Below are 144,179 nucleotides of genomic sequence, written 5' to 3'. Positions count from 1 at the left end.
TACAATCTTTGGTATCCCGTAATCAGATCAGAAGCCTCTCTTTCTTTTGTGAAAACCTCTATTCTAGCACATTTAGCTCGTAATTAGCTGTAGTTAATCATATTTTTAATTCTTTGTCCGCTTTATTTGTATTTGTCCACGCGATCGTGCCGTCGGATATGCGGCTGCGCCCCACGGTCGGTCGGGCGGGAGGTGGACAGCGCTCTGCTTGGGCTCGCGCGAAACAGGCTATGTCCTGGTGTCGTATGGGCCACTTGAACGTACTTCGCATTGTACGCGTCAACGTCCAGACAATATGTTTAGCCGAGAAATTTGACACCCCACCCCACGCCGACCCATAACTCCGCCATTTTGTCTTAAAAAAAATTATTTTTTCAAAAAATATTCTTTAAAGTACCCTCAATCTGTGTATAATAAAAGTTTTTTCCTAAATTGTATACTGGCCGCACAGCAATAATTCATTTTTTCACCTGTTTTTTGGACCTTAGTGGTGGCGTAATCCCTTAAAAGAAAACGATTTACCATTAGAAATATGTTAGACCTATGACCTACGAGCAGGAGTCTTGTGTCGTATTGTCCAACAAAATGGAAAGTCTTTGTTTGCCTATTGTGCCACGCGGATTCAGATGGTCCGTAATTAACCAGGTGCATGAATCTATTATGCATTTGGGGTGGGAAAAAACATAAGACAAAGTTTATGATTACTACTGGTTTGAGGGCATGGTAAAATATGTTCGTAGATTTGTAGAAAATTGAATAACGTGTAGAGTATCTAAATCTTCGTCAGGAAAAGTGCAAATGGAGCTACATCCTATTCCGGAAGTAAGCCAACCATGGCATACTCTTCATGTAGATATCACAGGTAAACTTAGTGGTAAAAGCGACCGTAAGGAATATGTAATTGTATTCATTGACGTATTTACTAAGTATGTGTATTTACATCATACATTCACATTAATTGCCGAGAGTTCTGTCATGGCGTTGAAATCTTCCATTTCCTTGTTTGGAGTGCCAAATCGTGTAGTGTCTGATCAAGGCAAAAGCTTTGCTGGATTGAGATTCGTCGAATTCTGTTCATCACAAAAGATTCAGCTTCACTTAATAGCAACAGGAGCAAGTCGTGCTAACGGACAAGTCGAGAGGGTCATGAGTACTCTAAAGAATTTGCTCACAGATGTAGAAACTAGATCAAGGTGTTGGTAAGAAGCACTGGGTGATGTTCAATTGGTAATTAATTGTACGGTTAATAGAGTAACAATAGGGAGTCCTATATAACTATTAATTGGAAAAGTTGCGCGACCCTTAGGCTTGATTCTATCAGCGAGTCGGAAACTGAAGTTAACCTTGAAGAAACTAGGTCGAGAGCTTTAGCAAATATAAAAAGTTGCGGGTGAATATGAAAAGGCAAGATTCGATAAAAACAAAGCTAAAATACAGAAATTTAGTGTGGGAGATTTAGTATTGGTAAGTCCCAATGAACGACATTACACAAAATAGGATCCAAAGTTTCGAAGTCCTTTTCAGATAGTTGAAGTTTTGGAGAACAACAGGTATTTGTTATTTGGCAAGCGATAAAAAAGCACACCGAGCGTACACTGAAAATTTTTGGCACCATGTCGTAAGAAAAAAAACGGGAAATCCACAAGAGCGACAGAGACGGCAACGAACCAGAGAGACAACAAGACGAAGACCTAAGAGAGTAAGCAAAGAGGCACAGAGTGTGCAAACAAGGAGGCACAAAGAGTGTGCAAATACGAGTGTGCGAACGAGACAATAGAGCAACACTCACACTGACGGCGGCATCAAACCCAGAAGTGTGCGTGGCATGACGATAAGAGCAGCAAAACGAAGAAGCAACAAGACAAAGACCTAAGAGAGGAGACAACGAGGCACAGAGTGTGTGAATAACGAGGTACAGACTGTGCGAACGACGAGGCACAGAGAGTGCAAAACCAAGACGAGAAGCACTCATACAGACAACGGCATCAACCATCGCAAGTGGAAGTAGTAAAACGTAGAGTGTATCCAGAGTGCGGTACTTAGGCCGAAAAGACACAAGGAGAATCTAGAGCAGCATTAACACAAACGACGACAAAGAGTTTCCAGAGAGCAACACTCACACCGACGGCGGCATCAATCAGATCAGATACAAGAGCAAGTATTAACTGAGCAAGAAAGGGCCATAACCAAAGAGTAAAACATTTGTATAACATTATAGATTGATATCAATTAACTTAACCCACTAACGTTAGCTTTAAACTATGCCACACGACGAAATCTTGCAACCCACGGTAGCAGAGCTGAAAGAAAAGTTGAAAGAGAATAACTTGAGTATTAAGGGAAACAAGGCAGAGTTACAAGGAAGACTAATATCTTTTTTCGAGTCAGGAGTTGAAGAAGCATCCTTCTACGAGGACTCACTAGAGCGCAGCTTACAAGTAGTAAACGATCAACAAGAGGTACAGAGTATAATGGCGTTTACCCTAAGAGATATCCAAGAGTCGTTAACTGTATTCGATGGTAGCCAGCAGCAAGATGTCGACAATTGGCTTGCAGATTTTGAGAACTGTGCAGAGACAAACAAATGGAACGATTTACAGAAATTCATTTACAGTAGGCAATTGTTAAAAGGGGCTGCAAAATTGTTTGTCGGTAGCGAAGACGGACTTACCGATTGGATTAGTCTAAAGTCAGCCTTAGAGAGAGAATTTTCAGAGAAGTTGTCCGCAAAACAAGTACATAAGCTACTCGAGAATAGAAAGAAAAAACAGAATGAGAGTGTAATCGAATATTTTTATGAAATGAAGAGTTTGGCGAAAAAGAGCACATTAGATAAAGAAAGTGTTATAGAGTATATAATAGAGGGTATACCTGATTCAAAGCAAAACAAGAGTCTGTTGTATCAAGCCAAGGATTTTAGAGAATTTCGAGAAAACTTGAAAATATACGAGAAAATCTCTACTGAGAAAGAGTCAAAGTGGTCTAAAGTTCCAAAATTTAGGAAGAAGCAGCAGGCTATTGCTATCAATGAGCCGCCTAGATGTTACAAGTGCGGAGGAAGAAATCACATAGCGAAAAACTGTAAAGAGAGCCAGTTTAAGTTTTTTAAATGTAACCAGCCAGGTCATAAGGTGAATCAGTGTAGCATGCAGGGAAAAGAGTTCCGAAAAGATAGTCAAGAAATTATATAATCGTGTCTTCAAAGATGTTCGTTTGGGCAATGAGGTTATATCAGCGTTCTTCGATTCAGGTAGTGATGTCTCGACTATAAGTGAAAGTGCGTACAAACGAGTTTACCCAGTTCCCTTGAGTTCAGATGTGAAAGAGTTATTCGGAATAGGAAGTAAGAAAATCTACACCAAAGGATCTTTTGAGTTAGATACGGTTTTAGATGGTGTTCCTATTAAGATGTGTTTCCATGTTGTGAGAGATAGAGATACAATATATGATGGTGTAATCGAAAAATGACGTTTTTGAGATCGTAAATGCTATAATGGGAAAACAAGGATTAGTGTTTTACGGGAATAATCAATCGGTTGGGGGAAATCAAGTTATTACTCGTTATAGTAATTCACAAGATACACCCCCAGTATGCGATGTAAGCCCCATAGAAGAGTTGCAAAACACGTTTGGGCAGATATTGACTACGAGAGTCGAAAACTTTTCATCAGAGTTAGAACTTTCCCATTTGAGAATTGAGTTGAAGCCTAAAGTCCTAGAGATCATTTCAAAATATAGTCTGGTCAAACCAGCTAACTGTCCAGTGTAAATGAAGATTATACTTACTGATAAAATACCGGTATATCAGAAACCAAGACGCTGATCGTACGAAGTTCAGAAAGGAGTCGAACAACAGGTCAAAGAGTAATTAGAAGATGGAATAATTCGCCATAGTGTATCTGAGTATTCTTCTCCAACTGTATTAGTACCGAAGAAAGATGGAGAAAAGAGAATGTGTTGCGATTATAGAAGGGTAAATCAGAAAATCATAAGAGATAATTTTCCCACTGCAGTGATTGATGATGTATTACATAAGTTACAAGAAGGAAGAGTCTTTACAACTCTTGATTTGTGTAATGGCTATTTCCATGTGCCAGTTGAAGAAAACTCAAAGAAACTTACTTCGTTTGTTACTCGAAATGGGCAATTTGAATTCAATTTTGTACCGTTCGGCATTAATAATTCAGCAGCTGTGTTTACTAGATATATTTTTGCAATGTTGAGACCGTTGATTAATGAAGGCGTATTGATGTTGTACATGGATGATATTATTATTCCACCAAAAAATGAGTTTGAGGGTATTGAGAGATTGAAAAGAGCTATAAGTTTAGCAGAAGAGTCGGGATTAACGATAAAATGGAAAAAATGTCAATTTCTTCAGCGTAAGGTAAATTTCTTGGGATACATCATAGAAAATGGCACCATCAAACCGTCGAAAAAGAAGACAAGTGCCGTGGAGAATTTTCCAGTTCCTCGGGATGTGAAAGGAGTCCAACTTTATTTGGTTCTCACTTCATATTTTCGTATGTGTATGAAGGATTTCGCTACGATAGCTAGGCCATTGACGAATTTGTTGAGAGCTGACGTACCTTTTAAAATAGGCGTAGAAGCGCTAGCTTCTTTTGAACAGTTAAAAGCGGTATTGAGTAATCGACAGGTGTTGCGTTTTTTTAATCCTAAAAGTGTGACGGAAGTTCATTGTGACGCGAGTATGAATGGGTACGGCGCGATTTTACTTCAAAAAGATTTGGAGGATCAACAATACCATCCGGTAGAGTACATGAACAGACGAACTACCCAGGCTGAGGAAAAATATCACTCGTACGAGTTAGTACTGGCTATAATTCAAGCATTAAAGAAGTAGAGATTATACGTGATGGGCATAAAGATAAAGATAGTAACCGATTGTAATGCTTCTGCGATGACGATAAAAAAACGGTACGTCCGCTAAGGGTGGCCCGATGGGCTATATTCTTGCAAGATTTTGATTTCGAAATTGAGCATAGATCAGGGGTAAAGATGAAACATGTCGACGCATAAAGTAGGGTATATGGCCTACTGTCAGGAGATTCTTTAAAGAGTAAAATACAATGTGCACAGAGAAAAGATGAATGGATAAGGACGATTCTGAAAGTGTTAGAGAAGGGAGCTCACGCCGACTATTACGTGCAGTACGGAATATTGTATAAGGATTCCGTTAAGGAGCTTATTGTAATACCTATTAGCATGGAGCAAGAGATAATATTGGTTGCTCATCGACAAGGGCACTTTGGAGTTAAAAGAACGATTGGTCTAGTGAAAAGACAGTATTATATTCCTGGTCTGTTGAGCAAAGTGTCGAAAGGAAGGTTTCTTGAATGTTATTGATAAAGGAGATGAGCATTTGATAACTTTTCACGTGGACCACGTCGGGCCGATGGAGTTAACTAAGAAACGATATAGCCACATATTGGTAGTAGTCGATGCTTTTTTGAAATACGTATGGTTATATCCGACGAAAATTAGAGGTTCGGAAGAGGTTGTTGAGAGATTGCAGAAACAGTCTGAGTTGTTCGGAAATCCAAAGAGGATCGTAAGTGATCGAGGTAGCGCTTTTACGTCTCACATTTTTAAAAAGTACTGCGAGTCGCAAAAGATACAACATTTAGTGATTGCGACAGGAGTTCCGAGAGGAAACGGTCAAGTAGAGCGAGTTAATCGGATTGTTATAGCATTCAGCGAGTTTCGACGAAACTGTGTGCCAAATATCCCGGAGCATGGTATGGTATAAACACTCGTCACCACCTAGAAGCACGAAGATATCACCCTTTAAGATATTAACTGGGACTGAGATGACGACCAGCTACGATTTAGAACTAAAGGATATGTTGGAAGAATGTCCGAAAAAAGTGACACAGCGAAACGGAACATAACATAAACGGCAGTCAGTCAGCAGAGCCACAGGATTAAAGTGAGTCGGTAAAGTTGTGTCTCGAAATGTGAGCAGTGCATTCGGAGTGAATTCGAAAACTAAAGAGAAATATTGTGAAGTACTTAATAATTGGTCGATAAGCTAATAAACTAACAAAATACAATAAAGCTGATAAAATTATAGCCCAGTGTGTGTAAATCGAATCTCTTCAACTCGGGGACTCGTTAAGAAAATTTCATCCAGGAAGAAGTTGAAAGTCCACATCAATGAAGTGTGTATTGAGATATACGATTATCGATTGCTGCGTGGTGGTATCTGGTCCAAGAGAAATTGTTGTTGTTGCGATTGATGCAAAAACTGATGATGTAAAAACTAATGACGTAAAAAAAAAAAATTACTTTGCAGGATGACAAGCATCTTTGCTTTAGCAACATACTTAGGAACAAATGTTGAGATCTGTCTCCAGGTCATGTCCTATATAAAGGGGGACCTCGGGCTAGAGAGCTCAGTTAATAAACCCCCTGGGAACTAGCCTTACAGTTGTCAATAGAAAGTGAAAAGTCTAAAGAGAATATTATAAAAAAACATGAGTGAAGTGAACAACAGTCTTCGCTCCCCGACATCAGAAGTGAGATGCAATCCTGGTTAACAACATATTCAAGTTAATCTGCGCGTCCTAATGGAGCAGCAACATGACAATTTCATGGAATTGGCAAAAAACTTGCAAGCGCCGGTACGAGAACCGTCGCATTAATTTTGGCATTACGCAAAGCGCTTGAAGGAAGTGCAGCACAGTGGCTGTCGCATGCGTGTTATGCTGGAATCACATGTCCAGAGTTTAAACAGTTATTTCAACAACGCTTTGAAAACACAGAGACGTCTGCCGCCGCCATTTAAAATTTGCTGAATAGTCGTCCCAACAACGGTGAATCTCTTGAAATATATGCAAGTCGCCTGGTTACGTCACTTCTCACGAAATGGAAGAACATGGATTTAAAAAAAATTGCAGTGTCCGTGGTTCTGGGACATATGGCGAACTTCGATCGGCGTGTGCAACGAATAACCTACACTGCCAATATTCAAAATAGACGCAATCTTCAGGTGGACTTGCAAGTCCTTGGGCTCGACAAGAGAGCACCTAATTTTGAAAATAACGAGCAAAGCGGGCAAAGTCATTTTCAATAAAGTGCCATAAATGTGGTAAGCTGGGACACGAGATGGACGAATTTGGAGTCCGAGGTTAAGACACTGGATCAGGTTCGCAGAGACGAGACCATCGAGGAAGTTTACCACAGGCAGACGACAACATAACGTGCTATCGCTGTGAGGAAAAAGGGCATATCGCTACTTATTGTCCAAGGAACCTGTCGAGTGGACGAGAAACTTCACGCACTGAAAAGAGAGCTAAATTATGTGTGGTAGACGAGCCAAAAACGAGTGTGCATTTACGAGGTGAGAATTTTCCAATTACCTTTGTCTCTGGAGCGGAGTGCTCGTTAATAAAAGATAGTGTTGCAAAAAGGCTAAGTGGCAAAATAATTGACAATATAGTCGCTTTATGTATATTGTATTCGGTAGGAAAAGTTTGGCTAAAGGATATTCAGCATTGATATTGAGTGATGGGTTAGAAATAATTAAATCTAACACTGTTAATCAACTAATGTTTCGTTTAACGAAGTAGAAACCGATGAAATCGTTCAAGATAAGGAGAAATTAGACGCTTTATTGAAAACTTACATCAATTCGTTTACAAATGCAACTCCTCAGAAGCTCAGAATACGGGTAAAATGGTTATTAAATTGATCGATACAACAAAGTCTGTTCAACGAAGACCTTACAGGTTTAGTCCTAACGAGAGAGAAGTCGTTCGCGATTAAGTTAATGAGTTATTGCAAAGCAAAGTCACGGTTTCTGATAGGTTTCCTTTGCCATTGATTGCGGATCAAATTGCTAGACTAAGAGGCGCAAAATACTTTACTTGCTTGGACATGGCAAGCGGATTTTATCATTCGTTACACCAGATGGGCAATATGAATTTTTATCGATACCCTTTGGACTTAAAAACTCTCCGTCAGTGTTCCAAAGAGCAATTTTGAAAGCACTAGGAGATATAGCATATTCGTACGTTATAGTTTACATGGATGATATCATGATCATAGCCTCAACTAAAAAATCTGCACTTGAGAGGTTGCAAATTGTTTTGGATACACTTACTAATTAGGATTTGAAGTAGAAGCAGGCGAGATAAGACCAAACATGCGAAAGATAGAATCACTGAACACATTACCGCCTCTCAAATCGGTTACAACGCCAAGGCAATTCATTGGATTGGCTTCATACTTTCGTCAGTTTGTCCCTGGGTTTTCACAAATAATGAAACCGTTGTATTTTCTCACATCAGAGAAAAGTAAATTTGAATGGAAAATGGTTAACCAATAAACCAGTTTTGACAATTTTTGACCCTCAACATCCTATTGAACTGCATACGGATGCAAGTGCTATTGGGTATGGGCTATCTTTTTGCACAGGATTGAAAATAAGCCATATGCAGTGGAGTACTTTAGCAAGGCTACAAGTTCATGTGAGTCTAAATACCATTTGTATGAGTTAGAAACATTAGCTGTGGTCACCGCCGTTAACTATTTACATTGTAGAAAGTTTGTAGTTTTCACTGACTCTAATTCATTAAAAGCATCCGGGACAAAAATTGAGTTATTGCTAAGAATTTAGCGAATTTTTTAGCGACAGTAAAAAATTTTTTTTTTTTTTGTCTCTAAAAATCCTCTATAGTTTAAAGAATCTTTTACGCTTTACATCATATCGGTATTCGAATTAGTTCCGAAGTTACAGCGTTTAGAAGTGAGCGCCGCCCCGACGCGGTACATTTTTTCTTTTGCGTTTTTCTCGAAACTACTTTTTTTGAACCGGAGTGTCAAATATCTCCGAATCTACTGAACCGATTTGGCTTAAATTTTTACCACATATTCTTTACAGTGTTGGGTATCCGCCCACGTTTTCTTGATTTAAGGTCCTGTTTGGAAGTTATGAATTTTTTTAGCCAAAAATGTTCTCCGAAAAAGAGCGTTTTTTTTCAAACAGCCGCCATTTTGCCAAAAAAATTTAAAAAAAAAAATCCTACGTGGGCGGATAGCCAGAGCCTTTCTGAATAACAAGATTTTTTTTTTGGATTTTTCGGGTGATGTCCTCATATTGACACTCATCGAAGTCGGTCGTGTTTTTTTTGCGCTCTCGTTTAATTTTTGTCTTTCATTCTTTCGTGAAGCTAATTTATAATATTCAATTTAAATTCATTGCCTTACTAATTCTTAATAAATCGCTATACTCATCGCGAAGTTTGCGTTAAATTTACGACCATTTATATAAATTTATTATCAAAACTTTAACAAACGCAAATATAATTTTGTTGTTGCGCTGCTTAGTTCTTAATTTCGTTCTATTTTTTGCTCCCACCCGCGCTCTCAATTTACAGTTCATAGTTTGTTTTTGTTTGTGTGGTGTTGGTGCACTCTATTCTTTTGTTCTCTTTTGATCGCGCTCGCGGCCGTTAACTTCGCGCTGGTGACAAGTTTTTGTTGTTGTGTGTTTTATAATACATAAGTACAAATATTCTCTTTTTGTTTTCTCTTTCTAATTTGCATATTGCAGTTAGCTTTTGCCTTGCTTTGTATACGTCTCTCTTAACATATATATACATTTTTCCCATTTTATTTACATATTGATTTATAATTTGTTTTTGTATAAATCAATTATTTAATAATGTCTGTCTGTTGCAAATATAATTGCAATAATCCCAGCAAGACCAGTGAAGACTTTCTTTACTGTTGGCTGTGTGACAATGTAATGCACTTTAAATGTGCTGGTTACACAGTCAAGGTGCGGGATAGTATTGCACAGGGTGGCGGCCTTAAATGGTGATGTGATTCGTGTCGTGGCTTGGAGCTCGAGATGCGAAGTTTTATGAAACGGACTGGGGATGCATTTAAAACCCTGTCAGCTGGTGTTCATAAGCTCCAAGAGGAGCTTTTGGCGATGGAGGTTCAATTCAGAAGTTCTAAACTTTTGATTAAATCTCCGACGCGAAAGAGGGCCAGGTTTCAGGGCGCGTCCCTCAGTCCGTCGGCACATTCGTCTCTACCAGTTCCGGCTTTCGACATTGACCCTATGTCACCAAATGCACAGCAGCTGATATCGTTTAGGAGTCCGGCTTTGGCAGGTGTGGAGTCTCTTCCCATTTCCCCTGGAGACAGTATCCCACCTACTAACACGATATCGGTTGTAGTTTCCGAACCGTCCGGGCAAACATCCGTTTCCAGGAATATTGCCAATAAAGTAGTTACAAGAGGAGCTAGTAAAGTGCTGGCTGCTTCATCAGCTTCTGCGTCTGCTGTAGCCGCTACTGCTGTGCCTAGTATTCCTAGTTCCCTTGTTGTAGTTCCACCCAAAAAGCAAATTTTTATTTCGAGGCTTGATCCCAATACTACTTCTGAAGAAGTTATAGCCTACATCCAGGGCAAAGTTCAAGCGCCAAACATTGCTGTGGAAAAGTTCCGTTTTTCATATACTCGGGACATTTCTTCCTTTAAAATGGTGTCTCCCCAGATCTTTTTGGCTAGATATGTCATAAAGATTTTTGGCCGGAACACCTTGTTGTAAAAGAGTATACGATAAAAAAGAAGAATCGGACTCCGATTAGCTTGCTACCTGCCTCTGTGAATAACTTTCCTTCCGGCTCGTCTGCACCTGTTGGCGAGTCAAAAAACTAATTTCGTCCCTAACTCTGACCTATCAGAACGTACGGGGACTAAAGTCTAAGCTCTCTAGACTCTATGTAGATAGTTTAGCTTTTGACTTTCATGTTCTTGCCTTCACTGACACTTATACATATATTGCCGATGCTTCAATTTTCCCCTCAAAATATTTAATATATAGACATTATCGGACTGGTGTCTATATATTGGTGGTGGTGTTTTGATCGCTGTTGACTCAGCGTTCTCATTTGAAATTGTCCAGTCTTCCAATCAGGAGATTGAATTTGTTTGTGTTAAAATTTCGTTTAATTCTTGTTCTGCCTATATTACTTGTTCGTATATTCCACCACAGTCCGACTTGGCAGTATGCACTCACCATTTGGAAGCTATTCAACTTATTTCCTCATATCTCTCTGACAAAGACTTGCTTTGTTGTTCTGGGAGATTTTAATTTACCTGAGATTGCCTGGACCCTCTCATTTGATTCTTTATTACTGTTGCCCTCCTTGTCACATTGTTTCATAGGTGGTCTGCTTGAGTTGTCCCTAACTCAAATAAATCCTGTCCGGAATAGTCGTAACAGATCACTAGATCTGGTATTTGTGTTGGATTCTTCCAACTGCGATGTTTCCAGGACTGATCCCTTAGTTATCCCTGAAGACAACTTTCATCCAACTCTGGGTGTAACAATTGACCTTCCTTTTGGGGTTATGTCTCGACATAATAACTCGATGGCTCAAACCCGATGTTTTCGCAAGACAAACATTACTAACCTTAAAAAACCCTTGTTAACTAATAATTGAACATATCTATAAAACTCTTGAGTCGTTCTTTGATGTTTGTGTCCCGCGTGTGACTCCAGGATGGTCTGATAGACCTCCTTGGTTATCACGTGAATTATGTAACTTAAAGAACGTAAAATGAAGATGTTATAAAAGATATAAAAAATCCGGTAAAGCATCTGATTTTTCCCTATATGTAGTTGTTCGATCAAATTTTATGGTGCTGAATTCACATTGTTATAAGGATTATCTTCAGTGATGTAAATTTAGGTTTTCTCAAAATTTGTCAATGATAACCGTCTTACTTGTCTTTCGAAAACAATAAAGCTGACAATGATCAGCCAATTGTCCATATGTTTGCTGATTTTTTCAAAACAACTTATTCCTTATCAAGCAAATCCTCCTTGTCCTCATCACTTGGAATTGTCTAATTGCATTTTAGACCCTGTGTTTGATGGAAGTTCGGTTGTTTGCGTGCTCAGTTCCGTCAAACCAATATATGCACCTGGCCCTGATGGAATAACAGGCTGCGTATTAAGGTTTTGCGCAGAGGCCCTATGTAAGCCAATACTTAAGTTCTTTACACTGTCCGTCACATCTTCCGCCTTCCCGCCTTTCTGGAAGGAATCATATATTATTCCTCTTCATAAAAAAGGGAAGAAGTCCGAAGCCTCCAATTATAGGGGTATTTCTAAATTGTCTGCCATACCCAAAGCATTTGAGAAAATAATAACATCTCAATTGCAGCATTTTTGTAGCTCAATCATTTCGTCATCCCAACATGGGTTTAAAAAACGTAGATCGACAACTACTAACCTATTAGAATTTACATCTCACTCAATCAAAGAGTTCAAGACTGCCGTGCAAACTGACGTCATTTATACTGACTTCAGCAAGGCCTTTGACTCTGTTAATCATACTCTGCTTTTATATAAATTAAACGCACTTGGCATCCCCAGCCTTTTGCTAGATTGGATTCTTCAATATCTTTCTAACCGTACACAAAAGGTCCTCTTTAAGTCTTCATTTTCTAAGACCATCCAAGTGACCTCTGGAGTACCTCAGGGTAGTCATTTGGGTCCATTGCTATTCACTCTTTTTATAAATGATCTTCCATTGGTAGTGTCACATTCTCGGGTGCTTATGTACGCGGATGATGTCAAGCTTTACCTCAGTTTTAAAGACATATCGTCTTCTTGCCTACTTCAATCGGATCTTAATGATCTTCAGAGTTGGTGTGAAACAAACCTATTAAACCTTAACGGCTCTAAATGTAAAGTTATGTCTTTTTATAGATGCACTCCATACTTAGCAACTTATTATCTTAACGACACTGCCATAAAGTGGTTAGATATTATCAATGATTTAGGTGTTCTTATGGACCATAAATTAACTTTTAATCCTCATAATTCTGCTACAGTTAGTAAAGCTATGAATGTTCTTGGGTTTGTGAAACGATGGTCAAAAGAGTTTGACGATCCGTACACAACCAAAATTCTGTATACTTCTTTAATCCGCCCTATCTTAGAGTACGGATCTTGCATATGGTCACCTCAATATGAGACGCACCAAAGTAAAATTGAATCCGTTCAAAAGCAATTTCTGCTTTTCGCTCTTCGCGGTCTAAATTGGGGTCGAAATGTCAAATCGCCATCATACAACAGGTGGCTTCTTTCAATCAACCTTCCTTCTTTAATTAATCGTAGAGTAATGCTTGGTGCTATCTTTATTCATAAACTTTAAATAGGTGAAGTAGACTCTCCTGAGCTATTGAACCAGTTAAACTTATCTGTACCCCGTAGACCTATTAAAAATTTTATTCCTCTATCCTTAAAACACTGTAGATTTAACTATTCTTTGCATGAACCTTTTCGAGTCCTATGTTCTGATTACAATCTTTGGTATCCCGTAATCAGATCAGAAGCCTCTCTTTCTCTTGTGAAAACCTCTATTTTAGCACATTTAGCTAGTAATTAGCTGTAGTTAATCATATTTTTAATTCTTTGTCCGCTTTATTTGTATTTGTCCACGCGATCGTGCCGTCCGATATGCGGCTGCGCCCCACGGTCGGTCGGGCGGGAGGTGGACAGCGCTCTGCTTGGGCTCGCGCGAAACAGGCTATGTCCTGGTGTCGTATGGGCCACTTGAACGTACTTCGCATTGTACGCGTCAACGTCCAGACAATATGTTTAGCCGAGAAATTTGACACCCCACCCCACGCCGGCCCATAACTCCGCCATTTTGTCTTAAAAAAAATTATTTTTTCAAAAAATATTCTTTAAAGTACCCTCAATCTGTGTATAATAAAAGTTTTTTCCTAAATTGTATACTGGCCGCACAGCAATAATTCATTTTTTCACCTGTTTTTTGGACCTTAGTGGTGGCGTAACCCCTTAAAAGAAAACGATTTACCATTAGAAATATGTTAGACCTATGACCTACGAGCAGGAGTCTTGTGTCTTATTGTCCAACGAAATGGAAAGTCTTTGTTTGCCTATTGTGCCACGCGGATTCAGATGGTCCGTAATTAACCAGGTGCATGAATCTATTATGCATTTGGGGTGGGAAAAAACATAAGACAAAGTTTATGATTACTACTGGTTTGAGGGCATGGTAAAATATGTTCGTAGATTTGTAGAAAATTGAATAACGTGTAGAGTATCTAAATCTTCGTCAGGAAAAGTGCAAATGGAGCTACATCCTATTCCGGAAGTAAGCCAACCATGGCATACACTTCATGTAGATATCACAGGTAAACTTAGTGGTAAAAGCGACCGTAAGGAATATGTAATTGTATTCATTGACGTATTTACTAAGTATGTGTATTTACATCATACATTCACATTAATTGCCGAGAGTTCTGTCATGGCGTTGAAATCTTCCATTTCCTTGTTTGGAGTGCCAAATCGTGTAGTGTCTGATCAAGGCAAAAGCTTTGCTGGATTGAGATTCGTCGAATTCTGTTCATCACAAAAGATTCAGCTTCACTTAATAGCAACAGGAGCAAGCCGTGCTAACGGACAAGTCGAGAGGGTCATGAGTACTCTAAAGAATTTGCTCACAGATGTAGAAACTAGATCAAGGTGTTGGTAAGAAGCACTGGGTGATGTTCAATTGGTAATTAATTGTACGGTTAATAGAGTAACAATAGGGAGTCCTATATAACTATTAATTGGAAAAGTTGCGCGACCCTTAGGCTTGATTCTATCAGCGAGTCGGAAACTGAAGTTAACCTTGAAGAAACTAGGTCGAGAGCTTTAGCAAATATAAAAAGTTGCGGGTGAATATGAAAAGGCAAGATTCGATAAAAACAAAGCTAAAATACAGAAATTTAGTGTGGGAGATTTAGTATTGGTAAGTCCCAATGAACGACATTACACAAAATAGGATCCAAAGTTTCGAAGTCCTTTTCAGATAGTTGAAGTTTTGGAGAACAACAGGTATTTGTTATTTGGCAAGCGATAAAAAAGCACACCGAGCGTACACTGAAAATTTTTGGCACCATGTCGTAAGAAAAAAAAAGGGAAATCCACAAGAGCAACAGAGACGGCAACGAACCAGAGAGACAACAAGACGAAGACCTAAGAGAGTAAGCAAAGAGGCACAGAGTGTGCAAACAAGGAGGCACAAAGAGTGTGCAAATACGAGTGTGCGAACGAGACAAGAGAGCAACACTCACACTGACGGCGGCATCATCCCCAGAAGTGTGCGTGACATGACCTTGAAGAAACTAGGTCGAGAGCTTTAGCAAATATAAAAAGTTGCGGGTGAATATGAAAAGGCAAGATTCGATAAAAACAAAGCTAAAATACAGAAATTTAGTGTGGGAGATTTAGTATTGGTAAGTCCCAATGAACGACATTACACAAAATAGGATCCAAAGTTTCGAAGTCCTTTTCAGATAGTTGAAGTTTTGGAGAACAACAGGTATTTGTTATTTGGCAAGCGATAAAAAAGCACACCGAGCGTACACTGAAAATTTTTGGCACCATGTCGTAAGAAAAAAAAAGGGAAATCCACAAGAGCAACAGAGACGGCAACGAACCAGAGAAACAACAAGACGAAGACCTAAGAGAGTAAGCAAAGAGGCACAGAGTGTGCAAACAACAAGGCACAAAGAGTGTGCAAATACGAGTGTGCGAACGAGACAAGAGAGCAACACTCACACTGACGGCGGCATCATCCCCAGAAGTGTGCGTGACATGACGATAAGAGCAGCAAAACGAACGACGAGGCACAGAGAGTACAAAACCAAGACGAGAAGCACTCATACAGACAACGGCATCAACCATCGCAAGTGGAAGTAGTAAAACGTAGAGTGTATCCAGAGTGCGGTACTTAGGCCGAAAAGACACAAGGAGAATCTAGAGCAGCATTAACACAAACGACGACAAAGAGTTTCCAGAGAGCAACACTCACACCGACGGCGGCATCAATCAGATCAGATACAAGAGCAAGTATTAACTGAGCAAGAAAGGGCCATAACCAAAGAGTAAAACATTTGTATAACATTATAGATTGATATCAATTAACTTAACCCACTAACGTTAGCTTTAAATTATGCCACACGACGAAATCTTGCAACTCACGGTAGCAGAGCTGAAAGAAAAGTTGAAAGAGAATAGCTTGAGTATTAAGGGAAACAAGGCAGAGTTACAAGGAAGACTAATACCTTTTTTCGAGTCAGGAGTTGAAGAAGCATCCTTCTACGAGGACTCACTAGAGCGCAGCTTACAAGTAGTAAACGATCAACAAGAGGTACAGAGTATAATGGCGTTTACCCTAAGAGATATCCAAGATTCGTTAACTGTATTCGATGGTAGCCAGCAGCAAGATGTCGACAATTGGCTTGCAGATTTTGAGAACTGTGCAGAGACAAACAAATGGAACGATTTACAGAAATTCATTTACAGTAGGCAATTGTTAAAAGGGGCTGCAAAATTGTTTGTCGGTAGCGAAGACGGACTTACCGATTGGATTAGTCTAAAGTCAGCCTTAGAGAGAGAATTTTCAGAGAAGTTGTCCGCAAAACAAGTACATAAGCTACTCGAGAATAGAAAGAAAAAACAGAATGAGAGTGTGATCGAATATTTTTATGAAATGAAGAGTTTGGCGAAAAAGAGCACATTAGATGAAGAAAGTGTTATAGAGTATATAATAGAGGGTATACCTGATTCAAAGCAAAACAAGAGTCTGTTGTATCAAGCCAAGGATTTTAGAGAATTTCGAGAAAACTTGAAAATATACGAGAAAATCTCTACTGAGAAAGAGTCAAAGTGGTCTAAAGTTCAAAAATTTAGGAAGAAGCAGCAGGCTATTGCTATCAATGAGCCGCCTAGATGTTACAAGTGCGGAGGAAGAAATCACATAGCGAAAAACTGTAAAGAGAGCCAGTTTAAGTTTTTTAAATGTAACCAGCCAGGTCATAAGGTGAATCAGTGTAGCATGCAGGGAAAAGAGTTCCGAAAAGATAGTCAAGAAATTATATAATCGTGTCTTCAAAGATGTTCGTTTGGGCAATGAGGTTATATCAGCGTTCTTCGATTCAGGTAGTGATGTCTCGACTATAAGTGAAAGTGCGTACAAACGAGTTTACCCAGTTCCCTTGTGTTTGTGGAGGGGCGGAAGGACCCGACTAAGCCTGAAGTGATTGGCGGGTGCCAATTTCTGCAGGGGTCTGGTGAGTGAGTAATGCAATTAAAACGCGCGAGAACTTCGTTTAAGATTAATTCTGGTTTATTTCTATTTATGTTACATGTTAGGTGTCCCGACACACACGAGAATGTTTCGGGTTGAAAGCAGGTATATTATCGAAAGCAATGAAAGAACGGGTGTTCGGGTTAGATGTTCGTACTGGATTGAATATGGCGATTTACAGGAGAACCCTTCGTCACCCTCCTCAGTGTGACCGAATTCGGTTTTGGAAAAAACCCTACCCCTCACTCTCTGCTGTTCACCCGGTGGCGTGAACATACCGCCCCCCTTGCAACAAATTGCAATTGCCTCGCTGGACATGTCTAAGGATGGGGGATGGCAGCGTTCTGGATCGCCAAGACACGGGTGGAGATGGAGGGGGAACTTTGGATGCAGATGAAATAGGCGGCACGATGGCTGATGACCTCTGGATAGAAGTCCGAATGAAAGGCGGGTGCCTTTCGGGTCTTTGCTCTTTGGGTTGGATGTAGGCGACAGAGCTGTCGATGTGCAAGAGCGTGTGGTGTTGCTTGCCACATCGATGGCATCCTGCTGTGCTCCTGCAGGAACCATTGGAATGCTCATGAGCCAAACAGTTCGGGCAGTATCCGTTGCTCAAGACTACCCGTAGCCTGTCGTCAGCTCGTAGTCCTCGAAACTGTCGGCACTGACGGAGCGCGTGTGCCCCTTGACAAACGCGGCACCTGAAGCAATTAGAACTGCGTTCTAAATCGGATGGTGCTGCTGTCCTTAGAGACATCTTCGGCCTGCTGGAGGAGGTGGACCGAGACCTTCTGGATTTTCCAGTAACGGATCCACAGAGAACCCATCCGAACATCGTCTCGATCCCCACGAAGGAATCACCAACATTCTTGATGATTCGTTCCCCAAGGATAGTGGGAAGGAGCTCGGCTCCAAGCACCAAATCCACAGGAGCTCTTTGGTGAAATTGCGGATCAGCGAGCGGAAGGTCAAGCGAATCCTGCTTCACCTTATTCGGGACGGCGCGGGACGGAAGTGCTTCAGCTACACTAGGCAGCACCACGGCGACTGCTTGGAACCGTCGCAGCGGTTCGTCAGGAGGAGAAATCTGTAAGCGGCACACTTTGTCGCCGCTACCAGCATCGCATTGCCCAATGCCGCGAATGCTAGTTGATACTTTGCAGCTTGGAGGATTAATCAATTCAAACATTCTTTGGGAAATAAAGGACGCTTCGGATCCCATATCAATCAAAGCGCGGATTGGAAACTGCTGGCCACGATGATGAATAGTTACCCTTGCAGTACCCAGGAGGCCAGTGTTGCGAGTGGAGGCGAAGTAACTTCCCACGTTTACATGAGGGCTGCTGGAAGAATCGGAGGACGCAGGATTCGAAATTATACAAGCATCAGGTGCTGAGCTCTCTTGTACTTGAGCGGAAAAGGCCTGAGCTCGTGCCGTAGGTTTTCGGCTTACGGATGGAAAGGTCTGACCGCTAGAGCTTGGTTGAAGGACATCTGTGGCCTCTAGTACACGGTGGCGTTCAGTTAGGAATCGATTAAGGTCGTCCCAGGATGAGACGGCGGTCTTATTTGGAACGGACTGTTCCCACAACAGAAGGGTGGATTTGGGCATTTTGCTCGTACAGATTGCTATAAGAAGGATATCCCAATTGTCTGTACGAGCTCCGGAAAGCTCAAGACCGGTTAAGCAACCTTGAATTGAGGTCTGCAATTCTCTCAACGCTTTGCCAGACTCTTGTGTTACAGCTGGGATCTGTAGAAGCTGCTTGGCTTGGCTCATAATCAATAATCGATTATTTTCGTATCGCGCAGTGAGGTTATCCCACGCGGACTGGAACCCTTCATTGGTCAAGGGTGACCTAGAAACAATGGCTCTGGCTTCACCGCGAGTTTTGCAACTTAAGTGGTAAAGTTTCTCCACTTGTGTTAGGCTTGGATTATGGATAAAAATCGCGGTAAACAAATCACGGAATGTAGGCCAAGCCAGGCTGTCTCCGTTAAAGATTTCGACTTCGCACGGGGGAACTGTGTGGCTTTGATGGGTGGAATCGACGGAGAGCCTGACTGGTGGGGGAGCCACTTTTGTGGACAACTGCTCGATTCGCTCTCCAAACAAAGTCCCGCCTCGCACATATACCATATAACAATAATCATGTTTAGCTTTAATTGTAGCTATGTGCTTCGGACTATCGTCGTTCTTTTGAGCCGTCAAGGCTTTATAGCATCGTGAAAACTCTGCCTCGACTTTTGCCCAAAGTGACTTAAGCTGGTCTAAGTGTATTTTAATAGAGACGAGTGGCACATCGTCAGCTAAAGCCTGGGCCTCGCGAGCCTCGAACGCCGTTAATGCCTCGCACACGGCAACAAAGTCGGAAAGAGACATCGTAGAGTGTCCTCTGGGCTATTACGAATCGAATGGCAACAAACGTGGACTTAGAGCTCTCAAGCGAGGAGATCGAAACGAAGCTGTAAGTGGACTGTATAATTTAAGGATAGAGGAGGAGTGAGAAGGAGAAATGTCTCCTCTTTTTAATGACCACAATGAATAAGCAAAGATCGCATAAATGAAATTAGAAGGATTTATAATTTTCCTCGCAGTTGTGGGAATAATTATAAGGATATATAATCACTTGGATATTAAAATTTATACAATGTGGAAAAATGTTAAAATTTATAAGAGTATTTAAAAATATGGAAAAATTGATATCAGTAGGATTGGGAGTGCCGATAACTTTTCAACGAAGGAAAAAAAAACTTGGAATTAATTCATTAAACGGACAAGATCAATTTCATGGATCTGTGAGGAAAAGATCAAAATGCACCAAGACAAGCAAAAATATTAATTCCATATAAATAAAAGGTTTTTATTTTTCTTTAGAAAATAGTTTGCGAATTAAATTCAATCAGTCGATTGAAATATTTTTGCACAATACGAAAATCACGAAGGAAAATATGGATGTCGTGACCGAGTCACGGCTTGGCTCAAGTGTCAGCACTGATGAGACTTGGGTGTCAGCACTGATCGCGAGTCAGCTGTTCTGCCGTGTTTTATGTTTTGTGAATTTAATTAATTGTAAATTGTTTAACGAAAATCACGATTTCCTGCTTTAATTATGTAGGTTTCGAATTATTAAATTGCGGAAAGCCAATCGGAGTGGCTGCAATTAATTTTGTGTGGGTGAATTCAAATTGTATGTGGACATATGTATGTATGTATGTACATATGAGAGTGGTTACCGCGGCAAAAATTAAATTGTATGTACATACATATGTATGTATGGATGTAAAAATTATTTGACATAAATAATTTATGCCGATGGACTAATGATCAGCCCGTGAAGTGTACTTTACACTTTAAGTAAAGGTAAGTGGTACTTTATAAATTCATTCTCGATTATTAAACACCTTTACTTGCAGGTTAGAAAACAGCTGTTTTTACATGTATGTATGTATGTATGTATATGCGTGTATATACATACATATGTATTGCTATGCAATTGGACTTTTGGACAATCAGAATTTCGAAGAATGAAAAAAAAAATGCACTTCCTAAACACAAAAATGATCGGGAAATACCATGTAACCCTTGGAACTGGTCAGGTATGTACATACAAGTATACAGAAGTGTGTAGGTCGCTATGGAAGAGCGGGAAACCTCACACTTTTGTAAGTTTGTAATGGGATATAATAAGAAATGTTGTACTTATCAGGAATTCCGCCGATGCAAGCTGGAATAGCGGAAGGATATCCGGCTCGAAGGACCAATGTTTGTGGAGGGGCGGAAGGACCCGACTAAGCCTGAAGTGATTGGCGGGTGCCAATTTCTGCAGGGGTCTGGTGAGTGAGTAATGCAATTAAAACGCGCGAGAACTTCGTTTAAGATTAATTCTGGTTTATTTCTATTTATGTTACATGTTAGGTGTCCCGACACACACGAGAATGTTTCGGGTTGAAAGCAGGTATATTATCGAAAGCAATGAAAGAACGGGTGTTCGGGTTAGATGTTCGTACTGGATTGAATATGGCGATTTACAGGAGAACCCTTCGTCACCCTCCTCAGTGTGACCGAATTCGGTTTTGGAAAAAACCCTACCCCTCACTCTCTGCTGTTCACCCGGTGGCGTGAACACCTTGAGTTCAGATGTGAAAGAGTTATTCGGAATAGGAAGTAAGAAAATCTACACCAAAGGATCTTTTGAGTTAGATACGGTTTTAGATGGTGTTCCTATTAAGATGTGTTATTACTCGTTATAGTAATTCACAAGATACACCCCCAGTATGCGATGTAAGCCCCATAGAAGAGTTGCAAAACACGTTTGGGCAGATATTGACTACGAGAGTCGAAAACTTTTCATCAGAGTTAGAACTTTCCCATTTGAGAATTGAGTTGAAGCCTAAAGTCCTAGAGATCATTTCAAATTATAGTCTGGTCAAACCAGCTAACTGTCCAGCGTAAATGAAGATTATACTTACTGATGAAATACCGGTATATCAGAAACCAAGACGCTTATCGTACGAAGTTCAGAAAGGAGTCGAACAACAGGTCAAAGAGTAATTAGAAGATGGAATAATTCGCCATAGTGTATCTGAGTATTCTTCTCCAACTGTATTAGTACCGAAGAAAGATGGAGAAAAGAGAATGTGTTGCGATTATAGAAGGGTAAATCAGAAAATCATAAGAGATAATTTTCCCACTGCAGTGATTGATGATGTATTACATAAGTTACAAGAAGGAAGAGTCTTTACAACTCTTGATTTGTGTAATGGCTATTTCCATGTGCCAGTCGAAGGAAACTCAAAGAAACTTACTTCGTTTGTTACTCGAAATGGGCAATTTGAATTCAATTTTGTACCGTTCGGCAATAATAATTCAGCAGCTGTGTTTACTAGATATATTTTTGCAATGTTGAGACCGTTGATTAATGAAGGCGTATTGATGTTGTACATGGATGATATTATTATTCCACCAAAAAATGAGTTTGAGGGTATTGAGAGATTGAAAAAAGCTATAAGTTTAACAGAAGAGTCGGGATTAACGATAAAATGGAAAAAATGTCAATTTCTTCAGCGTAAGGTAAATTTCTTGGGATACATCATAGAAAATGGCACCATTAAGCCGTCGAAAAAGAAGACAAGTGCCGTGGAGAATTTTCCAGTTCCTCGGGATGTGAAAGGAGTCCAACTTTATTTGGTTCTCACTTCATATTTTCATATGTGTATGAAGGATTTCGCTACGATAGCTAGGCCATTGACGAATTTGTTGAGAGCTGACGTACCTTTTAAAATAGGCGTAGAAGCGCTAGCTTCTTTTGAACAGTTAAAAGCGGTATTGAGTAATCGACAGGTGTTGCGTTTTTTTAATCCTAAAAGTGTGACGGAAGTTCATTGTGACGCGAGTATGAATGGGTACGGCGCGATTTTACTTCAAAAAGATTTGGAGGATCAACAATACCATCCGGTAGAGTACATGAACAGACGAACTACCCAGGCTGAGGAAAAATATCACTCGTACGAGTTAGTACTGGCCATAATTCAAGCATTAAAGAAGTAGAGATTATACGTGATGGGCATAAAGATAAAGATAGTAACCGATTGTAATGCTTCTGCGATGACGATAAAAAAACGGTACGTTCCGCTAAGGGTGGCCCGATGGGCTATATTCTTGCAAGATTTTGATTTCGAAATTGAGCATAGATCAGGGGTAAAGATAAAACATGTCGACGCATTAAGTAGGGTATATGGCCTACTGTCAGGAGATTCTTTAAAGAGTAAAATACAATGTGCACAGAGAAAAGATGAATGGATAAGGACGATTTTGAAAGTGTTAGAGAAGGGAGCTCACGCCGACTATTACGTGCAGTACGGAATATTGTTTAAGGATTCCGTTAAGGAGCTTATTGTAATACCTACTAGCATGGAGCAAGAGATAATATTGGTTGCTCATCGACAAGGGTACTTTGGAGTTAAAAGAACGATTGGTCTAGTGAAAAGAGAGTATTATATTCTTGGTCTGTTGAGCAAAGTGTCGAAAGGAAGGTTTCTTGAATGTTATTGATAAAGGAGATGAGCATTTGATAACTTTTCACGTGGACCACGTCGGGCCGATGGAGTTAACTAAGAAACGATATAACCACATATTGGTAGTAGTCGATGCTTTTTTGAAATACGTATGGTTATATCCGACGAAAATTAGAGGTTCGGAAGAGGTTGTTGAGAGATTGCAGAAACAGTCTGAGTTGTTCGGAAATCCAAAGAGGATCGTAAGTGATCGAGGTAGCGCTTTTACGTCTCACATTTTTAAAAAGTACTGCGAGTCGCAAAAGATACAACATTTAATGATTGCGATGGGAGTTCCGAGAGGAAACGGGCAAGTAGAGCGAGTTAATCGGATTGTTATAGCATTCAGCGACGAAACTGTGTGCCAAATATCCCGGAGCATGGTATGGTATAAACACTCGTCACCACCTAGAAGCACGAAGATATCACCCGTTAAGATATTAACTGGGACTGAGATGACGACTAGCTACGATTTAGAACTAAAGGATATGTTGGAAGAAAAGTTATTAATCGAGTTACAAAACAATAAGTCCGAAAAACGTGACACAGCGAAAAGGAACATAACATAAACGGCAGTCAGTCAGCAGAGTCAGAGGAATAGAGTGAGTCGGTAAAGTTGTGTCTCGAAGTGTGAGCAGTGCATTCGGAGTAAATGCGAAAAATAAAGAGATATATCGTGAAGCACTTAATAATTTGTCGATAAGCTAATAAACTAACAAAATACAATAAAGCTGATAAAATTATAACCCAGTGTGTGTAAATCGAATCTCTTCAACTAGTCCCTGCTCTGGCACCAAGAAAAATGAAAGTTTTTATGATTATGAAATTAAGTATATATGTATAACTGGACCGTTAATCGACGTGAATTCTCGAGAAAAAATAAGACAACGAGATAATTAATTTTCGACTGTTTATTCTTCATATTTCGTTTAACTAACGAGGCGGAGCGGGCGAATTCGCTCCATGCGGCTCCCACGCTCTCGGCTCACCCCCAACTCCAACATCAAACATTAAACGACGACACGAACAACACATTAGCGATCATATAACAAAGTGCTTAACAGTGCTAGGAGTCAGCTCGCCTTCGTCAACACCGATACATACGTTGGTAAACTCATTCTGTATCTTAAACTGGAGATTTATTAACCAAGATTTTAAGAAATTAAATTGATAATCCAAAAAAGCAAAAATTGTTGGTCATTTTCCTGAAGAAGCCATGCTGAAAGTAAACTTTAAAATATCACCTAATACTTACACCAATTTAAATAACTCTTTCATATAAAGAATGGGGACTGGAAGACCTCGACCGCATTATTTATCATAGACAACAGCCAGAGTACTGATTTTATTAAACCAAGCGGAGAAGCAACTTACGCTTTTCGCCTATTAAACAGTTCTATTCCAACAATAACAATAGATGGTTTACAACTATCAATTCTAGCTAATAAAATCTTCAATAATATTTGACTGTAATTTAAACATTGTAAAACATTTTATTTTTTAACTGTAAAATAGATTAAAAACACAGTTAAATTATAAACTTATTTTTGAACGATCAATATTTATATTTATATCGTGTCGAATTTGGGGAGTCTTCTCGACGGTCTTAGTGCAGTCTTGATTAATAACAATGGAGAACCTTTTCATAAGACAATACTTTGTGTCACATAGATTCAACAAGAACTGAATGATAAATATTGGATTATTGTGATCAATCAAAATATTTTCGACAAGCTCAACTTCCAGTTCAACAAATCCTTTGTCCAAACATCCACTTGTAGAATTTACCTTAAAACCTTTATTCAAGCTTGTTAGTGACCACTTCTGTGGAGACTCAGTTGCATACTTCAGATTTGCTGATAACATTATTATAAAGTTTATAGTGCTTTTATGATAACATGGTAGGGTTTTGAAAAACAAGCACTGATTTTTATTCTCCGTCTCGTTAGCGGTGGTAACTCGGCTAAAGTCCAGTAAAAATGGTTGGGATGAAAGTGTTTTTAGATCTACTTCAACAATAGTGTGGTTGTTGGTATCAGCCACCAACAACTGATTTCCATCCGCCGATATACATATACTTGCTGGTTCTTTAAAAGAAATCGGATTTCCTTCCTTATTTTTTATGGATAATGTTGAAATGCTGTTTGTCTTAGGATCGATAACCTTAATTTTGTGATTATAAGTATCAGCGACATAAACCTTGTCATCAACATGATTATAAGCCACACCCAGAGGATGCTGGAGTTTTGCGTTGAATAGTTTTCCGTCAAGATCACCAAACGCAAAAAGATTCTGAAAATAAAAAATATTTAAATCAATTTTTTATTTTATATTCTCAAATATGCACAATCCGTTTTCAAACTGATCGGACGTGCTTACGGAAATAAAAAATAAAAGAAACAAAACAAATATGAAAGAAGCTAACTTCGGCTATGCCGAAGTTTATTTACCCTTGCAGTCCTTGGCAATAATGATTTTACATGTTCAAAATTCTTTTGGTTTGGTTCTTGCAACTCAGTCCATCAAGACACAAACAGAACATTGTGTGTGTATGTGTGCGTGTGTGTGTTTTTTTTATATCCTTGCAGAGGGTTTTATAAAATTGGTCAGATGTTTGTAACGCACAGAAGGAGACCTTTCCGACCCCATAAAGTATATGTATTCTTGATCAGCATGAGAAGCTGAGTTGATATAGCCATGTCCGTCAGTCCGTCCGTCCGTCCGTCCGTCTGTGCATATGCGATTTACTCAGCCGTCTTAAGAGCTATCGGGCTGAAATTTTTTTTCGGGGTTTTTTATTACCCGGAAAAAAATAAAACCATCAGGATCGGACCACTATATCATATAGCTCTAGAAGAAACATTTTCGTAAAAATTGGAGTATGCTATGAAATTTACATATGCGATAATATTGGATATAAAACCCCAGATCCCAAAATTTGAATGTGATCGGATAAGTATAACACAAGTTACAGTCAATATAATAATCGGCTCTGCTCCCAGCTCTACCGGCAGCGCTGCTTGCTGTCTACTACGTCTTTCGTCATCAACAGAATACATGCCTACACACACAGACGAACCGCTACAAAAACTGTATGTGTATGCGTGCGTTGCTTTGCTTTGGGAATGAGTGAAAAAGAACAAATTGTAAAATAGAGAGTAAAATTGTTTTGTTTGTATATTGATGAATTGAGTTGCAGAAAACAAACATGTAAAATTATTATTACCAAGGACTGCAAGGGTACATAAACTTCGGCATAGCCGATGTTAGCTTCTTTGATATTTTTATTTCATTTAAAACATTAATAACATGATTACAAATAACAGAGACAGTGCCCCTCAACTGAATAGGTTTAAAAAATATTTCTTCTCTTTTTTCTTCTCTCTTTGTTCCTATGGCATTTTTACCTTCTTTCTTTTTTGTCTCGAACTCTCATTTGGTTACTCACAATATGACAAAAATATGTAACGGGTTCTATGCAACGGTAAGTCAGAATTTTGCTTTCATCGTGAAATTCACTAAATGTGTGGTCTATTTTTGGCTCATCTGATTAGGTTTGACAACTTTGACTTCACTTTTGGATTGACTGCGTGATTCGAAAGACATAATTTCTTTGGTCTACTTAAATTTAAAGTAATTGCTATCACCCATAGGGTGAAATGGTATATTAAAGTGCCAAAATGTATGTAACAGGCAGAACGAAGCTTCTCCGACCCCATAAAGTATATATATTCTTGATCAGGATCAACAACCGAGTCGATCTAGTCATGTCCGTCTGTCCGTCCGTCCGTCCGTCTGTATGAACACGCAGATCTCGGAGACTATAAGAGCTAGAGCCACCAAATTTGGTATGTAGACTCGTGTGGTATGTAAATGTATAGAGTTAATTGGATTTTGGCCACGCCCCCTTACGCCCCCAGAATTTACATAAAACTGTTTTTCTTTAAAAGTATAACAGATAGAGACATCAAATTTGGTTTATATACTCGTTTAGTTAGCGCGCAGAAAATAATTGTTCCAACTTTTTGCCACGCCCCCTTCCGCCCCCGGAATTTACATAAAACTGATTTTCTTAAAAACTATGTAGCTTTCATTATGTATCCGACATTAAATTTGGTATGTAAGCTAGCTTAAATGACGCGCAGATATTGACTAAAAATTTTTTTTTTTATTTTGCGACGCCCATTTCCGCCCCCGCAAATTGAACAAAACAACAAGACAAAACTAACAAAGCTAAAGTCACCGAATTTAGTATGTTTACTGGCTTGGTATGCGCGCAGAATATATATTTTCCGCCTCCATAATTTAGAAAAAAACGATTGGCTCTTGCAATTTTTTGACCATCGCAATAAAATTTGGCGGACTGATTATTCTTATCTATTTCTACCAAACTACCAAATTTGATTGAAATCGGACTAGAAACATGCAAAATATGCGTATGAACGTGTTTTGCTACGCGATCCATAAGGGCAGAATTGGCCGTTGGCTAGTGGCGGCGCTAGAGTGCTCGTGTGTTTGTAGAGTGAGCGAGATAGCATATGGTGTGAGGCATGTTAAAAAAAAAATAATAGACATACATTTGGTTTTAGAAATTTTAAATATTTGTTTCACGTGGTGTATGGTATACCCAAGTCGGCGAGTCGACTTACTTACTTCATTTTAATCAAATTAAAGGCTATTTTAAATCTGGCCTAAAACATAATGAAATAGCAAAGAAAATTGGTCGAAGCCAAATTAGCCGAAGTTGAAATGAAAGGAGGAAAAAAATATGCTACAACTGCATCAGAGAGGCGACTAATCCTTCGAATTCGCTTTGAATTCGAATACTCTTTCTTATAAATTTAGTTTTTTGGCTTTGTGGAATATAGGAAAAACGAAAAAAATCCGGCACTTTTATTAATTATACCCTTGCAAAAAGGGTATATTAATTTTGGTCAGAAGTGTGCAACGCATAGAAGGAAGCATCTCCGACCATATTAAGTATATATATTCTTGATCAGCACGAGGAGAAGACTTCAAATAGCCATGTCCGTCCGTCAGCGCAAACTCCTCCTAGACCGTAAGAGCTACAGAGCTGAAATTTTGCATGTAGGCTTGTATATAGTGCACAGGTTGTATATCTCGGATTCAGCCGGATCGGACCACTATATCTATCATATAGCTCCCATACAAACGGGAAAGTCACGAACAGTGACTTTTCTCAATAACTTTTTTATTTTCTGAGCTATTATCGTGAAATTAAATATTTATGAATTTATTGCACTAACAAACGACTGTGCTAAATTTGACTATATCATATAGCTCCCATAGGACCGATCGGTCGAAAACAGTGACTTTGGTCAATAATTTCGTTACTTTTAAAGCAATTGTTTTAAAAATGTATAGTTGTCAGTTTAGCATAACTATTAATGACTGATTAAGATCGGGCGATTATATCATAAAGCGTCCATAGGAACAATCGGTGGTGAACAGTGACTTTGATCAATAACTTCGTTATTTCCTTCGTTCTTTCGCAAACATTAGACCTTTTACACAAAAAACTTGCAAGGGTATACAAACTTTGACGCGGTCCAAGTTAGCCCCGGATTCTGGTTTTTTTAAATCAGTGGATACTATCTTCTTTAAGCTAATCAAGCGCTGATATAAAAGGCGATAAAAACACTCAATTATTATTTGCGAGATATGCTCAATAATATGTGTTTTTTTCTTAGAAAATAGTTCAAAATAAAGTTAAAATTAAAATCCAATATTCATTTAAATGGGGGTAGAAATTCACATATTGCTTTGTTGTTTTCCCGCTGCTTATTTTTCGATTTTTTGTTTTTGCTCCCACCCACGCATCCGTTAACTTCGCTCATGTGAAATTTTATGAATTTTATGGAATGCGGGATGAATTTAAAACCTTGTCATCTTGCGTTCATAAGCTTCAAGAAGAGTTTTTAACGATAGAGATTCAATTTAGAAGTTCGAAACTTTTCATTGAGTCTCCGACTCCAGAGAGGGCCAGGTTTCAGGGTGCGCCTCCCACTTCTTCGGCACCTCTATCTTTGCCAGCTCTGGCTTCCGGAAATGATTTCACCAAATGTACAGTAGCTGATATCTTTTAGGAGTCCGGCGTTGCCAATAGTCTCTTCTCATTTCCCCTGGACCAGTGGGCTAAAATTAGTTATACCTGTTTCCGTAGGCATTTCGTATCAGGTAGTTAAAAATCCATTATTTTTAAAACGGATATATGTATATAGTCAGATAGTATTTTAAATACATTACTAGGCAATTTTAAAAAATAAACAACGCACAATCTACAGCGAAATATGCATTCGCTTTTCATCCTTATACCTGCGGCGTGTTATTTTGGAAGCGACGCCCAGTTGGGCCTCTGCTCGGATAGCGATGCAAAAATCAGTTTTTTCAAGATTGCGTTTGGCCAAAATGAATTATACTATCGACAGGGAATACTTCAGAGATTATGAATCCAAAAAATTTTTGAAATCGGTTGAGATTCATGGGTGCTAGAGATGCCCTAAGTTGAGACATTTTTAGTAAATGGAAATAAATGATAATTTGATAATATTGGGCGATTTCAACAATCGATCCTAGATTTTGGTTTTATCTGAATAGTATGTTCATTATTAATAGCATGTTTCATAAATATTAATGATTATCTAAATCGTTATTGAACTAGAAGCGTTTAAAAAATACACTAAATATTGGCGTTTTTTAACTTTGGTGGAATACAACTAACAAGGATCAACTAGTATCACAACCGGACTGCATAGACTAGGTAGGTGAAATATTTACCTATCAGATGTATATGGTCCTATTCGGAGCCCTGCGACTCCGATGCAGAAGCCATTAAACTAAGGTAACCTCGCCTAAAAAATGAGCTGCAAGGTATAAGGAAGAAGAAGAGCGCATGCGTATTTGCCTGTAGCTTCTTTATATTTAAATAATAACATTTCGTAATGCTGTTTTGTAAATACTACGTGTTCATACATATGCCTTTCTACTATGTTAGATTACTAATTACCTGTTTTGGAAAAACTGACAAGGTAGGTAAATGTTATTTAAGTTGGTGAAAAATTGGTCCTAGTTGTAAGTTGGTCCTTTTTATTTCCGTTTACCAAATTGGATGTAAATATTAAGTTTTTTACCCAATTAATACAAAAAGGGTAATACCGATTTTGCGTTCTACCTAGTTAATTCAAAAAATATAACATAAAGAGTTAATTGTTCCTCTCGTTTGCGACAGTTTATTTTTAACTCCATAAGTGGAAACACCTTAGATCCGGACTGAATAGTATTTGTCAATATAATTCAAGACAGTTTAATTTGTTTGTGCAAAAATGTTGTTAAAGAACGAAAGGATTTTTAAACTTTTCCATGTCTGTGAAAAACCATGATTTTGAAATGTGATTGCTGAAGGAGATGGGCGTTTCATTCGAAAACGCTAGTACGGAGCTTAAGTTAAAAATCAAATATACACTCTATAACTTAAGGCAAAAATGGATCGCAAGCACAGAAAATCTAGCAAATTTCGTGAAAAAATGAAGTTTGGCTTTGATGAGTATAAGTGATTCGTAGATTCCGAGCAGGAAGATGTTCAACCATCAACCAGCCGAGGAAGAGAAGAGGAAGGCTGCATAAAGATACTAAATAAAATTAAGGAAAGTATTCCAACCCCTAAACTTAGTCACTAAGTACACTGAGGAAAATTCATTTTCCTTATTTATGGACCTGGGATTGACGAAGGAGAAGTTCGAAATTTTATGGAGTTCCTTAAAAAGGAACATCCATCACGTCAACTTTCTTCAATCGGTGGTGAACAGTGACTTTGATCAATAACTTCGTTATTTCCTGAGCCGTTCTTTCGCAAACATTAGACCTTTTACACAAAAAACTTGCAAGGGTATACAAACTTTGACGCGGTCCAAGTTAGCCCCGGATTCTGGTTTTTTTAAATCAGTGGATACTATCTTCTTTAAGCTAATCAAGCGCTGATATAAAAGGCGATAAAAACACTCAATTATTATTTGCGAGATATGCTCAATAATATGTGTTTTTTTCTTAGAAAATAGTTCAAAATAAAGTTAAAATTAAAATCCAATATTCATTTAAATGGGGGTAGAAATTCACATATTGCTTTGTTGTTTTCCCGCTGCTTATTTTTCGATTTTTTGTTTTTGCTCCCACCCACGCATCCGTTAACTTCGCTCATGTGAAATTTTATGAATTTTATGGAATGCGGGATGAATTTAAAACCTTGTCATCTTGCGTTCATAAGCTTCAAGAAGAGTTTTTAACGATAGAGATTCAATTTAGAAGTTCGAAACTTTTCATTGAGTCTCCGACTCCAGAGAGGGCCAGGTTTCAGGGTGCGCCTCCCACTTCTTCGGCACCTCTATCTTTGCCAGCTCTGGCTTCCGGAAATGATTTCACCAAATGTACAGTAGCTGATATCTTTTAGGAGTCCGGCGTTGCCAATAGTCTCTTCTCATTTCCCCTGGACCAGTGGGCTAAAATTAGTTATACCTGTTTCCGTAGGCATTTCGTATCAGGTAGTTAAAAATCCATTATTTTTAAAACGGATATATGTATATAGTCAGATAGTATTTTAAATACATTACTAGGCAATTTTAAAAAATAAACAACGCACAATCTACAGCGAAATATGCATTCGCTTTTCATCCTTATACCTGCGGCGTGTTATTTTGGAAGCGACGCCCAGTTGGGCCTCTGCTCGGATAGCGATGCAAAAATCAGTTTTTTCAAGATTGCGTTTGGCCAAAATGAATTATACTATCGACAGGGAATACTTCAGAGATTATGAATCCAAAAAATTTTTGAAATCGGTTGAGATTCATGGGTGCTAGAGATGCCCTAAGTTGAGACATTTTTAGTAAATGGAAATAAATGATAATTTGATAATATTGGGCGATTTCAACAATCGATCCTAGATTTTGGTTTTATCTGAATAGTATGTTCATTATTAATAGCATGTTTCATAAATATTAATGATTATCTAAATCGTTATTGAACTAGAAGCGTTTAAAAAATACACTAAATATTGGCGTTTTTTAACTTTGGTGGAATACAACTAACAAGGATCAACTAGTATCACAACCGGACTGCATAGACTAGGTAGGTGAAATATTTACCTATCAGATGTATATGGTCCTATTCGGAGCCCTGCGACTCCGATGCAGAAGCCATTAAACTAAGGTAACCTCGCCTAAAAAATGAGCTGCAAGGTATAAGGAAGAAGAAGAGCGCATGCGTATTTGCCTGTAGCTTCTTTATATTTAAATAATAACATTTCGTAATGCTGTTTTGTAAATACTACGTGTTCATACATATGCCTTTCTACTATGTTAGATTACTAATTACCTGTTTTGGAAAAACTGACAAGGTAGGTAAATGTTATTTAAGTTGGTGAAAAATTGGTCCTAGTTGTAAGTTGGTCCTTTTTATTTCCGTTTACCAAATTGGATGTAAATATTAAGTTTTTTACCCAATTAATACAAAAAGGGTAATGCCGATTTTGCGTTCTACCTAGTTAATTCAGAAAATATAACATAAAGAGTTAATTGTTCCTCTCGTTTGCGACAGTTTATTTTTAACTCCATAAGTGGAAACACCTTAGATCCGGACTGAATAGTATTTGTCAATATAATTCAAGACAGTTTAATTTGTTTGTGCAAAAATGTTGTTAAAGAACGAAAGGATTTTTAAACTTTTCCATGTCTGTGAAAAACCATGATTTTGAAATGTGATTGCTGAAGGAGATGGGCGTTTCATTCGAAAACGCTAGTACGGAGCTTAAGTTAAAAATCAAATATACACTCTATAACTTAAGGCGAAAATGGATCGCAAGCACAGAAAATCTAGCAAATTTCGTGAAAAAATGAAGTTTGGCTTTGATGAGTATAAGTGATTCGTAGATTCCGAGCAGGAAGATGTTCAACCATCAACCAGCCGAGGAAGAGAAGAGGAAGGCTGCATAAAGATACTAAATAAAATTAAGGAAAGTATTCCAACCCCTAAACTTAGTCACTAAGTACACTGAGGAAAATTCAATTTCCTTATTTATGGACCTGGGATTGACGAAGGAGAAGTTCGAAATTTTATGGAGTTCCTTAAAAAGGAACATCCATCACGTCAACTTTCTTCCCCGATACAAAAAAAAATTGGATTTGCCAAGAAGGAAGCAGTACGGTTACGATTAAGTTTGATCACAACGTTAAGGTGTCAAATTTGCAAAAAAAAACTTAGACGATTCAACAAGTGAGGAGAACTGCTACGAATATGGAATATCTCCGTTGCCTTGCAGAATAAAGTGTATGGATTTTGTTCTGAAGCTAGATTACACACTTCCTCGGCCAGGACAAATAAAAACGGATAATACACCTCGTGAAAATATACAGAGTAGAAAGGAGATTATAGAAGCTGAATTCTCTCGGAAGCTGGGACTGAAAGTTGACTGCCCAAAGCACGGATACGGGAACACGAATAATGGAAATACTTCAAGGAGATCTTTTGAAAATTATGAGATGATACCTTTAATAACAGGTGTTAGTCAAGAGGATCATTAAAATCATTGGCTGGTATCTTGAATGTTATAAATTGCATTGAAATGGTAAATTGTGAAAAATTTGCCGAATATACTTCAAAAACTGCTCAACTTTTGACTGAATTGTATCCGCAAAAAAAACTTACCTTAACGGTACATAGGATTTTGGCTTACGTAAAGGATTTAATAGAATTTCAGTGTTTACCAATTGGAGAGCCATCCGAAGAAGCACAGGAATGTAAAAACATGGACTACAAAAGGTTCATACACTAATACATTAAAAACTTCCCGTGACAAAATGAAGACCTTTTTAACATGCTGGCAGTCTCGTCGGACCCACTTATTGCATCACATGTGCGATCACGAAAGGATTTGGAAAATAGCAACTATAGTCCCGAAATGATGAGTTTATTAGATATTGTTGCAAATATTTAAAATTATTTTGAAAAAAATCAGCCATCAATAGCAAATTTTCAAAATTAACCTAAAAAATTTTTTTATTTAAGTTTTTGGAATTATGTTAAAAAATAAAATTAAAACATTGAAAAATGTTACATAGTTGTTCAAAATAATCATAAAGTGCATTTGTGATTGAAAAAAAAACAGGCTTCGGTCCATTTTTAACGGAAAAACATGCTTGGAAATATTTTCTGACTTTGACCTTGAATATTACAGCACCACAAACACCCAGCACACTCGCTTAATGTATTCTTTATCATAAGCTTTTTAAATTTTCAAAATCGCTTTATCGGTTTAGAAGCTATGATTTTTGCAATCTAAAATGCCAAAAGGCCCCACTGTGCGACGTGTCTTAGTCTTTTGCACACTTAGACTATACCCATCTAATAGGTAAATATTTAATCTACCCAGTGAATGTGGTCCTGAGGTGACCACTGTTAGTTCTTTTCCTCCAAAGTTCAAATAACGATAATATCTAAGCCCCTCTAGGTAAATATCAATTTTAGTAATTATTACAATGTATGTAACAGAATTCTAATAAAGAAAATACTTTTCAGATAAAACTTAAATATACAAGATCGATTGTTTAAATCGCCCAACATTCTGTTTTAAGGTTCAAATTTTTAAGGTATATATGTATATTCTTGATTCATGAGAAGCTGAGTCGATATATGTCCATGTCCTTCTGTCCGTCCGTCCGCCGGTGCGTTTGCCTTTTAATCAGGCATCTTAAGAGCTATTGGGATAAAACTTGGGATTTGAGCTACTTAAAACCGGAGTAAGATAAAGTATGAAAATCATTAGGATCTGACTATATAGCTCCAGAAGAAACATTTTCATAAAAATTGGAGTATCCCCATGAAATTTACTAATATAATTGTAAAATATCAAAGAAGCTAACATCGGCTATGCCGAAGTTTAGATACCCTTGAAGTCCTTGGCAATAATAATTATACATGTTCAAAATTTGTTTTCTGCAACTCAATGCATCAATATGCAAATAAAACAATTGTACTCTTTATACTACAATTTGTTCTTCTTTTTCCCTCATTCCCCAAAGCAAAGCTACGCACGCATACACATACACTTTATGTACCGTTGCGTCTGTGTGTGTATGCATGTACTCTGTTGATGACGAAAGACGTAGTAGACAGAGCTGGGAGCAGAGCCGATTATTATATTGACTGTAACTTGTGTTATATTTATCCGATCACATTCAAATTTTGGGATCTGGGGATTTATATCCAATATTATCACATTCGTAAATTTCATAGCATACTTCAATTTTTATGAAAATGTTTCTTCTAGAGCTATATGATATAGTGGTCCGATCCTGATGGTTTTCATACTTTATTTTTCCCGGGTAATAAAAAACCCCGAAAAAAAATTTCAGCCCGATAGCTCTTAAGACGGCTGAGTAAAACGCAAACGCACAGACGGACGGACAGACGGACATGGCTATATCAACTCAGCTTCTCATGCTGATCAAGAATATATATACTTTATGGGGTCGGAAACGTCTCCTTCTGTGCAACACGTAATCCCTTAGTTCCTGGGTCTTAAAAGTGCACTTAATTATTGTTTTTGCAATCTTTGATACTATTCTTTCCCTAAGGTGAATATAGATATAAATCACAATCTGCAGAAAGCGTCGATTAATACAATGGATGAGCTTTGTGCTATAAATACTAACACTAATGAAAACACACGTGAAGAATTAAACAGAGAACGTAAAAACGAAAACGAACAGCCCACCACAATAGCAAAGAATCACAAAAACAATTATTACGTTATTCTGGACACTGCAGAGCACGACGAAAGTGTATAAAAAAATTCGAAAAACAAGTGTTTATGAACAAGCTTAGAAAAGAAAGAGAAGCAATAACACAAAATAATACAACCAATTCAACAACAACACCCGCTACCTAATAATAGCGAAACACATATTAATAATACAAAAAAATAAAAACAAAGATATTTCTCCAATAAATGTTTTTGATATACAGTGGTGCTCATAGACTTAAGCCACTGCCACTACTATAAACTGTTTTCTTCATAACTTTTTTAAACATATTTATTTCGCCCTGAAATTTTTACATTTTGTAACAATATTATTGAAGCAGCTGATCACAGAAAAAAATGATCAGTAGGAATTCGAGGGTTCCCAAAAAATTGACTAAATGTCAAAAAGAGGTTTCCGCCCTGCTCACATACTTAAGCCACCTTGAGATAAAATCGTGAAACATGTGTTTTTTTCAGGGAAAGTTGTGTTATTTGTTTTCTACACTAAAACATTGAATACTAAAAACGTTTCCCAAAACAATTTGACCGCTATAGCTAAAAATAAAAATACGAATCCGGCCGAAAAGAAACTAATATGGGAATATTACGAAAAAAAAAACAAGTATTCTACAAATTAGTAAGGCTTTACATTTTTCGAGTGGGAAAGTCAGAAATGGCATTGCATTTTATAAGAAACATGCAACCTGGGAAAATATTCCAAGTGAAAAGCCCAGAAAAACCACTTTAAACGACGATAGACTGATTGCCAAAATCAGTTAAGCAGATGCTTTCTTGACTTCGACGCAAATCAGAGGTCAAATGGTGGCAGATAATGGCTTGAATGTGTCATCTCAGACCATAAGAAGAGGACTAAATGAGTTTGGGCTATATGGACGCATATCCCAGAAAAAACCATTGCTGTCAATTAAAAATGTTAAATATCAAAGAAGCTAACTTCGGCTATGCCGAAGTTTATATACCCTTGCAGTATACTTGGCAATAATATTTTTCCTTTTTGAAATTTCTTTCCCTGCAACTCAATTCATCAATACACAAACAAAATATTATTTCTCTTTTTACCACAAGTTTTTCTTCTTCCATCATTTTCTAAGCAAAGCACGGCACGCATACACATACAGTTCATATAGCGTTGCGTCTGTGTGTGTATGCGTGTGCTCTGTTGATTTGATGATGGCAGTAGTAGGCAGCAAGCAGCGCTGCCGGCAGCGTTTGAACCGATTTATATTGACTGTAACTTGTGTTCTATTTATCGGATCAGATTCAAATTTTGGGATCTGAGATTTTATATCTATTACTATCATATTGGTAAATTTCATGGGGATACTCCAATTTTTGCAAAAATGTTTCTTCTAGAGCTATATGATATAGTGGTCCGATCCCAAAGATTTTCATACTTTATCTCACCCGGGTAAAAAAAAGCTCCCAAAAAAAATTTCATCCCGATAGCTCTTAAGATGGCTAAGTAAAACGCGTACGCACCGACGGACAGACGGACAGACGGACATGGCTATATCGACTTAGCTTCTCATGCTGATCAAGAATATATATACTTTATGGGGTCGGAAACGTCTCCTTCTGTGCGTTACAAACATCTGACCAATTTTATAATACCCTCTGCAAGGGTATAAAAAGCCCCTTCAATTCGCCACAGAGCATATTCAAAAAGGTGCCAATTTTTGGACCATGATTGGTTGGACCGATGAATCCATGTTTAATGTCTTTGGGAGTGATGGTAAACCATATGTAGGACGTCGTCCCAACAACCAATGGACCTCAAATACACGATGAAGACCGTTAAACATGGTGTTACTTCGATTATGTTCTGGGGCTGTTTCACCTCATCGGGCGTAGGTCCGCTAATGAAGATAGAAGGCATTATTTACGGCGAAATGTACAGGGACATCCTTATTAACAATTTATCTGGAGAATATGCCGATAATTTGCCACTTACCTGAATATTTCAACAGGACAACGACCCGAAACACTGCAGCAAGATAGTCAAGTCGTGGCTTAACCAAGAGACAATGAAAGTTTTGCAACGACCACTGACTTGAACCCTATAGAGATCTTGTGGGGAATTATCGAACAAGTCGTTGGCCAAAAAAAAGCATCAAATAAAAAGGATTTGTGGCGAATTTCGCAAGAAGAGTGGAAGAAAATCACCCCTCAACAGTGCGCACGTCTTGTAGGCTCAATGCCAAAGCGTTGCTCCACTGTTCTTAAGCAGAAAGGTCATCCCACTCAATATTAATGTAAATTCATGAAAATTATGAGAAATATTGGGCAAATTTTAACTTTTTCAACATTTTTTTTCAGGTGGCTTAAGTATATGAGCAGGATATTTTCGTGATGGTCTTAGATTTTTTAAGTTTTTCCTTAAATATATATTTTTATAACTTTGTTATTCTGTTATTAGAACAATGATATATAGAACTAATGTGACACAAAAAATTGGAGCTGTGGTTGAAGTATCCGGGTATCAAAAAAAAATTTCAGCTGACTCAAGAACATTATTATATATTATATAGAACATTATTCTGTTCTCATAATAAAAATAGTCCATATGGATATCGATACAAATTCAAAATGTAACTTTCTCACATTTATTGATCGATTTTCAAAATTTGCTTACTTTCTCGAAGACCGTAATAACCAGACTATAATTGAATGCGCATGTACAAGTCCCAAAGAGGTCGGTTCGAAAAATTTTTCACTGATAATGAGTTTAATAGCATAAATATAAAAGAATATTGTTAAACCGAATAGTTACACTTGCAATTCAGATGTTGAAAGATTCCATAACACACTAACAGAGAAAATTAAAATTGTGTATTTTGAAAACAAAAACTTATCAATTATAGAAAAAGTGAGGAAGGCCATATAATATTATAATAACAGCTATCACTCGGCAATACAAAATACGTCAATGAATATTGAATACGGAAACTGCGATAAATAACTTATTTAGAACAAAATTCTAAAATATAAAGAACAATACATTACATCTATAAATTTGAAGAAACTAGAAACGAGGGGTATATTAAAAAATAAAGGTCTCTAAGACACAAAAATGAACTATCGAAATATCGAAAATTTAATTGTGTAGTGCATAGTTCTACTATAAAACGAAGGGAGAAATTTCGGACTTAATTATTTGTTAACCATATTATTAATTTAATATTTACTATAATCTGAATGTCTTACATACATATGTATATTTGGATTGTAAAACTCAGTAGAGTCTTAAGCTAAACGATGGGGAAGTTATGTAGTCAAAGTAAACAATAAATTGTTTTTCCCGACTTGTGTGAAATTGTTTGTTGGCGACTCTTTTTTTTGCTTAATTCAATTTTTTTTAAATTATCATCGAGCATTTAAGATTTCGGTACAATTCTCAAAAATTACCAACAAAAAAAGGAAGAAATGTTGCTCGGATTATGTTTTTCACAGCTTACGATGCTGTCTCAATTTGTTTTCCTATTTTTCTAAATAACGGCCGAAAGGAACAAAAAGCTTCCAATCATAGTCGTTTTGTGCTTCTATAACCTTCGATGACAGCCTGAGAAGAAGCCCAACGTTGGCGAACGAAATAAGTAAATGGGACAGATTGCTTTGCTGTCATTTGTTAGATAAGCACATGAAATTGGTACTTTGAATAACAAATTTCTTTAAATCTTTTAAAATTAACAAAAAAAAAGTGATTATATATGTTGTTATTTGTAACTATTTTTTTTTATACCCTTGCAAAAAGGGTATATTAATTTTGGTCAAAAGTGTGCAACGCATAGAAGGAAGCATCTCCGACCATATAAAGTATATATATTCTTGATCAGCACGACGAGACGAGTTCAAATAGCCATGTCCGTCCGTCCGTCCGTCCGTCTGGATCAACGCAAACTCCTCCTAGACCGTAAGAGCTACGGAGCTGAAATTTTGCATGTAGGCTTGTATATACTGCAGGCGTTGTATATCTCGGATTCAGCCGGATCGCATCACTATATCATATAGCTCCCATACAAATGACAAAGTCACGAACAGTGACTTTTCTTAATAACTTCGTTATTTTCTGAGCTATTGTCGTGAAATTTAATATTGGTGAGTTAATTACACATATAAACGACTATGCCAAATTTGATCAAGATCGGGTAACTATATCATATAGCTCCCATAGGAACGATCTTTCGAAAACAGTGACTTTTGTCAATAACTTCGTTACTTTTGACGCGATTGCTTTCAAATTGAACATTTGTTAGTTTAATATATCTGTTAATGACTGTGCCAAATTTGATAGGGATCGGGTAACTATATCATATAGCTCCCATAGGAACGATCGGTGGAAAACAGTGACTTTGATCAATATTTCGTTATTTCCTATGCGATTGTAGGCGTTTCTTTTGGACATTAGCCTTTTTAGCTTAAACGTTTTTTCACTTTGATGGCTATAGGTAAGAAAAAAGTTACCAAAAAAGTTGCAAGGGTATACAAACTTTGACGCGGTCGAAGTTAGCCCCGGCCCTCTGGTTTTTTATTAAAAAAACGCCAAGTTTCGCACTCTTATCCGAGGGAGAGCGTGGACGATTTGTGGCACTGTGTGATGTGGAGATCTCAATTAGCAAAATTACAGAACATGTTGGCGAAAATAAAATGACTTAAAGACCGGGAAAATTATGAAAGAAATCTCCGTTCTGATAGCCCAATATTGAGTGACAACTGAATATGCAATTTAGCGATCAAATAAAATATCCCAAAAAGGGAGTAATTTTTCTCCATCGATATCCGCGTGCATAAATCCTGCAGTGATCATATAATGCTTTATATAGAAAAAACTCATGAAACCGGAGCTACTGCTTAGGTATATACAATACAAAGTTTGTACTGTCTGTTTGAACTGTGTGGAAAAATATTGTTTTTAGTAACCAAAAATGTTTAATTTAAACCCCGAGGTGTAGCGCTGTTAAATTCGATAATGCGGGCTCCAAAACAAGTTCGTGTGTCCAGAAATTTTTATATGATTATATGGACGGAATTCCCGTTTATTGAAACTCTAAAGTGTTTTATAACGCATAAAATAAATGCACAAAACTATGTTAAGTTATCCAAGATCGTTTTTGTGCAATTTAGAGAGAATACATACATTTTCTAGCGTGATAATGCACCCAATTATACAATAAAACTCACAAAAGCTTATTTAAAAGTCTCTCCAAATCTTATTTTGTACTACAACAAGCAGACTAGACCCAAATCCGATATAAAAACCTTTAACGCATCTTGATTCAACGGGCTTAAAAGGCTTATAAGAAGCCATTTTTCAAGACTCGGACAAATTGGACATATAAATGCACCAAAACACGCTTAATTAAGCTCGTAAATTAGAATTGGTAAAAAACAGAGGAGAGGGCTATTCAATCGTTTAAAGCTGTTTCAATTGGTTTTTACTTTTCATTTTAAAATTAGGACACAAATTAACAATTTGTCCCAGTTACTTATTTCGTTTAAAAAAAATATTTGGTTGCTTTTTTCTAATTTTGCCCTAAGCTTTTTTCCATTTTAATGGGCTGAAATATATTTAAAAATTTAAGAAGTTAAATGATAAATTTATTTTATTTTAATATCTTTATCGGTTTAGTTGGTATAGATAGCAATGTAGTGTCCCAATTACTTATTTTGCGCTAAAACGAATCTTAGGAGAGACCCATAAAATTCTTCGTTATATCTATTTATTTGCTTAACGGGGAATGCTTATGTTGTGGTTTTCGGTGTAAAGGGTTTCGTTATATCGAGGTTTTACTGTACATATGCTCGCTCGATTCGCATACTTTTAACAGTTTAATTTAACATTTAATCAACTATAATAAACTAAATAATTTTTGCTCTCTTTTCCTCTTTTCAATATTATGTACGCACACGTTGATACGCCAGTTTTTATTTCTTTGGTGACGATGGTCCTATGACGTTTGTTAAATGCTATTGGGATGAACCTTGGTATTTAAGCGATTTATAACCCGGGTGAAAGTATGACACTCGTCGGGACTAATTTAGTGCTATAAGATAAACAGGTGACAGACGTAATAAGCGGAGTCGTTTTAACCAGATTCTACTGTATAAAATATCAAAGAAGCTACTTCGACTATGCCTAAGTCCTTGGCAAAAATATTTGTATATGTTCAAAAGGTTTTTCTTGCAACTCAATTCATTAATACTCAAACAAAACATTCATATTATTACTCTTTTTACTACAATGTTTTCATGTTCCCTCATTCCCCACCACGGCACGCATACATATAGGGTTTGTGTAGCGTTGCGTCTTCAGATTGAAATTTTGGGATGCGGTGTTTTATATCCAATACTATACCATACGTTTTGTATGTCACTGTATGATAGAGTGGTATCCGAGAGAAAAGGACAGAAAAAAATCTCAGTTTCTCATGCTGATTAAGAATATACATACTTTAAGGGGTCGGAAACTTCTTCTGTGCGTTACAAACATCTGATCAATTTTATAATACGCTCAGTAAGAGTATAAAAATAATTTGCAAGGTGTATTTCATTTCCCGTGTACCAAAATAAAAAGGGACAGAGTCAGAGTTTGAATGTTATGTATGTTGTGCATGTGTGCATAAATTTATGGCCAAAGGCTGCAAAAGTAAATAACTTCGGCCTAGCCAAAGTCAGCTTCAGCTTATCTAAAAGCTGAAAAACGAGGTCGTTTGTTTACGAGTATATAAGCTATACTCATAAAAGTAAACCACACGGTACCACACTTATAAACATTCCACTTACCAGAGGATTCCGATCTCCACCAACCACAGGCATCACCTTTCCATCAAGCATAGATGCTTTTCGAATACTTGAACTCTCGCTGTCCGCAATAAACAAGAAATCCTCAGCCATGGCAATACCTGATGGTTGAGCAAATGCCGCGTTCTGAGGATACGAATTGTTGCGATTCTCTTCCAAGCCATTTCCAATCAACGAAACGCAACATCGTGGCTCAAACTTGCGAAATTTCCACCATATAATTCCTTCAGGAAAGTAACCCCAAATCTGATGCGTTCCTGCCATAGAAATTAGTATGATTGTTTTTTCCAAAACATTACGTTCATCGAGATGAAAAGACATATCCATGTCTGGCGTGCGGAAGATTGCGACATCCCAGGGGGACGACATGGATTGTACCGGCCCTGTACGTCCACCTGTGCGTTCGCTGCATTGATGTCCTGTCCCAGCTAGTGTTTCAACAATTCCACCTTGTAAAGAAATTTGTCGCAAAGCGTGATTTTTAGTATCGGCTACGATTAGAGTATCTTCATCGAGAAAAGCAATTCCCTGAGGATTATTAAACCGTGATGTTGTCAAGTCACCGTCAATAAAACCGCTCTCAAATCCTCCAATTTTGTGCTCGACAACACCGTCATTTAACACAACAAGCACACGATTGTTACCAGCATCTGCTATCGCATAGCGATGACCAAGCTGACTTCTAGCTATTTTTGCTGGAAAGCGTAAGTTGGATGCTGGTTGCATATGTGTAGACAGCTTCAATGGCAAACTAAAGTTCTCAATAGTATTGAGGCGTCCAAAATAGGACAGCGCCGCGTCTATAAACTCTTGCAGGAATGATCCATGACCCTCACCCATCAGTAATAACATAGGCACACCATCTGGACTCAATAACAAGATTGACGGCCAACAACGAATGCCTAGAGCGTGCCACAATTCCGAATGTGAGTCGTTGACAATAGGATGTGTGATGCCATATCGTTGAGCTGCCGATAAAATATTATCGGCTATGCGTTCGTTTGCAAACTTGGGACTATGGACACCAACAATGACGAGCCCGTTTTCTATAGGGAATCGATTTTCCAGTGCATACAAATCGGGCAAAACGTGTATGCAGTTTATGCAGCAGTAGGTAAAGAAGTCCAGCAGGACTATTTTTCCGTTCAATTGCCGCAGCGACAGCGCTTGAGTAACATTAAACCAATCCAAATCTACATTCACAAATTATACTATGTATTTAAATATATTATACGATCGGCCCAAAACTTACCAGCTGCAAAGTCGAACTTAAAGGATTTTAGCTTTGCAATGGAAATATCATGCTTAGAATTAGTCCAACGCTCAAAAAAATCATCAAATAATTTAGCTTTTTCTTTAGTGCTACAGCTTTTTTTATAGTTTTGTTGCAACTCCTCCGTTACATATGTAACTATATCAATTGGAGACAGGTCATGAGAGCAATTCATTGTCCACACAGAAACAGTTAATTTTAGCACAGCAACAAAGAGTGCTGAGCAGCCAACTCCCTGATTTATTGTGAGCAACATATACAACCGCTTTTAGTACTTAATTCCCGATTCCCACTCGATACATCTACAGGAACGGTTCGGAATTACAATGGATATAATACTCGATTCCCACTAGAGACCATCCACAATCTCTTTGGGGGATGGTGCATAAGGTTTTGCCGAAATTTTACCATCCATTTCACCATCCAAAGGAGACGTTCCAATCTTGGCCGGTTTGATTGGCCTTTTTATCGATATTTTGCGAATGCAACACTAAACATTTTTCATTCACTGGAAAACGTGCCATTTTTAGCGAAAATGTATGCAATAGATAGCAAAAAACCAAAAAAAAACAAAATTTAAATAAATTTTGCAACGGGTCAAAAATTTTTGCTCAATCTGACCCGAATCTACGTTGCAGAGTTTTAAATTGTCATAGATCAATTTTGTATGATATTTTCGACGGCATCGAACTTATGAGCATTAAACTATGTATGTAGTATATGCTTTTTTTATGTCCGAAAACAAAAAATTATCTGAATTGTTTATATTTTTATTTTACTATTTTTTCATTGTATACAATACTGCAGAAGGGTTCATAAATTTCATATATCACAAATATATCGATGCATTCTCGCGAAATGATCGATCGTGTGTCGAAAAATTTTGTTTAAAAGAAGTTTTTTTTTAATTTTCTCAAAATATAGTGACCATTTTTTTCAATAGTTTTTATTCTTTAGTTGTAATAACGACAGCTTATTATTTTGTTTTTTAATTAGCATACGATCATTTCGCGCGTCATGTTTTAGGTGCAAAGCAATGTACGTTATACGATACGAGAAAGTCCTTGTTTATTTGTATAAAAAAAGTTAACAAAAATTTTTTTTTATTAAACTTTTGGCATAAATTAGGATTAATAATTCTTTTCAGTATGAGGTTAAAGTATACTAGAGAGCTGCATGAATGAGTGAAAAGTCAAATGAATCCATTCGAATTGAATTCGAATGAATGAGTGACAGCTACACAATGAAATGAATGAGTGACAATTCAAAGCATCGAATTGTACTAAGGCACTCGAATCATTAGAATTTATTTATTTATTTATTTATTTATTTACGTCAACTAACACAGCAGTCGACGAAAAAGCTTAAGCTGAAGACAGATAGTAATTAAATAAAGAAGGTAGCTTAGCTTTATACACAACTAAACATCCCCGGCCCGGTGGAGGTGTTTTATTTGCACAAGGTGCCAGCTATGCCCCGATTCACAGCCAATGTGGCCAGGGATGAGTTACAGCCAATCCAAGTCCAGAATATTTTCATTGGTTTCGCTGTAGATGATTAAAAAGTATAGCGCGAAGAGAAGTGACAGAAAGATGAGGAGAGATAAGGTGAGAAAGGTTGTTAAAAGATTGGCAAAGAACACGAAGAGGTTCGTGAAGAGAGTAGTTAGTCAGACATCTACTAAGGTGAATAGGAAAAAAGTTTCTGGTCCGACGTGAGGGAACACAAAAATACAGCGTATCTAGTAAATTGGTAGAAATGACTTCGCCGTTGACTAGTTTATGGAGAAAGAGAATGCCAAAAACAAGCCTACGGTTATAAAGTGAAGGAAGATTAATAAGAAGAAGTCTATCAGAATAAGAAGGTAGGCGAAGACCCGGGTCCCAATTTAGACCGCGTAGCGCAAACTTTAGGAATTGCTTCTGTACCGATTCAATACTACGCTGGTGAACATCATATTGCGGGTTCCACACTGGCGAGCAATATTCTAGAGTAGGGCGAACTAACGAAGTGTATAAAACCTTTGTTACATAGGGATCATCAAATTCTTTGGCCCAACGTTTAATGAAGCCGAGAAGGCAGCTTGCTCTGTTGACAATTGAAGAAATATGAACATTAAATGAAAGTTTAGGGTCAAACATAACGCCTAAGTCTTTGAATGATGGAACACAATCTAACAGAATAGACTTAATAGAGTAATGAGCTAGGAGCGGAGACAAACGACTGAAAGTCATAAAAGAACACTTAGAGGCATTAAGGTGTAATTTATTAACGTGGCACCAATCACAGAACGCATCGAGATCTGATTGCAAGTACTGTTGAAAAGAAGGATCATTATAGGAATAACAAATCTTGACGTCATCCGCAAACATGAGCACGCGTGAATGCGCCAAGGCCAAAGGCAAATCATTTATAAACAATGTAAATAATAGTGGGTCCAGATGACTGCCTTGGGGTACACCTGACGTAACTCGAACAGTTTTAGATATCGAGGAACGAAAAGACACCTTTTGGGTTCTGCCAATAAGATACGACTTTAACCAACCCAATAATTTTGGTGAAAAACCCATGATGTTAAGTTTCGCGAGAAGCAAAGAATGATCAACCGTATCAAAAGCCTTACTGAAGTCAGTATAAATAACATCAGTTTGACACTTTTTACGGAAGCCATGGTGTACAAGGGTAGTCAATTCTAAAAGGTTGGTAAGCGACGAACGACCTTTCATGAAACCATGCTGACAAGGAGAAATAGTGGATCTGGATAGATGTTGAAGAGAAGACGTAATAATTTTCTCAAACAGTTTAGGTATTGCCGAAAGTTTGGCAATGCCACGGTAGTTGGAAACATCCGATTTGCTACCCTTTTTAAAAAGCGGAATAATAAAAGACTCCTTCCATATATCGGGAAAGCTACAAGTCTCACTCGATATAAAGAATAACCGAGGCTTAGATAAGGAAATGGAACACATTTTAAGGATGCAACTAGGTATATTATCAGGACCGGGAACGAATGAAGACTTCATAGATGACAAGCTAGAGAGAATACAGTCTTCAGTAATACTGGGAAAAAACATACAATTTAAATGTGGGATTGAAAAGGGATAGGGTGTGGGATCCGAAACAGTAGTAAAATATGTCGACTGAAAAAATTTAGCAAACAGATCTGCAATATCTAAATCATTATTAGCAGACTGGTCGTTAAGTCTGAAGGTGGAAGGTAGGACATTAGAGCGTCTTTTGGAATTGACAAAGTTGTAAAATCTTTTGGGGTTATTATAAAATTCAGCCTTACAGCGAACGAGATAATTGTTGTAGCATTGAGTATTTAAGAGACAAAATTGAGATTTGGCTATACAATAATTTGCATAGTCAAGTCGCGAACCAGTTTTTTTAAATCTTTTAAAATATCTCGATTTAATGTTACGAAGATTAGAGAGCCTACGTGTGAACCAGACTGGCGAGCTGGAGACGGTAGAGACATTCACATAAGGAACGCATTTATCAATTAGAGAATTAAGAGCAGAATAGAAAAACTTCACTGCACAATCTATATCGCAGCACTCAAATAGAAACGACCAATCAAAAGAGAAAATAAGGCTGTTAAGAAGATTGAAATTTGTTTTACGAAAACATCTACGACGAGAATTTGAGATGTTTTTAAATAAATTAGTAACGGAATTGTAAGAAATAGTAACTTCAATGGTAGGATGATAAGGATCTTCAGGTTTCACTAGTGGCTGTGTTTGCGATACAGCACTAACAGTGGGATCAGAGACAAAAACAAGATCAAGGATTCTTTTAGAACAGTTAAGGAAAGAATTCAACTGATATAGTGGACATTCAAGTAGGCTATCAAGAAAAACATGTTGAGATGAAGGAATTAAGAAAGATAGATTATCATCAAGAAGCCAAGAAATATTAGGCAAGTTAAAATCACCTAAAACTATAAGAACATCCCGATCTTTAAGACGACCAAAAATAGTTCGTAAAGCATCAGCATGGTGCACGTAGAACATGATATCAGAAGCTGGAGGAATATAAGAACAAGAGATATATAGGCTAAAGTTAGAACATGTAACTTCGACGCAAATAAACTCAACACCTAAGGGGAGATCAATCGGCACCACACTTGAAGACAGATTCGAGTTTACATCAATGAGTACTCCACCGCCACGACGACCAAAAACTTTAGTACGCAGTTTTGGATTTGACAATTTGGGACAAATTTACAACGTTGGACTGTAAGCTTTTTGACTTTTCACTCATTCATGCAGCTCTCTAAAGTATACTCATGTCATGACAAATATTGTATGAAGCCAACATTTTCAGTTTTTATCATCTTTAACGGTTTCATCTAAGCAATATATAAACTTTTAATTTAACTTAAATTTGATATTTCGATTAAAGTCCGATATTTGAATAATTTTTATACCATACACCCATAGGTTGAAATGGTATATTAAAGTACCCAAAATGTATGTAACAGGCAGAAGGGACTTTTTGAGACCCTATAAAGTATATATATTCTTGATCAGGATCAACAACCGAGTCGATCTAGCCATGTCCGTCTGTCCGTCCGTCCGTCTGTCCGTCTGTCCGTATGAACACCTAGAGCTCGGAGACTATAAAAGCTAACGTTACCAAAAGTTGTAAAGCGATCGAGTTTTTTCAAATTTTTGCCACGTCTCTTTAAGATTTCGCAATTTAAAAAAAGCGTTTATTTCAAAAACTATTCTAGCTAGAGACATCATATTTGGTATGTATATTTGCTTAGTAAATGCGCACATTTTGTATGTGTAAAGAATTTGCCACCCCCCTTTCCGTACCTAATTTGAAAAACTTCAATATCTCCCGTAGTTTCCTTGTGCAATCAAATTAAGGACACTCAAATTTGATATTAATGTCCAGCAAAAAACCAATAATCTGACTACAAATAGCCAAGTTATGCATATAAACGTTTTTCCATAGGGCCGGACTTAGCCGTTGGCTGGTGGCGGGGCTAGTGAGTCCATTAATCCGAGCTGCAAAATACCTGTAGGTATTTTTTTTTAATTTAACCAATGATTCTTAAATAATGAGTTGGCAACTAGATTCCAATTTTGGAAATCCTTGTACGTTAATTCAACGCAGTCGCATCCGGATGGATTTGTTTTATAATTTCTTTTAAGTATCGGCCATTCACTGGCGCCCAAACATTACAGTTTCTAATTAAAGATTCAATATATATTGAATATACAGGCATCATTGTATGACCAGGACGCAAATAGGTAATTTAAATTGTTTTCAAAAAAGTTGCAGTCTCTAAAAAATGTGCTAAACTACCAAGCACTGCCTTGTTTTTATTTTGGCCAGCGCAACTATCGCAATAAAGGCCAGACTTGATGTTGTTTTTTTACTATCTAGAAAAAGCAAATACTTTACAAGATCTGAGCATATTTATTTACTGCCATTTTAGCCATTAACTTCGACCTCAACAAAACACATTTCGTGTACCATTTCCCAAATTGAACTGTAGTACGAGTATTTACGTGAGTAAAAAATGGTTAAATTTTTTGAAAATGGAGTAGGCCAAACTTTTAAAATCAAAAAAATCATTTCTTAACTTACTTTAACTTTGGTCTTTGATGCGCTAAAACTCAACGTAACACCATTGAACAACTTTTTACGATCAGTGAGTCTTTCATCTTCATCTTCGCAGAGCTCATCAAAATGTCTTTTTAACTTTCTTCTTTTTTCTCAAATTTGTTACTGATATCTAATATCGCACACAGTTCTGAATCCATTTCATTAAAGGCATGACGAATGTTTGTGGCCTTTGAGAAAGCATTTGCCAGGTAGTCCTTAGCTGTGAAAAGTTCAAGTTCTTTTGACTGAAGAGCTTTGGATGCCACATTTACTTTTTCTAAAATTTTGCACTGGATTGTCAACAGCAATACGAAATCAAACTTTTCCAATTTCTTTTGGAGTCCTGCAGCTTCATTTGATTCATCGGACTTTTTGCTTGTAAGAAGGATACTTGACAAAAATTACAGAATTAAGAGCAGAGTAGAAAAAATTCACTGCACAATATATCACAGCACTCAAATAAAAATGACCAATCAAAAGAGGAAATAAGGTTGTTAAGAAGATTGAAATTTGTTTTACGAAAACATCTACGACGAGAAACTGAGATGTTATTAAATGAATTAGTAACGGAATTGTAAGAAATAATAACTTCTATGGTAGGGTGATAAGGATCTTCAGGCTAACAGTGGGATCCGAGACAAAAATAAGATCGAGGATTCTTTTAGAAGAGTTAAGTAAAGTATTCAACTCATATAGCGGACATTTCAGTAGGCTATCAAGAAAAACATGTTGAGATGAAGGAATTAACAAAGATAGATTGTCATCAACCAGCCAAGAAATATTAGGCAAGTTAAAACCACCTAAAACTATAAGGAAATCACGATCTTTAAGACGACAAAAAATAGTTTGCTAAATATCAGGATGGTGCTTGTAGGTCATGATATCAGAAGCTGGAGGAATATATGAGCAAGAAATTATAAGCTAAAGTTGGAACATGTAACTTCAACGCAAATAAACTCAACACCTAAGGGCAGATCAATCTGCCGATTGAGTGTGTTATGCCTAACACTTGAACACAGATTCGAGTTGACAACAATGAGCACTCCACCGCCACGACGACCAACACGATCAAGCCTATAAGAAATAAAGTTATTAGAAAGAATTTCGTTATCCGAAACAGAGGAGTTGAGCCAAGTTTCAGAAAAAGCGAATATGTCAGCCGAAAAGGTTTGGCTATCACAGAACAGTTCCGAGAGCTTGAATTAATTTCCTGCCACAGACGACTCAGAAGTATCTGGAGCAAGCCTGGAGATAAATAATTGTTTGCGATGAGGTACAGTTAGTGAAGGCGGAGGAGCATTGGAATCCACAAGTGATTGAGAGCCAGCATGATCCTGTAATTGATCAGAGTTCCCGTGAGGGATAGATTGAGGTACACCAGAGCTTGTACTTCAATCTGAAAAGGAGAGTATAAAGAGGGACAAGAAGATGGTGTAGGCGAAAGTAAGATGGGAGAAGATGCAATAGAGAGTGCTGGCTATGGGGCAACTCAGGGGTTCATTTTTGGGCAACTTCTCAGAAGGTGGAACGAACTTGAATTGCGACAATAAATGTACGCTAGAGTCACACTCATTAGACAGCTGTTTGGCCAGTTTGTTTAAAAAAAGAAACTTTAAACGAAGATCCCTGTACATACGGCTAAAATCGGCCAGCACATTTTAAGTGAATAAGATTATCGCAGAGCCAACAAGATATTGCTCTATACTGATCATCAAAACGGTCAGAATGCTTGCAAGTAGGTAGACAACAAGCCATTGAAAAGCCAAAAGAAACACAAGGCAAAAATATATAAAAAAAAAATAAAAAATAATAAAAAAAAAACAGAAACAGAGAAAATAAAAAAAATATATATAAAATGCACCAAACACTAATCACGAAAAAAACTAATTAATTTGGCAATTAATTATTTGGCATTAAAACACCAGCGAAGGAGTAAACAAACTAAGCACACATAAAAATTGAGAGAAATAATAAATATTGAGAAAAACTCAGGAACTATGAAAAAGTACGATCGTCACGTCAGAGAGCAGAAAAGATTTTTTGGGTTTATTTTAATTTTTTTTTTTTTTTGCTAATGGAAGCATATTTTTATATTTTTTTTTACTTATTAATAAGTTTATTCGAACAAATTGTGGATAATCATATTCTTACTGTTTTTAGCGGACGTTGACGATACTATGCGCAGTACGTTCAAGTGGCCCCTACGACACCAGGACAAAGCCTGTTACGCGCGATCCCAAGCAGATAACTGCCCACCTCCCACCCGACCGACCGAGGGGTGCAGCCGTATAACGCACGGCACGAATCGCGTGGACAAATACACAATAGAAAAAACAGACAAACAAATAATACTATAGCTATCTATTAACTAAATGGGATAGGATAAATGTTTTAAGCATATTAATAGAAAACTCTGAGCCGATTACCGGGAATAGAAGGTTGTAATCAGAGCAGAGGACCCTAAAAGGTTCATGCATGGCATAGTTAGAAGAACAACGACTAAGGGATAAAGGTATCAAAGGTAGACATCCTTTACATGCGTCTACATGGTACCGACAGATTTACCTGAGCTAATAACTCAGGCGAGTCGATATCACCAATTAGGAGCTTGTGCATACAAATAACACCAAGCATAATTCTACGGTTAGTTGGGGAAGGAAGGTTACTCAAGAGAAATTTACTACAATACGAAGGCAAATTGACATTGCGATCCCAGCTTAAGCCACGAAGAGCAAATAGCAAGAAGTGCTTTTGAACGGATTCAAGTCTAGTCTGGAGCGACTCATATTGAGGTGACCAAATGCAAGATCCATACTCTAAAATAGGACGGACAAGCGAAGTAAAAAGAACTTTAGTTGTATAGGGGTCATCAAATTCTTTTGACCATCTTTTAATGAAACCCAGGACACTCATGGCCTTTGCGACCGTGGTGGAAATATGGGTGTTAAAATTTAACTTATGATCCATAAGTACGCCCAAATCATTCAGTTGAGGAGAGTTACGAAAAAAAGTCATTACCTTACATTTGGTAGTGTTAAGACTTAGTATGTTAAACTGGCACCTGGATTGAAAGTTTTTTAGATCAGCTTGTAGTCGACTAAATGAATCTGTATCTTTATAAGTGAGACAAATCTTGACATCGTCAGCATACATAAGCACACGCGAATGAACAATGACTGATGCAAGATCGTTAATAGTGCGAAAAGCAGAGGGCTAAGATGACTACCTTGAGGTACACCAGAAGTCACAGGAATGGAATCGGAAAAAGAAGACTTAAAAAGTACCTTCTGTTTTCTATTTGTTAAATATTCGCGAACCCAAGAAAGGAAAATATGCGGAAACCCAATGTCGCTCTGCTTAGAAAGTAATAGGGTATGATTAACGGAATCAAAGGCTTTGCTGAAGTCAGTGTATATGACATCAGTTTGTTTACCAATTTTTGAATTATTGATGTAAATTCTTAAAGGTTAGTGGTTGTAGATCTACATTTCACAAACCCATGTCGGGATGGCGAAATAATAGAGCTGCAAAAATGTTGCAATTGAGAAGTTATAATTTTCTCAAAAGCTTTCAGAATAGCGGACAATTTTGAGATACCCCTATAGTTAGAGGCTTCGGACTTTTTGCCATTTTTATGCAGAGAAGTTCGCTAAGAATAGAACTTTCATCAATCACTGGATTGAAAATGCAATTAGCCTTTTTTAAATGATACGGATACGGACTTGCTCGATATTCCGTTGAGGAATTTGTTATTTTGAAAAAACTCGCAAACATATCGGCAATTGCCTGATCAGTGCTCGCTATTTTGAAAAGACAAAAAAGATGGGTGCACAGAGGTCTTAAGTTTATAAATAAACAAAATTATAACATTTTTTAGGGTCAGAAGAAAACTGAAGCTTACACCGCTGAAGATAATTCGTATAGCATTGTGTATTAAGCATCATGAATTTTGAACGAGCGAGTGTATACAGACAATAATCTGATGAACGACGTGTTTTTTGAAACTTCTTATAATATCGTGTCTTCACATTTTGCAAATTGGATAACTCACGAGAAAACCAGGGAGGTTTGTTAAGCCGCTCCAGCCTACCAAGAGGAACACAAATATCAAAGAGTGAATTCAGAGTATCATAGAAAAAACGAACAGCTAACTTCATATCTCTACAATTGTACAAATAAGACCAATCGGTAGTAGTAATGTTTTCATTAAGGCTGTCAAAGTCAGTCTTAAGAAAGCACCTAGTTAGAGGTAACTCATTTGACCCAAGTAATGGTGAAAGCAAGGGCAGATCAATTTTTAAATTTAATGTAGGATGAAATTTGTCTTCTGGAAGAACAAATGGTTCGATCCTAGAAACCTCACAATAAGAAGAATACAATACAAAAATAACATCTAACGATTTTCCATTAGAATTTAGGACAGGATTGACTTGGGATAAAGATAAGCCTAGAAGGCCATCAATAAAGTCATGTGACAAAGAGGGCAGCAACATGGTATATTTATCTGTTGGTGACCATGCTAAAGCGGGTAAATTAAAATCACCTACAACTATGAGCATGTTTTGACTGGAAACTAAAGAGGGGACAAACTGAATTGCCTCTAAATGATTTAAATATACCACCATGTCTGACAATGGTGGAATATAGCAACAAGTAATAAAAGCAATAAAATATTTAAAATTTACTTTAACACCAACAAACTCAATCTCCTGGGTACTAAAAAATTTAATCATTTCAGATGATAAAGCAGCATCAACAGCTATCAGAACGCCACCACCTATGCTAGAAGTCCGGTCACGTCTGAATATAGAAAAGTTTGTGGAAAAAACCGATGCATCAGCAATATCAGGTTTCGGCAAAAAATCTTCTCGACATATAGTGTCGAAGATATTGTTTTTTTCGCTTTAAACCAAAAAATCAAGATGTTATCCCTGTTTGTAAACGCTTTCTTCGGGAAAAAGGATATATGTAGCTTTGCCCCACCAGTTGTAAGAGACTCAGAGATTGAATCAGAATCCTTAAAGAGTGAATTCTTATGCAAGTGTAAATTCTACTTTTTCCTTACTTAAGTGGAAAAAGGTTTTAACGTTTTTCTAAAAAGTCTAATGTTTGCTTAAGAACGGTTTACAATTTTAGTATAGGAAATAACGAAGTTATTGATCAAAGTCACTATTTTCCACCGATCGTTCTTATGGGTGCTATATGATATAGTCATCCGATCTTGATCAAATTTTGCAGTCATTAATAGCTATGTTCAAATGAGCAATATAAATTTTTATGACCTTCGTGAAAAGTAACAAAGTTATTGACAAGTCTCTGTTTTCGACCGATCGTTCCTATGGGAGATATATGATATAGTCACCCGATCTTGATCAAATTTGAAACAGTCGTTTATAGATGTGATAAAGTCACCAATATTAAATTTCATGACAATAGCTCAGCAAATAGCGAAGTTATTCGTGACTTTGTCGTTTGTATGGAGCTATATGATATAGTTGTCCCATCCGGCTGAATCCCTGATATACAACCTGTGCAGTATATACAAGCCTACATGCAAATTTTTCAGGTCTTTAGCTTTTACAGTCTAGGAGAAGATTGCGCTGATCCAGACGGACGGACGGTCGTGGCCATTCAAACTCGTCTCGTCGTTCTGATCAAGAATATATATACTTTACTAGCAAACACGGCTAACTTCGTTTCGCCACCTGACGGCTTCGTTCTTAACATTTTGTTTGGGGATTAAAAGATGAAAAAACAAATTTTTTTTTATTTATATTTGAAAAGTTAAACGAAATTTTCGAAATTGTGGTAAACAACATTCTTTGTTTTTTGGTGAAAACATGAATTTTTTAGATTAAGGCCACAAATAGTCAAGGATTGGTCCTGTGATTTGTTGATCGTCATGGCGAAGGCAAGACGAATAGGAAATTAAATTTGTTTAAAGTCAGAGGGCATATCCGTTGGGATCCTTGGAATAAGATTTTAAATTTTTATCTCTTCATCTTTCATCTCTATCATCTTTAAATTTTTCTTTAGTTTAAACTATAACGAACACCGAAAGATATGCTAAAATTGCCAACACTGTTGTGGCAAAGCAGTATGCACGTTGATTAACACCGAACAATGAGAAGAAAGACAGACAGACGAACGGAGAGAGATTCATTCGATAGGCTACGATCAAGGACGACAGACTTTAAAGTAAAACCTGTAAAACAAATAAAATAAATAATAAGCCTGTGATATAAAATATAATAAATAAAGATAAACCTTGCTACTACAAACTCAGAAGTGGTTCGATTCAAAAGTTTTCGCATGATGCAATTAGCCGTCTTGGGACTGCCGACAATTGGCAGCAAAGCTGAATTAGTGGCGCGACTTAACCAGGTCCCATTAATGGGCCGAGGCTGTGCACCGGCGGTAACTGATGATAGTGGCCCAGAATCTAAAGGGCAAATCAATCCAATCAAAACGCAGATCTAGCTGACAACAACAGTAACAGCGAAGACCCAGCTTTGCAGCAACAAATTTTGCCAGACGAGCGAGGTGACGCCGCAGCGACAAATTCCGAAAATTTTAAGGGAATGCTCAACATAATAAGAAAGTTGGAAGCAGAAGTCAAGGCCAACCGCGAGCGTCTTCAGGCACAAGCGCGACACGACGGCCCTGCCGCATTAGGCGCCAGAAGCCCAGACATTGCCGACAGCGAAAACAGATGCGTGCAGACATATGATGAGCAACAAAAGGGGTCGTTTGCGCTAGCGAAAGAAATTGCTGTTGACTTTGATGGACAAGACTGTGCATGCAAGTGGATCAGACAGTTAAAGAGCATTGCGCAAGTTTTCGAGTTGAACGAGAGTGTGTGCGCATGTTGTTTGTGGCAAAACTAAAGGGTGCCGCAAAACGTTGGATTGAAGCGAACCCAACACGTTTGATCGAACTGTTCGAGCAGCTGTGCGAACATTTAATTTTGGCGTTTGGTCAAACAAGTTCGAAGGCAACCTTGCGACGAAATTTTGAACAGCGGAAGTGGCAACGCCTGGAAAAGTTTGCCACTTATTTCGAAGCGAAGATAACTTCGGCACAAAATATAAATTTGGATACAGAGGAGCTGTTGGGGCATCTGATTGAAGGCATCCCGTCGGATATTTTGCGCGATCAGGCCCGCATACGATATTTAACAGATCCGATGGAGTTGCTTAAGGCGTTTTCCAATATCCAGTTGCCGAATGTGAAATCAGCAGCTGATTGGGTGAAACCACCAATCATTAAGAAGAGCGCTGATGGAAAGGACTGGCGCTGTTACAATGCACGAGGACATATTGCCAAGGATTGCGGTAAACCGAAGAGACCACCCGGTTCGTGCTATGGATGTAGCGTTGATGGTCACTTTATTGCCCAATGTCCAAAGAGAAAAGTTCGCCGAGGAGAGGATGATGACTATGTAAGATATGTTAAGATTTATTTAAAGGGTTATACTAATTTAAATATACTCGCAGAATGTCTCATAGACTCAGGAAGCAGTAAAACAATAATTAAAAAATCAAGGGTGCCGGCTGGAATTTGCCTACATCATGTTTTGAAGTCATATTTTGGAGTAAATAAAAGTTCATTGAATATACATGGCAAGATTTTCTGTTTCATAATTAATAAAGAAAAAATTAATTTTTAGTTAATTGTGGTTGCTGAAGAGTCTATGAGTCACGATGCAACATTGGGGCGAAATTTTTTGAAAGTCTGTGGCTTGCGTATAGATTTAAGTGCCTAGGACGGGATTGTGAAATTGAGTCTGGTAAACGAAGAAATGTCAAACGATACTTGTAAAGTAGATAGAAGTCGATCGTTATGTCCTGTTGAAGATAGTGCTAAAGAGCGAAAGTAATGTAAAGAAATTGCTATGAATCGATAGTTAAGTACTGATGAAGAGATTGTTACATGACATGACATGATGAATATAGACGTAGAAGGCGAAGAAGAAATAGAATGTACGTGTGGAGACGAAATAGATTTTAGTACGAAAAGTCGGCTTTTGAAAATATTTAGAGAGAATTATGTTGATGCTAAGATTCCACAAGTCCCAATGGAGCGTATTAAAGATTTGTCTAGAGAAGTCCAAACCGTTCAGTTGTTCACCTCGGAGACTGTCATAGGAGGAGAAAGAATATCTTCTGAATAAAATTAAATTACATTGAAAGATAATTACATAAAACAGTTTTTACGAAAATAGATTTGAAATATCAAAGAAGCTAACATCGGCTATTCCGAAGTTTATATACCCTTGCAGTCCTTGGTAATAATAATTTTACATGTTTGTTTTCTGCAACTCAATTCATCAATATACAAACAAAACAATTTTACTCTCTATTTTACAATTTGTTCTTTTTCACTCATTCCCAAAGCAAAGCAACGCACGCATACACATACAGTTTTTGTAGCGGCTCGTCTGTGTGTGTATGCATGTACTCTGTTGATGACGAAAGACGTAGAATATATATAATATATATATATTTTATGGGGTCGGAACCGTCTCCTTCTGTGAGTTACAAACATCTGACCAATTTTATAATACCCTCTGCAAGGGTATAAAAATGGGAACTTTCATGTCTTTATGAACGAGGATTAGGTGAAATGTACGTCATTTAAAAAAAAAATGATGAAAAAATTAAAAACTGCACCAGCTGTTTTCCAACGATTTGCAAATAAAATTTTTTCTGATTTGTTAAAATAAAATAAGGTTATTGTCTATATGGATGATATTATGAAAGCAATTCTAGATATGGAGGAGCATCTAAAAGTTTAAAAAGAAGTTTTTGCAAGATTGGTACAAAATAACTTACAGTTAAGGTAAATATTTAGGATTCAATATTTCAAGTGAAGGTTTTAAAGCTGACGATAGTGGAATAGAAGCAGTTAAGAATTTCCCAACGCCAGAAAAGGTGCAGACAGTGCAAAGTTTATTAAAGGCAGAGCTAGTGTTTTTTAACTCTTAAAGAGAAGTTAGTGCAAGCGCCAGTATTAGCAATTTTTAATTATAAGCATGAGACAGAGTTGCATTTTGATGCAAGTGCACTTGGTTTCGAGGCTGTTCTAATGCAAAAGAAAGTCGACAGTAAATTGCACCCGGTATTTTTTTTGTCTCGTCGATCGAATTAGAAACTTTAGCAATTATTTATGCGCTTCGCAGATTTAGAATTTATTTGCAAGGCACAAGGTTTAAAAAAATAACAGACTGTAATTCGCTGACTCTCACATTAAATAGAGTTGAGCTAAATCCTATAATTGCTAGATGGGCGTTAGAGTTGCAGAATTACGACTATGAATTAAGTCATAGAGCAGGAAAGAAAATGCAGCATGTGGATGCATTAAGTAGATGTATTGGAGTTATGGTTGTGGAATCTAATAGTTTCAAGGAAAACCTAATTATATGTCAAGCTAAAGATTCGGAAATTAAGAAAATTAGAAATCATTTAGAGAAAACAGAAGATAAAATGTTCCAAATGCGAAACGGTGTGGTGTTTAGAAAATCAAGAGATGGCAGGTTATTGTTTTATGTTCCTGAAGATATGATGAATCAGGTTTTGAACAAATATTATAATGAACTTGGGCATATCGGCAGGGATAGATAGATACGATTTCAAAAAGTTATCGGTTCAAAAACATTAAGGATAAATGCATTAGTCACATCGAAAATTGTTTAAAATATGTAGCTTTTTCTCCCAAATCAGGAAAAATAGAAGGACTATTGCATAGCATTCCAAAAGGAGATAAGCCATTTGAGCCAATACATATAGATCATTACGGACTAGTAGCAGCAAGGAGAGCAAACAAACACATATTCGTTGTAGTGGACGGATTCACTAAGTTCGTTAGATTGTATACAACAAAGTCCACAAGCACGAAAGAAGTAGTGAAAGCGTTAAGAGATTTTTTTAGGGCGTATAGCCGACCTAAGTGTATTGTGTCAGATAGGGGGAGCTGTTTTACGTCTAGTGAGTTTGAACAATTTATGACTGAATGCAACATAAAACACTTGAAGATAGCTACGGGCTCTCCTCAAGGAAACGGTCAAGTTGAACGATTGAATAGAAGCATAGGTCCAATGATTGCGAAACTTGTAGGACCAGAGAGAGGTTTGCATTGGGACTCTGTAATTGAAACAGTAGAATTTTCTTTTAATAATACATTGCATAGAAGTATTAAGCAACAGCCAAGTAAGATGCTGTTTGGAGTAGAACAGAAGGGTGAAGTTATTGATCAGTTAAGAGAAAAATTAAAAGAAATCCAATGTCTTGAGAAACCGGAAAGTTTAAAAAAGATTCGTAAAGAAGTAATAGAAAACCAGAAAAAAGCGCAGGACCTTACGTAGTTGAAAAGGTATTAAAAAATTATAGATTTTTGCTTAAAGACGTCGAAGGATTCAAGGTTTCACGCAACCCCTATTGTGGAGACCCCCCTGAAAAGAATCAGAGGCTGAGCATGAAATAAAGTGTAAGCTAAAACAAATCAGCAGGATGGCTGAAATTAAAACATTTCTGTGCGCCAACATAGAAAAATCGTTGTGGCGCAACGAGTGGGAGAAATGGCTTCGGTCATTCAATATCTATGTGAACACAGAAGAAATTTCATCCGTAATTAAGAAGCGGAACAAATTACTGCATCTCGGCGGACCACAGCTACAAGAAGTGGTGGACAGTTTTCCAGGCGCGTTAGTGCCATACGATGCGACAAAGGAAAATAATGTATTTACTCCACTGGTGGATAAATTAAATAAATATTTTTCACCGCAACGTAACGCCGTATTCGAAAGGCACATGTTTCGCAGCATGGTGCCAAGGTGTGTGCTTCGCCGAGTTCTTGCTGCGTCTAAGACAACAAGCCAGTAAATGCTCTTTTGGAGCCACCAAGATCGAAATAGAAGAAATCTGCATCGCTGATAAAATCATTGATGCCTGGGCTAAGACTGCGTTAAAAAAGAAGCTATTAGAAGCGGAGCTCAAGCTGGAGGAGATAATAAATACGTGCACAGTTGAAGAGCAAGTGAATCAGCAGTCAGAGGCAATGGTGATTCCGTCGGATGCCGATATTGTGAAGAAAATTGGCGTCCAAACAAAAAGAAATGACAGGACGAATGATGCGTGTGGCCGGTGTGGAGCAGCAGACCATGATAAACGCAGTATGGCGTGCACGGCAAGAAACTCAATATGTAATAAATGTTCCCGGTTCGGACAGTATGCTGGGATGTGTAAGACCACATTGAAGAGACGTTTTGGAACACCATATGATAATCAACGGAAGCGACCACGAACCTCACAGTCCCAGGTGAGCGCCATCGATGAGAAGGAGACTAAGTGTCACAGCGACAACAGTTGGTCGAACTGTTTAAAAATAACTGGTGAACCAGAAGGAGAAGAAACCGTATCATGTCTAGTTGGGGAATCCCAGCTGCAAATGATAATTGACTCCGTATCACGGTACAACCTGATAAGCCGTGTCGATTGGCTGCAACTGAATTGTGTACATGCGACAGTGTTCAATGTTCGTACCAACTTGTCTACCCAGTTTCGAGCCTATGCTTCGGATGACGTGTTGAGGGTGACTATCGTTTTTGAAGCTCCGATAAGAATTCAGGAAAGACCAGAGATGATTGCTACATTCTATGTAATTGAAAATGGTAGAAAATCGTTACTAGGATGGGACACAGCTGTACAGCTCAACGTCCTAAAATTTGGTTTAGGCGTAAATAGAGTGGATTCGTGCGCACATTTTCCGAATTGCTTTAGAAGACCAAATTGCAGAAAGGATAAGCCAGGCTGTGCAGCAAGACATTATAGAGCCAGTCTATGGACCGAGTTCATGAATTTCACCTGTTGTAATTGCGTATAAAGGAAGCGGCGAGATAAGGCTATGTCTGGACATGCAAAGGGCGAATTTGGCCATCACGAGGGAAAACTACCCACTGCCAACATTCGACATGTTCATGACCAAACTACGGGAGGCGAGATGTTTTTCCAGACTGGATTTGAAAAATGCTTATCACCAATTGGAGCTCGATGAGTCAAGTCGGCAGATTACCACATTTATTACACACAAGGGACTATTTCGATATAAAAGACTGTTTTTCGGAGTTAACTCGGCTCCAGAAATTTTCCAGAGGCGGCTGGAGGAATTGTTAGCAATGCTCTGAACTATATTGACTATGTCATCGTCTTCGGCAAAAACGAAGAAAAACACGACAAGGCGCTAACTGCGGTTCTGGAAATTTTTGATACCCACAAAGTTGTTTTGAATAAGCAAAAATGTGTGTACAAAACAACAAAACTCAAGTTTCTTGGCCATATTCTATCGGACCATGATATCGAAGCGGATCCGGAGAAAGTTAGAGTGATCACAGACTTCCGTGCTCCAAAAACTAAGGAGAAGACAAGGAGTTTCCTAGGCCTCGTAACATACGTGGGGAAATTTATACCCGATCTCGCCAACACGACGGAGCCACTGAGAAGATTGATAAAGGCGAATACCAAATTTGATTGGACCAACAAAGAACAGCAAGCCGTTAAAGAAACAAGTCGTCGAGGTGACAAAGCTGTCATACTTCAATAAAAATCTCCGTACATGTCTTATAGCCGTTGCAAGTCCAGTGGCAATGGGAACTGTTCTGGTACAGATTGATGATCACAACGACCATCGTATCGTATCGTTCGCCAGTAAAAGCCTAACTTATGTTGAAAAGAGATATTCGCAAACGGAGAAAGAAAGCTGGGCACTGGTATGAGCAGTGGAGAAGTTTTACTACTACCTAGCAGGACTAGGACTATCTTCGAAACCACCGGCACATATCGAACGTTGGTTACTGCGCCTACAGTCCCACCGATTCCGAGTCATCTATAAAGCAGGAAAGGAAAACCGCGCAGATTCCGTGTCGCGTCTTTGTCAACTTACAGAAGCGGTAGCTTTCGACTGGCAGGATGAGCAGAATAACTTTCAAATTGTAGCCAAAGGAGTACCAAAGTCTCTAGACATATCGGAAATCATGGGAAAAAGTATGCATTACGAAGAAATAATTGATGCAATGACCTATCTTAGCACCAACTCATGGGAGGCGAACTCATCCAGTCCATATTATCCGTTCCGATGGGAGTTATCGAAAGTTGGAAATGTACACTTACGCGGAACGAAAATAGCTATACCAACAATACTACAATCGCAAGTGCTCGAACTGGCTCATGATGGTCGAAAGGGAAAGATTATAAACGAGAGTTCCAAAACTTTGTCATGATGTACACCGTAACACCACATGGAACCACAGGAGCAGCTCCTTCGGAATTGATGTTTAACCGGATCATTAGAGACAAGATACCGGATGTTCGAGACTTTGTGGGTGAAGTCGGTGAATCCTCGGAAAGAGACTTGGATTGCTGGAACAAACAGAAAGGAAAAGAGAAAGCAGACAGGGAAGAGGCGCCACAGCATCGGATATCCAACCCGGAGACAAAATTGTGCTGACACCCACGTTTGATAAAACCGAGTACGTGGTAATCAATAGAAAAGGGAATATAGTTCAAGTGAAAGGAGGAGGGAAAACGCTAACCAGAGATGTGAGTCACTTAAAAAAAATTCCAGTTACAGGTACCCATGAAGCTGCAACGACAACCGATGGTGGTCAGGACACGAGCACATCCAGACAAACGTCTCAAGCCCCGGAAAATGAAGCCTGCGCTCACGACGAGGGATTGAAGCTGAAGCTGAAAAACATTGGAAAAGTAATAGTTAATTTGTTAAAATCGAAATAATTTGACATTTCTAATTGCTGAAATACGTGGTTGATACAACTATCAAATTGTTTGGAGTTCGCAGAAAATGTCTCATGTTAGGGAAAAATAGGCCAAATAGTAGAAAATAATAACTATTGTATTACACAAAATCTACTTTTATGTATAAAATTCAAATGTATCATATCAATTGTATATATATAGTCAGGGTTTACAAATGTTATAATGTAATTAGCAAAATAGGATCAGGAGATCCAACTGTCAGGATGACCGAGTTGTAGTAGGATAATTAGTTTAAACTATAACGAACACCGAAAGATATGCTGAAATTGCCAACACTGTTGTGGCAGAGCAGTATGCACGTTGATTAACACTGAACAATGAGAAGAGAGACAGACAGACGAACGGAGAGAGAGATTCATTCAATAAGGAGGACAGACGTTAAAATAAAACCTGTAAAACAAATAAAATAAATAATAAGCCTGTGATATAAAATATAATAAATAAAGAATAAACCTTGCTACTACACATTGATCATCAATTTTTTTTATCAACAAACGCTTTCCACTGCACAGTTTTGGTTGGTTTAAATTTCTAAGCATTATGACTAACGAGCCAACCTGTGTATTTCGCCGGTAAAATATTCATTCGACCAACATTGAATATACGCCCAAAACGCAATTTAGCTTGATTCAACCGAATAAAATTAAGGTGCTACGTATTGTTTCGACATGTCAACGCAATATTGTTGAAGTAATAATTGTAATAATTTTTACGAATCAGCCAGAACGATATGCGTAGTAATTCATCGACCTAACCTTCTTGGTAATTTCCTAACCTAAAACAAATTGGTAAAAATCGTATTTTAGAACACCTAATACGTTAACGGCATTGATCTTACCATTCAATAAATTTTTTATTTTGATATTAAAGTTATATTCATCGTCACCTTGCCAGAACATCAGCGGGTATTGAAACGCATCATATGAACGTCACCAACAATAAACATTGCCACTTCATCGATTGTTGGATCTTTAAATGTGCGTTCATGTGTTTCAGCAGGTCTTTTATCTGCTATCTTACAAACAATTTTTTTTATACCCTTGCAAAAAGGGTATATTAATTTTGGTCAAAAGTGTGCAACGCATAGAAGGAAGCATCTCCGACCCTATAAAGTATGTTATTCTTGATCAGCACGACGACACGAGTTCAAATAAATCAAATAAATTTTCTTCCAAACATACATAGGTATCTATGTAGTTAGCAATCAGTATGCGTGACTTAAGCATACATATGTATGTATGAGTGTACCTATAAAATTTCAAGTACGAAATACGTGGATATTATGATCTCGATTTACCAGGTTTTTCGATTTTCCGTGATGGCTCTGGTCCCGACCGTCCTGGATAATCGGGGTCTAATTGTACATACACACATTTACACATACATATGGATGTATGTATGTATATAAATAAACCTACATAATTGATTTTTGGTGTCGCGTATAAAGTTAATTGCGGCCACTCCGATTGGCTTTCCGCAGTTTGAATGATTTTGAACCTACTTAATTTAAACAGAAAAGGGTGATATTTCTTATCCTATTTAATAAAAACAATTCACAAGCATAAACAACGGCAGAACAGCTGACTCCCGATCAGTGCTGACACTCAAGTCCTATCAGTGACTCAGTCACGACTATCCATTTTTTCCATAGTGATTTTTTCTACTGTGTCGAAAAATACTTAAATTATTCAGCTTTTAATTCACAAAATAATTTCTAAAGAAAAATAATATTTTTATATATGCGAAATGATTATTTGTCTTGTGTGTCGGTGCATTTTTTATTTGTGCCTTACAGATCCATGAAATTGACCTCGTCCGTTTAGTGAAAATAAATTCATAGTTTTTTGTTTTTATAAATCAACATATTTCCACATTGCGCAATTACAAAAGTGCGCGGAAAACTATAAGTCCCAATGATTTTATTTGTGTTATCTATCCTCGAATTATACAGTCCACTAGAGAGGAGTTCTAGAGAGCTCCAATTCTACCAAGTTTTTCGTTCCCATTCGATTCGTAACAGTTCAGAGAAAAATCTTTGATGGCTCTTTCCGACTTTTATGCCGTGTGCGAGGCCTTAACTGAGAATGTGCCACTCGTCTTCGTCAAAATGCACTTAGATCAGCTGAAATCACTTTGGGCAAACGCCCAGGCGGAGTTCTCACGATGCCATAAGGCCTTGACGGCTAAAAACTAAAGACGAATACTGTTATATGGTATAGGTGCGAGGCGGGAATTTATTTGGAAAGCGAATCGAGAAGTTGTCCCTGGAAATGACTCCCCCACCATTCAGGCTCCCAGTTGATTCGGCATATCAAAGATACACATTCCCCCCGTGCAAAGTCGAAATTTTCAACGGAGACAGCCTGGCTTGGCCTACATTCCGTGACTTATTTACCGCGATTTTTCCCCATAATCCAAGCCTAGCTCAAGTGGAAAAACGTTACCACTTAACAGGGGTTTCTACCTTGATGGGCCGAAAAGGCGCTTTTTAGTAAGAATTTTTTTTTTGAGAAAAGTATAATAGAATTTTCCACAGTTTTTGGGAAAACTTTATTCTATGTATACAAATTTTTTTTCGGCGATCCGTGAAAATAGGGAGTGGGGGGGAATTTTTCAATGGCATCCCCATTTCGTTTTAGAGATTTCAATTTTTACACAGTATTCTAGATATATGTATTTATCCGAAAAAGCCAAAAAATACAAATCGATTTTTTTTATAATAAAACCCCCTTAAGTTGAAAAACTCGCGGTGAAGCCAGAGCAGTTGATTCTAGGTCACCCTTGACTAATGAAGGGTTCCAGTCCGCGTGGGATAAGCTCACTGCACGGTACGAAAATAATCGATTGTTGATTATGAGCCAAGCCAAGCAGCTTCTAAAGATCCCAACTCTATCCCAAGAGTCTGGCAAAGCTTTGAGAGAGCTGCAGACGGCAATTCAAGGTTGCTTAACCGGTCTTAAGCGTTCCGGGGCTCGTACAGACAATTCGGATATCCTTCTCATAGCAATCTGTACGAGCATAACGCCCAAATCCACCCTTCTGCTGTGGAACAGTCCGTCCCAAACAAGACCGCAGTCTCATCCTGGATTGACCTGAATCGATTCTTAACTGATCGCCACCGTATACTTCTGGCCACTGATGTCCTTCAACATAGAAAACCTATGGAAAAAACTTTCCCGCTCAAATGGAAGAGGCCTCAGTACCTGATGCTCGCATAATCCCCATCCTGTCCCCTCCGATTCTTCCAGCAGAGCTCATGTAAACGTGGAACGTTACTTCGCCTCCACTCTCAAGACGGGCGTCCTGGATACTGCGAGGGTAACCATTCATCATCGTGGCAAGTAGTTTCAAAACTGCGCTTTGATTGATATAGGATCCGAAGCATACTTTATTTCCCAAAGAATGTTTGAATTGATGAATCCTCAAAGCTGCAAAGTATCAACTAGCATTCGCGGCATTGGGCAATGCGATGCTGGTAGCGGCGACAAAGTGTGCCGCTTACAGATTTTTCCTCCAAACGAACCGCTGCGACAGTTTCAAGCAGTCGCTGTTGTACTGCCTAGTGTAGCTGAAACACTACCGTCCCGAAAAAGGTTAAGCAGGGTGCGCTTGACCTTCCGCTCGCTGATCCGCAATTTCACCACCCTTGGGGAACGAATCATCAAAAATGTTGGTGGTTCTTTCGTGGGGATCGAGACGATGTTCGGATGGGTTCTCTGTGGATTCGTTACTGGTAAATCCAGAAGGTCTCAGTCCACCTCCTCCATCAGTCCGAAGATTTCACTAAGGACATCAGCACCATCCGATTTAGAACGCAGTTCCAATTGCTGTTGTCAGTGCAGACAGTTTCGAGGACTACGAGCTGACGACAGATTACGGGTAGTCTTGAGCAACGGATACTGTCCGAACTGTTTAGCTCATGAGCATTCCAATGGTTCCAGCAGGAGCGCAGCAGGATGCCATCGATGTGGCAAGCAACACCACACGCTCTTGCACATCGACAGCTCAGTCGCGTACATTCAACCCAAAGAGCAAAGACCCGAAAGGCACCCGCCTTTCATTCGGACTTCTATCCAGAGGTCATCACCCATCGTGCCGCCTACTCCATCTGCATACAAAGTTCCCCCTCTGCCCCGCTGTCATCCCCCATACTTAGACATGTCCAGCGAGGCAATTGCAACGTGTTGCAAGGGGGTTGGTATGTTCACGCCACCGGGTGAACAGCAGAGAGTGACGGGTAGGGTTTCTTCCCAAAACGGAATGTGGTCATACTGAGGGGAGTGACAAAGGGTTCTCCTGTTAATCGCCATAGTTAATCCAGCACGAGATTTTCCCCCGAATACCAGCACTTTCTTTCCACTTCTTATTAACATCCTGTTTACCTTTAATCGAACCTTTTCGTGTGTGAGATTGTTTATTTCATAGTTTTAAACGAATTCCCGCGCGTTTTTAATTATTTACCAGCTCACCGACCAGAAGAACTTGGCACCCGCCAACTATTTGTATTTTTATTTGGATCCTTCCTCCCCTCCACGAACAGTTAGTATTTCTAAGTATCGATTGCTTGTATTAATTGAGTATGTGAAACATATTGGAGTGTGGCCTAATGCAACAGTGGAAGTAACCCCTTCTTCTTCCGGTGACGCTGAACCAAGTAGACGCACTAGCGCCAGATAAGAAATAAAATTGTAGAATTAAATATGTAGACAACTCAGATAATTGCATATAATTTTATGTCCGAAAGTTCGATCTTTAACAAATTACAAATTTTTGGCCCGTTGCAAAATCTATATTAATTTAATGACTTTTTGTTTTTTTTGCTTTGCGATTCATTGTTTACATTATCGCTGTGAATGGCACATGTTTTCCAGTGAATGATCAATTTTTAGTGTTGTTCGGGACATCTTGTAAAATAAAGAAAATAAACCACAATTAATTTTAACCGAAGTTTTCGCGCGTTTCAATTACGCAATCATTACGCACTCACCAGACACCTGAGGAAATTGGCACCCGCCAACCACTTGTGTCTTATTTGGATCCTTCCGCCCCTCCACCACCAGTGTTGTAGATAAAAAGTTACAGATACAACAACTTTTATAGCCTAAATTAGATCATAAACTAGGTACCTTTTTTTTGACGTCGTTGCTTAACGCTGGTTTCGTCTGGGCCGTTTTTTTTTTTAATCAACTGCATTTACTAAATAAAAAATGGACGCTTCAACGGATAAAAATCTTGAGACTGGGTCCAACAATACTGAAGTTGATGATGACAACTCCAATTTTTATTGTCAATCGATGCTTGTATACACGAGTTCCGTGCTTCGGTGACAGTATTTGCAAAAGATCGTCAAAGCACTGCCAACACGGATTCAAAACAGTTTAGTTAAAGCATTTGGAAATTGAAGATGAACTCCAATGGGAGGTCTTTAGGCTGGAAAAAAACTTGAAATATCAACCCTTTGTTAATAAACGTACTAAAATGGTCAAAGGAGGAACCCAAATGGAAAGAGCCCGAATATGTTGTCATGGATGGCATGTTGATCAATTTTATGATGCACAGAAGGAGATGTTTCCGACCCCATAAAGTATATATATTTTTGATCAGCATTAGAAGCTGAGTCGATATAGCCATGTCTGTCTGTCCGCTGCTGCCTACTACGTCATCATCAAATCAACAGACACACGCATACACACACAATCATACAACGCTACATGAACTGTATGTTCCACCTTGCGGGTAGCCATCTATGCCCAGCTACAGGCAAATCGAGGACCCCCAATGAGCTTCAATGACCCAGCCAGCCCTGAAGATCCTGCAGTTAAACCTGAACCACTGCATCGCAGCCCAAGACCTGCTGCAGCAGACTGTTCGGGAGATACGGGCGGATGTAGCCCTGCTAAGCGAACCTTATAAAACCGGCCTGTTGGGCCAAGGACTCGAGCGGTAGAGCAGCGGTTTGGTGTTGTGGTAGTAGTGACTGCGTATTGCAGGACATTCTACGCGAGGATGGATTTGTGAGAGCGAGGTTTGGCAGTTATTGACTCTACAGCTGCTATCTCGCGCCTAGCTTAACTCTGGAGCAGTTTGGCCGGACGGTAGACAGCATCGCCGAAAACATAAGAGGACGACAAGGAGTGATTATAGGTGGCGACTTTAATGCTTGGTCAGTCGAATGGGGAAGTACTTGCTCGGACGCTCGAGGTAGATTGCTGCTGGAAGCTTTCGCCAATCTAAACATCTCCTTGCTAAATGTTGGCTCCGAGAATACCTTCAAAAGGTCTGGCACAGGATCTATTGTGGATCTTTCTTTTGCCAGCGATAGTATCGCTGCCTCAGCCACATGGCGCGTGGGATCAACATACTCGGCGAGTGACCACGAAGTCATCACGTTCACCATTGGCGACAGCAGGTAACCGCTCCCTAGGGCGCAGCATTTTCGAAGTGTTTTTAAGGCGGAAACCCTCAACTCGCAGGTCTACGGTCACAACCTGGAGGGCCTAAGGGTTAGGAACAACATGAGCGCGGAAGACGCCGCAAATTCCGTAATGGCACGGCTAGTAGAGGCTTGTGAGGCTAGCATGTCTCAGAGTGGCACATACACACGCCACCACACCCTAGTCTTTTGGTGGATTGACGCTGTCGCTGAAGCTAGGAGATCCTGCTTTCGCGCAAGGCGTCTCAGTCAGCGCGCACGCTGTTCGACAAACTTCGAGGCCCTGGGCCTGAAGTATAAGAGACGTCGGAATATGCTCAAGATTGCGATCCGTTCCAGCAAATGTGAATGTTTCCTCGCTTTTTGCGACTCTGCTGAGCACGACCCCTGGGGCAAGGCCTACCAGTTAGTGGTCAAGCGTTTAAACTCCAGTAGGAACCCATCCCCAACGGATGCGCAAGCGGTACGCTTAATTGTCGACGCACTTTTCCCTGTGGTCGACGAAGAAATGCATGTGCCCCCCATGACTCTAGTCCTACACTCGGCGGAGTGTACGCTAACCGAGGTCCTTGAGACAGTGAGCCGCCTGAAGCCCAAAAAGGCACCAGGTCCGGATTCGATTCCCAATAACGCATTCAAGCTCGCAGTGCTACTCTACCCACACGTGTTCGTAGAGCTTTACTCCACATGTCTGAGCTAAGGTGTTTTTCCCGATAGATGGAAACTACAAAACCTGGTGTTGCTGCCGAAGCCGGGGAAGCCGCAAGGAGAGGCGTCCTCCTATAGGCCCATCTGCCTCATCGACACAGCTGGCAAAGTCCTCGAGGCAATAATCTGCTCGCGTCTGGAAACAGCAATCATGGCAGGGGGCGGCCTATCCGAGCACCAGTTCGGATTAAGGAAGGCGAGATCTACGATCGACGCAATCAACCGGATGGTAGGATTAGCTGCAAGGGCAATCGAAGGTACGAGATGGAAAGGTGGTGCCAAAGAATACTGCCTAGTGGTAACTCTGGACATCAAAAACGCCTTTAATTCAGCGAGATGGAACAGGATCTTGGGTTGCTGGTTGCTGCCCATCGACGAGTACTCTTCACAGCCTCGAGGCAAACAAACAGTTCTACCACTGATCAGCAGAGACGCCTTGAGCATCGGAGGGCATGGCAGTCAAGTCTGCGCAGATGGCAGGAAAGGTGGGACTCCTCCTCCAAGGGGAGGTGGACTCACACTCTGATCCCTGACATCACTTCGTGGGTTTCGAGAAAACATGGGGCCGTGAACTTTTACCTCACACAGCTCCTGAGCGGCCACGGTTGCTTAAGAAGCTACTTGAAAAGATTCAACCACGACGTGTCGGATGAATGCACATGGTGCGGAGCTGGCATTGTAGAGGATGCAAGCCACGTGCTCCAGCACTGCCCACGCTTGCCAAAGACAGCAAGGGTATAAACACTTCGCTTTTTTAAAACTATTACAGTGTTATTATTATAGTATTAGTATTTAAGCTTTTTATTACCTTCCTACAAAATAAAGTATAGAAAACGAAAAATCGGGAAGAACTCAAGTTATAATTGTCGGGACGTGAACTAAGTTACTTTCAGCCGGGTCGCCATTCGGGTTTCTCCTTGGTAACTTAGGGTTTGGGGACTTCTTTCTTGGTTTTTGTACATTATGCTTGCGTAAGGAGAATAGTCAAGATTGCACTGTTTCACTTTGGCTGCTACTACAGCTTCTGCCCTCATTGCATAAATGCTCGCCTTTACCCTGCCGTTCAATAGAACCTTGCCGTCACACCTCAGCCCGGGTTGTACCAGAGCATAATGCAATCTCTTTCACTCTCAGTGAGTCATGAATACAAGCACAACAATCATAATGTGCGTAACTACTTTCTCCGGACCTCAGTCGAACTTGGTACAATCACTTACGCCATTTAGAACCTATCCTAACATTTCCCCTTGTTAGTATTAGTAATTGTAATTGTAATTGTAATAGTAATTGACATTTCAATTTAGTGTTGCTTAACTGTTTAAGCCTCGAAAGTCACACTGACGTTCTATGATATTGTCGTCCATAATTCAAACCCGACATTTATTTATTTATTTTATTTATTTATTTACGTCAACTAACGCAGCAGTCGACGAAAAAGCTTAAGCTGAAGACAGATAGTAATTAAATGAAGAAGGTAGCTTAGCTTACTCAATTGTTTTCTAAGAAAAAAATAAAAATTCAGACAAAATTAGATTATTTGTCGCATAGTGTTAGGTGACGGATAAGTCGTTTGCTTACTGGTTTGATTTAATCGATTGACAGGTGAGCCACTAGTAACCATGACATATACCTTTGCAGCGGTTACAGGATGACAGCTGGAATGTGGCATTTCCAAATTTTGAGTTTAAAACTATATGAAATTTTGTATAAAGTATAAAAGAAGTATTAATCCCTTGCAAGGCCTTCGGTAGTGATAAAAGTTAGTGACCATAAAATTGTAATTGTAATTGTAATTTTTCAACATTTTTGAGAGTTTATTTAAAATTGTGTCGTTTTTTTTAAACAAAATTTTACTCGTAAAACTGATTTAGTGTGTTAGAGAAATATATTTGAAGCGCTGCTACATTTTCGTCTTAGGTACGCATTTCATGGGGTAATGTATTTATAATGTCAGCATGTATACTATTAAAAATGCGTATAACACAAATCAAACGAATAGTATTTAAATAACAAGAATATAAGCTGGTTTAAACATGGCAATATAGTGATGCAATAGAAACGAAGAATTTAAGTTTCTGCAAGAATTTCTTAACATTAGTACGGTATCGTTATTGATGCTAATTTTGCCGGGTCTCTATTTTATGATTTGGTTGGGATAGAAGCGGCACAGATGCTGGGTTGTTCTTGTCATCGTGCTCTTCACTTTGAAAATCACCTCCAACTTTAGAAGTAAACAAACTACTTATAGAGGCATTTTCTGTGTGCTCTGTATTAACAATTTTTTGTTCGCCATTAATTTGACTGCCAGTGTTTTTTTCTGCAAACGATATACTATTGTTAGTCGGCGACGATGTTATACTTCGATTCGGCTTAGAAAGGCGTCTTGCACTTTGACTTGCTGTTAGGAATCGTGGTTTTTCATCTTCGGTTATTGAATGGAGTCAACGTTCCACTTCCTCGCCAAATGTCTCATTTGAGAATGTCCCAGATTAACGGCTCTTCTCAACCATGTAGCTTTCTTAGCAGTCAGGTACAAACTAGGTTTAATTGCTATATAAATAACATCAGATGTAGCACGTACAGAGTAATCAGGCACGAAAGTTTGTCGAATTTTTGAATCCGTGTTTAAGGACTGCAGTGACCCCATTTGTGAAGGTGAATCTGGAATTCAAAATTTTTATTAAAATCCTTCCTTTCCAATTGTTACTTCTACTAGGACATCCAAAATAAGTGCAAAAAAAGTGCCACAGATTTTCCTTGGATGAATAACAACAGATTCGGGTCATCCTTATTTTTCCCCTTAGCGTTGATGTTGTGAAAAACATCTCGATTAAGCAAGCATTGTTGTCAAATAAATAATATGCAGTTATTATACCGACTGTATAATCAATTTTCAAAAACTAAACAAATACAGTTAGTTTAATTTTGTTAACTTATCCAAAAATCAGAGGGCCGGGGCTAACTTTGACCGCGTCAAAGTTTGTATACCCTTGCAAGTTTTTTTGTATAAAAGATCTAATGTTTGCGAAAAAACGGGTTAGGAAAAAAACATCTCGATTAAGCAAGCATTGTTGTCAAATAAATAATATGCAGTTATTATACCGACTGTATAATCAATTTTCAAAAACTAAACAAATACAGTTAGTTTAATTTTGTTAACTTATCCAAAAATCAGAGGGCCGGGGCTAACTTTGACCGCGTCAAAGTTTGTATACCCTTGCAAGTTTTTTTGTATAAAAGATCTAATGTTTGCGAAAAAACGGGTTAGGAAATAACGAAGATATTGATCACTGTTCACCACCGATTGTTCTAATGGGAGCTATATGATATAGTCGAACGATCTTAATCAAATTTAGCACAGCCATTAATAGTTATGCTAAACTGAGAAATATAATTTTTATGGCAATTGCTTAAAAAGTAACGAAGTTATTGACCAAAGTCACTGTTTTCGACCGCTCGGTCCTATGGGAGCTATATGATATAGTCACCCAATCTTGATCAAATTTGACACAGTCGTTTGTTAGTTTAATAAATTCATAAATATAATTTCACACAATAGCATAAAAAATAACGAAGGTATTGAGAAAAGTCACTGTTCATGACTTTGACGTTTGTATGAGAGCTATATGATATAGTGATCCGATCCGGCTGAATCCGTGATATACAAACTGTGCAGTATATACAAATCTACATGCAAAATTTCAGCTCTTTAGCTCTTACGGTCTAGGAGAAGTTCGCGTCGATCCAGACGGACGGACGGACGGACATCCGGCTGAATCCGTGATATACAAACTGTGCAGTATATACAAATCTACATGCAAAATTTCAGCTCTTTAGCTCTTACGGTCTAGGAGAAGTTCGCGTCGATCCAGACGGACGGACGGACGGACATGGCTATTGTTCAATGAAAGACGTTAGTGTTTCTTGAAGTTATTAAATGTTTATTTATTTATATATATATCTAGGCACTAGCACATAAACCAGTGACTAAAGGTTGTCGCAACCAACACATAAATTGGGTGGACCTCGGAGTGAGATTACAAAGGTAGAGATGGGGGCCAAAGACACAGCGATGCACACCCGATGTAGCTACAATTGGTATCTGATCTTACTAAGAATAATGCATTTCTTTTATAGTACAAAATAGCGAGCTCACCAGTGCATAGTGTTAGGTCAGCAAAGTACGTTTTTATTGATTAACTAGGTCTTTATTGTTTACTGCTGACCATATCAGATCTACTTATGACTGATGAGCCATCGATATCTATAATCGGGTTACATACTTAACATTGACATACATTTCCATTCGTTCTATATTATAATTGGCTTAATGTTAGCTTATTTTATATAATCTAAACACCAACATACTCCCGGCCGTTGAACACCTGTTCAACGTTATCCAACGTTGACCGCAAAATTGCTGGGGGCTGGGCTTACTGCAGCAGGAGTCGGTATGGGATTGACGATCCTCACGGTTGTCTGCTCTGGACCATTGTGTCTTGGGGGTTGTGAGCATCTTTTTATTCCATATACCATCACAAGAACCAATGGTATTGTTAGCGCTACGTAGGAGACTATAACATGGTGAGCCGGCTGGCTGGGGTCTTCTGGCAATTTCCAGTTTTGCTTAGTTTCCAGTTTTCCTTGAATGTTGCTTAGTTCGTCGTAGCTTAGCTGCATCTTTGTGAATTGTGTTGTTGTTGGCGCTACTTTTGTTGGGCCAATGCTGAAGTTGCCAAATCGGACATATGACAATTTCATTGTGTCTGTCGTAGTTATACGGTGACCTGTTATTCGTATAGCAGAACTCCTAGCTGTACACGTCGGGTCTAGAGTTAACAATCCAGTCTTCTTAATAGTGACATCTTGTATATTATCGTCACAGGTCACTGCGAGTTCAATTGGTCTAGTGGTGGCAAAAATCCACTGATTTTTGTGATACATGTCGTACCACACGAATGATCTGTTTGTGTGTTGTATTTGGCAAGTTGATGATTTTGTGTTTTTGAATAGCTGGAACTCACAGTTGCTATTACCCGAAAACGTCGTTTGTTTATCAAAACAAATATATTGCTCGTTGTTGAGCTGATGGCATTGTTCCAAATCGGCTCTTGAGAGCCCAATGTATTGATTCTGTTCCTTGTTGACAGCAATGATGGGAATTTTAATGTTCATGATTACAATCCCATGAGTTCCAATTGCTGGAATGGGTACCAGGTTATACAGTTGCACTGCCTGCGTTGCCACTAATGGAAATGTGACCTTAAATATCACATGATTGTTTGCGATTGTGCCTTGTGCCTTCATTAAGCCATATAATTGCAAGACGTCGTTATCTGGAACTGGCAAATCCAAACCAAACGGAAGATGTCTCTTCAGTTGGTTCAGATGTTCCCGAAGCTGGCCTGGTGATAGTAGTAACGGGCTTATTTTGCTATGATGGGCATCTGTAAATACTCGGGAAATTTCGGTTTGAATTCGTTGCAAATTCCCTGCAATAACTGTCATCTGAGTAGTTAGCGTGATATACCATTGCAATGCCTTTACTGCATTGTCCTGGACCTTGGTCATGTCGTTCATTTGTTGTTCCATTAGTTTCATCTGATTTTCAATTGTGGCTTCATCTTAATGATATTTATCGTTGAATCAATTACAGATGTCTGATTTTGCAGCAAGTTCAATAAGTAATCTTCATTTGATTTAACCTTTCGTATGGTGCCTGACATCTCTGTTGCATACTTTGAGTCCAGCACACCAAATAAGCCGTTCGCAATGTTCCCAATTATATCTAAGGGCGATCGTCGTTGGCGTTCTATGTGAAGGAGATCATTTCCTGTCCGTAGCTCTGAGTTGACATGCTCGAAGTGCCTCTGCATTGCGGTGCATGCCTCTGGAACCTTCATTAACACGCATATTTCTCCAACCTTTACTACTCCGTCTGAAAATGTCTTCAGGTCGGCCCAATATGGTTCGAGATCGTAGAATGCCACAATAGTCCAGTCAGACGTTGCCATCCTTCCTGTGCCAATACTTTCATAGTATATGCCTGGTTTGGGGTTGAATCGAGTTATATTAGTTCTTTGAGCAAATGCTATAGGCAATAATAACAGCATTAGGCAGATCGTCATTGCCAACGGTGGCAGACCGATCGATAAGCGTCTTTTTGTTTTTGGTTCTGCGTTGTCCTCGATACCAGGGTCTTTTTGGGAATTCGATTCTGTGTCATCTGCCTCGATTTTACGTTTTGTCGCCGTCTCTCTAAGCAAGGGGGCCAATTTATGGATAGCCCGCTTGTAGGTGCCTCTGGCTGTTTTAACGTCTACCACGCGGACGTATCCATCCAGGCCTGGATATAGTTTAACAATTCGTCCAATTGGCCACTGCAAAATTGGCACATTATCCTCCTTTAGAATTACCATCATGCCTTCTTTGACATTGTTATATGGTTTTTTCCACTTGGATGTACCCTGCAGTTCTTGTAGGTACTCTTGAGACCATTGTGTCCAGAATGTATGCTTAAGCCGTTGCACTAACTCCCATTGCTCTGGAATCGATCGCTGTGTTATTGGCTCTGCATCTGGTTGGGCTACTAATGGTTCTCCGATCAATAGGTGGCCTGGGGTTAGAGCTGTTAAGTCGTTGGGATCGTCTGAGTTTGGCGTTAACGGACGAGAGTTCAGCACTGCTTCAACATTGACAATGATGGTAGACAGTTGTTCGAACGTTAAGTTTGCTGTCGATACGTTTTTCAACAGTAAATGCTTAGCGGACTTTACCGCAGCTTCCCATAATCCTCCGAAATGTGGAGACCGTGGTGGTATGAACTTAAATTGCACTCCTTTTTGATTGCAAAATTCCTTGATACTACCTGCTGCCGTTTCTGAGTGTATTGTATCGGTCAGTTCCTTAAGTTGGTTGTTTGCTCCAACAAAGTTTGTTGCATTATCGCAGTATAATGTCTGGCATCTTCCTCTGCGCCCAATAAAGCGCTGAAGCGCGCCCACAAATGAGGAGGTGGACAGGTCTCCGACCAACTCCAAGTGTACTGCCTTGGTTGCAAAGCATACAAATACTGCAATGTAGGCTTTGTCGGGACGTTTTCCTCGAACCTTATGGTGGATCCAGAATGGTCCACAATAGTCTACTCCGGCATTGAGAAAGGGTCTATTCTGAGATACCCGATGCTCAGGTAAGTCACCCATGACTTGTTTAAAGAACTGCGGCCGGTACTTGGTGCATACTACGCAGCCCTGGATCACATTCCGGACCATCGGTTTCACCTTAATGATGTGGTACTGTTGCCGAGCTATTCCGCGTAGTGCCTCATGTCCACAATGAAGATTTTCTTCATGAAGTTTCCGTAGCATCATTTTTACCACCGGATCATTATACGGCAAGAGATATGGATTCCTTGTTTCCGTTGATACTGGTGCTTGTTGTAGCCTAGTTGCTACTCGTATGATTGAATCTTCATCCAGTATTAGTGGCAACGTTGCCACCGTGCTTTTGCGATCTAGCGGTTGATCAGGTCGTTTCTTTAAGTGCCGTAATTCATATGCAAATCCTGTTTCTTGAATTTGCTTAATGATCACTCTCCGTGCTTGGTCCAACTCTTCCAACTCTAACTGAGCCGTTGGTTTCCTGTTCTGCTTGTGACAAAACCGTAGCACATACGCCACTATTCGCTGTAGCCGGTAAAACGAATTTCTGTGATTTACCGTATATATCCATTCACTCTTGTTGTTTGCCGTGGCAGTCACCATGCTGAATACCTTGGTTTTCTTCTCAGCGGTATCCATCGTGTGCTCTGTAGGCTTAAATGGTGCTGGCCAGCCACGTTGTGGTCCATGCAGAAATAGTGGTCCATACAACCATAATGTATGTGTGCTAAGCTGAGCTGCTGATATGCCTCGAGATAGAACATCAGCTGCGTTGAGCGCTGATGACACATGCCGCCATTGCCTTGGATGTGATACTGCGTGTATTTTTGTCAACCGATTAGCCACAAACGTGTGGAAATGTGATGCCCGTGAATTAATCCACGAGAGTACTACTGTTGAATCTGACCAGAGGAATGATTCCACACTTTCTGATCCGAATTGGAGATCCTGTCGAACTCTATCCGTGAGTTCAGCTCCAAGTACAGCTGCACATAGTTCCAGCCGGGGCAGTGTCTGTTTTTCCAGGGGAGCCACTCTCGACTTGGCGCACAACAATCTGACCGAAATTTGGCCATTTTTATAGGTTGATCGGACATAAACTGCCGCACCATACGCCTTTTCTGATGCATCAACAAATGTATGCAATTCCTTTGTAGTGGGGACCTTGCCATCAAAAATATGCCTTGGAATTTTCATGTGGTTTAGTGCCTGTACATCCTCTCGATAAGCTTCCCATTGCTTCTCCAAATACGGCGGTAGGTCACCATCCATCTCAATTCGTTCGGTAGCAACATGTTGAAGAAACATTTTCGCTCTTACCACTACCGGTGCGAACAGTCCTAGAGGATCAAAGATTTGACCGACTTCGGATAGCACCACTCGTCTGGTTATTCCTTTTGTATGTCTTTGAGCCTTTCCACATAATTGGTCTTCTTTGGGTGCCCATATGATTCCCAATGTTTTGACACTTGTTTGTTCCAGTGTGTCACCGAGATTGATGTCGGCAATCGTATCTTCCTTTGGAATTTCCTTTAGAAGTTGACTGCTATTTGAACACCATTTTCGTAAGTTGAAACCCTTAGGTTTCAAGATTTCTAGAAGCTCTTGTCTTATTTGCAGGGCTTCTGGTAAACTGTCTGCTCCTGTGAGACAATCATCAACATAAAAGTCATTTTTTAATGCTGATGCTCCAGACGACAATTTTTCAATGTTTTTCAGTGCCAAATATTCCAGACACTTCGTCGCTAAATATGGGGCTGACGTGGTTCCATAAGTCACCGTTTTTAAACGATAAAACTTTAGTTCTTGACTTGGATCCTCTCTCCACACAATCATCTGATTGAATTGATCGGCAGGGTTTATCCAAACTTGACGATACATTTTTTCAATATCTGCCGTAAACACATATTTGTGGGTCCTGAACCGCAGAAGAATTGAGAAGAGTTGACTCTGTACAACTGGTCCAGGATATAAAATGTCGTTCAGTGATTTTCCTGATGACGTTTTGCATGATGCATCAAATACCACTCTAAGCTTGGTGGTGGTACTTTCTGGTTTTAGTACACAATGATGCGGTATAAAGTAATGGTTCTTGGGAATTTGTTCTACCATTACTTGCTTCATATGTCCAAGCTGTTCATATTCTGACATAAATTTTACATACTCCTTTTTTATGTCAGGGTTCATTCGCCTCTCTAATGACATGAATCTTCTTATGGCTACTTCCCGAGATTCTCCAAGAGATGACGCCTCTTCAGCAAATGGAAGCTTTACAATTAGTCGATTGTCCGCCGCCGTGTGTAGGTTATCGAGGAAGAATTTTTCACAATACTCTTCCTCCGGACTCCTGTACCTTTTTATTGGCTCTAGTGTGTCTAGCTGCCAGAATCTTTCCAGTGATTCCTCTGGATTCGTCATGCCTACCATACATGTGATTGAAGCTGACGTTGACATATTAATTCTGCCAGCAACAATCCATCCAAACTCTGAGTTTTGTAATGTTGGACGGTTTCGATTGCCCCGTCTCCTTTCTGGTAGCAGTATAGCATAGTGATCATCAGCTCCCAACAGCATATCAATTTTTCCGGGTTTATCAAATGTTGGGTCCGCTAATTGAATGTTGTCTGGTAATGTGACTTTCTGCGTTATTTGTTCTGTGGGTTGGTCACCTATTATGTGTGGCAATACAAATGCCTCAACTAGCATTGCGAACTTGTTGTATCTTGACCTTACAACCAAGCTTACTCGCGCCTTGCTTATCTGTGGTTGACCACCCACTCCATTTATATGCACATGAGTCTCGCTAATTTTTAACGATAACTTCTTTACCAGTCTCTCTGAGACGAGATTTACTTGAGAGCCGCTATCCAGGAGTGCTCGAAATTCTCCTTTCCTTTCATTGATCCCTTTTACCACTACCTTGGCCGTTGCCAACAGGGTGTATTTTCTGCCAATTCCATACGCAGAAGCTGCAGAAGCAGATGTAGCAATTTGGTTGCCTGTTTCTAAATGCAACATTGTGTTATGTTTTTTATCGCATTTAAAGCATCCCCTCCAAGAGCAATTTTTTGCCATATGGTCCGGCTTGAAGCAATTGACACACAATTTGTGTCTCTGCACCCAATTAAGCCGCTCTGCTGCGGATTTGATTTTGAACTTTTCACATTGGAAGAGTTTGTGCTTTGCTCTTTCGCAGAAAGCACACAGGGTACTGTTTGTCCCAGATGCTGTTGCGCATGTCTTCCTTGGACTTGGTTTTTCAATGCTGCGATTTTCGTTTCTTGGTTTCCCAATCGCCTCTAATGTTAGGAAGCGCTGTTCCAAGAAGGATAGAAAGTCCTTTACTTCCTGCAGATCCCTTGTGTTGGAAAGAGATTGCTCATATAGTGCGTGGTTGAATCTATCCAATTTTCTTGTCATATGAAACATTATGACAGCATCTGACGATTCCAAATTGACGCCTACATTTTTTAAGGCTTGCAATGATTCAAAAATGTTATCATGCAAATTCTTTATAGAAGCTGCGTCATTTCCCACATTTGGGTGATCAAACAGCTTTGCCAGTATGGCTGTTACTAGAACTCGTTTGTTATTAAAACGTTCCTGCAACACTGACCAAGCAGTGTTGTAATTGGCTTCTGTTAATTCCAGGTGCCGTATCAATCTTTCTGCTTCTCCAGAAAGGTTTGATTTTAAGTACCACATTTTCTCTATCGTGGATGCATTTGACTCATGAACCACCTTTTTATAGATGTCATGAAATTGTTGCCATTTCAGATAATCCCCATCAAATTTTGGAATGGGAATTTTGGGTAGTTGCAATGATTGTATCGATTGCAATACAGGTGGTGATTGTATCACTACATTTTCTGCTGGTGCCACACAGAATTTCAGCATTGTATTTTCTGCGGCCACAAACGTAGCTATATTGTATCCGGCTTCGGCTGGATTTTCAGCTAGCCGATGAATCTCATAATGGATTTCTTCAATTTGTATCCATAATTTGTCGACTACCGATTTGTAAGTCATTTTATCTTCAGGCACAATTTGTCTTAATGTCCTGGACAATGACTCCAGCAGAGCACTTTGCTTACGAACCAGTGGTTTGATCATGACTCGCTCTTCCTCTCGTTGGCGAGCTTGCCTCTCTAGCTTTATTTTTGCCAAATGGTCCTTCCAATCTTCCACTATATTAGATACAACCGTCTTCATTTTGCTGAAATAGTCCGTTACAAAGTAGTCATCTTCAGTTGGCACGTTATTTAATTTGTCCATCAACTCCTGATGACTTTTCTCGAAGTTCTCCCACATGTATTCCAGGAGCTCAAGTTTCTCCTCGAAATAAGATGGCTTCGTTTTCCTGGCGAAAGAATCTTTTTTGGTATTCCGAATAAAGGCCTGGATTGCCTCTCCTCGTTCTGTCTGCTGTTTATAAAACTCCTCCATGTTCTTTTATATTCTTATGTAATTGCTTATCTGTACTAGTACTTGACCCGATGGGAGTTTATTTATTTTGTCAAAGACAGGGAACGCTCCGACTCGTTCCTAAAATTGGTCAAGTGTAGCACAAATAAGAATAAGAAATAAATCGAAGTTGCCTTTTGATTAGTGTTTTAACAATAGTTTTATTTTTATTTATTTTTTATTTTTATTTCCAATATACCTATTATTTTACACTGATAACTGCCACGACAGTGAAACCAATTTTTTGTGTTTCTTTTCTTTGTTTAAAAAATTGCTGATCAATGCCAAAATCTATACTCGTGCGTACTACCTGGGTTACTGACCGAGTTAACTAGGTCAGATATTGCTGACGCCAGGGAATGCAACAGAGTTGAGTTGATCAAACTTTATTTTTTATATAAAAATAACTTTTTATGATTTGGTCGCCTCGTTGACACAAATCGTTGTTAAATGTTTTTTATAAAGTGATCGCCTAGTTGATCAACTTTTATTCAATGGGTATGCACTGCTACCCCGTTGCGGAAAACCAACTCCTAGTTTTCCAATAAATCTTTTTTATTCGCCAAGGTGGCTACGCAATGATTGCCAAGTTAATCTATTGCGATGTTTTTAGTCGGGACCCCAGATTGATGTGAGATGTTCATCAATTTGTGCCCTCGCTTAGGATTGTCGTGTCCAAAGCGTGCAAAGAAAGTAGTCGCCTAGTTGACCAGTTTCCTTTTTGTTGAGAGATTGGTCGCCTGAGTTGACCAAATGTTCTCGCTTGATGACGGTTTCACCAAGTCTGTTATTCTTTTAACTTGGAGCCGCCAATGTCGGGGTCACCAAAATGTTCAATGAAAGACGTTAGTGTTTCTTGAAGTTATTAAATGTTTATTTATTTATATATATATCTAGGCACTAGCACATAAACCAGTGACTAAAGGTTGTCGCAACCAACACATAAATTGGGTGGACCTCGGAGTGAGATTACAAAGGTAGAGATGGGGGCCAAAGACACAGCGATGCACACCCGATGTAGCTACAATTGGTATCTGATCTTACTAAGAATAATGCATTTCTTTTATAGTACAAAATAGCGAGCTCACCAGTGCATAGTGTTAGGTCAGCAAAGTACGTTTTTATTGATTAACTAGGTCTTTATTGTTTACTGCTGACCATATCAGATCTACTTATGACTGATGAGCCATCGATATCTATAATCGGGTTACATACTTAACATTGACATACATTTCCATTCGTTCTATATTATAATTGGCTTAATGTTAGCTTATTTTATATAATCTAAACACCAACAGCTATTTAAACTCGTCTCGTCGTGCTGATCAAGAATATATATACTTTATATGGTCGGAGATGCTTCCTTCTATGCGTTGCACACTTCTGACCAAAATTAATATACCCTTTTTGCAAGGGTATAAAAATTCAAGGTGATTAAATGGTTATATTATAAATTGTAAATTAGATAGGTCTGGTGTCTCTTTTGCTACCATTGACCATAATAAATTCTCATATTATGATCCAGACTCGAATGGAAAATTTTCAATATTAGCAAAATGCAAGAAAGAAAACGTATAAAAAATTGGGTCAAGATTCGATTTTTTTTATATTTTGTACCAAAGTTCGGGAACGGACGAACATTTGTAGCCCTTTCAATTCTAAGAAACTTAGCTAAAGAAAGTTTCTAAAAAGTGAATATTTTACCTTTTTAAAAGTTACAAGCAAATGAAAAAAAGACCCTTTTCGAAAAAATGGCAACTTTGATGAAAAACTTCCGCAAAAAATTTTGTATGAAGCCATCGTGATAACTTAAAAACTAATGATGCAGTTCGATTCGCAGGACATCGAATAGGGTGAAACAGTCAACCAATTTTGACATGTCTTTTTTTCTATACCCTTGCAAAGGGTATTATAAAATTGGTCAGATGTTTGTAACGCACAGAAGGAAAAGATTCCGACCCCATAGAGTATATATATTCTTGATCAGCATGAGAAGCTGAGTCGATATAGTCATGTCCGTCTGTCCGTCCGACCGTTTGTGCACATCAATTTCACGCCGCCATCTTAAGAGCTATCGGGATGAAACTTGATATTTGAGCTACTTATAGCCCGGTCAACTATATCATATAGTTATAGAAGAAACATAGATGGGAATATTGGAGTATCTCTATGAAATTTACTAATATGATAATTATGGATATAAGACATCAGATCACGAAATTTCAAAATTTTAATCTGATGGGATATATAGAACCAAAGTTCCAGTCAATATAAATCGTCTCAAGCGCTGCCGGCAGCGCTGTTTGCTGCCTACTACGTCATGGTTAAATCAACAGAGCACATGCATACACACACAGACGCAACGCTATATGAACTGTATATGGGAAGAAGAAGAAAACATTTTATTAAAAAGTGAAATAATTTGAAGGTTGTGTTTGTGTATTGATGAAATGAGTTGCAGGAAAAGAATTTTGAACATGTACAAATATTATTGCCAAGGACGGCAAGGGTATATAAACTTTGGCATAGCCGTAGATACCTTCTTTAATATTTTTTGTTTCAAATTGTTTTATGAACCCAGCAGTTTGAGCATTATTTTGAGTTTCCAACCTCAAGAGGTACCGAATGACGTACCTCTAGATCTCGCACTTAATGTGGATAGGAACTTGTTCTGGAATTATTGCACAACTGGATTCTTTAGTGAAAGCTGCTGATGATATAGCTTGGTGGTTCTTGAAATAGAGACAATCTGGTCACCTTTTGTGCTGCCTTTGATTAAAAATCTCACAAATTACTAAGATTTATTGACTTAAAGCCAACTGTTTCTGAACGAAATGCATTATTATTGTTAGCATATAAGAAATTTGAATTGAATTCCACATTGTTAGTGCAGTAAAATAAATATCGAATTGCAGTGTCATACTACCATGACATTGTTATCGAGTTCGCTAGTATCGATATGTAATCAATATCGGGAACAGTTGGTGCGTTAGATGTGATTTTTGGATCAGATCATCTCTGGAAATTCTGTACTGAAGAGCAAAGATCATTTAGTAACAACGTTCCTATCGCACTAAATACAATTTTTGGTTGGACTCTTGCAGGTACATATAGTACATAGTGAAAACCAACCACTGGCAATCACTCCTCATGTTCACCTGGACCTCGATTCGCAGGTGCAATCGTTTATGGAGATAGATAGCATTCCATCGAAAACATCGACATATATTTGAGATATTTGATCCGACTGAACAACACTCGATCACCACTCCCGTTCACAAGCTGGCACGTATGTAGTAGAATACCCATTCAAGGCCCCGATGCCACCAATTGGCGAAACCCTTCCACAAGCTATTAGCCGGTTGCAATCACTAGAACGCAGGTTAAGTCGCGACCCAAGTCTCAAGAGAGAGTATATAGCTTTCATGGACGAGTACCTGAAGAGCGGTCATATGGAATTACTCAACACACAGCAGATCGACGAACAGCCCGACGGTTGTTTCTATCTGCCGCATCACGCCGTCTTGAAACCGGAAACCACCACTACGAAATGCCGAGTGGTGTTTGATGGATCTGGAAAAGATAGTAGCGGAGTGTACCTCAATGAGCGTGTTCACATTGGGCCTCCCATTCAACGAGATCTATTTGGTGTCTGCCTTCGATTCAGACAACATCGTTATATTTGCTGTTTGGATATAGAAAAGATGTTCCGCAAAATAGAGGTTGCTCCCCATCATACAAACTATCAACGGATCATCTGGCGCAGTTTCACAATGGACACTATGCAGCGTATCGATTGCGTACTGTCACCTACGGATTGGCGCCTTCACCCTTCTTGGCCGTACGGGTTTTGAAACAATTGGCCATAGACAAAGCGAAATATCCACTAGCCAAGCCTTGAGTGCCAGCGCGCGATGCCTACTTGGATGACATTCCAAATAGATGCAACTCAGTTGGCGAACTTATGGAATTAAAAGATCAACTAATTTCTTTACTATATGAAGGAAATTTCAAGTTGAGAAAATGGAGTTCGAATAGCTGGAGTTTCTTAAAGTCGATACCAAAAAGAGATTGTTTATGTTTGTGTAGGGCGGTCGAACTCCCTTGTCGTTTGGGGCAGCTAAATGAATTTTTCCTTTTCTTCCTTCAAAAAATTGGAGACGCGCAGAGACTTTTCTTTCAATTGTATATTTTTCAGTCACAGGTATAATTCAACTAACTGTAGCTTAAACTAAGAGAGGGAAATCAAGCCCCGTTTGGAGCGAAGTCTGGGGAGTTCTTTTTGTGGGGTGAGCGATGGGCATCATCGGGAGAGCGGCGTTAGGTGAAAGCTCCCGCCTCCCTTAACCCTTGTGTTGCCCGTTGGGCATAAACATTCTCCCCCCCTTGCAGGAGTGCAAGACCCAGGCAGTCTAATGGCACGCTCCGGACAGGGTCCAGCCAAAGACTGTGCGCATCGCAATTGGCCGCCCGCCAACCCCGGGTAGACTCCCCTCTAGGATGACCTCCGTCATCACGTCCGGGCCCAGGACCAAAGGCACCGACGACGGTCGGTAGAATGGGTCATCCGCCAGGACGATGCCCTCGAACTTCTTGGAGATTTCCAGGTACACCGGAGAGCTTGGAGTGCGGCAGCAAAAGCCATCGACCACCTTCAGGATCGCCTCCAATCGCCATCCTTCACTGATCAGGGACCGGATCACTGCTGCCACCGCTTTCTCCGCCCCAATATTGACGGCTGTCAATTTAAAGGCCGTGGCCAGTGACGTCGCCATCGACGATACCGCCGAACAAAGGTCCACGAGGGCCTTCACGTCGAGGGTTTTCCCTCCCGTCTCGAGACGTACTATCGCCGTTGGCATCAGATGTGGATTGCGGTGCTGCAGCAGTGTGGCCAGTGTTAGTTTAGGATCGGAGGCTGGCGTTAGTGCACCCTTCGTCTGGAGGACTCGGGGGTGACTCGGCGTACGACGGAGCAGGAAGTGCGTCGACGTGGCTCCTCGTGGAAGTGGAGTGGCGTGTGGTGGTCCTCCTTACATATTCGGCATCTATCACCGCTCAAACAGCTTCCTCCGGAGTGTTGGTGGGCAAGGCAGTTGGCGCAGTACTTGTTCGCAAGCACTTCTTCTGGAGGAAGAAAGATCAGCTTTGCGGCTGGGCGCTTCACAACACTTCACACTTATTGCGCTTATGTAGCTCCTTTAGATACTCGTCTTTCCATAGGGTCAGATATGCTGACTCACAACCTTCAAACGTGGCCACCGGTTACTGATAGACGGAACCTGATCCTTGATTTCAGGTTACGTCACGGATAGCATTGGACCAACCACTAGAAAATGGCCTCGGGTCAAAGCTAAAGAATCGGTGGGGTCTTCAGACATAGGAGTTTAAACAAGCCTTTACCTTAGCCAGCAGCATAGAGAACTCTTCAAAGGTATACTTTTGGTTGGAGGTGGCCTTGTAGAACAGAGTTTTAAAACTCTTAACTCCAATCTCCCACAACCCTCTCATATGTGGTGGCCCGGTAGGGATGAAATGCCAGGACAGATTCTGATGGCTGTAGTGGGATAAGATTTTCTGCTGGGTAGACCTTAGGAAATCTTTTTCAAGCACTCTTGATGCACCTACGAAGATTTTACCGTTATCGGACTGCACTTGCTGGGGACACCCTCGCCTCGATACAAAGCGAGCGCATGCTGCCAGAAATGTTTCAGTACTTAAATCCGAAGTTGCCTCAAAGTGAATGGCTTTGGTGGAAAAATAAACAAAGACACACACATATCCCTTTGATACGCGACAGGCGCGGCCGGTGAAACTCTTGAGGTCGAAAGGACTTGCGAAATCTATCCCGGTGGTCGTGAAAGGACGTGCGAAAGTAGTTCGCTGGGACGAAAGGGTGCCCATTAGCTGTGATTGCAGCCTTCTTTTGTAAATCACACGGACCTTGCATTAATTGACCACCGATTTGACTAGATTCCGCAGTCTTGGAATCCAGTTTCTCTGTCGGATGAGACGGACTACCAGTTGACTGCCCCCATGGAGAGAGATCTGATGCGTGAAAAGCACCAACAGCCTGGACAATGGACTTACTACTGGCAACAGAATGGGGTTACGCTCATCGTAACTAAGGGCCGCTGCTTGTTGCACGCGCCCACATGCTCGGATCACACCTGATGCGTCAATGAACGGATTCAAGTTGAGAATGGTGCCAGATGTGGGCAGAGATTTCTTCTGCTGTAGACACCGATGTTCCGTCGGGAAGTAGTCACGCTGAGTGACTTGGATCAACGCCTGGAGTACTAGATTGATGTCGTTAGAGTTCACCTCCCCGGAGTAATCTTTTTGGAAGTTTTCGACACTTTCTGCCGAAACGGACCACATATGCTACCACTCGTAAGGCAGGTGCCAGATTGGAAAAACGAGACAGTATCTCGTTGGCTGGCTTAGCGTTTGCGACGTGGACCTTCACTACCCGCTTCTCCAAGGTGGTGTCTAGTGGGAGTGGTGTCGCTCGCCGCCAGGAGTCTTGTTGTTCCCGTAGCCATGGTGGGCCGTGCCACTACAAATCCTTGTGTACAAGTTCCTTCGCACTCAGTCCGTAGCTAGGGAGATCTGCTGGATTGTCCTCTGAACGGACGTGATTCCATGGGGCGCTATTTGTTGCCGTCACAATTTTGGCTACCCGATTTGCGACAAACGTTGCCCATGTGCAGGGTGGCTTATTTAACCACGACAGTACGACGGTGGAATCTGACCAATAAAATGTCCCAGCATTATCAACTGGAAGTTGTGGAAGAACTGCAGTTGTCAGTTTAGCTAGAAGTGTGGCTCCGCATAATTCAAGGCGGGGCAATGAAACCGTTTTAACTGAGGCTACTCTAGATCTCGCTGCAAGAAGGCAGCATGATATGCCTTGGTCATTGCTAACGCGCACGTAAATTGCGGCACCATAAGCCCGCTGTGACGCATCCCAAAAACAATGGAATTGAATGTCGCAATTTGGATCATGGAGAACTCACCGCGGAATTCGGATCTGGTCAAGGAAGGAGTAGCTCTTTGTAAAATCCTGCCACCTGTGATGGAGTTCACTGGGCAATTGATCATCCCACCCTAGCTCTTGTAGCCAAAGCTCTTGCATAAACACCTTGGCTTGAATTACAAAGGGAGCCAGCCAGCTAGCGTGATCGAATAACTTGTCGATCTGCCCGGGGACTTCTCGCTTAGTATAAGCTGACTTGATATCTTGGGGTGAGATGACAAAATAAAACTCATCCGTAGTCGCTTTCCATCGGATTCCCAGTGTTTTTGGTGTGCTAGGCTTTTCGAAATCGAGGAAATCAGCATTCAGCAAATGACACTTTGGAATGCAACTGAGCCAGCTCTTCACATTCGATGTCCACTTACGCAAAGGAAAGCCAGCTGAACCAATAGCGTCTTGAAGTTCATTGACCATTGCGATTGCCGTTGCTTTATTGTGAGCCCCTGCCAGGACATCATCGACAGACATATAGAACTTGATAATATCGCTAGCCAAAGGAAATTTGGTTTGTAAATCACTTGCGAGTTGTTGAAGTACTCGGACGGCTCGTACTTTTGTTGTGGTGCTGTAGGGCTTGAAAACTGCACGAATAAAAATTTATATTACTGCCGTCAAATGGCACCTGACGCATATGGCCCAAGTCCAAATATTCTTGGATGACGGCGTCATACTCAGTTTTTGCCGGAATATTTTTTAGGAGCCGGCCTTCGTTTTTTAGGAACTGAGCCAATGCCCCTGGTATGGAATGACCAAGGTTGATGTTGGTTGGATCTCGAAACGGAAGTGAGACCGTATATCTCCCCGAAACATCTCTTCTTGTGGTCTTCTGGAAATTAACCTCGCAAACAGAATCAGAATCTACCGGTTTGACCGGTAGATCCTCCACCTCCCAAAATCTTGTGAGAAGAGTTTCAAGTGCCTCCTCTCTGCTTACAGCGACCCTCGTGGTGAACGCGGCACACGAACTAACGGGGACCCCTTGCAACGGGCCTGAAATGACCCAACCGAATCTCGTCTCTTGAGCCATTAAAGATCGGCACACTTCGGTTTGGATGCCGGAAAGGGTCACCGCTGGTATGACATCAATACCAAGAAGCAGATCGATCTTCGCCTTTAATCTAAAAGAGGGGTCGGCTAGAGGAATATGGCGCATTCCTTCCAGTGTGGCTTGGGCTATCGTACATGACTACAAATCATCAGCAACTTGGGACAAGACAAAAGCTTCTATCTCTATCTGGACTGGAGGTCCATGCGACAGACCTTATGCTTATGTGACAGACCTTCAAGGTTCTATTGACCTTTCCGTTAATGCCTGTCACCTCGGCCCTGACAGTTTGGAATGGTAACTTCATGAGCCGGAACATTCCTTCGGATATGAAATTGGCTTCCGAAGCCGGGTCTAATAGCGCCCGTAAAGCATAAGTAGTGCCCTTGTGCCAAAAGTCCACGATGGCTGTACCTAGCAACTTATCTCGTGAGGACCTTGCCTGAGAGGTAAAGTAAGTCCGGACAATATTGTGAGAACTGGGCTGAGCTGGGACCGGCGTTGGACTATTCTCCGGTGGGGCATCCTTGTGACGCCCCTTGCACGTGAAGCAATTGTGCTGATTCGGAAAATCTTTTACATGATGCCCCCTTGCGAAACAGTTCAGACAAAGGAACTTTTTCTTTATGTATGCCACCTTCTCTGGCACCGGCATCTGAAGGAGGCGGGGACATCGACGCACCGGGTGATTCTCCTTCATACAGAGATCACAGGATATTGGCTTGGTGGTCAGCTTGGCTTCAAATGTATTAGCCTTTCGGGTGGCTGGAAGCGGATTTCGCGGAGGTTTCGATGTGGGAACTGAAATAGCCATTGCAGGGGGACATTCGCGAATCGCTTATGTAGATGGCTGTTAACAAGTCACGGAACGTCGGCCATTTTAAGTTATCTCGCGTAAAAACCTCTGTGTCAATGGGTGGCAATCGACAGCCTCGTTCTGCTGGTGCAGAGGTAGACCCATGACGGTGCGGAGGAGTAGGAGCAGACCCTTCGTGGATAAGCTCGTTTAATCGAGCCGTGCATGCTAAATCCTCAGAGCTATCGTCTTCGCCATCTGGGAGTGCCTCGCATCTCTCATATTCCTCGGACAATGAAGTGACGTGGGTGTCGACTTCAAACTGAATTAGTTTATCGCTAATGGAGACAAACTTCTTCAAAGCCATGGTGGATGCAACTAAAACCCTTTTGGTTTCGGACCGAGCTACTCTTGGGGCGGTTCCCAAAATCTGTGGATGTGGTACCAATGATTTGACCTCTTTTTGGCTTACTCGTCGTGGCTCAGACGTGGCTTGCTGAAAGGTCGTGCTTAATGGTGCGGACGTGTTCTCAGCCTCTTTCTCGTCTTTTGGTGGGCTCGTGCTCATAACCCCACAGAATGGCGGTTATAAAGTAGTGAGCTGGTTTGGAAGGGCTTGAAAATTAGTGAAAAAGACACACTGCAACGTTTGGGAACACCTGGAACACTACCAAACCACTCAAGGAACGGCTGTAAAACGCTTTAAAATAGATTAAAAACCCACAAAACGAGTTGGTACGTTTGGGAACACTGCCAAAAAACTCTAGGAACGGCTTGGAACACCTTGGAATTGTAATATAAAACCCAAAGATACGACTTGGGAAACTTGGAACACCTTGGAATTCGAATATATAACCAAAGATACGACTTTGAACGCGTGGAATTACTATGGAATTGAAATATCACCAAAGATTCGACTTGGGACACTTGGAACACCTCGAAAATCAACTATATAACCAAAGATAAGACTTCGAACGCGTGGAAATACTTTAGATTTGAAATATAACTTTAAAACGCTTTAAAATAGATTAAAAACCCACAAAACGAGTTGGTACGTTTGGGAACACTGCCAAAAAACTCTAGGAACGGCTTGGAACACCTTGGAATTGTAATATAAAACCCAAAGATACGACTTGGGAAACTTGGAACACCTTGGAATTCGAATATATAACCAAAGATACGACTTTGAACGCGTGGAATTACTATGGAATTGAAATATCACCAAAGATTCGACTTGGGACACTTGGAACACCTCGAAAATCAACTATATAACCAAAGATAAGACTTCGAACGCGTGGAAATACTTTAGATTTAAAATATAACCAAAGATATGACTCTGAACGCGTGGAAACACTTTGTAATTAAAATCTAACTCCAAAGGATCGACTTGGAACGCGTGGAAAAACTAAGGAATTGAACAAATTTGGGAATTCAATATTAAAAATAACCAAGATACGACTTGGAACGTTTGGAATCAGAATAAAATAAAGCGCGGAACACAAATTTTTAATAATTAAATATTATTCGACCTTTCCCTCAACGTGACCCTTCAACATATATACCCCACAAAGTGCCTGCCAACCTAGGGTATACAGCACAGCTGCTTTTGGTCGTTTGCTTTGTGCCGGTCTTTGGCACATGAGCTTGCAGCTGTACTGGTATACTGCAGTTAAGCGGGGACTTATGTATGCACGTACATACGTGTATGTATGTATGTAGGCTGCAAGGGGTAGCGAGATTTTGTTCGCGGTGATGGAAAAATATATTTGTGTACGAAAAAAATTAAAAATTTTTCTGGAATATATGTATGGATATGAATATCAATATGTAAAATTTTATGTATGGAAAAATATGTATATATATGTATGTGTATGGATATGTAAAATGTCGGAGTATATGTATAGATATATGTATATATGCCGGTCTTTGGCACATGAGCTTGTAGCTGTGCTGGTATACTGCAGTTGAGCGGGACTTATGTATGCACGTATGTATGTATATAGGCTGCAAGGGGTAGCGGGATTTTATTCTCGGTGATGCAAAAATACATTTGTGTGCGAAAAAAATTTAAAATTTTTGTGGAATATCGATATGTAATATTTTATGTATGGAAAAATGTGTATGTATGTATATGCATGTGTATGGACATTCACACACTCTGCTTGCATATATATATGTACTAGAAACCCTGCCACGCTTCGCTGTGCCCGCTTTTGAAAAATTAAAATTGCGACTATAATTTGAGATTTAAACTATCCTGTCTCCAAAGTTAGATCGAACTGCACATGGTGTGCGAATTTTATTATAATCGGTTAAGTGGTTTAGGAGTCCATTGAGGACAAACATTGTTTTGCCATATAAATAATTTTCTACTTATTTCTAGTGTAGATAAAAAATAGCTAGGCAAAACATTATTATTAAATTATTATAATTTATCCCTTAAAACAATATCAATATCATAATGCTATAGCGTGAACAATATTTTTTGTTAGTCCATCTTTAGCTAAAACTGGATGGTTTTCCCACTCGAGAGCATGCTACGTATAATTGTCCGTATGGTGTTATCAAATCAACAACGGGTGCATTGAATCTACGAATGCTCTCCAGCTGGTGTTTTATCAGGATTAATGACGATAGTGTAATTATTACTTTGTAATTGGTGCATATGTGATTTGAATATTTTCAACAACTCGTTGTGCTTGTTCTAAAGAGCATCTAGATCGCTGACGATGCGCCTAGCATTAAGTAAATCAAGGTTATTACAATCACAACGTTCACGCGATTGGCAAGTGTTTTTCCGGAATCCTCGCCGCCCATAAAGTAGATTTGTAAGAATTTATGTGGTTCGTTTGGCATTGGCAGCAGTGAGCCCATCTATATATATAAAAGAAAGTCGTGTTAGTTCAACCACTTATAACTTCGAATAGCAGAATACATCTTAAAAACAATAAATAATTGTCGAAAACCCTTAAAACAGCCAATTTCTTTTCCCTATTCAAACGTTTTCTAACAGTCAATTTAAATAAAGTCATTTGTTGTTTTAATGTCATTGTAGTGCTCTGTAATATACAATGTGAAAACTAAAGGAAAAATTCAAATATTGTGTTTTGTGTAGTAACATAATAGAAATTCGAATATCGTGTTTTGTGCAGTGTTTAGTAACCCATATTATCAAACCAAACCAATTAGCAATCCAATCATTATGCCACGTCCTAGATTATCCGATGAACAAGGAGAAATTATACGAGAAGAGCGCCGCTTTAGTATTCAACGAGGAAGGGCATTAATTCGTGCTTCTCATACACAAGAGCACAGAGGACAGCCTATGAAACGGTTAGGTTAGAAACGAGAAATCGTCGAGCCTATCGTACAGATGAACATAGGAATAATCTTCAAAGTGCAAGAAGAAATGGTTCAAGAATTGATTTAAAGAGAGACAAACTGATCTCTATTCGGACAGTGGTACCACCTTTCACGGAAGCAGACGTGCGCTAGACGAGATGAGACGTTTGGCCATCGATCACATGAAGCTTATGAACATGCTAGTTTTGTCGCGGGTGAAGGCCTCACATGGCATTTCATATTGCCGTCTGCACCACACTTTGGCGACATATGGGAATCTGGAGTGCGATCCGTAAAACTACATCTCCGTCGGGTCATTGGCGCTAAAGCACTGACTTTTGAGGAGTTGTCTACTGTGTTAGCGCAAATAGAAGCTGTATTAAACTCAAGACCACTCTGCGCAAACGGTGACAGCTCTCTGGACCCTCTCACACCTGGTGCAGGGGTTCTGGAAACGCTGGTATAAGGAATATCTCACGTCATTGCAAGACCGAACTAAATGGTCATCGAAAGAAAATAACCTTTGTATTGGAACTCTTCTGGTGCTCAAGGAGCCTCATCTTCCACCCACCAAATGGATATTGGGACAAGTCTCTGCGGTCCATCCTGGAGACGATGGACTAATTCGGGTAGTTACTGTAACTACTGCTAGCTAACTAGCTTACCAAGTTAGATGCCCTCCCTATGTGGTGAACTAATAGTTCAGGGGGCGCCGGTATGTTTCTGAGCGAAGTGCATTATTATTGTTAGCATATACGAAATTTGAATTGTATTCCACATTGTTAGTGCAGTAAAATAAATATCGAATTGCAGTGTCATCCTACCATGACATTGTTATCGAGTTCGCTAGTATCGATATGTAATCGATATCGGGAAAAAGCTTAAGCAAAAGAAACTCATTGAATTAACCGGTTGTAATTTTATACAAATTGCACATATATTGAACAATAAATCAAATAGGGGGTATCGCCTTAAACAGTCTAACTAGGCAGTTGGTTTCCGAACACCAACTAAAACCCAGTTTTCAATAACTTTATAAAGGTCGAAATGTAGACAAACATGTTGCTTTTACACATGCTATATACTACAATATACTATACAAAAAATATTTTGGCGTGACGGTGTGACGGTAGACGAAGCCCTTAGCACTAATTCTGATGGCGCCCAAGGGTATGCTCATAAAAAAGGTGGAATCTGCAAGCTTTGCCATTATTTATTAGTTTCATGTAGTTTGAATTCCCAAGTACTTTTAGTGTAAGTTACGTTACTTTAGCAAAGTCTGCTGATGATAGAACTTAGTTGTGCTTAAAAAAGCTGTGCAGACAACCGGTCCACTTTTTGATTAAATATCTCACCTATGATTAACGATTTTATGAATTAGTAAGATTTATTGCCCTTATGCCAGCTAAAATCCAGTTTTAATTATCTTCGAAAAGGCAGTTTTTGACTAAAAATTTTGAAATGAATTGAAATAAACGGTGAATGTGAAACAGCGGTTCCCACTGGCATTTTTCACCATCTCTGAACAGCTGCCGCGTATTTAGAAATTGCGTATCAAGTCATAAAAAAAAAAATAAAAATAACAAAAATAATAATGAACACCAACAAATTGGCTTTAGTGTTAGTAATCAATTGCTGCAGAACTTATTGGTGGCAATTGAAGGTGATACACAACAAAGACAAACCGAGTTGGATGATGATTTTTACTTGTGGCTGTGAGTGCAGCAATTAAAATATTTGAAATTTTGGGAGAAAGATATTCCCCTTAACCTTTAAAAAAAAGTTTCCGGATAGAAAAATCGACTTTCGCAAAGCTTTGCTGGTAGGCAGACTGGAGACGCTGCGAAAAACGACACAAGAGAATCGAAATGCGTTGTACACCCTCGAATGCTCTGCAGAGTATAGAGCAATAGGCAGGTTGTTTGGCATCGCACCGAACACGGTTAGGGAAATTCTTCATGAATTCACAAGGGCCGTAGTGTTTAAATTTTCAGATAAATATATGGCCGAACTACCTCACATCTGAAAAAAATCTATGATTGCATAGGACTTGAAGTTCTTAATAAACTACATGCACTCCTTAATAGATTGATATATCTGTTATCTTTATACAAGGTATGGTACTCAACTCTATTATTTGCGCTTGTTGATTATCTGTGATATTTGATATGTCTAGTTGTGTTGACGATTTTCAATGATTTTCAAATTTTAGATATCTATCTACGTCAACATCGGATCTCCAGGCCGTTGCATTCGAATGTTTTGTTTAAATTTCTAGTCTTGCAACAATGATAAGTACTTCACCGTTGCTAGAAAAAAGGGCGAGAGAGCCGTGCGGTGTTAAAGTGCATTTAATTGGCGTCTCCTCGTTTAAGCTTTCGCGGAATCTTATGGAGCCATATCGATTCTTAACCGCTGCCTCTGCAGAGCAAAAGACTTTCAATTACCATCTCTCAAAAGCTAGGTGGGTTGTGGAAAATGCTTTTGGTCATTTGAAAGCAAGATTTCGTCGAGTGGGTAAAGGGATAAATATTCACACCAAGAACAACACAGTGCTTATAATGTCTTGTTGCTTATTGCACAATATTTTAAATACAGTGTACTCTTACCCCAGAGCAGCCAGATCGCAGTAATACATCTGCTGATTAATAAAAGCCAACGAAGCAAATCCGACCTGCAAATTATTCATGTATAATATTTCACATTTAACATTTTATACATCAATTAAAACATTAAATACTTAAAATCTACAAAAAATTTGAATAACGTGTCTTTGGTCCACCACAAACACCCAGTTTGCGTTCTGTTCTCATCCACGATGGCGTTGACTCAAAACAAAATAATATTGATCAGAGTAAATACTAAAACAGTTTTTGCAATAATCACCTCTTGGTATTTCACTCATTTTTGTTTCAGTTTTGTTTTGTTGTAGTTGTATCTTTTTATTTGTATTTTTGCCAATCATTGTTTACATTTTTGCTTAAAATGGCACATATTTTCCATAAATGAAAAATTTTTAGTGTTGCATTGGCAAAATATCGATAAAAAGACCAATCGAGCCGCCTGAGAAGGCACACTGGGCTGAATTGCCAAATAAGTGGCATAAAGTCGAATAACGCAGATATCGAGCTGAAACTTGGTATCTTTGATAAGAATAGCACTCTAAATATTGAAAGTTCAGTATTAAGTTTGAAGTTCAGTTGACCACGCCTACCCCAATAGTCCATATAAGGCAACAGTGCGTATACGTGTTCACAAAGTAAAGTGTGGAAAACTACATATAAAGTACAACAATTTTAATATTTTTTATGTATTAGTGATAGTAATATAATTTTATATATATATTGTTATTATTTATTTCCGTCAATTGGCCAAATATCCAGTTTGCAACAACGGCAGAGTTGCGGCCGCTGTCCATTCATACGTCCAGCAGCGTTGAATGACAGAACTCAACATGATCTACAAGTTCAAAATACCGCCAGAGCCGCAAAAAGCCGCAAACAAGATTATTACTAACTTTTTATACACACTCTCTACTTTGTTTTCACATACATTACATATCCCAGAAACACACAGAAGGTAAGTTTTTACTCCACAGAAGACGAACACATATGTTAAATTTTCTATCTTTTTGGACAATACAAAAAAGTACACATATATAAAATATAATAAATTTGAACACCAAATTGTTTTGTTTTATCCATTCTTCATACCTTGGTCTCCAAAATCCATTTTTTACAGTATCTTATTTTTCTTTTCTGTAAATTTGCCAAGCGCTCAAATTGAATAAACATATCCCGCCAATTTTGTCGCAGGCATCAGCTGACTAATCACCTGATTTTGAAGCTTGATCAGAATGACAGGGTTGCATGTTTGGTAAAAGCGATCATCGATTTTTCCTATTTAGGGACTCTAGTTTGAATATACATAATTATAATTATTATTTGCTTCCACAAAATTTTCGACTTAATGCCACTTATTTGGCAATTCAGCCCAGTGTGGAAGGGAACGTCTCTTTTGGATGGTGCAATGGATGTTCAAATTTCTGCACGGTAAACATTAGGCCCCATCCCCCAAAGAGATGGTGGATGGTCGCCAGTGGGAATCGGGCCTTTTGCACTTCTTCCAAAATGATGGTGGATGGCCGCAAGTGGAAATCTGGCTTTAAGTAATTGAAATAACGATATCTGTAAAATACCATCGAGATATTTCCATTTGTCCACACCATCGATTGTATTACAACCCTAGAACCCTATTCCCTAGTAGAGACGCATCCCTAAGCATCAGAATAAAAAGTACAAAACTCTAAAAAGTTTGATATTCATGTTGGATTAATTACAGACATACCGGTGTATTTTGTTTTGTTTTATAATTGTTTGCGTTAAAAAGAGGCCGAAAGGTTTTAAAAAAAACACAATCTTTAACACTCGTAAACGAGGAAATGGAGCAACAACCACATCAATCAAAAAGCGCAAGTTATATATCGAAGTTGTTCGTTTGTACTTCCGTCGACTGTAAAGATGAGATTGAAGAGGTGGGAAGCGAAATGGTAGTGGAGAAAGCAATATTCATATTTAACCATTTTGTTCTTTATTTTTAAAGAAATTTGAAAGGTCTTTTGTAAACCTTCAACAACAAATATCTGGCCTTGGCGATAAGGAAATGCATGACATCCTCTCTCAAATTGCGTGCAAGGACAAGCAGCATGACGAAATGTCCATCGGGTTATTATATATTATGCTAACAGATCCCATTATGGCTCCAAAGACGTATCGAGATATAACACTTGTTTCGAGGGACGGGATGAGTGTGATTGTAGCAAATCTAACTTTACTGGTAGCCGAAAAATATTCAAAACTTACTGAGGGTGCCTGCAGGCAAATTATCTGGGTGTTGCGTGAGTTCGTCAAGCATCAAGTACTCAGTGTTGAAAATGTCATATGGAATTGTCTGCGGCAAGCGGGTGGCGGTGATGTTTCACATAAAAATTTATATCTTGTCGAGAATTTACTTGATATTTTCATCGAATATCGAAATTGGCTGGAAACAAATCCGTTTCTCGTTCAATCAATAGTTTACAGTTATGTACGCCTTATTGAGGATCATTCCAATCCTGCCCTTGCATCCCTGCGACAAAAAGAGGTAAATTTTACAATATCCCTAATACGGGACCGTTTTCAGGATGTTATTCCCTTAGGCAGGGACTTCGTTCGGTAAGTGGCACCTCAATGCACAGCATTCCGTATTTATATCGTTATTTATAACCTTGCACAGCCTTTTGCAAAATGTGGCACGCATTCCTGAATTCGAACAACTCTGGAGGGATGTTCTTTACAATCCAAAAAGTTTGCATCCTACATTTAACGGGATTTGGCAGTTGTTACAAATCCGCACGAGTCGTCGTTTTCTGCAATGTCGCCTACTTCCTGAAATGGAGCGCAAGTTACATTTTCTTGCATCATCTGTAAAATTCGGCAACCAGAAACGTTACCAGGATTGGTTTCAGGATAAATATTTTTCTACACCCGAATCGCACAGTTTGCGGTCAGATTTGATCCGTTTTATTATTAATGTCATCCATCCTACCAATGATATGCTTTGCTCAGACATTATACCGCGTTGGGCCATTATCGGTTGGCTTATTTCGTCATGTACAAACCCAATTGCGTCGGCGAATGCCAAGTTGTCTCTTTTTTACGACTGGCTTTTTTTTGATCCGACAAAGGATAATATTATGAACATAGAGCCCGGCATTTTGGTTATGTATCATTCAATAAGAAATCATCCATTTGTCAGTAGTACTCTCTTAGATTTCTTGTGTCGAATTACTAAGAACTTTTACGTAAAGTACGAGGACAAAATACGCATGGGTGTATACAATTCATTAAAACTTATTCTTGATAAACAGGTTAGAACCACAGTGTATGGAGTTTTCTAATCGAAATAATTTAAAACATCATTGTATCTACAGGTCATACCAAACCTCCAACCACTCTTCGAGTCGCCGAAACTTGATCGTGAACTGCGAAATTTAATAAGAGACAATTTCCGGGAATTTGTGTCACCCGCCGCTACAAATAGTTTGTCCCAGCCTCTGTATCCAACTATTTGTTCAATTCAGGCACCAATTTTCAAAAAAGAAACGGATCAGCGTATAATGCAATGCAGTCAAGGTTGGTAAATTATATAGGAATGTTAAGATTTTCATAAAAAAATAACGAATTTTTTCTAAAGACAGCATGGCAGTATGATTAAGGAACATAAATATATAAACTTGTTGCGGAAAAGATTAGAAAGATAGCACAATAGTTTATTTGCTCAAAATATTTACAAAGCGGAGCCAATTTCTCAATTAGAAGTTTAATTCTATTGGTTATTATTATTAAAACTTACAATTTAATGATAGTCAAATTTTTGATTAATGGGTCGAGGTATAACATAAAAGATTAGAAAAACTTATTCATCGATAGAATAGTTGTGTTGTACTTGCTTTCAAAAAGTCATGCGAAAATAAATAAAGGTTAGTCAAATATTGTCGAAAGTAAAATCGTTTTATTCGACAAAGAATACATTAAAAGAAAAAGAACTCATGGCAAAGTCTAAAAAATGTAATGGAATAGTACGGATAGAGCTTCATTAAGCTAAATAACCTCAATAAAGGCATTTTAATTTCAATCTATACAAATCAAAAATTTTAAACATGCAATATAATAGTCAACATCCTGACTTTTGAGGTAACCTCTATGTATCTTGACCCACGCGTCCGCACGCCCCTTGTGTATTCTAACGCTCAAATCATATTTAGTCTAAAACAACCAAATGATGCGTAATTTAACACTGTCAAATTATATAAAATCAAAAATCATTTTTCCACAGCATTCCCGCGAATCTGTTCCGTTCGAGTCAAAGCGCGTGAATTAACAATATTTTCTGCTTGCACATAAGGCTGTATAGAGTATCCTGTATTTCGTCAAAATGGGGGGGTTGGTTTCGAATGCATTTGAGTGACAAAAAGAGTGAAGCCGTTACTTAATATTCGCTCATATCCCACCAAGTCAGATATGATTCTTGTAATAACCCGGTACTTTCCAATAAAAACACGTTACTTCCAAATTCATAAACACAGGTATATTCTCCCGCTTCGATGCGGCCGCTTTGATTGTCACAAATATACTAAATACATATATACTAATTAGAACCAAGAGAGAGAGTAGGCGTCGATTGCCGCTTAGCATCTCGGTGCTGGTTCCCACATCCCTCCTTTTCCCACGAGCATAAGCTTTAATCCCTCGGTGGAGTTTTCCTCCTTCTGGTGCTTGCTCCTCGAGTTGTGCGGATGGCTGTGGAGTTTGGTTTGTGGCAGGTATTGGAAACGATTTTGTGTTGGTAGCATCGGACGATTCCGTTTCACCCCCTGGGGAATTGCATTTTAAGGTGATTTGCATTTCTTATGAGCGTTTTGCCTCCCCCACATACTTGTACTATATTCTCTTCTTTATTCAAGACTTCGTATTCAGTAGTGTCAAAATTTGGTGTTAGTTTGTGGGGAAATACTACATTCTTAAGAACCACCTTATCTCCTACATTGATATTTACTTCCTTTGCTCCTCTCCTTTTGTCTGCAGTTTCCTTTTCCTTTTGTTTATTGATGCAGTCTTTATCCCTTTCCGCTGAGTCTGAAAACACTCCCACTAAATCTTGTATTCCCGGGATTTTATCCCTAATGAATCGATTGAACATCAGCTCTGTAGGAGCGGAGCCTGTGGTCCCATGAGGGGTTACATTATACATCAGTGTGAAAGCTTGAATTTCATCCTTAAGATTTTTCTTGTTTTGATGAGCTATCTTCAACCGCTTGACTAATGCCTTGTTCATATTCTCGACCTCGCCGTTAGCCTTTGGCCAATAAGGGGGTGTTGTTATTTGCTCGATGCCGCATGATTTACAATAGTTTCTGAATTCAAGGCTTACATATTGTCGGCCATTATCGGTTCGTAACTCTTTCGGGTAACCAAGCCTACTGAAAATTTCCCCACACGCCCCAATTAGTGATTCCGATGTAATGGAGCGAAGGAATTTAAACTCCGTGTATCTAGAGTAATAGTCTATTAAGACTAAAATATATTCATTGTTTGGTAGTGGCCCTAAAAGATCTGTAGCGACCGAAATCCATGGCCCATTCGGAAATTCTGTTCTCTTCATAGGCGGTGGATTTGTCGCTTGGGATACTAAAATACAATCAAAACAATTCTTTACAAATTTCTCGGTATTTCTGTCAATTTGGGGCCACCAGACTTTGGACCTCAATATTCGCTTCATGGCTGATTCGCCAGGATGTCCCTCATGTGCCAGCACCAACACTTTCTGTCTCAATGTTGCCGGAATAACAATCCGAACTCCTCTTAGCATGATTGTTCCAATAGTTGACAGTTCATGTCGAAATGGGTATAATTTATTTGACATTGCCGAGTCCCAAGAACCTTGCTCAAGGCACACCATTGCGTCTAATATTTACTCATCCTGTGTGCTGTTTTCAGCTATTTCAGATATCGATATTGATATTGGTGTAGCGTTTTCAATAATTCGCAATATGCTATGCTCACCCTTGATGTCGTAAGAACTGGTTGGCGTTTGCTCACACAAACGGGACAAACTATCAGCTATGTTTTCCTTTCCTGATTTGTAAATGACTTTAAACTTTTACGCTTAATTCGAACTCTAGACCTATCAGATAAAAATAGTATTTCCCTACCGCCCAGACCAAAGCTAAACTCTATTTTTCCGTTTTGGAGTATCGCTTTTCTATATTCGTTAAGCTCCTACTAGCAAATGCAATTATATTGGGCTCGCCCTCATCGTTAAATAGCAACAGTACTGCACCTAGAGCAACCGGACTAGCATCAGCGATTAGTCGCGTTTTATTTTTAGGGTTAAAATATGAGAGACTTGGGATTTTAGTTAAAGCTAACTTTAGCTTTTGAAACCCATTTTCTTCAGCTGGTCCCCAAATAAACTTCCGATCTTTCTTTAAAAGCTCACGTAAAGGCTCTGTTTGGTCCGCTAGGTCTGCAATGAACTTGCCCACATAGGTAACTAGTCCTAGGAAACTACGAGTTTCTTCCTTGTTTTTGGGTGGCCGAAATAATCTAATAGATTCAATTTTATCAGTATCTACTTCAATTCCTTTGTCTGTTAAAATGTGTCCCAAAAATTTAATTCTATTTGTCTCCCAAAAGCATTTCTTATTGTTTAGAAGAACATTATTATTATTGAAAACGCTTCGAACCTTTTCCAGTGCCTTATCGTGCTCTTCTTTGCTACTTCCAAAAATTATTACATCGTCGATATAATTCATCACGTTGTTGCACGGTGCTAAGAGTTCTTCCATCCGTCGTTGGAAGATTTCCGGCGCCGCATTTATACCAAACATTAGTCGCTTATACCTAAATAACCCCTTCGGTGTAATAAAAGTTGTTATCTGCCTACTTGTTTCGTCTAACTCCAATTGATGGTACGCGTCCTTTAGATCGAGTCGTGAAAAGATTCTGGCATTTCTTAATTTAGTCATAAAAGATTCAAATGTCGGCAAAGGGTAATTCTCACGAAGAATCGCACGGTTGGCTTGCCTCATATCCAAACATATTCGAATATCACCACTTTCTTTGAACGCGATCACCATTGGAGAGATCCACGGGCTGTGACCCCTGACCGGTTCAAAAATGTCCAGATTGTAGGCTTCCTCCAACTTAGCATTGACTTTCTCTTCGAGCGCAACAGGAATACGCCTCATTGGTTGTTTCACAGGATCAACGTATTGTTAGTTTCACACTAATACCTTTCCACTTGGGAAATGGTGGCACAATCTCAATGTTGTTAACCGGTAGTCCAACTCGCAGAACATTTAACTTCGTTGCGGTTTCTCGTCCCAGCAGTGACTGCCGTCCTTTTTCAATTACAAAGAAGGATGCAATCAGCTCGGGGTTCTGCTTGATTGATATGGGTGCCTCAAAAATACAAATAACTTTAAGGATTTTATCTGAGGCGTATCCCCTAAATTGACTTTGTGAATTTCCGCGGACGTTAAAAACTGTTGCTTTCTTTAATTGAAGAGTTAACCAATCGTCTTGCGAGATAAGGTTAAACCGGGATCCAGAATCAATTACTAGGGAAACATCTGCACCTCCAATTCGGCATTGCATCATCTCTTCATACTCCTCGTCACTGTCTATCTTAAAACAATTCCGTTGGATTGTCTTATTTACCACTGGATTATCTTCTTCAATTCGGTGCACATATTTGCGTTTGGAATTTCCCATCGCTTCCTTGTCATTTGACTGTGGGTATGGGCGTTTAAGGTTTGTTCTGCATCTGCGGGCAAAGTGACCCACACGAGAGCATCGGTTGCATTTAATCTGGCGTGCTGGGCACATCTGACTATCTTCCTTGTGTCCTGACCGTCCGCACCTTCCACAATCACTCTGATTAATTTTCCTTGATTTAATATTAGTGATTTTATTTATGATTTCTGGCAATGACTTCGAGTGCATAAGCTGCCACTGCTTATTTATTTCCTCATCCACTTGGCAGGCTTCGATGATTTCGCTTAAAGTTTGTTCTTTTTCCAATAATTTCTTTTTTAATTCCGTACTAGCCCAGATGTCAATGATTTTATCTTTTAAACAAATTTCTTCTATTTCGGCTTTCGTAGACCCGAAATTACACTTTTGGATTTGTTGGCGCAAACGCAAAATAAACTTCCCAAATGTTTCACCTTCTTCAGGAGAGATTTTCCTAAAAAGGTGTCTTTCAAAAGTCGAGTTTTGCTTGGGTGAGAAGTAAGCTGTCAGTTTATCGACTAGCACAGAAAAAACATCATTTTGATTGGCCTCGTTAAATTCTACTATGGCACCCGGCAATGCGTATGCAACCGTCTGCAATTGGATACCACCCAAATGTAACAATTTTGTTCTTTTCTGAATTACAGATTTGACTTCTTCCACTTCCAGATAAATCTTAAAAGCGCGCAGCCACTTTTCCCATTCATTTTGGAGCAATGCGTTCCCCAAACTTTCACACAGAAAAGGTTTTATGACGCTTTCGGTCATTGCGAATAATTATAGATGTTTTGTCTGAAAACAAAAATCAACCATTCATTAAATGCTTCTGTCGAGCAAGTTGCGTTTTATCGAATATTCCCAAAACATTTGTTCTATTAATTTTTCATCGGCAGACTGCCACTGACCACTGTCAGATAATATCTTGACTTTTTTTTTTTTTTTACATTTGTTTAATCTCTTATCGGCTTTTAGCTTCTGACCTTTGCCAGATAGTTTTTGTTATTAAACATCTGTTTAACACCTTATCGGCTTTTCGCCCCTGACCTTTGTCAGATAGTTCTTCTTATTAAACATTTGTTTAATATCTTATCGGTTTCCACCTCTGACCTTTGTCAAATACTTCTTTATTAAACATTTGTTTAATAATTAATCGGCATTTCGCCTCTGACATTTGTCAGATTTCTTTTCGCTTTCTTCTCTTTTTTTTTTTATTATGAGTGAAAAATGCATTTGACTTTTTTTTTTGTCCATGCATACGCGTACGTATGTATGTGTTTTATGCCTACTTATGCCTCTTAAAAAAAACAATTTCTCCTTCTGTTTTTCTCTTTGAACTCGTAAGCACAGAGAACGCAAAACGAAAAGAAATAAAAAAAACTAACGGATCGTAGCAAGGCATTGGACTTGCACTGGTACAGCCACGCTGCATTTATATATTGCTTCTCTTTTCCTTTTTTTTCCATTTCACTATTTAACTATTTTATTTGCTAGTTCGCTATATTGTTTTTAATTAATTGTTTTTTTTTTACCTCGTCGCCAATGTAATAACCCGGTACTTTCCAATAAAAACACGTTACTTCCAAATTCATAAACACAGGTATATTCTCCCGCTTCTATGCGGCCGCTTTGATTGTCACAAATATACTAAATACATATATACTAATTAGAACCAAGAGAGAGAGGTAATAATGGATCATAGAGAGAGAGAGAGAGAGAGTTAGAGTTGTAGGCGTCGATTGCCGCTTAGCATCTCGGTGCTGGTTCCCACAATTCTGATTGGAATTTCACGTCACCTTATAAGGTTGTAAAACTTAAAGGCATGTATTTGCCGTCAAGTCCCTGGCTAATTCCTAGTGTATTACCGGTACGGTCAAGCAAATATAAATTTTTTTTTTTCAAAATCCGCTGAATCCCGGGATTGTAACTTCCTATGATCCGAACGGATCCATGCTAGAACAGTTGCTGAATCTGATAACATATAAACTCGTGTATATTATGTCCTAATATCGAGTTTCTGAGCCTAGTCGCCATAGCGGCAGCTTGTGGCTACAGTAGACAGTTTCATGGGTGCGCTTTTTGTCCTTCGCGCTATAACAGACACTAAAGTATGTGTAACTCTATAAATTCCTTTCTAAAGGTTGTGCCGTACCCGTACTGTCTTGCAACCCATGTTAATGCTAACTCTTAAGGAAAGAAAGGGTTTAAAAAAAATATATATTTATAAATTTTTTAAAATCTTTATCAATTGAATAGTGTTGTGTATAAATTTAAAGTAAATCGGAATAAAATAGACAAAGATATAGCGCTTCAACTGATGGGCCTTTAGTATGCCAGTCCAGCAGCTCAACTAAAAGCAAAAAAACACAATACTTTTATTAGTATAGTGTATTGTGATGTATTTGAACGATCAAAATTTCGAAAAAAAAAGTTTTTTACAAACGGTAGCGATATTTCCAAAAAATGCACTTTTTTCGTATTATGAAATGTATAAAAATTTCATAACATTAATATAAAAGCCATACGCAGCAATTCGTCATCCAAGTACGCAACCAACTCAAATACGAACAATAAAACACAAATTTTTTGAAATCGGTTGAAAACTTCTTTAGTTATCGTGGTCATAACGCGCACGTGAATGAGCAAGATTGAATGCGCTATTACTTTGATTCTATTGGTTGGATCGCTAAACAAAAATTTGGGACATTCTTCAGAAACTGGTAACGATTATTTTACCGAGCACAACATTTATAACCTTAAGTATATTTTCTGACGAACAGCATTTTTCAAGTCGGTGACCACACTAGCGGGAAAACAACAAATTTTACACGTCAATAAGCAATAAGTCGTGACAAAGCTTTTTTTTCTTTTTTATCGAATTCAAAAAAACGCTTGTTCGTTACCAGCGTATATCTTTTAGCTTTTAAAAGCAATTTAACTTTTTTCGTTCGGATGATCCTGTAACCCAGCATCGTGCTCACCTCATATCAGATGCGGTGCCACGGATCGAAATATATACATACACTTGTGCTCACATAACACTGTGATAGTCGAAAAAAAAAGACATGGCACAATTCGATGGTTTCACCTTATTTCAGGTCCTGCGAATCGAACTGGATCATTAGTTTTTTTAAGTTATCACGATGGTTTCATACAAAATTTTTTCCGGTAGTTTTTCATCAAAGTTGCCATTTTTGCGAAAAGGGTGTTTTTTTCATTTGCTTCTAACTTCTAAAACATTCATTTTGTTTACAAACTTTCTTTAGCAACGTTTCTGAGAATTGAAAGAACTACAAAGACATCTAGCCTCTAAGTCCGTCCGTTCCCGAGCTTTGGGACAAAATGTAAAAAAATCAAATCTTGACCAGTTTTTTTTTATGTTTTCTTTCTCGCATTTTGCTAATATTGAAAATTTTCCATACGAGTCTGGATCATAATATGAGAATATACTATGCTCAATGGCAGCAGAAGAAACACGAGACCTACCTAATTTACGATTTATGATATAACCATTTAATTTAATTGAATTTTTCTTAGATATGTTAACAAAATTAAACTAAATGTATTTGTTTAGTTTTTGCAAAATGGTTATACAGTCGGTAAAATAACTGCATATTATTTATTTCACAACAATATTAGTCAAGAGCTTAGCCTGGTTTGAGCAAAGGTGAAGTTGATACAACTTTTTATAGGTTTTCAAATCAAAATGTATTGAAAAAGTTAAGTTAGGAAAAAAAATATCAAAGAAGCTAACATCGGCTATGCCGAAGTTTATATACCATTGCAGTCCTTGGTAATAATAATTTTACATGTTCAAAATTTGTTTTCTGCAACTGAATTCATCAATATACAAACAAAACAATTTTACTCTCTTCTTTTCTTCTTCCCTTATTCCCAAAGCAAAGCAACGCATGCATACACATACAGTTCATGTAGCGTTGCGTCTATGTGTGTTATATTTATCCGATCACATTCATAATTTGGGATCTGGGGTTTTATATCCATATTATCACATATTTTTATGAAAATGTTTCTTCTAGTTCTTCTAGAGCTATATGATATAGTGGTCCGATCCTTATGGTTTTCATACTTTATTTTTCCCGGGTAATAAAAAACCCCGAAAAAAAATGTCAGCCCGATAGCTCTTAAGACGGCTGAGTAAAACGCATACGCACAGACGGACGGACAGACGGACATGGCTATATCGACTCAGCTTCTCATGCTGATCAAGAATATATATACTTTATGGGGTCGGAAACGTCTCCTTCTGTGCGTTACAAACATCTGACCAATTTTATAATACCCTCTATCAAAGAAGCTAACATCGGCTATGCCGAAGTTTATATACCCTTGCAGTCCTAGGTAATAATAATTTTATATGTTTGATTTCTGCAACTCAATTCATCAATATACAAACAAAACAATTTTACTCTCTATTTTACAATTTGTTCTTCTTCTTCCCTCATTCCCAAAGCAAAGCAACGCACGCTTACACATACACTTTATGTAGCGTTGCGTCTGTGTGTGTATGCATGTACTCTGTTGATGACGAAAGACGTAGTAGACAGCAAGCAGCGCTGCCGGCAGAGCTGGGAGCAGAGCCGATTATTATATTGACTGTAACTTGTGTTATATTTATCCGATCACATTCAAATTTTGGGATCTGGGGTTTTATATCACATATGTAAATATCATAGCATACTCCAATTTTTATAAAAATGTTTCTTCTAGTTCTTCTAGAGCTATATAATATAGTGGTCCGATCCTGATGGTTTTCATACTTTATTTTTCCCGGGTAATAAAAAACCCCGAAAAAAAATGTCAGCCCGATAGCTCTTAAGACGGCTGAGTAAAACGCATACGCACAGACGGACGGACAGACGGACATGGCTATATCGACTCAGCTTCTCATGCTGATCAAGAATATATATACTTTATGGGGTCGGAAACGTCTCCTTCTGTGCGTTACAAACATCTGACCAATTTTATAATACCCTCTATCAAAGAAGCTAACATCGGCTATGCCGAAGTTTATATACCCTTGCAGTCCTAGGTAATAATAATTTTATATGTTTGATTTCTGCAACTCAATTCATCAATATACAAACAAAACAATTTTACTCTCTATTTTACAATTTGTTCTTCTTCTTCCCTCATTCCCAAAGCAAAGCAACGCACGCTTACACATACACTTTATGTAGCGTTGCGTCTGTGTGTGTATGCATGTACTCTGTTGATGACGAAAGACGTAGTAGACAGCAAGCAGCGCTGCCGGCAGAGCTGGGAGCAGAGCCGATTATTATATTGACTGTAACTTGTGTTATATTTATCCGATCACATTCAAATTTTGGGATCTGGGGTTTTATATCACATATGTAAATATCATAGCATACTCCAATTTTTATAAAAATGTTTCTTCTAGTTCTTCTAGAGCTATATAATATAGTGGTCCGATCCTGATGGTTTTCATACTATATTTTTCCCGGGTAATAAACCCCGAAAACAAATTTCAGCCCGATAGCTCTTAAGACGGCTGAATAAAACGCACAGACGGACAGACGGACATGGCTATATCAACTCAGCTTCTCATGCATGCTGATCAAGAATATATATACTTTATGGGGTCGGAAACGTCTCCTTCTGTGCGTTACAAACATCTGACCAATTTTATAATACCCTCTGCAAGGGTATAACTAGAGGGCCGGGGCTAACTACGACCGCGTCATAGTTTGTATACCCTTGCAACTTTTTTGGTAACTCTTTCCTTACCCATAGCCGTCAAAGTGAAAAAACGTTTTATCAAATGTTTGCGAAAGAACGATCTACAATCTTAGCATAGCAAATAACGAACTTATTGATGAAAGCCACTGTTTTTCACCGATCGTTCCTATGGGAGCTATATGGCACAGTTGTTTATGGGTGTAATAAATTCACCAATATTAAATTATGACAATAGCTCAGATGCAGCTGTGAAGTTATGGAGAAAAGTCACTGTGACTTTGGCTGAATCCGAGATATACATTACCTGCAGTATAACAAGCCTACATGCAACTCTGTAGCTCTAACGGTCTAGGAGGACTTTGCGTTGATCCAGACGGACGGACGGACACGGCTTTATGAACGCGTCTCGTCATACTGATCAAGAATATATGTACTTTATATGGTCGAAAATGCTTCCTTCTATGCGTTGTACACTTCTGACCAAAATTAGTATACCCTTTTTGCAAGGGTATAAAAATTCAATTTGATTAAATGGTTATATTATAAATCGTAAATTAGGTTAGGTAGGTCTGGTGTTTCTTCTGCTGCCATTGAGTAAATTCTTATATTATGTTCCAGATTCGAATGGATTATATTACCAAATGCGAGAAAGAAAACATAAAAAAAAAATCGGGTCAAGATTCGATTTTTTTTACATTTTGTCCCAAAGCTCGGGAACGGACGGATTTAGAGGCTAGATATTTTTCCAACATTTGTAGCTCTTTCAATTCTAAGAAACGTTGCTAAAGAAAGTTTATAAACAAAATGAATACTTTAGAAGGTAGAAGCAAATGGAAAAAACACCCGTTTCGAAAAAATGGCAACTTTGATGAAAAACTTCCGGAAAAAATTTTGTATGAAACCATCGTGATAACTTAAAAAACTAATGATGCAGTTCGATTCGCAGGACCCGAAATAGGGTGAAACTATCGAATTTTGCCATGCCTTTGTTTTTTTTTTTTTAAGGTATCACAGTGTAATTAAAGCAACTATATTAAGCCCGATACTTGTACGCATACTATGAATAACTTTCATTTTACCGTTGATGTCCATTTTGTTTGGAACATCAAGAAATAATTTTTATTTAAAGCAAAAACTTAAAAATAGCTTTGTATTTCAAAAACGTCCTGCTCACATTCAGTTAACTGAAAAAAATCATTAAAAACATCAAAATTTTTGCTGGCTTTCGCTCCGATACGGCTCTCTTCAATATCCCCCACAAATTTTCTATTGAATTTAGGTCGGGACTCTGCGGGGGCCAATCCAAAACTTTTATAAACTCATTATTCAACCATGCTTTTAAAAGTTTACAACAATGTTTGGGGCCACTATCCTGCTAAAAAACTCGGTAAATTGTCGGCGAATTCATTGACCAAATGATCCCTCAGTATGTTCCAATACATTTCTCCATTCATGGTACCCTCAATTTTGGTTAGGGGACTTACTCCAGATGAAGTGGAACAACCCCAAACCATTACGGAAGAGCACCCGTGTTTTACCGTCATTTTGGTGTACCTTGGATCGAATTCCTTGTTTGGGGGTCGTCGAACATAAGATCTACCATCATTCCCAAACACATTGAATTTTGATTAGTCGTTTCAGACGATCATATTCCAGAAATTGAGAGCTTTTGACAAATGTTCGGTTGCAAATTGAAGGTGCTTCTTTATGTTTCGGTCCGAAACTAGCGGCTTACGTTTTGCGATGTGTCCAAACAATTGATTTTCATTTAAGCGTCGTCTTATAGTCTGAGAAGACATACTTACACCATAGTTGGATTCCATTTGAGCTCCGATTGGAAATAAGTTCAAAAATGGATCTGCATTACTCAGGCTAAAGATTCGTCTATCATCCCGCGCGCTTGTTTTTCTTTGTTTCCGGCGAGGCATATTTTCAAAAGTCCCTCTTTTTATAACTTTACCACGAGAAGAGTTCAGCAGTTTGGCGATTTGAATAACACTTCTCTTATTTTGGAAACACTCCCATATTAATTTCCTTTCTGCAGGATTTGAACTTCTATTTTTACCCATGACAATTTCTTTAAGATATTGCTCCAATTTAAAAAAAAAAACGAAGCATTAACGTCATCAACTTGAGGTGCTTTAGTTATGTGAGCGGTAAAATTCTTTATTTTCTTGACGTTTATGCATTTTTTCGGAAAACAGAAAAAGACCAAAAGACATTTATGTACTCGTATACATGTACATGACGTCATGTATTCGTTAAATACCAAAGTTTTTAATAACCAGAGAGTCGGGGCTAACTTCGACCGCGTCAAAGTTTGTATACCCTTGCAACTTTTTTGGTAACTATTTCCTTACCTATAGCCAATAAAAGGGGAAAAGCGTTTTAGCTAAAAAGGCTAATGTTCGTTCCTATGGGAGCTATATGATACAGTCACCCGATCTTGATCAAATTTGGCATAGTTATTTATATGTGTAATAAACTTACCAATATTTAATTTCACGACAATAGCTCAAAAAATAAAGAAATAACGAGTTATTGAGAAAAGTCACTGTTCGTGACTTTGCCATTTGTATGGGAGCTATATGATATAGTGGTCCGATCCGGACGGACATGTTTATATATACTCGCCTCGTCGTGCTGATCAAGAATATATATACTTTATATAATCGGAGATGCTTCCTTCTATGCGTTGCACACTTTTGACCAAAATTAATATACCCTTTTTGCAAGGGTATACAAATACCATTAGTATTAAATATTGAAGCAGGAAAAAAATTCCTTTGAATTTGTTGAGGTAAACTCGACTGCTTTAATAATGTGAGCACAAGTGTATATTTAGAATTCTAAATTTTACCAATGATACTTCAAATGTCAATTAACAACATGTATATAAAAAAAATAGTTCCAGTTTATTCATATCGTTACAAAAAATGTTTGGAAATGTGCTTTTTTGGACTTTAAAACCTAACCTTCGTTAAATAAAACAAATCCATTTTTCCAAGTGTATTACATCGTGCCCTCTTCAACCTAAACAGTGTACATTTTACACTTAGATACAAAATTTCTTTATATCAAATTCTTCCTTTTATAATTTCAACCGCTGCCTTGTGCAGACGTGTTTTTTAATGCACTCCGCAAATTTTAGTGGAAAATAAAAGACCGCGTTTGCAAAAAAATTGTGTAGGGCACTTAGAGACATCAGAGACGCCTATTTACAATCATATTGCTGTAGGTTTGTTCTAATAGCAATAAATACTAAGTTGCAACAACAAAGTGCGTAATTTTTTTGAAAAGCCATGTCCACCAATTCGGGCCCAGGCTCTCTCGATCCCCAGCAGCAACAGCTTCAAGAACAAAGTGTACAACAACAACGTGAGCGTCGACTCTCGGTCTAACGCAACAACGCGTACTTTTCGGTGGTGTCGCCGACCCCACAGAATGCTACCGTAAGCAATAACATCGAAAGTGCAAGCCACTCAGCAACCAACAGCAATTTACCGTGAAGAGAGCAATGTGCTTCTCCATCAATATCGATAACTGGGTCACCGATTGCACCCATCAGCATCGTCAGCTCGTTGACAGCAACTACTTCAACGTCTGCCGAAGTATTGACCTGTCAGCCACATCAATAAGCTCAACGCCTTCTGTCCAAACTGGAATGGATAGATATATTAAAGTAACTAAGGGGAAGCTAAGCCTGCAAAAGAAAAAAGTGGCAATACGCCAAAAATAATCAAACTAAATGAACGAGTAGCACCCCTAAGCGGGAATCGTTTTAAAATTCTTGCCGATCAAACCCGCGCTGTAGATAAATCGGCTGGACCAACACCCTTATACATCCGTGGAGCCAATTGTAGCGCCATGATTTCGAAGCTAGTTAAAACAGTAGGTGCAAATAACTTTGTTGTATCCCCTCTCAATAAGGGAAACATAAAAGAAATTAAATGTCAAACCCAAACTGAGGGCAATTTCCGCATGATCGAAAAGTACCTTCGTAATACTTATATCAACTTCTATACCTACCAACTAAAAAGCAGTAAAGGGCTTCAGGTTGTGTTAAATGGAATTGAGCCATCTGTTCCAACACAAGAAATATCAGACGCATTGGCTGAGAAAGAGTTTGCGGTTAAGTCCGTTGTCAATATCATCAACAGGAATAAAGTCGCACAGCCGCTTTTTAAACTCGAGCTCCAACCAGATGCAAAGCGGTCGAAGCCAAATAAAGTGCACCCAATCTACAACCTTTAGCTCCTATTGCACAGAAGAATCACCGTAGAGGAGCCCCATAAGAGATACCAACCACCGCAGTGTAAAACCTGCCAGGAATTCAACCACACCTCTAACAATTGCAATCTTAGGTCAGTGTGTGTTGGCTGTGGCAAACATCGTGAAGATGGCATTTACACCAAAGACAGAAATAACTTCGCACTAAGACTATCCAGTAACTGTGGAGGGAACCACACGGCCAACTACAGAGGATGACTTGTCTTTAAGGATCTTAAATCACACCTAAACGGGCGCAAACCCCTAGCTGGACCAAAAAATCACCTTCAACGCCTTCAAAACTACACCGGGAGTATTCTTCGCCGCGAAAGAGACCCCGTCGCTGCACCATCTACAGAATCCGCCACCTAGCCCACCAGAACTTGGCCAGCAAACTCCTAGTGGTTTGAGGCCCTATTGATCTCACTTAATCAAAAAATTACCACTTTTATGACGTTCATGAAAAACTACATGCAGGAACTGATGCGGAATCAAAACCTGCTTATCCAGAAGCTTATCGATAATAAATAATGGCTTCCCTACGTCTATATCTTTGGAATGCTAACGGCATCTGCAAGCACAAAAATGAACTGCAAACTATTCCTACACTCAAGTGAAATCGGTGTCATGCTGATATCGGAAACACATTTAACATCAAAAAATAATTTTGAAATAGCAAAATATACCTTCTACGCAACAAACTATCCAGACGAAAAAGCTCATAGCGGGACTGGTATCCTAATCAAAAACCGTATAAAACACTTGTTCCTCTACAGATTTGAAACTCAGCACCTACAAGCACCTGCTATAACTGTCCAAACCAGCTGCGGCAACACTACGTTGGTTGCCCTGTACTGCCCACCACGCTTCTCAATCTCTGAAAATGAATTTACCGATTTCTTTAACACACTCGGAGATCGCTTCATTGCAGCAGGGGACTATAACGCCAAACGTACGCACTGGGGATCTCGCCTGGTAAATCCTAAAGGCAATTAGTTATACAACACAATAATCAACCCACTCAATAAGATGGATTGCGTCTCACCGGGTAGGCCTACTTACTGGCCCACAGACCCACAGAAAGTGCTTGACTTGATTGATTTCGCAATAACCAAGAGGATTCCGCCTAATCGGATACTTGCGGATACACTGCTAGATTTAACTTCCGATCACTCTCCAGTGCTATTCACATTATTAACAAGACCTCAAGTACTTGATCGCCCATTTAGGCTTACAAACAACAAAACAAATTGGCTTAAATTTAAAATGTACATGAGTGCCGACATTGACTGTTCGAAACTGGATGCTGCATAGGTCATTGACATGTGCAATGCAGCAAGAGTATCTACTCCACATGTCTCTACTTACACTAAACCTGTTGACAGGCCTACGAACAACCGGATAGAACAACTAACAGAAAAACGACGGCTAAGAAGAGAATGGCAGATTACTCGCTCACCATCAGCAAAACTTCGCCTAAGGCATGCTAATCGCAATCTCTCCAAGGCGTTAAGACAAGAGGAAAGCTGGGCTCAACGGAAATACTTTTCCAGCCAAATCCAACATCAAAGTGAGTACTCAGAACTCCAATCGGTTGAGATCACCGCAGTTATTAAAAACCACTTAAATCAGAAAAAAGCCCCTTGCCATGACCTAATTACACCGTCAATGATCCTAGAACTCCCTATCATCGCCATACAATACATCTGCAAACTGTTCAACGCTATAATAAGAATTAGCTACTTCCCAAGGGCATGGAAAAGGTCCACTATCATCAAGATTCCTAAAGCGGGAAAGAACAAAACCCAGCCATCATCCTATAGGCCAGAAGAAACTGTCCAGCTCTAATGCTAAACAACGTACCAGTTCCTCAAGCTGATGATGACACTTACCTTGGCATCCACCTAGACAGAAGGCTAACTTGGCACACGCACATCGAAGCAAAAAAATCACAGCTTAAACTGAAAGCGAGTAGCTTACATTGGATCATCAATGCAAGCTCCCCTCTACGTCTGGAGTATAAAGTCCTTCTATACAACTCCGTACTGAAGCCCATAAGGACTTACTGTGCCGAACTATGGGGGTTCCAGCAATGACGACATCATACATAGGACGCAGTCCAAGATTTCTCCGTGGTACATACGGAACGACAACATTCAAAATGATCTAAATATACCTAGCGTAAAATCTGAAATAGGTAGTCAACAACTAAAGTATTCTGCAAAAAAAAAAAAAAAAAAAAAACTGGTTGCACATCCAAATGATAGACCAACCCAATAATAAATGAATAGGGCAGCCTGCAGTATCCCCAGGATTTAGCTTAACTACTAGACTAAAAAAAATATCTCAAACTTGTTGTTAGGCTCTAATTTAACAGTAAATTCAACAAATATATTAAACGTTAAAAAAAAAATATCTTCCTTTCGATATATCTGGATCACTTTTCTGTAACTCTCACCTCTTCTGTTTGTTGTGAAATAAATTATCAACGTATGATGACGTTTGCGGATATTTATACCTAAGATCGCTAAGATCCAAATATCATTACAATCTTCTCATATGCCCTGATCTTTTTTATAATAACATTGTGTTCCGACTTCTGAATCCCTTTTGCTCATATTCTAATAACAGTTTTTCATATTGCTTGCGGTATTAACGGTGCCTGTTCTTTTCCAACGTTAATTGACTTTTGATGGCTGCAACGATATTTGCCTTGTATGCACCCTTTAAACCTGACTCTGAGTTTGCCGCCATTTTTCAGTGAGCACTATCCGAAATCCTACAAAATGAATTCTTATTCACATTTACGCTCTTAAGTTTACCGTAATATTGTTGCTTATGTGATATTTTTGCTTACATTTTGTGTATTCTAATAAAAGTAATAATCTCCCAAATAAGACGCTTATCTAATTTTTTCCTCTTAAATTATATTGTTCCTCTTTTCAAAAACTGTTATTCTTTCATTTTTATTTAGTTCGTTCATTTATCGTCTTTGTCTACTACAATTAAAACTTTTAAAATCCCAGGGAGTCAAATAATCGAAAGCATTTTAAATGTTAAATGGTCATTGTCATCAAAAAAATACATATACCACGTTCTCCGACAGATAAGACGTTAATTGAGTTTTTAAGTATCAAAGAAGCTAATTTCGGCTGTGCCGAAGTTTATATATCCTTGCAGTCCTTGGCCCAAATATTTTTACAAGTTCCAAACTCTTTTTCTGTAAATCATCAATGCACAGACAAAACCTTCCAAATATCATTTCCATTTATTGTTCTTCTTCCCAAGCATGCACATATTGTTTATATAGTGTGTATATGGGTGTACTCTGATGATTCGAGCAATGACGTTGTTGGCTGAACGTAGTTGGTTTAATCAATCAAGCTATTTATTTTAGTACACATATTTGAAAGCTATAGCTACCATAATTTGTGCTTTGACTTCTCTCAGATGGAGTTATCTTTCCGAAAACTTAAGAGCTTTAGTTTTAATCTCGAGAGCCTTATTTGGCGTGTTTCTCGTCTACGTTCCTTCGCCACGTCGAAACTTTCGATGTCAAGTTTGGCTTTGCCAAAGTTTATATACCCTTTTAGTCTTTAGTAATAATATTTTTACATGTTCAAAATTCTTTTCCTTCAACTCAATTCATCAATACACAAACAAAACATTCAAATTATTAGTCTTTTTACTAAAAATTTGTCTTATTTTTCCCTCATTCTCCACAACGGCACGCATACATATAGGGTTTATGTAGCGTTGCGTCTTCAGATTGAAATTTTTGGATGTGATATTTTATAACAATGCTATACCATACTTTTTGTATGTCACTGTATGATATAGTGGTCCGATCCGAGTAATTTTCATTCTTGATCTGGCTAACTTCGACCGCGTCAAAGTTTGTATACCCTTGCAACTTTTTTGGTAACTCTTTCCTTACCCTTAGCGCTATCAAAGTGGAAAAACGTTTAATCTAAAAAGGCTAATGTTTGCGAAAGAACGGCCTACAATCTTAACATAGGAAATAACGAAGATGTTGATTAAAGTCACTGTTTTCTACCGATTGTTTCTATGGGAGCTATATAATATAGTCACCCGATCTTAATCAAATTTGGCACAGTTTATAGGCGTAATAAACTCACCCATATAAACTTTCACGACAATAGCTCAAAAAATAACGAAGTTATTGAGAAAAGTCACTGTTCGTGACTTTGTCGTTTGTATGGGAGCTATATGATATAGTGGTTCGATCCGGCTGAATCCGAGATATACAACCCCTGCAGTATATACAAGCATACACTGTAGCTCTTACGATCTAGGAGGAGTTTGCGTTGATCCAGACGGACGGACATGGCTATATAAACTCGTCTCGTCATGCTGATCAAGAATATATATACTTTATATGGTCGGAAATGCTTCCTTCTATGCGTTGCACACTTCTGACCAAAATTAATATACCCTTTTACAAGGGTATGTGCCGATGTTTATATACATAACCTTGCAGTCCTTGGCCATAATATTTTTACATGTTCCAAACTCTTTTTCTGTATCATCAATTCATCAATGCACAGATGATGCTGTATGCTGCGATTGGCACGCACACACATACAGTTTACGTTGCGTTGCGTCTGTGTGTATGCGTGTGCTTAGCTGCTCTGTGGATTTCAAGCAATGACGTAGTAGATCCGATTTATATTGACTGTAACTTGTGTTATATTTATCCGATCTGATTGAAATTTCGGGATCTGATGTTTTATATCCAAAACTATCATATAACTAAATTTCATGGGGATACTCCAATTTTTATGAAAATGTTTCTTTTAGAGCTATATGATATAGTAGTCCGATATTGATAATTTTCATACTTGATCTGCTCCAGATTATAAAGCGCAGAAAAAAAATTTCAGCCCGATAGCTCTTAAGATGGCGGCGTGAAGTTGATTTGCACAGACGGACGGACGGACATGGCTATATCGACTCAGCTTCTCATGCTGATCAAGAATATATATACTTTATGGGGTCGGAAACGTCTCCTTCTGTGCGTTACAAACATCAGACCAATTTTATAATACCCTCTGCAAGGGTATAAAAAATCTCACAAGGGGAACTTCAGGTATGCGAATCACCGATTTGTATGAATTTTGGATATGTTGTAGAATACCCCGTCATTTGAAGCTGTGTGAAATATTTCGGCGCACTATTCTATATTTTCCTAATAAATCGGCTTTAAAGTTATAGCTTTGGTGACTTATAAGTAAAACGCCGAGTGGTCTACAAGCAGCTCTACGGTGTAAGGGCTAGAGGTCCTGCCTAAAATCGACGGAACTCTGGTTCAACCCCCGCCCGAAACTAGTTAGATTTAGGTTTTCATTTTTTTTTTTCCTTTTTTAATAATTATTTTTTTTTAATAGCGAAATAGGTATTTTGATGATTTGTAATTGGAAACATTTTTTATGTATGTTGAAATTATTGTAGATTATTATTAACTATTATTAACTTGTACGCTTAAGGTAATACCAGCTATACGCACGCCATTATGTACTGTATTTTTTAGGCAAGTTTAAAATATGATAAAGCGGATGCAAAACTCATTAACGCTTATAGAAGAAAATCGAGAAATTTCATCAAAAGAAGACTGCACTAAAGTAAAATCCCCGTCAAAGACGGGGCAATTCCACTTGTCATCTCTGATATTGAAGGGAATGCTCCAGTATGCATGGTTCGCTTCAGATTAGAAAGTGGTTTTCCAAAATTTTTATTTCGTTTGTTTCCTTAAAATTGGTTTAAAGTTGGTATGTTTTTGCCCAAAAGCATTATTTAAACATGTTCATAGTCTTGAGCAAATATACATACGGGTATCATGTTTTTATGATTTATATCACAACAAAAAATGTGAAGGCAGAAGTTAATTAGTCTATTTTGCGTCTATATTTTATTTATGTTTTTGTAAAGGCATAAAAAATGAATCCAATCAAAAATCATCAAAAGACCTATAACGTTATTAGACCAAAATAATTATTGAAAAAGCAAAAAAAAATGAAAACCCAAAACTAACTAGTTTCGGGCGGGGGTTGAACCAGAGTTCCCTTCGATTTTAGGCAGGACCTCTACCCCTTACACCGTAGAGCTGCTTGTAGACCACTCGGCGTTTTACTTATAAGTCACCAAAGCTATAACTTTAAAGCCGATTTATTAGGAAAATATAGAATAGTGCGCCGAAATATTTCACACAGCTTCAAATGACGGGGTATTCTACAACATATCCAAAATTCATACAAATCGGTGATTCGCATACCTGAAGTTCCCCTTGTCAGCTTCTCATGCTGATCAAGAATATATACAGCTGTGTTCAAAAAAATAGCAGCGCCTTAAAGCTTTGACTTCAAAGTTGATAAATCATATTAAGAAGACCATAAATGCACCAATGTTTTTTTAATTTATAATCTATATTTATTTACAATAAAATTACAACCATATTGGACTGAACAATAAGTCCCCCATTTAAAAAAAAAAGCAAGATAGTAAAAAAAGGTATTTTGACCTGTTCATAAAAATAGCAGTGACAACTAAGAATGAAAATCTGTCAATTCCAAATTATTTCTAACTTTAAACTCAGATCACCTTTTGTTTTTAGGACTTAATACTTAGTCCTGAACCAATTATTGGCAATAGCCGGTTGGCACCTGCGCCGCACCGACTCCAGCAATACTAAACTGGGATCTGTATTTTTTCATGGATAACTTCCCAATGCTAAGCTTTATTGGACGTTATTTTCTTTGTGACGCTTCTCTGAATGTTTCCCCATACTTATGTAATGGGTTACCAATCTGAGCTGGCCCTGGCATAACATCGATTCTTTCGAATTGAAAACAAATTTTTTGAGCTTGCTCCTAGGTTTTGGGTCATTGTACTGGTCATATGTCCATTTTATGGGCAGATTCCATATGATATAGGCGAGCTTAACCTTCCTTATGATGTCCACGTAGATATTTCGATTCATATTTTTAAGAATCTTATGAATTGGACCAAGTCCTTAATATGAGAAACAAATCCAAATTTAACGGATTGTTTAACCGTTTTAGCGTGTCGTTTGGGTGCTAATCCGTATATTCTGGGCGACGTACATACTGTTTAGACAATGCACCACCAAACAGGACTACTTTAAGGACGCCTGGCCCAAGAATATTACGCTACTTTGCAATATGAAAATTCATATGGAGTTTTGTCAAAGTACAAACGTTTCCTTCGACTTCGCGATATTAGCTCTTGTTCTAGGATTCTACACCGACACGTTTAGATCATGTTTGACAAAATTAGAATATGCAATCTGATTAAATCTGCTGTATACAACAATGTGCCAGTCATCTAAAGACTTTTTGAACGTTTTACGCCACGTTTTTTTGGGTATTTTTGGTAGTCTAGGGCAGCAGAGACCATTTTTGCAGAACATCCATCAAAAATTTGGATTTTTTTAAAAGTTTTGCTTGGGTTTTTAAGGTTTTGGAGCCACTCCGTCTTCTCAGCATAGTAATGCGTTCCTCTTCCGAGTAACATGAAAATTTTGGCGTTTCTTGTTCAAATAATAGTAGAACATAATTATGTGAAGAAATAAGCTTAATACTTAATATTTACACTTTTTATTTACTTTTTTCGCAATTAAACGGAAAACTGCTATTTTTTTGAACAGGTAAATTTATGGGGATAAGCACAAAAGTGTGACAAACTACCCGGAAACTACAAACAACCGGAATTTTTTCCTATATGTATAGTCCATTTTACAAAAAAATAAGTCTATAAGAAGGAGTATGCGAAATTTTTTAGAATCTGTGTCAGCATCTACTGTGCTGCTATTAAAATGTGAACTAGCGCCCACTCCAAAAGCGAAATAGCGCCCTAGGGCGCTACGACACAATTGAATAAAATATTTAAAAAATGTAATTGTTTTGTTTTCTTATTTTTTAAAGCCCTTTAATCGTGTCATAACGCCCATAAAAAAGTGAAATAAAGTCCGGCGTGCTTTATGTCACATTTAAAAGTGTCATTGCGCCCGTGGGCTTTATGACACTGGGCGTTATGACATTTATACAACAATTAACATAACTCTTGATTTCAATGGACCTAATTGTTAAAACACGATTATTAACGATCGATAAGAACTTTTTGAGAAACATCCGAATTGTGCCGTGTACCGAAGTGTTTCGAAAAGAGCATGAAACAGTTGTCGAAACGCATCTTCACAGACGCCGGTTTTGTTCAAACTGTTGCACAAAATGAGAAACAAGTTGCTTTTGATGCTGGAATTACAGAAGATGACCAGCGAAGTATCGTTTTGAACAATACCATAAATATAGGACGCGGAAAAGAGGTGCTAACATCCGAAAGCTCTACCTCACAGACGCTATCTCTTATGTCATTGGTGACCAGCAGTTCATCGGTTTTGGATGAGATTGGTCCTCTTCAAGCCGGTTTTCCAAAAAAGCCTTCGAATCGTGGACGAAAGGCGATGCAAAGTGTTGAGCTGACCTCTCCTGAAACTCGTGCTGTTTTGAAGCAAATGACAACTGCAAAAGGACCAAAGGGGCGAAGAAGCCAACACTACTACAAGTGAGCAACACCATCACGAGCGGCCAAACCAACATCAACCAACCAACATGAAGAAACAGATTTTTGCATCATTTGCCTAAGCTGTTGCTGAAGAAATTGACCGCTGCCAACTCGATCAATTGCGCCAACATGCAGGCTAGTTATTTCACTTGCAAAAACTGCGAAAGCGACGTGGACGACGACGGGGAATATTTCGATGACGATGATGAATAAAAATCGTTATTATATATGGCCATTGGAGGCCATTTCCTTTGTGTTTTTCATTATTTTTGCCATTGAAGGCCTTCATAAAAAATAAACCATTAAATCACAACAATTGGTGTGACATTCCTTTTATATTTTCTCATTTTTAGTGAATTTCTTCAGGTGAGTCATAACTCGGCCACCTTTTTTTTTGGCCTAAAAATGGTAACCAAATTAAAACTGTTCCAAAAATGTTTAAGTAACTCAAATAAGCATACTTTTTTTTTTTTTTAAATGTGCGTTTGGTTAATATTTAAATGATAAACTTCTTAATTTTTCATTCCCCGGAACTGAGGAAAAAATATTGGGGCTTTTCAAAACCCGGGTCATAATTGGCCGAACTGCATCATTAGTTTTTTAAGTTATCACGATGGTTTCATACAAAATTTTTTCCCGAAGTTATTTATTAAAGCTGCCATGTTTTCGAAACGGGTGTTTTTTTCATTTGCTTCTAACTTCTAAAATATTCATTTTGTTTACAAACTTTCTTTAGCAACGTTTCTTAGAATTGAAAGAGCTACAAATGTTGGAAAAACATCTAGCCTCTAAATCCGTCCGTTCCCGAGCTTTGGGACAAAATGTAAAAAAAATCGAATCTTGACCCGATTTTTTTTTATGTTTTCTTTCTCGCATTTGGTAATATAATCCATTCGAATCTGGAACATAATATAAGAATTTACTCAATGGCATCTGAAGAAACACCAGACCTACCTAATTTACGATTTATAATATAACCATTTAATCAAATTGAATTTTTATACCCTTGCAAAAAGGGTATACTAATTTTGGTCAGAAGTGTACAACGCATAGAAGGAAGCATTTTCGACCATATAAAGTACATATATTCTTGATCAGTATGACGAGACGCGTTCATAAAGCCGTGTCCGTCCGTCCGTCTGGATCAACGCAAGGTCCTCCTAGACCGTTAGAGCTACTGGAAGGGTATACAAACTTTGACGCGGTCGAAGTTAACCCCGGCCGGCCCTCTGGTTTTTTAATCATTTTTGTTTCAAATTAACTAAAAAATTCACCACCAAATTAAGTCATCAGCACAATTTGCAATATTTACATTGTTTTCACTTTTGCTAACAAATATTTAATTTTTTTAGAAATGTATTCATAAATTTCAGTAATATTTTAAAATATTAATAATAAGTTGATCCTCCCCTTAGTGTGGATTACCTCATAGATCCGATTGGGCAGCAACTTTCCGATATAATTTAACGATATGGATGACCAAGCGCTTTTTATCCCTTGAATCAAATCCTCTTTGGTGGAATACTGTGTTCCAAAGTTCGTAAACTTTACGGGACAGCCATCCCCAAACTTTTTCAATTATATTAAGGTGCGGCGAGTAAGGTGGCCACTGCAACGAATCAACATTTTGTGATTTAATTGACGATTTAATCATCCGGGCTGTGTGGATTGGAGCATCCATCATGTTGAAAATGCCATTGCCGATTTGAAAAGAGATTTTTAAAATGGGGTAAAGCAGTTTCCAGTACGCTTTTATACGAGTTCGCATTTATATTGGTGGTCAAAAATTGCAGCTTGCACGTGCCATAGTAAGAGATAGCTCCCCACACCATGACACCGCCCACACGGCTATCAAGTCGATCCAATTGGTGTTCCTCCTTCCGAAGATCATGGAAATAATAAGTGTATCTATCGGACCCCTCCAAGTTAAACTTCTTTTCGTGCGAAGTTCAATCGCTTTTCTCTTGGAGCCATATTAAGTGGTGGTTTTTTTTTTTTAATTTTAATCTCTTCAAATGTGGAGTATTCTTTATCACCCTTTGGACAGTAGATAAGCTTGCTTTAACACCGTCATTAGCCCTGATATTTGGGGTTGCCTCATGGGAATTTGATGCCTCTCGTAAAATTGCTCTCCTGTCCGCATCGGAAATCACTTTGTAATTTTTTTTTTTTGAGATTTCAGATATTGAAAGTTTTATGTGTTCATATTCATCGATATTAGGTTTTTCTTCAAGAGATAGGGATTTTTCTTTACCTACCCATATTAAAAAAAATAGATCGCTTGAGCAGCAAAAAAAAATGGGCATTTCATCATCCGACTTCAAGTTTCAAAGATAAGTGAAAACTAAACTAAATGTGGTAACCTGATAACGCAAAAATTAGCTGCACTTTTCCATTAAAAAAACAAACATTGTATTCGAGTGCTTTGCTTTTTTCGCCAGTGACAGTGCACAGAAGAAACAGAAAAAAAAAATAAAAGTCAATGTTAACTACTCATATTGCGCTTATGAAGGTGTGCTGTTCTGATGACTCGCAGTTATGTTCGGAGATATAGCTGAATTTTAAAGTGCGTCAAACTGGGTCTAAGGGACTGATAAAACAATACGCATTTGTTTTCATAGGATTTCTTTTATTTTGTTGCTTACAAGGGGAAGTTCAGACATGCAAATCCCGGATATTGACGTTGAGGATTTTAGATATATTGTAGAGTAGTTAGTTTTGGATTTTTATTTTTCTCGCAAGTGCATTTGCTAATGTCCAAAACCAGCTTTCAACTAAAGGCCAATCACACAGACCATGTGTCATCTGTATGCATGCTGAATTAGTCTCTCGATGCTTTGACCATAAGGGTGCAAGCGAGACGGAACTGTGGTCTCTCTCTCACTCTCTAATATATATCAGAGCTTAATACTGGATGAATCTCTCGAACCATTTGAGCATTGAGCATGAGGATGTAAGCGAGACCAAACGATTCTCTGAACAGCTATAACTAAAAAAATGATTTCTGTTGTATTTTCATAAATATGTATACATTTTTTTGAAATGATAGTCTATTATTTTAAAATTATCAAGACCGTTGGAGCCTACAGCATTGAAATTTCGCATGTAGGCTTGTACATACTGCAGGGGTTGTACATTTTGGATTTAGCCGGATCGGATCACTATATCATTGAGCTGCCATACAAACGGCAAGTCGCGAACAGTGACTTTTCTCAATAACTTCGTTATTTTCTGAGCTATTGTTTAATTTTGATGAGTTTATTACACCTTTAAACGACTGTGCCAAATTTTATCTATATCGGATGACTATATCATAGATCTCCCATAAGAACGATCGGTCGAAAACCGTGACTTCCACTAATAACTTCGTTAGTTTCGACGCGATTGCTTTCAATTTAACATTGGTTAGTTTAGTATATCTGTTAAATTTGATCAAGATCGGGTGACTAAATCATATAGCTCCCATAGAAACGATCGGTGGAAAACAGTGACTTTGATCTATATCTTCGTTATTTCCTATGCTAAGATTGTAGGCCGTTCTTTCGCAAACATTAGCCTTTTTAGAGAAAACGTATTTTCATTTTGACGGCTATAGGTAAGGAAAAAATTACCAAAACCGTTGGAAGGGTATACAAAAATTGACGCAGGGGTCGAAGTTGGCCCCGGCCCTCTAGTTATAAAGCGTTTTTCAATAGGTGCGCTTCAACTTGTTTCCGATAGGGAGGGCGAACGACGCAATATTTTTTATTTTTCGCTTGTCATTTGTAAACTTCATTAGTATACATTTCATCATTGAATGCTACACACTTGTACAACGATTGCAAATCGTGCAAATTTTTTATGAAAATAATCCGTTGCTGCTACCATTACGGCCATTTTACGTTGCATTTAACAAGCCATCCCGTTCGACAATCGACCGTCTAGTGAACAAATTTGAATCTACGTTTTCGCTACATAATGTTCCTGTGCCAGTGAGAGCAAGAAGTGCACGAAGTGTTGAAAATATTGCTGCCGTCAAGGATTCAGTTCAAGAAGACGCAAATGTGTCGCTCACACGACGTTCTCAGCAATTGGGCCTTTCTGTTTCGTCATTGTGCCGAATTTTGCGAAAAGATCTGATTTGACGACTCTAGACAATTTTCTTTGGAGTTATGTGACGTCATTAGTCTACAGTAACAAGCCGGCGACGATTGGTGAGCTCAGAGCCAATATTGAACGCGAAATTGCTGGAATTTCGTCCGTTTTATGCAAACGAGTGGTCAAAAATTGGAACCAACGCTTGGACTTCGTAAAACGTGCACGCGGTGGTCATGCAAAAGAAATCGAATTTCATACTTAAATGTATATGTTCAAAATCGATAATAAAAAAAAAAGATAGTTAGTTAGTTAAAAAAGTCAAACCGTCAAACTTTGGCAGAGTGTACTATAAAATTGGTCAGATGTTTGTAACGCACAGAAGGAGACGTTTCCGACCCCATAAACTATCTCGATCAGCATGAGAAGTTAAGTCGATATAGCCGTCTTACCGTTACTTGGTTGTCTTAAAAACTATTGGGATGAAACTGGGTGAGATGAAGTATGAAAATTTGGTTGGGAGCACTATTTCACATAGTGATATACGAAAAATAGGTGATGGAGTTGGAGTATCCTAAAGAAATTTACTAAAGTGATAGTTTTAGAAATAAAACATAAGATCCCAAAATTTTAAACTGTATGCGTGCTATAGTTATGCACTTCCAACAAAACGAAAAATGAAAAACTACAGTTATTTTGTGTGAATTTTGTTGTGGTTATTATTCATTTCTACATTTTTTTTTCATTCTTTATATAACGGTAGTTTTAGATTTCCTCTATGTCTATTCGTTTTTGAGTTATAAGAAAATAACAGAATGCGGCTGTAGTTGTGCACAAGAGTTTAGCGATCTTCGTTTAAAGTTACTTTCTTGTCCAAATAGCTGTGTAAGATGTGTGACTCTAGCGTACATTTATTATCGCAATTGAAGTTCGCTCAACCTACTAAAAAGTTGCTGAAGAAGCGTACCCTTGAGTTGCCTTATAAACAATCGCCAGCCCTATCCATTACATCCTCTCCCGTCTTACTTTCGCTTACACCATAATCTTGTTCCTCTTTATGATCTTCTTTTCAGATTGAAGTACCCTGTACAATCCCAGGTTTACTTCAATCTATCCCTTACGAGAATTCTGATCAATTGCTGGATCATGCTGCTTCCAATCACTCGTGGTTTTAATGCTAAAATAATTATGTCGTTCGCTGTAGGGTTAAATTCTACAAAATCCCAAGAGGATTTACAATTTTGTTAATTCTAAATGACGCTCTAACCTAATGCCTTCCACCTTTAGATTTAATGATTCTGAAATGCAGATCTATTTGCTAAATTCTTCCATTCTACTTATTCCACTGCTGCTTCACAATCCTTCTATATCCCACATTGAAATTGTGCGTTTATGCCAAATCATTTCATGCCAAACTTGATCTTACATAGGGGGGAGTGGGGCTAATCGGCTCATTTTTTTTAACAGTTCATATATCCTGATCGGGACCCCGTATTCTGTCATATTGGCACTTAAATGAAAGATTAATTTATTGATCAAAGATACATTTAGATGAGATTTACTATTATAGCGGGTTTTTCGAACATACCCGAAATTGACGTTGTCAAAAATAGCGGGGGAAATGTGGTGCATCTGCAGTTTACAAGTTTTTTATTTAAAATAATGCATTTTTTCGAAAAAGAACAAAATATCGTTTAATATTTAAAATGTTTTCTTATAAATAAGACTTTTTGTACGTTGATTGGTTTATTACTGTTAATTTCATCGTATGTATGGCAACTATATGATATAGTATTCTGATTCTGGCACATGTACTATTTTTATCAAAAAAAGTTGATATATCGGACTTTTATTTATTTTGCCCCACCCTAGCTTCTATCTTTTAAAACTAAAAATTTTAAATTGTGTTAATTAATTGAAATAAATGAATCACAAACTTTAAGTTAATAATACATTTCGAAACCTATTTTAGTTAACAACGATCAGAATTAAAAATTTAATCAATGTTAAAAATCCATAAACTTAAATATTTCGGATACTACGATATTGGATACGTCTAAGTTTATTAACCAAGATAGCTTAACTTATCACTTTTCGGATGGTGCTTTTATATTTCAAGATAACTCGACTGCGCCGGGTTGCCCCACGCGCCTATCAGCCCCCGATAGTTTCCGAAATCTTTACCAAAAAATATATAAAATACTACTTAAAGTTTTCCATGTTTAATAAAATTTAATATTCAAACAACAATAATTACACAGGCCGACATTTTCCAGGTCATGAAAAATTGTTTTAAGTTCAACAAGTCTTTTATAGTAATTTGGGGGTGCTGATCACGGCCCTGTACTTAGTTTTTGCCCATCACGTCAGGATTTCGAAAAAAATGCGTTGAAATTATTCAAAATGGCCTCATTTTCAATATTTTCTAGTATAATATAAACAAGTTATTATACTCAAAACGTTATTATTTTAACCTATTAATATATTAGGTATGATTTAAATGCAATTTACACAAAACCAAAGAGGCGTTTCTTTGTTATCATGCATATTATCATGCACTTTGGATATGGCTCCAAAATGAGTAAAATTCGAACCAAAAAGTATGCTATAGGGATTCAAAGAAATTGCAACTTGTTAATTTTAAAAAACTATTGTAATTTTATGCATCTAACAAATTGTTTTATAAGTAATGTTGGCAAACAACAGCTATTTTTCTTAAACATGAAATTCTACAATTCGTTAAAAATGTAGAAAAACAATTTTTAACTTTATGTAGTATACTTTTGGGTGACCATTTTCCAACCCTAGATCCCCTAATTTCACAAAATCTGGACGTGATAAACAAAAACTGAGTATGCAGTCAGAATCAGCGTACCCGAATTAGTTAAAAACACCTCTCAGGTTAACGTCACCAAAAATCATGTCGGCCTGTGTTATTGATATTGTTAAGTCATAAATGTGTCGCATTTAATACGAAATTATTAATATTATATATTGAATAATTGTTGTTTATTTAAGACCATTTTGAAATTGGTGAAGCTACATTCAACGCCAATAGTGACACCATTGTATCGCTGCTAGATGGCGAAAACAAAATAGTTGTAATACCAACGGAAACTCTGACTACTGATAATGAAGTAGTCTTCAGTGATGAAGATGTCGAAGGAGTCGGGCGACCCAACAAAAATGAAGAAAATACCGATGATGACGACGACTTGCCATTGTCAAAGGTTATTATATTTTTAAAATTTTTAAGATATATTTATTTACATATATTCTTTTATCTTTTAGGTCAGACTCAAAGAAAAGCCATTTACTGAAAAAATAGAGCTTCCCCAAACAATAGCCGAATCATTCGAAACATTTGTAGCTAAACGAAATTCTTTTACATGGGAGTCGTTTTTAAAGGATTTTCGCACATTACCTGCCTGTACATTGGAAGAAGGGCAGCTAAATTATGTGATCTCAAATGCGGTACTGGTTCTCCGGGATACACTCCCACAAAACCATATATTTTCGGAGAGCAAAACGGATGAAAAATTTTTAGCAAAGAGCATAAGTTACCCACTTTATGGTCTGTTCCGATTTCTTTATGAGAACGAGGATAAAAGCAAGAAACCGTTTCAAACAATGCTTTCGGAAATATGCGAGCGTATACCCGAAATAGGATACCTTTTACTTTATTTTATGAAAATTCACTGTAAACTGCAAACACGAAAAAATTCGCAGCACCCATATCAGTTCAAAACTAGTGTGTATAGACAAATCTGCGAAGCAACAGATGACAAGATTGTCAATTGTTTAGTACGTGACCTTGATCTGTTAGAAAAAGAAAACACGGCCATATATTTATGGCTGCTGCCGGATATCTATAGAGAATTTAAATCAATAGCTATTAACAATAATGAGATTTTACGAATTACGTTGCGATGCGTTGACGCAAAAAACGTCCGAGACATAATTTATTCAGTAGCCCAAGGTAAACTTGCTATATTTAAGCACGACTGTATAATTGAATGTATTAGGGAAAGTTTAGACTATGAAACGTACGAGCAATTTTGCCTTTGGCAGCTTATTCAGGCACACGATGTGCCCCTTAAAAGTATTCAGGTAAATAGAAGCTTGTAGAACTACTTAAACTATATAAAACTGTTCATTTATCTAGGATTTACTGCCAGAACTAGAAGCTGCAAATCATCCAGAAGCTTTAAGCCACATGCTGTTATTACTGAAAAATGAGGAACCGACAAATGAAATAATTCGACTAATGCTTAGCAGAGAAGCAAAAGCAAGGGGGGATTCATTTGTTACATCAGCTTTAAGGTAAGTTCCATTGCTGGATAGACCATTAAACTAATATAATTTTTTTTAAAGGTTTTGGTGCCAGCGTTATGAGGAAAAGCTTTCCGAAATCATAGCATCTTTACTCACATCCAAATATCCTAGTTCATCTCCCAATAAGCGAAAACGGCCCACTAAGAGTAGCTCTGCTTCTAGTAGTATTCCATCAGCTGATCAAGTAAGATATGTATTAAATTTTGTAAAATTACAAGCCGAGTCGAGGTCAATCTTCAAAAATGACTTTCAAAGGCAACACCAAAAAGGGGTTTAAGGTTGTCTGTTTAGCTATTTCCAGAACCACTAAGTTCTATCACCAGCTAAAAAACTTCAGAATTGCAACGGCACTACTATGTCTTGAACGGTAAAACAAGTTGGGAATGGCATAAGCATTGCCAATCTTTATGCTCATTTAGTTGCAATTCCCAACTTGTTTTACCGTTGAAGACATGGAATAGCCTTTGCAATGCTGTAGTTATTTTGCATAGTCTACTGATAATAAAAATTGATGGTTCTTAACTTAGTCATACACACAACCTGCTCCTTTTTTTGTGATGCCTTTGAAATAATTTTTCAAGATTCACTTCTTTGCCGGCTTAAATGCAACAGAATTTGTAAGATTATTATCATTTTAATAACTTGTAGGTATTAAACCACCTAGAACATTATCGAAGAAGTTGTAGACATGGCACCGGGACGGGGCTATATGTTCACGATATGATGCAACGAGCTTTACAGTCAGCGTATTCTCATAGTAATGATAGCACGAAGGTAAGAAATTTGTAAATACTGATAAATCGTTTTACATTATCTCCCTGAGTTACAGAAACAGTTCAGTGATCTTTTCGCATTAGCAGCGGAAGACGAAACATCTGCAGTTGGCCGGCGTGGTGGCAGTGGTCGTGGTCGTAAACAACCTTTGAATAAAAAGGACTCAAATATTCACAATACCGGAAACAAAAAAAACAGCGAAATTCTTAAGACAGTATATTCATCGGATGATAATTCGAGCGAGGTTAGTCAATCTTGTACTTTACTAGTATCTCAAATTATTACAAGTTATGTATTTTAGGAGGATTGGTCAAAGCATAAAATATCCCAAGCAGCAAAAAAGAGAAAAAAAAATATCCCTGATTCCGAATGACAATGTCAATCTTTATCGTCAATTCCATCTTTAAAGACTAGATATGAAGAAAGTCTTTTCAAAATTGAAAAGGGGGTTTAGCTACTTTTAAGGTTTTACAACAAGTAATTACATAGAGGAAAATTTAAGTTTGTAAATGCTAATATTTCAGTGTTATATTTTTTTAACGTAATAAAATAAATAAATAACCAAACGTTTTCGCTTTAAGTTTTATTATATGTCAAATTAAAAAACCATTACAATATACAACATACGCCACATAATAAGTATAAGCTAATGATGCGTTTAAACAAGACGCGCATAAGACATTCGACACCACCACGTCCACGCTGAGTGGCCGCTCCCGAGACTATTCCAAAGTGTAAGCACATTAAAAATATGGAATCTGCAGTTGCAAGCTTTGCCGCCAAATGTGACGGTTTACAAATTATTATTAATATTAAAATTAGTTAATATTAAGGAGGCTAAAAATTCCTCATTCCGGTATATTCACCACCTCCTGCTGTTCGGTACCACATTGGACTCTGGCCTTTGTTTTAAGTGGGACCTTGAATAACCAACTACTGATACTATCTAGTTCTACCCAGTAAGATCTTGGCTCAACAACCGTGGTGTATAAACAGCTCCATTTTCTATTCTGTTTCAAAGGTGTCAGCCCACAGGCATTATCATTGGCGTTACTTAATTTTTCTTTTAGTTTGGTTATTTCTAATTTCATTTGGCATGTTTCTAAAATATTGGTATTTAATCTACCATGGTTAATGTCGTGTTGTTTAATACAAAATGACACTGGTCTTCGAAATTATACAGTTTTTGGCATAAGCCCCTCAATTTGGGAATCATTTTGTCACCTTGAGCATTTCAAAATATGCCGACATGTCATAGTATACCACCAGATCCCATGAGGACGCTTCTACTTCCACTTCACCCATTGGATCTAAGTACAATGCGGCTGTTGCGTTTAGTTCTTTTACCGTTATTTTTGGTTGATTATCGTTAATGCTTGCTGCATTCGAAAGTTGGCAAAGCAGCATCAACATTGCTAAAATCATTACGGATCCTACTTTGGACAGATGACCGAACCTGGTACCTTTCCGACATCGCTTCTCCTCAACGTCTTCTGAATTTTATCCTCCAATACACTAACCACTGATAGATTTTATTTATATGCCTTGTAATGGACCCTTCCTGCAATTTGACTTTTACCACTCTTACTTTATCATTTTGTCCATTCTCTAAGTTCTCTGTGGTTCGTCGCCACTTATTCCTTTGCTGGAGAGTATATAGATATTCGTCTTTCCATTTCAACCAGAAACCTTTTTTCATTTTCTGAATTAATTTCCATCTGTCTAAATTTCCAATTTTTTCTTCTGATATGGACTCGGCTGCTTCTAATGTAGGTCTTCCAATTAAGAAATGACCGGGAGTAACACCTCGTTGTTGTCCATATCTTCACCCGTCGTATACAACGGACGTGAACTTAACACGGCTTCTATTTGGCACACCAATGTTGCCAGTTCCACATATGTGAGGTTACTGTCTCCTATAACTCTTTTCAAATAATACTTAACCGACTTTACCCCAGCTTCCCATAGACCTCCGAATTGAGGTCCTGCTGGGGGGCTAAAATGCCAGCTAATCTGTTCTCGCTCTAGAACAGGGGCAACCAGAACGTTATTTTGAACTGCTTTTTTGAATTCTTCATCAAGCCTCCTAGCCGCACCTACAAAATTTGTACCATTATCAGAATATATGTTAGCGCATTTACCCCGTCTTGTAACAAATCTTCGAAATGCTGCTAGGAAGGCATCAGTTGTCAAGTCACTAACAACTTCTAAGTGCATTGCCTTAGTTGACAAGCACACGAATACTGCTATGTATCCTTTGAATGTTTTTCGTCCCCGGTTTTTTGAGCATCTTATATGATATGGACCGGCAATGACACCTTAACCCGATTTTTGGGCAGCTTATCCATAATTTGCTCCGCAGTTACTGGGTGGTATCTGGCACAAGTGACGCATTCCCTTAGGTATTTTTCTCAATCCGAAAATCCAAAATTTCCTTTGAATTTGGCTTCTCATAAGGTTAATTTCTCCGTGTAAGGTTTCCTTATGAGCATCTTTTATCAACAGCATTGTTAGATGTGATTTATCCAAAATTACAGGATGTTTAGTATCAAAACATATGTTAACATTTTGCAATCGTCCCCCCACGCGTAATATTCCATCGTTATCCAAAAATGGATTTAAGTTTAAAATTTTGTTTTTCATGTCAATTTGCTTGTTTTGCGTAAGACATGATATCTCTCTGCTAAATTGACATGCCTGTTGCTGTTTAATTATAAAATTGTTAGCATTCTTAAGCTCATTGACGGTTAAGTATGATGGGTACACTTTATCTCCTTGTTTAATGCCAATAAATCTTAATACATGTGCCGTAATTCTGGCCAGCTTATTCAAACAGGAATACTTTTCAATTAGCTCCTGCATAATACTACTCTCTGTATTTAATAGTACAGAATTTACCATAATTTTGTCATCGTCTGTTTTTTGTTTAGGCCATTTATCTTTTGCCTCACTGAGCCACTTTGACCCATTCCACCACAATTCACAATCTTTTAACTTATTTGGACAAATACCCCTTTAAGCTACATCTGCAGGGTTATCTTCAGATTTTACATGGTTCCATGTTATTTCTTTGATTTTTAGCATATCCTCTATGCGACGCCTTACGAATTTTTCCTTACTAGCTCCGTTCTTTATCCATCACAGTGTAATAGTAGAGTCACTCCAAGCATATATTTCAGATGAAGCAGCAATAGATTGCTGGACTCTTTGTAGCAATTGCGATAGCAAGTGTGCTGCACATAATTCCAATTTAGGAATAGTCTTCCTATTTTTGATTGGATTAACTTTGTTCTTGCTGGCTATTAAGGTAACTGCTTCACCTATTTTAGCATATACCACCGCTGCATATGCCTTTTCTGAAGCGTCAGCAAAACCATGAATCTGTAACAACATATTAGGCTGTGTCTTGATCCATCAAGGTAATCTGACTTCTTCCAGATACACCAAATTATCCCTGAAGGATTTCCACTCTGTTGTTTCGTTATCGGACAACTCTTGACCAATTTTTTATTTATTATCGCCTGTATCAATAACCTCTTCAACAATTTCGGACTCATTCGAAATCCATTTTCTTAAATTCATTCCTGCTTTTTTCCAGCTCTCTGGAAACCTGCTGAACTTTGTGTTTTGATTCTTGTACGGTATTACCTCCAGTCATAAAATCATCCATGTAGAATTCATCTCGGATAATTTCACTAATCACTTTATCCTGACATCTGTTTGCTATCTCTGCAAGTACCCTTGTAGCTAAATAAGGTGCTGATGCCGTACCGTACGTTACTGTTGTCAATTTATATATTCTTAATTTTTTTTGCGGTGAATTTCTCCACAAAATATGCAAATATTTTTGATCGTTTAGATCAATGTTTATCTGCTACATACTGCCATTTTCGCCACTTTATTATTATGTCGAATATGTCTTTTTGAAGTAGCGGCCCGATCCACATCACATCATTGAGACTTCTGTTTTTCGTGGTTTTCGCGAAAGCGTCAAATACAACTCTTAATTTAGTTTTCAGACTTGCTTCTTTTACTACTGCTTGCACCTTCATCCTTAGCTTCGACCATATGGCCCAACTCCAAATATTCGTTAATGAATTTTTCGTACTCCTTAAATTTTGGATTTTTCTGAAACTTTTTCTCCAAGTTAAGAAATCGCGCAGTTGCCTGCGCCTTCGAGTCACCTAATTTCTTTTCTTAAACGGAATCGTTACTACATATCTTCCTGAGGCATCAATCCTAGTCGTCTTGTTAAAATTTTCTTCACATTCGCTAGCTTTTGTATCATCTTTTTCATCTGCCTCTATTTCCCAAAAACGCTCCATATCTGTGATATCTATTGTTGTAGCTAGTATAGACTCATCTCCTTTTGACTTCGTAGATCCCGACACGATCCAGCCAAATTGAGTACTTTATCCTAGCAGGCCATTAATCTTGGCAACTCCACTTTTTAAGATATGGGTGTATACGTCTACCCCTATAATCATATCGACCCTACCAGGTTTATTAAAGGTGGGGTCAGCTAGCACGTAAGTTTGACATATCCACGTTTGCTATTTTTAATGGAAGAGCTTTAATTAATTGCGGCAATACAATTGCTTCAACCTTACGAAGTTCTATTTCAGAATCACGCGTCTTCATTTCAATATTTACCTTATACTTCGAAGTGCTAGGTTTTATTGAAGCTACGCCACTTATTTCCGTTTGTTTCTTGATCTTGGGTAATTTTAACATTTGAGCGGCTTCTTCAGATATAATAGTGCTCTGAAAAAAATATCAATCAAGGCTCTTAATGTTTCAGAGAAAGCTTCTGCTCTCTGACGTGACGGTCGTGTTTTTGCATAGCTCCTGAGTTTTTATTAATATTTATTGTTTTCTCTCAATTTTTAATTGTGCTTAGTTTGTTTACGCTTTCACTGGTGTTGTTTGCTTAACACCCTTGTGTTTTATATCCATAATTCGCCAAATTAAATAGTTTAAACAGTTTTTTCTGTTTCGTGATTAGTTTTTATACCCTTGCAAAAAGGGTATATTAATTTTGGTCAAAAGTGTGCAACGCATAGAAGGAAGCATCTCCGACCATATAAAGTATATATATTCTTGATCAGCACGACGAGACGAGTTCAAATCGCAAACTCCTCCTAGACCGAAAGAGCTACAGAGCTGAAATTTTGTATGTAGGCTTGTATATAGTGCACAGGTATATCTCGGATTCAGCCAGATCGGACCACTATATCATATAGCTCCCATACAAACGACAAAGTCACGAACAGTGTCTTTTCTCAATAACTTCGTTATTTTTTGCGCTATTGTCGTGAAATTTTATATGGGTGAGTTTATTATACCTATAAACGACTACAAATTTGATCAAGATCGCGTGACTATATCATATAGCTCCCATAGGAACGATCTGTCGAAAATAGTGACTTTTGTAAATAACTTTCTTACTTTTAACGCGACTGCTTTCAGATTAAGCATGTGTTAGTTTAATATATCTGTTAATGACCGTGCCGAATTTGATCAGGATCGGGTGACTATATCATATAGTTCCCATAGGAATGATCGGTGGTAAACAGTGACTTTGATCAATAACTTCGTTATTTGCTAAGCTAAGATAGTAGGTAGGCCGTTCTTGCGTTAAAATATTTTTCCACTTTTACGGCTACAGGTGAGGAAAAAGTAACAAAAAACTTGCAAGGGTATACAAACTTTGACGCGGTCGAAGTTAGCCCCGGCCCTCTGTTTATTTTTTCACTTTCAATATCTGGGCTTCGAATACGCCACACACCAACTTTATATTGCTCTTTTTTTTCTTTCACTTTTGATATCTGGGCTTCGAATTAGCCACACACCAACTTTATATGTATTGTTCTTTTTTTTTTTTTGAAACAATACTTTTTTATTTTGCTACCTTTAGCTGATCTTATCATAAGAATTCAGACTTTTAGGAGCTGATTCATTCTCTCAGTCTCTTACCACTGGTGGGGGAAAACTAAGGAGTTCCTTTTTATCGAAGTACCAAAATGAATAGGGATTCCCGGAGAGAAGGAAAATAACCCAATCTTCATTCATTGAATTCAAATTATGAACTGATTTTATTTAAAGAATTGTTGTGTATATAAATGAATTCTTAGACTCTAGGCTCGAGACTCGAGACTCGCGGCGACAATTGTTCCTAAAAACTGCTTATTATTTAAAAATTGTTTATATTTCATGCTCAGCGTTGGCGACTTGAGCGAGCTTCTCCACAGAGTGCGGATGGATGTTTGTTTGGTTTTAGGCAATACTTGCCATATGAATTTTTATGACTTTTTTTGTTTATGTTTCGTTTTGTATATTTATTTGGTCAATCTGATTTGGTGAAGTCATTTCAGCTGACCCTGATGTTTAATCTTAAACATTCTGCGAGGCGCCGCCAAATGTGACGGTTTGGAATCTATGTTTAATCTTAGTTTGTCTTATACAAATTATTATTAATATTAAAATTAGTATGATGACCAATATTAGGGAAGCATGACCGGTTGCATGATGGACGTTTAAACCTAGTAAATCGAAATGATCTTCCTTTAACGAATGTAACTGACTTCCTTCTAATTCTGCCGTATGATTTACCAAGTTGGCTTTAACTGGACTCCATTCTATATTTGGTATTAGTTCGACAGTTCGATTTTCTATTCTGTTTCAAAGGTGTCAGCCCACAGGCATTATCATTGGCGTTACTTAATTTTTCTTTTATTTTGGTTATTTCTAATTTCATTTGGCATGGTTCTAAAATATTGGTATTTAATCTACCATGGTTAATGTCTATCAATAATCTAATTATTCCTGTTTGAATTAATTGATTTACAATCATGAAAAATCGAATGGATTCTCTATAACTTAATTTTAATAATACGTAATAACTTTCTTTTAATAATACTGTCATATTTTCAATCCGCTTGTTCATGTTGCCAAAGTTTTCATTTATCTCATTTATGGTAGTCTTAAGAATGTTTGCTGTGGAATCTACCACCGATGTCTGCTTTTCTTCTAGATGCTTTAAATTCTGCTGATATGTAAATAAGTTTCTCATGTTTTCTTACATTTGTATCCTATCCGCATCCATGACACCGAATAATATATGGTACAGTGAACCCATCAATTCAAACGGTGCTCGCTTGCGTCTTGTCTTTTCTTGAATCATGAATAGCATTATTTTCCTCGATATCTTTAATTCGCTTAGCCGTTTTGTTGGGAATCATTTTGTCACCTTGACTGAGCATTTCAAAATATGCCGACATGTCATAGTATACCACAAGATCCCATAAGGACGCTTCTACTTCCACTTCACCCATTGGATCTAAGTACAATGCGTCTGTTGCGTTTAGTTCTTTTACCGTTATTTTTGGTTGATTATCTTTAATGCTTGCTGCATTCGAAAGTTGGCAAAGCAGCATCAACATTGCTTAAATCATTACGGATCCTACTTTGGACAGATGACCGAACCTGGTACCTTTCCGACATCGCTTCTCCTCAACGTCTTCTGAATTTTATACTCCAATACACTAACCACTGATAGATTTTATTTATATGCCTTGTAATGGACCCTTCCTGCAATTTGACTTTTACCACTCTTACTTTATCATCCCTGCCTTTGTGAATTTCCTCAATCTAGCCCAGAGGCCACCTGGCTGGGTGACAATTTTCATCTTTGATCAGAACGACCTGTCCATTCTCTAAGTTCTCTGTGGTTCGTCGCCACTTATTCCTTTGCTGGAGAGTATATAGATATTCGTCTTTCCATTTCAACCAGAAACCTTTTTTCATTTTCTGAATTAATTTCCATCTGTCTAAATTTCCAATTTTTTCTTCTGATATGGACTCGGCTGCTTCTAATGTAGGTCTTCCAATTAAGAAATGACCGGGAGTAACACCTCGTTGTTGTCCATATCTTCACCCGTCGTATACAACGGACGTGAATTTAACACGGCTTCTATTTGGCACACCAATGTTGCCAGTTCCACATATGTGAGGTAACTGTCTCCTATAACTCTTTTCAGATAATACTTAACCGACTTTACCCCAGCTTCCCATAGACCTCCGAAGTGAGGTCCTGCTGGGGGGCTAAAATACCAGCTAATCTGTTCTCGCTCTAGAACAGGGGCAACCAGAACGTTATTTTGAACTGCTTTTTTGAATTCTTCATCAAGCCTCCTAGCCGCACCTACAAAATTTGTACCATTATCAGAATATATGTTAGCGCATTTACCCCGTCTTGTAACAAATCTTCGAAATGCTGCTAGGAAGGCATCAGTTGTCAAGTCACTAACAACTTCTAAGTGCATTGCCTTAGTTGACAAGCACACGAATACTGCTATGTATCCTTTGAATGTTTTTCGTCCCCGGTTTTTTGAGCATCTTATATGATATGGACCGGCAATGACACCTTAACCCGATTTTTGGGCAGCTTATCCATAATTTGCTCCGCAGTTACTGGGTGGTATCTGGCACAAGTGACGCATTCCCTTAGGTATTTTTCTCAATCCGAAAATCCAAAATTTCCTTTGAATTTGGCTTCTCATAAGGTTAATTTCTCCGTGTAAGGTTTCCTTATGAGCATCTTTTATCAACAGCATTGTTAGATGTGATTTATCCAAAATTACAGGATGTTTAGTATCAAAACATATGTTAACATTTTGCAATCGTCCCCCCACGCGTAATATTCCATCGTTATCCAAAAATGGATTTAAGTTTAAAATTTTGCTTTTCATGTCAATTTGCTTGTTTTGCGTAAGACATGATATCTCTCTGCTAAATTGACATGCCTGTTGCTGTTTAATTATAAAATTGTTAGCATTCTTAAGCTCATTGACGGTTAAGTATGATGGGTACACTTTATCTCCTTGTTTAATGCCAATAAATCTTAATACATGTGCCGTAATTCTGGCCAGCTTATTCAAACAGGAATACTTTTCAATTAGCTCCTGCATAATACTACTCTCTGTATTTAATAGTACAGAATTTACCATAATTTTGTCATCGTCTGTTTTTTGTTTAGGCCATTTATCTTTTGCCTCACTGAGCCACTTTGACCCATTCCACCACAATTCACAATCTTTTAACTTATTTGGACAAATACCCCTTTAAGCTACATCTGCAGGGTTATCTTCAGATTTTACATGGTTCCATGTTATTTCTTTGATTTTTAGCATATCCTCTATGCGACGCCTTACGAATTTTTCCTTACTAGCTCCGTTCTTTATCCATCACAGTGTAATAGTAGAGTCACTCTAAGCATATATTTCAGATGAAGCAGCAATAGATTGCTGGACTCTTTGTAGCAATTGCGATAGCAAGTGTGCTGCACATAATTCCAATTTAGGAATAGTCTTCCTATTTTTGATTGGATTAACTTTGTTCTTGCTGGCTATTAAGGTAACTGCTTCACCTATTTTAGCATATACCACCGCTGCATATGCCTTTTCTGAAGCGTCAGCAAAACCATGAATCTGTAACAACATATTAGGCTGTGTCTTGATCCATCAGGGTAATCTGACTTCTTCCAGATACACCAAATTATCCCTGAAGGATTTCCACTCTGTTGTTTCGTTATCGGACAACTCTTGACCAATTTTTTATTTATTATCGCCTGTATCAATAACCTCTTCAACAATTTCGGACTCATTCGAAATCCATTTTCTTAAATTCATTCCTGCTTTTTCCAGCTCTCTGGAAACCTGCTGAACTTTGTGTTTTGATTCTTGTACGGTATTACCTCCAGTCATAAAATCATCCATGTAGAATTCATCTCGGATAATTTCACTAATCACTTTATCCTGACATCTGTTTGCTATCTCTGCAAGTACCCTTGTAGCTAAATAAGGTGCTGATGCCGTACCGTACGTTACTGTTGTCAATTTATATATTCTTAATTTTTTTTGCGGTGAATTTCTCCACAAAATATGCAAATATTTTTGATCGTTTAGATCAATGTTTATCTGCTACATACTGCCATTTTCGCCACTTTATTATTATGTCGAATATGTCTTTTTGAAGTAGCGGCCCGATCCACATCACATCATTGAGACTTCTGTTATTCGTGGTTTTCGCGAAAGCGTCAAATACAACTCTTAATTTAGTTTTCAGACTTGCTTCTTTTACTACTGCTTGCACCTTCATCCTTAGCTTCGACCATATGGCCCAACTCCAAATATTCGTTAATGAATTTTTCGTACTCCTTAAATTTTGGATTTTTCTGAAACTTTTTCTCCAAGTTAAGAAATCGCGCAGTTGCCTGCGCCTTCGAGTCACCTAATTTCTTTTTTTAAACGGAATCGTTACTACATATCTTCCTGAGGCATCAATCCTAGTCGTCTTGTTAAAATTTTCTTCACATTCGCTAGCTTTTGTATCATCTTTTTCATCTGCCTCTATTTCCCAAAAACGCTCCATATCTGTGATATCTATTGTTGTAGCTACTATAGACTCATCTCCTTTTGACTTCGTACATCCCGACACGATCCAGCCAAATTGAGTACTTTGTCCTAGCAGGCCATTAATCTTGGCAACTCCACTTTTTAAGATATGCGTGTATACGTCTACCCCTATAATCATATCGACCCTACCAGGTTTATTAAAGGTGGGGTCAGCTAGCACGTAAGTTTGACATATCCACGTTTGCTATTTTTAATGGAAGAGCTTTAATTAATTGCGGCAATACAATTGCTTCAACCTTACGAAGTTCTATTTCAGAATCACGCGTCTTCATTTCAATATTTACCTTATACTTCGAAGTGCTAGGTTTTATTGAAGCTACGCCACTTATTTCCGTTTGTTTCTTGATCTTGGGTAATTTTAACATTTGAGCGGCTTCTTCAGATAAAATAGTGCTCTGAAAAAAAATATCAATCAAGGCTCTTAATGTTTCAGAGAAAGCTTCTGCTCTCTGACGTGACGGTCGTGTTTTTGCATAGCTCCTGAGTTTTTATTAATATTTATTGTTTTCTCTCAATTTTTAATTGTGCTTAGTTTGTTTACGCTTTCACTGGTGTTGTTTGCTTAACACCCTTGTGTTTTATATCCATAATTCGCCAAATTAAATAGTTTAAACAGTTTTTTCTGTTTCGTGATTAGTTTTTATACCCTTGCAAAAAGGGTATATTAATTTTGGTCAAAAGTGTGCAACGCATAGAAGGAAGCATCTCCGACCATATAAAGTATATATATTCTTGATCAGCACGACGAGACGAGTTCAAATCGCAAACTCCTCCTAGACCGAAAGAGCTACAGAGCTGAAATTTTGTATGTAGGCTTGTATATAGTGCACAGGTATATCTCGGATTCAGCCAGATCGGACCACTATATCATATAGCTCCCATACAAACGACAAAGTCACGAACAGTGTCTTTTCTCAATAACTTCGTTATTTTTTGCGCTATTGTCGTGAAATTTTATATGGGTGAGTTTATTATACCTATAAACGACTACAAATTTCATCAAGATCGCGTGACTATATCATATAGCTCCCATAGGAAC

The 144,179-nt window shown here is 38.4% G+C and overlaps 3 protein-coding genes and 1 long non-coding RNA gene across 5 annotated transcripts; 2 read left to right on the top strand and 2 right to left on the bottom strand.

The window, feature by feature from the left end:
* Positions 1-24,678: 24,678 nt before the first annotated feature.
* LOC6652667 (NHL repeat-containing protein 2) lies at positions 24,679-44,371 on the bottom strand. The gene is made up of 3 exons (XM_002075070.4): positions 44,096-44,371; positions 42,826-44,036; positions 24,679-25,508 (listed from the first exon to the last, which is right to left on the bottom strand). Exons 1-3 carry the CDS (start codon positions 44,289-44,291, stop codon positions 24,750-24,752), a joined length of 2,166 nt encoding a protein of 721 aa, XP_002075106.1. The 5' UTR covers positions 44,292-44,371; the 3' UTR covers positions 24,679-24,749.
* Positions 44,372-60,854: 16,483 nt separating this feature from the next.
* On the top strand, positions 60,855-63,241 carry LOC124460946. The gene is made up of 6 exons (XM_047012532.1): positions 60,855-60,911; positions 60,968-61,209; positions 61,879-62,303; positions 62,362-62,504; positions 62,601-62,778; positions 63,045-63,241. Exons 1-6 carry the CDS (start codon positions 60,855-60,857, stop codon positions 63,239-63,241), a joined length of 1,242 nt encoding a protein of 413 aa, XP_046868488.1.
* Positions 63,242-72,555: 9,314 nt separating this feature from the next.
* Positions 72,556-97,552, bottom strand: LOC124460972. 2 transcript variants are annotated; one of them, XR_006954877.1, is made up of 3 exons: positions 97,444-97,552; positions 97,167-97,385; positions 72,556-73,372 (listed from the first exon to the last, which is right to left on the bottom strand). It is a non-coding gene; the product is annotated as an uncharacterized LOC124460972 (long non-coding RNA). The 2 variants fall into 2 exon arrangements; XR_006954878.1 differs by having other exon boundaries at positions 72,560-73,372; positions 97,167-97,231.
* Positions 97,553-98,796: 1,244 nt separating this feature from the next.
* LOC6652669 (integrator complex subunit 3 homolog) lies at positions 98,797-133,231 on the top strand. The gene is made up of 11 exons (XM_015176483.3): positions 98,797-99,091; positions 99,160-99,770; positions 99,832-100,465; positions 100,529-100,730; positions 130,575-130,786; positions 130,848-131,666; positions 131,722-131,879; positions 131,931-132,075; positions 132,540-132,665; positions 132,721-132,909; positions 132,967-133,231. The coding sequence occupies exons 1-11, from the start codon at positions 98,999-99,001 to the stop codon at positions 133,036-133,038; spliced, it is 3,261 nt and encodes a 1,086-aa protein (XP_015031969.2). The 5' UTR covers positions 98,797-98,998; the 3' UTR covers positions 133,039-133,231.
* The last annotated feature ends 10,948 nt before the right edge of the window (positions 133,232-144,179 follow it).

This window comes from Drosophila willistoni, unplaced genomic scaffold, assembly GCF_018902025.1.
Source record: "Drosophila willistoni isolate 14030-0811.24 unplaced genomic scaffold, UCI_dwil_1.1 Seg169, whole genome shotgun sequence".
In the NCBI taxonomy this organism is placed as follows: Eukaryota; Metazoa; Arthropoda; class Insecta; order Diptera; family Drosophilidae; genus Drosophila; species Drosophila willistoni.
Note: the sequence above shows the minus strand (reverse complement) of the source record. Positions and strands in the feature narration are given on the sequence as shown.

What these genes read in the sequence shown, in the direction of transcription:
- LOC6652669 (XM_015176483.3), top strand. Translation starts at nt 98,999, where the DNA reads ATGGAGCAACAACCACATCAATCAAAAAGCGCAAGTTATATATCGAAG. An exon ending in AACTTATTCTTGATAAACAG is followed by an intron (nt 100,466 to 100,528) that starts GTTAGAACCACA and finishes TTGTATCTACAG; the next exon opens with GTCATACCAAACCTCCAACC. An exon ending in TATAATGCAATGCAGTCAAG is followed by an intron (nt 100,731 to 130,574) that starts GTTGGTAAATTA and finishes TGTTTATTTAAG; the next exon opens with ACCATTTTGAAATTGGTGAA.
- LOC6652667 (XM_002075070.4), bottom strand. Translation starts at nt 44,291, where the DNA reads ATGAATTGCTCTCATGACCTGTCTCCAATTGATATAGTTACATATGTA. An exon ending in TAAGTTCGACTTTGCAGCTG is followed by an intron (nt 44,037 to 44,095) that starts GTAAGTTTTGGG and finishes TTGTGAATGTAG; the next exon opens with ATTTGGATTGGTTTAATGTT. An exon ending in GTGGAGATCGGAATCCTCTG is followed by an intron (nt 25,509 to 42,825) that starts GTAAGTGGAATG and finishes TTTTATTTTCAG; the next exon opens with AATCTTTTTGCGTTTGGTGA.
- LOC124460946 (XM_047012532.1), top strand. Translation starts at nt 60,855, where the DNA reads ATGACAGGACGAATGATGCGTGTGGCCGGTGTGGAGCAGCAGACCATG. An exon ending in AGCAGACCATGATAAACGCA is followed by an intron (nt 60,912 to 60,967) that starts GTATGGCGTGCA and finishes CGGTTCGGACAG; the next exon opens with TATGCTGGGATGTGTAAGAC. An exon ending in GCAAGCCGTTAAAGAAACAA is followed by an intron (nt 62,304 to 62,361) that starts GTCGTCGAGGTG and finishes CATGTCTTATAG; the next exon opens with CCGTTGCAAGTCCAGTGGCA.